The 121,896-nt window shown below is 44.3% G+C and overlaps 4 protein-coding genes across 6 annotated transcripts; all 4 read right to left on the reverse strand.

Moving 5' to 3' along the window:
- Positions 1-8,106: 8,106 nt before the first annotated feature.
- Positions 8,107-15,590, reverse strand: CDX2 (caudal type homeobox 2). 2 transcript variants are annotated; one of them, XM_045069640.1, is made up of 3 exons: positions 14,758-15,590; positions 10,750-10,891; positions 8,107-9,112 (listed from the first exon to the last, which is right to left on the reverse strand). In XM_045069640.1, the coding sequence occupies exons 1-3, from the start codon at positions 15,296-15,298 to the stop codon at positions 8,959-8,961; spliced, it is 837 nt and encodes a 278-aa protein (XP_044925575.1). In that variant the 5' UTR covers positions 15,299-15,590; the 3' UTR covers positions 8,107-8,958. The 2 variants fall into 2 exon arrangements, with proteins under 2 accessions (XP_044925575.1, XP_044925574.1); XM_045069639.1 differs by having other exon boundaries at positions 10,746-10,891; positions 14,758-15,564.
- A 7,433-nt stretch (positions 15,591-23,023) lies between these two features.
- Positions 23,024-33,162, reverse strand: URAD (ureidoimidazoline (2-oxo-4-hydroxy-4-carboxy-5-) decarboxylase). The gene is made up of 2 exons (XM_004774826.3): positions 32,922-33,162; positions 23,024-24,204 (listed from the first exon to the last, which is right to left on the reverse strand). Exons 1-2 carry the CDS (start codon positions 33,103-33,105, stop codon positions 23,864-23,866), a joined length of 525 nt encoding a protein of 174 aa, XP_004774883.1. The 5' UTR covers positions 33,106-33,162; the 3' UTR covers positions 23,024-23,863.
- Positions 33,163-45,008: 11,846 nt separating this feature from the next.
- On the reverse strand, positions 45,009-120,718 carry FLT3 (fms related receptor tyrosine kinase 3). 2 transcript variants are annotated; one of them, XM_045069605.1, is made up of 24 exons: positions 120,474-120,718; positions 98,116-98,237; positions 92,073-92,275; positions 89,251-89,366; positions 84,654-84,783; positions 82,615-82,742; positions 82,146-82,285; positions 81,899-82,052; positions 80,736-80,904; positions 71,918-72,021; positions 70,863-70,971; positions 70,411-70,589; positions 69,530-69,636; positions 69,311-69,443; positions 69,117-69,221; positions 65,854-65,964; positions 64,817-64,970; positions 62,706-62,788; positions 61,758-61,885; positions 57,361-57,414; positions 54,379-54,490; positions 53,754-53,853; positions 53,196-53,301; positions 45,009-45,578 (listed from the first exon to the last, which is right to left on the reverse strand). In XM_045069605.1, exons 1-24 carry the CDS (start codon positions 120,514-120,516, stop codon positions 45,456-45,458), a joined length of 2,913 nt encoding a protein of 970 aa, XP_044925540.1. In that variant the 5' UTR covers positions 120,517-120,718; the 3' UTR covers positions 45,009-45,455. The 2 variants fall into 2 exon arrangements, with proteins under 2 accessions (XP_044925540.1, XP_044925539.1); XM_045069604.1 differs by having other exon boundaries at positions 57,292-57,414; positions 120,474-120,716.
- Positions 60,214-60,650, reverse strand: LOC123389026 (60S ribosomal protein L35a). Its single transcript, XM_045069606.1, has one exon. It carries the CDS (start codon positions 60,578-60,580, stop codon positions 60,248-60,250), a length of 333 nt encoding a protein of 110 aa, XP_044925541.1. The 5' UTR covers positions 60,581-60,650; the 3' UTR covers positions 60,214-60,247.
- Positions 120,719-121,896: the final 1,178 nt, after the last annotated feature.

Consider the following 121,896-nt stretch of genomic DNA (forward strand, 5'->3'; position numbering starts at 1 on the left):
TAGTTTGCTCTGCCCGTTCCCTTCCTGCAGGTATCTCCCCTGTCAAACCTGCTGACTCTCCTGCCCGCTTATCTCTAAACTGTGCTTTAGAGCCCAAGCCGCGACGGGCGGGCGCTGCTCCTGTAGGGCAGCTACTGTGTGCACGCTCGACCTTTGCCATTTGAGCTGCAGGAGGATGTGGTTTGCAAAGAACGTGGCCCAAGCGTCTGGATTTACGAAACACTCCCCCAAAGTGCAAGTCCCATCTCCGATTCTAAAAGAAACTCCAGAGAAAGAGGGCTGGGCTGGGGAGGGGGGGAGGGGACAGGAGGTGTTGGAGAAGCACAAGCATGGTTCCTCCACCAATATTAATATTAACCTTTATTAAGACTCGGCCTTTCTCTCCCCGGGGCTTCACAAAGCAGGAAGTCAAGGGCAGCGGTGCAGGGAAGGGAATTGGCAGGAAGAGAAAACTTCGAGTAAATTATTTAGCTGTGAGACGAGATTAAAAGTGATTCCGCCTCCACCCCTCCCCCACACTTCCCAAAGTGGGCCCAGGCTGGGGATCAGCCCCCAAACCGTCACTAATCACTGAAGCTGGGAAATCTCTAGAGTCTGATGAGGGTCAAACTAGGGAGACTTTTCCCTGCGGTGATGAGCCGCGAGTGCGGCGGGCGCCCCTGGGCTGCAACCGGGCTCAGGTTGGGGGAGAAAAAGAGGGGGGGAGGGTCTCTCCCCAGGTCGCGGGCCGCACTTTCGGTGGCTGTTGAAGAGAAGAAGCTGGGGGCGAAAGTGCAAGAGCGCACCCGGCAAAGGCGGGAAAGCGCAGGTGACTTTGCACCCGCGGCGACGGACCCCCGGCCTCGTGTCCCCTGCCGGAGGCCAGTTGAGCAACCCGGGGACGGGAAGGGCCGCTCCAGAGGTGGTTCCAGCGTACTGCCCGCTGCCAGCCGCCGGCTGCCCTGCTCCGCCCCCCAGCTCCACACCCCCCTCTTCCCGGCTCCCGGGTCTGTTCGGCCCGCTCAGCCGGGGCAGCAGCGCCGCCTGCCGAGCACTTGGCGCCACCTCGGCCGCGACGCAGGCGGAGACGCGCTGGACGCGGGCGAGCGGGCGGGCGGGGACGCTCGGACTCCCGCTGAGAACATAAACACTGCGATCCTCCCTTTCCAAAATAACATCCCCCCCGCCTGGCCGCCGCCGCAGCCCGGGCCGCCCAGCTCCACCGCGGAAAGCGGCTCTCTGAGCCCCGGCGGGGGTCCCGGTAGCGTCCCCTTCAAAGCGCTGCGCGCCTCTGAAAAATCGCCGTACTTGGAACTCCAAGCACAAAGCCACTGCTGAAACCTAGCTGTCCCAAAGAAGGAAAAGAAAGTGCCGGCGGTCTTGAAGCGCGACTTCCGGAGGGGCGCGGACGCCGGCGGGGCGCGGCGGGGAGGTGTCCCCTGGGCTTCCCGCCCGGCTGGCACCTGGCCGGGGCCCACGCCGCGCTCCCATCCCCGGGATGGCGGGGGAAGCCGGACACTGTCCCGGGACGGCCCTGACAGCGGCGGGGACCTAGCGAGGCGAGCGGGCGCTCTGACCCGTGCAGACCCGAGAGCGGCCTTCCCGCCGCCGCGGAGACGGAGGGCGGAAAAGACGCGCCCCCTGCGCCCAGACGCGCGCGAAGAGCTGGAGGAAGGGGGCCTTGGGGACGGTCGGGGAGCCTGAACCCCGGGGCGGCAGGAGCGGATGCTGATGCCCGCAGGGGAGGGGGTGAGGCTGCCACCACGAGTGCCCTCGGGGTCTTTCCTAGTGGTTCCCGGGGCAGTGGTTCCCTTGACTAGTGCTTTCCCCCACCCTATTTTGGACATCCATTTCTCTATTTGGGCATGGGAAAAGTTTTCTTCCCTTTTGCTGTCTAAAACATTCAAAGACTCAAATCCAGACGGTTTCTCTGAGGTAGAGGTGGGAGCTGGGAATAAAAGTAAAGTTTGGTAAAGAAGCTAAAAGTTCTCGCAAAGAAAACAGCTTGCTTCTTGGTTGGGTCTGACTTCAGATTTGCGAAAGGAGGGCCCAGCTTCATTCAGTAATACCAAGTCCATCTAAAATGTACTCTCGGAACAGTTTCAGACCTTTCCGTTGTATAGTTCTGGCTGAGTGTCTGCCCAAGAGTAGCTATTAGAACCCTGCATGTACATGTCGGGACTCCAACCCTAGAAACGAAAATAAATGTTGACTGTGGACTTAGATCATGATCAAGAATGTCCTTTGGAATCAGGGTCTAATATGTGTAACAATACATCGCTAGCAGGTGGCTATGTCGAATTCTTAGGATGAAAATTATAACAGGAACAAATGAAAAGAATCAGAAGAATTTGGATTCTGAAATTTGTATTATTTTCATAAAAGTGGTCTGAGGAGGAAAAAAAAAAGTTTTATTTTACAAATGTGGATTCCAGACACACAGTCTTTCTTTTTGTTCCTCCCACGTGCATCTATATTACTACTTATTGGTCACTGTTCTCTGAGCCTTGCTTAATTATATCATTCTTCTGTTTGTTTCTAGCAACTCACATAATTCTGCCTAGAAAAGGGGGAGGGCTGAAAATAGAATCAAGTTCTGCTCAGTTTTGTTGTGTTTATTTGTTTTTATTCCATTAGATGCACAGAGTGGTAGAACAGTGCATTAAGTATCTTTCACAAGTAGAAGATAGAGGCTGTCCAGGTCATTTTTAACAAGGCCTAATGTGTGGTTTAGGTATTTAATCTTTGTCACTTATTCTACTAATCGCCAATAAATTAAAAATTATTTAAGTGCCACCCAACAAGCCATTGTGTATTTGTACTACAGTGACTAGCTCCTGCATTGTTTTTCATTGTTTGCTTTCCTGAGGCTGGAGAGGAATTTATCAACAACCACTTGTATGAAACTAATTATTGTCATACTAAGGATACAAAGCATTATGATAGTGAACTATCAGTCTTGAAAGTTCTGATAACACATAAACAATTAGAAAAGAATTCCTTTCCTAGAAATCAAAACACAAATATTAAAATGCATTAAATGCCTGGGCTTCTATTTACCAATACAATATTGGGCACAAAAACCCAAAACACGACCTGAATATTATTTTTTATATAAATGTATATGTGCAAAGAGACTGGTTATCATTTAACCTCAGGGAATTCTTTATGGATCAAAACTGGTTGTGTTCTGGTTTACGGATTAGTCTACCACAGAAGCACCAGGATCCTGCAGAAAAAAAAGAACCAACTGGTCATTTAACTTTATCGTTATATTATCACTATCCACTGAGGTTAATGACAAATTCCAATATGGAAAAACTGCTGCTGAAACAAATGTAATGTCTGGGTACTAGAGACGTAGGAGCCAAAAGGTCATCTGTGTGCTTGCCCTCACCCTCTCTAAATTGATTCTTCCAAGACTGACTCTTCCAAGAAGAATGTCAAGGTAAATGTTAGTATAATCTCTAAAGCTGGAAGATTCTACTTTCTTTATTTGGCATTTGAGAGGTTTGTTTGTTTTTTTCTTTTACACATTATTTCATAGTCTTCAAAAAAGTAATAATATTAGAAACATATATTCCCTCTGGTTTGTAGCTAATAAGGCATTTACTGGTTGTTTTGTCCCAGTAGCACTAACCCAATCCCATAGTTATCAATAAAGCCTGCTTGGTTTCCTAAAATTTCCTAAAATTATAGTCAACCACCTATAGGAAAAGAGGAGGAGAGGTGCCTGGGTGGCTCAGTCATTGAGCATCTGCCTTAGGCTCAGGTCCTGATCTCAGGGTCCTGGGATCCAGCCCCTCTTTGAGGTCCTTGCTCAGCGGGAAGCCTGCTTCTCCCTCTCCCGCTTCCCCTGCTTGTGCTCCCTCTCTGTCTCTCTCTCTGTCAAATAAATAAATAAATCTTTTAAAAAGAAAGACTAAATGTAATAATTATTGGGGTTAATCACATTTTTAAAAAATAATTATAGAGGTTAGAAGTTTGGGGTGCCTGGGTGGCTCAGTGGGTTAAAGCCTCTGCCTTCGGCTCAGGTCATGATCCCAGGGTCCTGGGATCCAGGCCCACATTGGGCTCTCTGCTCAGCAGGGAGCCTATTTCCTCCTCTCTCTCTGACTGCCTCTCTGCCTACTTGTGATCGCTCTCTCTGTCAAATAAATAAATTAATTTTTAAAAAAAAGAAGTTTGTATGGTATCAGTGTAATTTAGGAAAATAAATGTTAATTTTAAATAGCTACAAGTTAATCTACATTATTAGATACGAGTGTGTTTCTTATTCTCCAAAGCACAAAACTAATTTAACACAAGAGCTGTTCATGTAGTTTCAATGTCAGGGAAAATCGTGGGGACTAGAGTAAAACGCTTGAAATGATCTCAAGGGGTGAATCGGTCTTAAAGAATTAAATCCACAGCAGCTTTTTGGGGTGGTTCCCTGAAGAGTAGAAAATTGACACTCAAGTGCTAGAATGGAAATTGCTTCAAAATAAAGGAACTTTCAATGCCATCTAGTTAGAGCACCTACCTCTCTGCCTCCTTTGGACTGAAAGTGTCCTGATCATTATAAGAAAGTTCCTAACTACATTCTCAACTAATCGGAATCTCCTACAAGTGTTTGGGGGCTGTCTTTAATGGTGGGTGAAAAGGCAAGTCAACTATGCACATCAGTGATATATCTTCATGTCTGGAATGTTAGTGCTTTGCCACTTGAGATTTTATGCAGATGCCTAGGCAGTGGAAATCAAGGGACAACAGACTGGCAGCTACTTGGGAAAGTAAGCAAAACTCAGTGAATTAGAAAAATGTGCGAGGTGATTTGAGAAATTATCCTGGCTCAAGGTCTCTTTGTAAAGATTCTTGCACACTTTGCAAAACATGGTTCATGATCAAAAGCAGCAGTAGGGGGGCACCTGGGTGGCTTAGTGGGTTAAGCCTCTGCTTTCGGCTCAGGTCATGATTTCAGGGTCCTGGGATTGAGCCCCACATCGGGTTCTCTGCTCAGCAGGGAGCCTGCTTCCCCCCACCCCTGTCTGCCTCTCTGCCTACTTGTGATCTCTGTCTCTCAAATAAATAAAATCTTTAAAAAAAAAAAAAAAGCAGCAATAGGTCTTGTCATCATTGGGGATTAATCCTAAGTGTATGTTGTAAATTCCATTCCCTTACTTTACCTTATTCAATCCCCCTGTTAGTGGTAGGGCTCTCCTCAAGGTCATTAAACCAGTAAATTGCAGCCTGTCTCTAAAATAAAGTCTACAGATTTTTATTTTTTTTTTAATAAGCCCAACTTGGGGCTTGTACTCACCACTCCCAGATCAAGAGTTGCTTGCTCTACAGACTAAACCAGCCAGGCGCCCCATGTAACCGAAGTTTCTTTACTTCTGCTTGTTGTCTTCTCTTATTTTTTCCTGAGGGGCTGTGAATAACAACAGCAAGGATACTGCTGTTTACATACTAAGATTTCTATTTAAGATTAGTTTTCTTGACTGATGTAGGCCCCTTACAGATATTATCAGAAAGGAGTGAGGCTCGTTGAAACTTTTATTGCTCTCATTAACAGCCCATCTTGCTAACTTTATTGGATGAATATGATAAAGCCATGAATTGTTCACAGAAGAAAAAAGACTCAGACTGTCTTCTATCCACATATGCCTTAAAACACACACACACACACACACACACCTTTTTAAATATTTTTTTATCTTAACCGCGCCCAACACCGGGTTTGAACTCACGACCCTGAGATCAAGAGTAGAACGCTTTGCGGACTGAGCCAGCCAGGCCTCCATTTATATGCCTTTTTTGACATGAGTTCCACAACACGGGTACATTCTTCCCCATATTTATCCTAAGTTCACAGTCTTCCAATATATTCATACCGTACCCACAGTCCTGTAATTTTTAAAAAAAACATCTCGTGCAAGAAGGCCCTTTTAGAATGGCGAATAGCTCGCCTCACCCTAATCTGTTTTTCTTAAACACTCAACGCGCCTGACTTAGTCTGACCTTCGTCTCAGCAGGCCCACGACCACAGCGGGGAAATCTCGCCGCGCCCCAGCTCGGGAGCGGCCGCGGCGGGAAGGCTGCTAGAGCTTGCAACCTTGCAGCTGGGTCAGAACTGCGTCCCTTTCCGGTCGGCTCCAGGTTGGGAGAGGAGCGCGCGCGCGCCCCCTGGCGGACGGAGAGACAGAAGGGCGCCCGCAGGGCCAAGGAATGGAGAGGAAGGCGTAGGGATCCTGGTCCCGGACCTGGAGGCCCTGGGAACAGCGAAGTCACCCTGTCAAAAATACACCAGGGCGTCCCAGCGCCGACCTTCCTACGCCTCCTCCGGCGCCCCACCCGCGCCCAGTCCCGGAGTTGCCTCGGGTTTGCTCCAGCGGCGAGTCTCGGAGTCCCAAGCGCGGTGGCCTCGCTTGCCCTCGGGGGCCCTCTTTGGTCGCCCCCTCCACGACCCGGGAGACCAGCGGGCAGCCCCGGACCTGCATTTCAGAGAGCAGCCGAGCGCCCCTCCTCGCCCCGGATGCGCGGGGCGCGGGCCGGCGGCGGGCGTCTGTGCGAGGGGGCCCGGACCCGGCGAGGGGAACTTGTAATCGCTTGCAGCGGGACAATGCTGACTTTTGAACCTCTAACCACTAAGCAAACAACCCTTGTGCTCTCGCTTCACTGTCCAAACAGGGTTTATTGACAGGCGTTTCACAGCAACGCATAGCAACCGCGGCGGCGGCTGGGGGCGGACGTGTGGGCGCGGCCGGGTGCGGGTCTTCGCTCTCCTCCCAGCGCCGGGACTCCCCAGGAGGCACAGAGACCCGGGACCGGTCGGCGGGGGTGCGGGGGGACGGATAACCCGCTTGGAACGCCACCCCCAGCTCGGCGGACTCCCCAGCCCGAGGGGCGGGCCAGGCGCTCTCCATCCAGCTCCGAGCCGGGCGCCCGCGGGCCCGGCCACCAGGGCCCCTTTCTCAATCCCGGAGCGGAATGCCACCTGGAAGGGCCGCAGAGCCGGGGACATGCTGCAGGCGCTATTTAGGTCTTGCTGCTTTGCTCTTCCTCCCGAGCCCTCGGGCCACCTCCTACGTCTGCTGGGGCCGTGATTAGGGCTCGAAGGTGCTTGTGGGAAGACCGACACGGAGAGCAAAGCCCTTTCCCCATGCCCCACCTGCCAGAGCGCCCAGCTCGGCGGCTTCCAGGACCCCAAATCTCAAGGGCAGCAGCGCGGTACCAGTGGATCGGCTAGATAACAAGCAACTACTACTAAAACGGTCTCCTTATACTGGGTCTTGAATTCTTTACGGAGTGCGGGAAGGGGGCGTGGGTGTGGGGCAAGGGAGGCAGTTTCGCAACACACCGCAAGGAGTGGAGACCGACAAGGGCTCGTAGAAATGCCCAGTTGATTCACAGAAGACTATATTCCTGGAAATGTTCCCTTGAGAGAGCAGAAAACACAGCATTTTTACTAAATGCTTCTGTTTAACAAGCTGGATTATGGGACATCCCTCGGGTGAAGGGAATCACTGAGGAAGGGGATGTCTGCAACCGCATCAACGTGCATTAGATGAGATGTCAGGAGGGGACTCTCTCACCCGCCCCCCATAATTCTCCACAGCTTGGAAGCAGCTGAGCATTCAGATGTACATTTAGCCCAAAGCCACCCCAGGAGAACCACACATTCCACAATCCAAGGTTGGGCTCAGGCTTGGGGGCAGGGAAGGTCTTAGAACCTGCTCCCTCAGGCTTCTGACGCTCTGGGGTAAAATGAGTTTATCCAGATAACCTTCTCCACCCGCTCCCTCGTTTTTCTAATACTAGCTCTCAAGTAGACATTTCATTTCTTAAAAAAAATAATAATAATTCCAGATAAAATCTGAGGATGATAAATACAGACTCTGAAATCTGGAAAGCTCATTTATCTCTCTCTCTCTCTTTTTTTTTCTTTTTAGAAAAAATTCAACTGTGTTCAAATACCCCCCCCCCCACTTCCCTTCACCGTATTACTTCTCTCCCCCATGGAAACAGAAAGCTTTTTAAATGCTGGCTTGGATGTTACACAGACCAACAACCCAAACAGCAGCAACAATAACAAAAACTCCCCTTTTTCATCAGCCCCAAGATTGTGAAAATGACAGGAAGTCCAGGTTGGCTCTGGCATTTATAGCACTGACATACATTCAGCCCAGAGAAGCTCTGGTGACAGGCTTTCTAAACAAGGCCCTGTCCGGGGCCTTCTTGTCAGGCCTGGAGCCCCATAACCACGCCCCTCACACCATACAGCAGCACATACACCACTCAAGCCTTTCCTGGTCTGGGAAGGGAAGAGAAGAAAGACAAAGACCTGGGGGTTCTGCAGTCTTTGGTAGGTCCAGGTTTCTATCTTAGCTGCCTCTGACTTTTGCAGTTAAAGCTTGCCTGCCCTTGAGGCAGGAGGGACCAGCTGGCCCTTGAATGGTTGGGAGTAGGCAGTAGCCATCTTGGCTGCAAGCGCTGGCGTTCACCCTGAGTTCCTCTCTCCCCTCGGCTTCAATCAGAGGTGTGTCCCGCAGGTTTTGGAGGCCAAGATCTGCGGAGGTGAGGGCTGACAGCCTGTCTGTTTAGTCAGTCCAGGCCAGGCTTCTGCCAGTACTAAATGAAGCCTCGGTAGTCATATCCCATCTTCTCGCTGGCAGAAAGTCAGACCAGCAGAAGTCCAAATCTGGGAGAATGTCTTCAACCCCACTTGTCCTTACTCCCGGCCCCCATTTTTCCTCTGAGAGCTAGGTAAGTTGGTGTACATTTGTGGTTGGGAGGGAAGGGGGTCTCTCCTGAGGATTCTAGCAGAGTCTATGCTCCTCGTGGCTCAGCCCGGAATCGCTCTGCTGCTGCAGGCCACTGGAGGTCACTGGGTGACAGTGGGGTTTAACACCCCTGCCGCTGGCCCCAGAACCCCAGGGACGGAGCCAGGCACCGAGCCTTGCAGGGCAGACACAGGACTCAGGGGCTCTGGGACGCTTCTCAGAGGGCCTGGCTGTGGCTGGGGTTGCTGCGGGGCAGGCGGTGGACCTTGCGGGGGCGGTGGCTGCTGCTGCTGCTGCTGCTGCTGCTGCTGCAACTTCTTCTTGTTGATTTTCCTTTCCTTGGCTCTGCGGTTCTGAAACCAAATTTTAACCTAGAAATGGAAGATGGAGAAAAACAGAGGGTGATGAACGAGCCGATGGAGGGGGTAAGGAACTGGTCCTCAGCCCCAGCTGCCGTATCTTTCTCCCCAGCTAAAGAAGGGCCCTCTCGAACTCCCGGACCCCCAGACCTTCTCCCAGCCTTTCACCCGAGAGTTTGGGACAGCCCAGCGCTGGAGCCCTTCCCGAGCCCAGTACAGCCTCAGGAGAGAAGAGCCTTCCTCCCTCCTTGCTCGCCACGTTTCGTTCCAAAGCAGCCTTTATCTACAGCTTCACTGGAAAAGTTCAGAGTCTCAGAACCAAGGAAAACAGAAACTTTTCCACAAACAGAAACAAGGAAAACAGAGCCTTTTCCACAACAAGCAAGAGAAGACCAACATGGATATAGTTCAAAATGCCAGCCTTTGGCCTCTCAAAATTAAACTGAAATGTAGTATTATTCCTCACCTTAAAGCTGAGAATGAGATTTGAGAGAGAGAGAGAGAGAGAGAGAGATTTGTCCATTTATTTGAGAGAGAGAGAGAGAGAACATGTGAGTGTGTGGGGGGAGGGGCAAAAGGAGAGGGGGAGAGAGTCCCAAGTAGACTCCATTCGGGTTGCAGAGCCCCACATGGGGATGGATCACACAATCACAGCCTGAGATGCTTAACTGACTGTGCGACCCAGGCGCCCCCTGAGAACGAGATTCAGTGTGCAGCTTCACAGTAGTGGACTCCGCCTTTTTCTAGACCATATAGAGTGTTCATGAGTCAAGCCTCACTCTAATTTTCATGGGCCTTTCTTTAAAAAAAGATTTTATTTATTTATTTGACAGAGAGAGATCACAAGTAGGCAGGGAGGCAGGCGCGGGGGCGGGGAGCAGGCTCCCTGCTGAGCAGAGAGCCTGATTCGGGGCTCCATCCCAGGACCCTAAGATCATGATCTGAGCCAAAGGCAGAGGCTGAACCTACTGAGCCACCCAGGAGCCCTGGGATTGGGGTCTTACATTAATTTTTCCCTAGGTATGGTACTGGGCACAAATTAAAAAGGTCTTTAAGTCTTCTTTCACCAAAAAAGAATTCTGGATTAAACTACTACTCATATTTTTTTTCTTGCACCTTCCGGGTCCCGGAAAAGAGGAGAAAAAGAATCAACATCCAAAGAAGACATCTAGAGGTGGAAGGAACCTTTTCTAAAAGCATTTGGAAGGAAATACTCTCTATCCTCCTGCTTTATTTATTTATTTATTTACTTACTTACTTAAAAAAAAAAAAGACTTTATTTATTATTTGACAGAGAGAGATACAGTGAGAGAGGGAACACAAGTAGGGGAAGCAGGAGAGGGAGAAGCGTACTCCCTGGGATCAGGGCCTGAGGCAAAGGATCAATGACTGAGTCACCCAGGAGCCCCTACTTACTGATTTTAAGTAAGCTCTACACCCACTGTGGGGCTTGAACTCAACAACCAGGAGATCAAGAGCTGCATGCTCTGAGCCAGCCGGCGCCCCTCTATCCTCCCGCTTTAATCTGCTCACAGAACTAGGTAGATTCTGGGGCCTGGCTTCTAACTCTGCCTGAGGAACCCCCTGCCCCCACCCCCACTCGCCGCCAGTGACCAGGCCCTAGAGGGAGCAAGACGGTTCCCACCTGCCTCTCGGAGAGCCCCAGTGTGGCAGCCAGCTCGGCTTTCCTCCGGATGGTGATGTAACGACTGTAGTGAAACTCCTTCTCCAGCTCCAGCCGCTGGTGATCCGTGTACACCACTCGGTATTTGTCTTTCGTCCTGGTTTTCACTGAAGAGGAAGGAGAAGTTAGGGCTGAGAACTGCAAAGCGGACCATCAGTCATGGGTAATGACAAACCTCCCTAACCCAAGGGCCATTTCTCTTCCTCCACCGCCCCAGGGGGCCAGGGTTTGGCTGGTTCCTGCCGGGCCTGACAAGACCCCCAGGGGGTCATGAGGGGCCGGTACAAGCCTATCCAGACAACTAAACTAACCTTGAGGTTAAGTGGTTTTTAAAAATGAAGAAAAACTAAAACCTCATTCACACACGATAACAGAACCCAACCACCCTTCTGGTAAACCAAATACAGTACTGGATCACGCTAGGCCCAAAGGCAAAGGGGGCAGGATGGAATCTCCAGAGTCCTGGGAGTATTCAGATTTTCAGGCGTGTGGGAATTGGAAGCCCACCCTGAAAACAGCTGGGGGGGTGGGTATGTGCTGGTGGCAATGTTACTTTCTGTTTGCTTTATTAAAAGTGGAAAGAGGAGTGCCTGGGTGGCTCAGTCCTTAAGTGGCTAACTTCAGCTCAGGTGGTGATCCCAGGGTCCTGGGATGGAGCCCCACATCAGGCTCTTTGCTCAGCAGAGAGCCTGCTTCTCCCTCTCCCCCTCCCTCTGCTTGTGTTCCCTCTTTCACTGTGTCTCTCTCTGTCAAATAAAGAAATAAAATCTTGGGGCACCTGGGTGGCTCAGGTCATGATCCCAGAGTCCTGGGATTGAGCCCCACATCGGGCTCTCTGCCCGGCAGGGAGCCTGCTTCCTCCTCTCTCTCTGCCTGCCTCTCTGCCTACTTGTGATCGCTCTGTCAAATAAATAAATAAATTCTTAAAAAAAAAAAAGAAATAAAATCTAAAAAAAAAAAAAAAAAAGTGGAAAGAGGGGGAGGTGTGCAGGAGCTGACAGTTTCTCTCAAGTCACCAGAAACTTCTCCCGGGCACACTAGTCCCATCTGGTAGAATTCTGAGCTGGTGCCTGGCTGGCAGAAAACCCTCCCCCCAGCTGCGGGGAACACTGTATACCTGGCTGAACCTGGTTTGGCATTTGGCGCTTTTTCTTTTTCAATCCCCCATTTATTTCTGCTACAAACTCTGCCAGAGCTATCCAGACCAGTGATCTATGCTCATTGGATTGAGTCAACATATTAAACCTCAGATTGATTGTTTTACTGAAGGGCCTTGACAAATAGTGCCGTCGCGGTTGGAGCGGGCCCGAGCCTGGCGTCTGCACCAGGTCTGTCCTGGGTCAGTCGTTGGTAGAGCCCCCACCCCCGGCCGGGAGCTCTTCTCTCCTCGTTGGCCCCAGGTTCAGGTCTTTCTGCAGCCCGACAGGTTCAGTCGCTCGGTGCCCAGTCCTCTAGGAAGATCTAAAGGGTCTGGGAGTTTCTTGGAGGTGTTTAATGCCCCGCAGGCCTACTTTGTTCAGGTAAAAACCCTTTGCAAACCACAACAAAAGCGCCCTGGGAAGATACAGGCCGGATCAGAGGGAGCTCCCCCGAGCCGCTGAAAAGGGAACACAGTCGCAAACAATGCAGGACAAGGCGATCTTATCAAAGAAAAGCCCTTTCAATGCCTTAATAACAACCGCATTCTGTTTGAATTACCACTACTGAGCAAATGGCGGTCCCGGCTTTCATCCCCCTCCCCGCCAGGCGCATTAACATAAACACGGCCCGGCAGGCGCATTTGAATGGCGCAGCGGCCCCGACCCCGCGGCTGCTAAGAAAGTAAAGGGAACTAACACGTTCTGAGTGGAGGGCGCGTTTACACGCGTTGCTGCCTCAAACCCACTCGAGGCTGCCAGCGGTAGTCGCCCCATTTTACAGATGAGGAAACTGAGAGTCGGACGAGGTCACGCAGGATGTATCAGGCGGGGTTGGAGAAACTGCAGCCGCGGTTGGAGCTTAAAGGGCACCCCCGGGACTTGGGAGCAGGGCGCAGAAAACGTTCTCCGCGCTGAACATCTCAGCAGCGGTGTTCGCCTTGGGGTGCTTGGGATCGGCTCTTGTTCCAGTACTCCCCTTTCAGTATCCGGGATGCGCCGGGAGCGCGGTGACCCAGACCCCTGTGCGCTCTGCGGCTCGAGCCCCAAGGGCCTAGGAGGCGCCCCGCACCCCCTGGGAACCAAGGAGGGGGATGGAGGAGGGGAGAGATGAGAGGGACTTGTGAGAATTCATTATTGACTGCGAAAGTCACCACCCTCTTTCCGGGCCCTAAAAGAGACAATGGCAGGGCTGGGAAGGTGTATATCAAAGCGGGCCGGGCCGAGGACCAGCCCCCTAGCCCCTTGACAGATGATGCTCCGCAGAGGAGTAGGGCACTGGCCTGCGGGCCTCGGCCTCCCGACATTAACATCACAAGGGCGCCCGGCGCCGACTGCGGCCTTGCCACCTCTGCGCGGGACATCACAGCGGCCTCTCATCTGCTGACCCCGCGGCCTGGGCTCCTGCGGCTCCCCTCCCTCTCCCCCGCCCGGGCCCGGCCCGGCGGCCGCTCTCCCCGGACGAACCAAAGGGCTCCCTTAGGGCCCCCGGTGGCTGCCAGTTGCGCCCCAGGCCGGCTCCGTAAGAGAGAGCCTTCTCTGAGACGGCGCACCTTTCAGACGAGGGCGCCTCCTCTTGGGGAAGGGACCTAGCCGAGGCTTCGAGTCTGGCCCTGTGGCCTTCTCCGTGGGCGGCCGCATTTCCCACCGGGCATGTGCCCAGTGACGCAAATACCGATGCCCAGAGACAGCCCCCAACGACTTCTCTGATTTATACGGCAGTAATTGGCTATAAACCTCTGCAAAGTGTCCATAACCTGCAAGAGGACAAGGCTGGGCCACAAAGAAGGAAAGAGAAAAAAGCGGAAGTGCAGAGGGCTAGGAAGACTTCAAGGAGTGCACAGCGGACGCCAACAGGACTCTCTCCCACCACACCTATTCGCACTTCCTTTCCACTTTGACACACATCCCAATACCAGAAGGGACAGACCCGGAACTAATGAGCCCCCACAATGGGGCAAACCTAGGACGTCTGCAGGGACATCTCCTGTGTAAGCTTCTTGAACACAGGCGCATGTGAACATACATACACATACACCTCCCTCCACCCCAAAACCCTGGAAAGGAAGGGTTGGAACGAATGATCCCTGTCTGGAGCAGAAGCTGAATCCTCACCAAGGATTCCTCCCCCGCCTCCGCAGACACAAGAGGACTCCCATGACTTCTTGCCCCTAGCCCCCCAGCTTCTAAATCTTTGCAAATCAAAGGTTCAATGAAAGGACGCCCTCCTTTCCCCCTTAGTTCCTGGGGCCTTTCCTGCAACAGCAGCTTTGCCCCACGTCTTCTTACTCGCCCTAGCTCTTGAGATCCCTTGAATTGGCCCGAATGGTCGAACCTGGTCCCGAGCACAGCCTCGCAGCCCTCCTGGTCCCCCCGGGCCACCATTCTTCTTGAGTGGCTCCGTGGCGTGGAAAGAAATGCTCTAAAGTCCGGCCGATGGAGTGCAGGGCTCCCTTTCCCCGGCGGCTCCCAGCCGCGCACCCGGTGCTCGGGGTGGCAAGTGGAGGAGGACGCGCTCCTGCACCGCCGGCTCCGCCGACATTCCTGGGAGCGTCCCCGGAGCGTTGGGATGGTACGAATGAAGGACCGCTGGAGGGAGGAAGTTTCTCTTCTGCGCTAAACCGAACGCGGTCTGGGAGACCAAAATATCCACTCTCGCCCCGACCCCCTGCCAGCCCAGGCACAGCAGAGAAGCCCCGCAGTCGAGGCCCCCTGAAGTAGTCTCCCGCCCTGGCCCTCGGGGCGCGGAGCCCCTAGACAGCTCCGGACGCCTCGGTCCGCCCTGGACACGCGGCCCGCCCAGCAGCCACCTCCTGCGGGGCGCCGCCACCGCCTACCTTGGCTTCCGAGGGACGGCTGCGCAGGCTTCCGCATCCACTCGCACAGGTTCCGCCGCTGACCGCCGGGGGACAGCTGCTCGGCGGCGGCGGTAGCGGCGGGCCCCGGAGGGCCGGGGTTGAGTGTCTGCAGCAACCCCGAGGCGCAAGAAGGCGCGGCGGCCGGGTGGTGCGGGTGGTGGTGCGGGTGGTGGTGCGGGTGGTAGTCGGCGGGGCTGCTGTAGCCCATGGCGGCGGCCGGGGAGCCCCCGTTGAGGCCGTGGGCGACGGCGTTGGCTGCGGCCGCGGCGCCCCCCGGCGCGTAGCCGTTCCAGTCCTCTCGGAGCGGGGCCCCGTAGGCGGCGGGCCAGGACGGCCCCGGGGACTGCGCGCTGTCCAAGTTCGCGGCCGCGGCGGCCGCAGCCGCCACATGGTAGCCGCCGTAGTCCGGGTACTGCGGGGGACTGACGAAGTTCTGCGGGGCCAGGTTGAGGCCGCCAGAGTGGCGCACGGAGCTGGGGTACATGCTCACGTCCTTGTCCAGGAGGTAGCTCACGTACATGGTGGCGAGGGCCCGACAGCAGACCTCACCATGCTGCCTGGGGACCGACGCTGGACGCTGCCGGAGGGCGCGAAGGGGAAGGGGCGAGGCGGGGTGCGGAGAAGGGCGTCCGGCTGCGCCCCAGCCCGCGGAGCTCCGCTGGCTCTTCGCGGCGCTTCTGCCTCTGAGGCGGTCCCTCCCTCTGGCCTGCCTCCTCCCTCCTCCCTTTCTTCCTTCTTTCCTCCCACCTCCTTCCCACTGGGCTGCAGAGGCGGGGAAGACCCGCCACAGGCTGGAGTGCGGAGCCCCAGGCCGGCGGCCTTTCGTGATTAACGAGTGTTTACAAGACTCTATTAGTAATGACACAGACACCAATGGCTGGAGACGTCGAGGCGCAGCGCGCACCCTGCGCACAACCCCCCGAAACACGATTTGCATTTTAAAAGATAAGGGGAGGGGGGAGCTCCAGAGACCCGATCACAGCTAAATATTCAAACCTTTATTGTTAAGAGCTTCCTCCTTCCAACCTGGTGCACTTTAACCTCCAATCACAGGTTCAAAGAAAGAAATCAAGAGACTTGCAAAAGAGAGGGGGGAGAGCTATCTTGGTGGGAATCTGGGCTTGGAGACTGAGTAGTAGCGTGTATGCATTTGCGGGGTGGAAGCGGGGGTGGGGGCGCATCACAAGCTCCTTTTATACCGAAGAGAAAAGAAAAGGGAAGCCATTACTTTGATGACAACGTTTTTGACCAACCCGGGAGAAGACGAGCTAAGACGATCTCCTAAGAGATGGGCCAGTTCCTGTCTTCCCTGAGCTCCTGGCCAGAAGGACTCCGCGCCCCAAACAACTGTCACTGCTAATCGGTTATTCTCTTCCCCCATGGAAACTCCTGCCTCTCGCAGGACATAAATTATGATCCTAGCTTCAGGCTGCATCTCCGAGTCCATCTCACATTTGGGATTTAAGTTAAATTAAGGCAATTAGTTTTTTTTAAAAAAGAATTTATATTCAAAACAGTCCAACCAAGGAGCCTGTGGTAGAAGTCAGACTAGTGGAGGGCAGTAATGGGGGTGGGGGGCAAAATGGGGTCGTTAGAGTGCTGGGAAAGTTCTGGGTTCCTGAGCAGGGTGTTGGTGACACGGCATGTTGTCTGTGAAGATTCAGCGAACCTACACAGGTACATGTTTATTTTACTGAAATCAGCGGCTAAAATCCAGGAAAAAAAGAGCCAGAATGTGTACCCTAGGTATATGTCATATAATCACACCTATGTCTTAAAAACACTTTCTGCTTTACAAAGTAAAAGGTTATACAGAGGAAAATTGTCTTTCATCTCCAGGAGATGGGAAGGGAACCTGGGCTGTTCCTAATGATTGCTTCTGAACAACTCTGAGTAGGGAGGAGTTGAGAAAGTTTCCTGCTTGGTTTTGAAGCACTGTGTCAAGGGGCCCGGAGCTCGGTGGCCCCTGTGTGTTGCGCGGCCTGGATCCGGAACTGCCCCGACCGGAGCGCAGGAGCGATGAGATCCGTCTTGCGCTCGCGTCCATCTGGGTTCAGCCACCACAGGGAGTGAACCCGCGGTAGTCTTCCAGCCCTTCTCTCCAGGCCCAGCCAGCGCTGCCAGACTAGGATCTGAGGATCACAGCGGCGAGTCCGCGGCCTGGGCAAGACCTCTGGGTGGCCTTGAACGGCTCTCGGAACCAGCTCATCTCCAGAGCTGCACTTGTCGGTTCTCATTGTGAAGCGCTCTCTGGTATTTGTCACTTCACCTTCTCATCTCTGGAGCCCTTCTTCCAGCGCTCTTTATCTCCCTTGATCCTCACGTCTCCCGAGATGGGGAACAAAGCTGGTGTTGGCCTCTCCATTTTACAGATGACACCCACCAAAGCTGCAGACCGGAAAGAGGCCAGGCCCAAGGAGGATCTGAACTAGCCCAGGCCTGTAGGATCTCCTGCTTGCTGGTCCCTCCAGGTCTTTGCCTTTCCTAAGGAAGATGGTTAAAAATCCGGGCTCAGTGGAGGGTCAGAGAGCTGAGCGCTCAAGAGGTGGGAACCAGGAGCAGGTTCTGCATGTGGACCTTCCCACCTGGACCAGACAGCTGAGTGTCACTGGACCTCTCAAGAAATAAAATAGGAAATACATCGCACATTATACATATGTATATATGTAATGAGATCCGTATATCTGTAATGTATAAATGCATTACAGAACCCAAATCATTGAGCTGGGGGACAGGGGGAGAAAGGGGGTGTCTGTAATCCTGATGAGAATGGGCTGAGAATATGGGAGGTTACATGGTGGGCATTGCAGACTTTTGATCTACCAAACATCTCCCTCCCCTTCCTGGAGACACAATTCCTCTTTCTGTCCCCCACAACCCCCTCCCCAGCCTCGAGCTCTGGAAGCCGAGGCCCAGGCTCAGCCTGTGTCTTCGGAATGTGGGCATTCTTTGGAACAATCACTTTATTGGGGACAGCCATTCCCTCCGCCCTGCAGTGGCCACTTCCTGCGTTTTTATGGCTCGGCCGCCGGCCGCTGGCTAATTGTCCCGGTTTTCCAGCTGTGTCTCTGTGCTCTGCCCCCGAGAAAGGGTTCTGGCCTGCCCAGCCAAATGCTTTGGGAGCACCCGGGGTTGCTCTGGCCCCAGGGGTCATGCCGGGCCCCAGTGCTGGTAAAGCCCACAGGTTCATTTGGGTGGCAAGTGCTGGAGAAAGGAAATCGTGATGAAAAAACAATTGGTTTTCTTCATGGAAAATGGGCCTGCAAGCAATAGGTTGTACCCCCACCCCTCCCCACCCCTGCCCCCAAGGTCCTGGACCTAGGCTGTTTGGTGAGGGAAAGGAGCCTCTACTGATGTCCTTGGACAAGCTCCTCAGATTGGAAATGTCCCTTCACATCCAGTTGCCCTCTCAAACAAGAGGCCCACGTGGGCCCCCAAGAGGTAGGGCGGCAGGAGCAGTCAGAGAGCATTGGAAGGTGGCTGGCTGCTGAGAAGAAAGCTTGCATGTGTCTTTTTGTCATTATGGCTTAGCCTCTGGTGGGTCTTCGTCAGGTGCCTACCCTCTGGAGGCCTGCTCTAGTTGGGACTCTACCAGCCTTTGGGTGCAGATGTGGGCCCTGGGAGGATGTTGGCGTCACCTGCACAAAGCCCCAGGGGGAGCTTTCTCAGTCCTGGACCCAAGGTGCTTGGCAGCTTTGTTAGAACCATGTGAGCTGAAAACTGCCTGGGATAGTCGTCCCCAACTTCTCTGCTCAAGGTTCCTTTCCAGCCAGTACCTCTGGTCTCCAACTGGCTGCCCCACCAGAGAAGCCTTCAGCAGATCGTTCTGGAGGAGGCACTGGTGGTAAGCTAGAGGCTGGGGTTGGGCGGAGGCAGAATGTGACCCCATGGAACCAGCGCTAAAGCAAGCTTTAAAGGGTAGGAGAGGGTGGGAACAAAGAGACCCAGGTAAATAAAGCATCAGGAATACTACAGGGCAGCCACAACTCGGTTATCAAAGGGATGTCTCTTTGTTGCTAACATTGTAAAGGCCATTCAACATTCCTTGGGGAGAGTCAGGGCTTCCAGAATTCTGGCTGGTGGCAAGGGCAGGGGCGCCGGGCTAGGGCGGGGCAGGGGAGCGTGAGGCACAGGAAGGGGCGGGCTGCTCCTCTAGGCAGATGGGACACTCCTTGAATCCACAGATCATTGACAGGACTCTCTCCCTGCTCAAAGGTCCCCAATGTTTGCTTCAGTTTGGGGGACCCTCCTTTCCCCTATATTTGTAGCTCCTGAAAACTGGGGCACCTGTGATCCTTGTAACCCAGACAGGGCAGTCCATCTCTGCCCACCTTAGCGTGCTGGTCTACTTTTGGAATCCCGTTCAGATCAAGGGAATTATCCAAATAGTGCAACATTTCTGTTCTCCCTCTCCCCCTCCGCACAGGAAACCCTCACCTTGCACTGACCTGGATTCCCAGCATAATTAAGGAAGAGTGGGAAGGAAGAGAATGTGGTTTGATACAATTGGTCAGTTTGGCAATCTACATTGCTGAGGAGATCTCTACTTAATTTGGTGTTTAAGGAGTTCTTCAGCCATTGCACCCAATCGGCAACCCCCCTGCACAAAGAAAGGCTCAATAATGGGTGGTTTGACCGCAACGCCCCCGCCCCCCCGCCGCGGCTCACTCAGCTAACATCTCTGGGAAGGAAATCGAAGGAAATCGATGGCAGTGTCCTTTCTGTGGGGCGTCCCCAGAGTCCATTGCCCGCTCAGCCCCATCAGGCCACAATGGATCCCCAACGCGTTCATTCTGAACAACAGTGAGGGCCGCAGCTGTCCACAGCTGCCCAGGCTTCCCTCACAAGAGCAGATGTCCCTTGCCCCCCTCAGAGTCTCAGAGTGGAGACTGTTCCCCCACCCACCCTCTGCGGCAAACTGAGTATCTGGGCTTTTCTACCTGAGGAAAAGTTCCTGAATTTGTGGGAGGTCTTTAGTGGACTAGAGTTTTACCACTCAGGGGAGAGGGGGCAGGAGCATGGGGGAAATCCACTGCCTTATTTGTCTCACAGAGGAATCCAAGGCTTTCTTGTCCAAGGCAAGGAATTTACAGTTTTCATTATTCTCTTCTATCTACATTCTTGAAGTCAAGAGATTTAGGAAAAGAAAGAGCCTCAAGGGAGAGTGTGACATTTGGGTATAGAAATCCAGTTTTGCTCATTGGGTGAATATGATGAAAATAAGTGATGGTGGCCTGTTTTCATTCTTTCTTCTGAAATTAGAGTCTGTGGTCACTGTGGAGTTATCGTATAACCCATTCCCGTTCCGTGTGATGGATGAGCACTGGGAATGATTTAAAGTCCCCCAAGGGAGGGCCTTGGGGTCTTACCCCAGGAGAAAAACCCTTGATGCTGAGGAGAATCGGGCTCCCGGGCCAGCAGCAGCTAAACGTTATCACTTGGTCTTGACGTGGAAGGCCTTCAGTTACCATTTGTTCACTCACAACGTCTGTGCCTAGAGTGACCTTTGCTTATCATATGAAAATATGTTCCGAGGAAGCCCTACACAGTAGTCTTTATGAGGCTGAGGGAAGGGGCTCAGATAAGGTTCAGCTCTCCTTGAGTCACTGGGAAGCTACTCACCCGGGAGGGGGGACAGGGGACTTACTGTTCGTGCAGCACTTCCACTTTATAGGGGAGAAATCCAAGGCTCAGAGAGGTTGGGCGACTTTCCCAAGGTCACACAGCTAGCTGTTCCAGTCACTAAAACTAAATGAGCTACTATAGGTACATTGGAACCCATAAGATACTGTATGGATGTTAATTATTACTAAGGTTGCTGGTGCCACCCTGGAAACACAAAACCAACTAGACGATTCCCGGAATCCAAACTCCCCACTGCCACCCCCCACCCCCCACACCAAATAGTACCAGAACAATCAGGTTCTGCTGTTGCAACATTTCGGACTACTTCCCGCATCCCACTTATTTCTCTTTTATTCTCTCTTTCACGGGCACCTGCTAACTGCTGTTTATTAGTTTATTGAATGGCGAATTTTCCATAAATTCCATCCCAAGTTTTCCATCCCAAGAAGGTCTCCATCTACTCCTGTCCTACAGTACATACTTACTAAAAAGAGCTCTTTATTTTTGAACTGGAATTGACATCCTAAGGCTGATCTCTGGAAGTGCGTCAAATTTAAAATGAATAAAGAAATTTATGCAAAGAAATTGTCTTGTCATTTCTCCCCTTTCTCTTCTTCCCATGCCCGTGTCCGTGGACATCTTTTGGACACACAGACCAAAAAGACGGCATCTCTGGGCAAATGAAAGCAGACCCCTCCCCAACTTGGTTTCTCAGTTACACATGTGAATGCCAAGCTGGGACTGGGCTCGTGGATTCCTAGCGGGAGCAGGGAGCACTCTTTTTGCTCAGAGCACACGCTGGGTTGGGGTTGGACATTTTAAGAGGGGGGTGAAAATTGGCAAAGCAGTACCGGCACCTGGGAAGGGAGTGTGCTTGGAAGGGCTGCAGGGTTAGGGACTGAAAGCAGCTCCTCGCCTTCCAACTATTTTTTGCATTGCTATTGTGTTCGTGTGTTAACGAATTAGTAAGTAAAAGATTAAATTACCCACCCTGGGAGCTGCACCAACAACTCTGGAACCCCAGATGCCCAATGCTCTCAGGCCACCCCGCCGCCTGTGCTGGTGCACACACAGGAAGGCCTCAGACAGTGGCCCTTGGTCTCCACCATCTGGGTTTGTCTCCCGCCTCTTGCGCAGGACAGCACGGAAACGAAAAAATGTCTCCGCCAGGCCAAGGCCAGCACAAGCCCAGGGCGTGTTGCTGTGTGAGTCCACAGAAAACTGCTCTCCCGGACTTTGGCAGCCACAGGTGACCTGCTCCCACAAGACCCAGCCTCGGGCTCTTCGCTCCTACTGGAGGAAAAAAAAGCCAGAACTGCCAGTTGTATTTGCCAGAGCCCTTGCCAGCTTGGCGCCCCTGTCCCGCATCCTGCGTCTGCCTGTAAGACTACAAGAGCTCCGGAGTCTTGGCCGAGGAACCTCCCAGCTCCTTTCAGGGGTGGATCCAGGGTCTCCCCCCACGGAACATCCCCCTGCAGAAAGAAACAATTTCGGGCAAGCTTTGAAATGTAACTGTGTGACTGAGGACACCCAGGTGGAGCCAGCCCCAGAGGTCCAGATCTCCTGGACACTCAGTCTACAATTGTAGCTGGAAGTGTCGTCCCCCAACCCTCCAAGCCTGGCTGCCTTAGGTCGAGCCTATTTACAGGGACAGTCCAGACTCTGCAGTGGGGGGCCATCTATCTAACAGGACTTATCCTAGGGTTGGACAGGGTGGCTTGAATATAGTGGATTAGTGTGTCTCAGACCCAGTCTGATGGCACTTGTATCCTAGGCCCCCAAGTTACCCATCTAAAGTGAAGCAGGATTCTAGCCCCAGCCCTAAGGGGCCCATCGTGGCCTTGGGGTCCTACAGCACAGGAACTGAGTCATCAAGTTGCCTTTGTAGTGTACACCTGGTGCTCTTGCTTCCGGAGAAGCCTCTGGCACAGGCCCAGGCCAGCCAGGCCCTGGCATTAATCTACAGGGATGTGGGTAGCCACAGCTCACTGCCCTGGCACCCCCACCCAGCCCCCTCACCAGCTCCAATCTTCCCCCCTTACCTCGAGCAGAGAACACCTGTATGGTGGGAAAGGAGGGATGGAGGTTCCCTGTTTGAAATACCTGGTGTGGTCAGAGCAGCTTCTTTCTGTGAGATTCAGCCCCCCCAACCGATGTGTGGCCACACTGCTTTTTGTGAAAAGGTTTTCTTGCTGCTGTTGCTGCTGCTACCCTGGGCCTGGGATGGTCCCTAATGGAGGTTCCAGTCTTCAAAAGGGCCTTCACTTCTTACCAGGTCTGCATCTAGGAGGATGGGTATGACTTGTTTCTCCTGTGCCAACACAAACTTCAGTCGTGTTGTTGGGGTCAGACAAACCCTCCAGTGTGTGGGGAGAACCCATGCTCCCCAGAGAGAGAGAATGAGCGAGATCAACCCCTTTTGCATGAATGAATGGACATTCTGGCTTTCAGGACCGACAGCGCTGGAGCCCCAGGGTTGGTAACCTCCCCAGAAACCGCCTATGAGGGCCAGAAAGATTGCAATGGGCACCATTTTCCTCCATTACCTGCTTTATCAGCGCTGTAGGGGGTGGTTTCATCCTCATCTTGGGGGCCAGAATATCCAGCACTACTCAGTGAGTATTATTAAATTATTATTATTTATTTTATTATTAACTTTTTAATGACCGATGGCTCTCCCGAGGCAGCCTGAAGTTCTGACGACCCAAGTCTCAAGGGACGACCTTTGTGAGAGTCGGGGGTGGTGGGACGATCTCTGGAAGAGGCGGGGAGGCCGCCTGCCCCTGACTTTCAGGCCCGTCCAGCTTGGAGACACCCCCACTCCCACCCCTCTTTCAAGAGTGCCTGTGGCAGCTGCTCCGCCTGCCCCCACGGGGCGCCTTCCCAACGTTGGCCCGTCGCGAGGCTCCCATTCGCCCACGGACCCCCCACCCGCGGCTTGCCCGGCGCGGAGGACCCAAATCAGTACCTCGCTCTCCTCGCCCGGGCTCCCGGCTCCCGTAGGCGCCCCAGAGGGAGAAAACTACTTCTGCTCATATGTTAATGTCCGTACGGCAAAAGAGGTGGGGAAGAAAAAACAAAGTGCTGTGGAATAAAAAGATGCCTTTTCCTCCGGTTTTGCTTTGCAGCTCGGGCTTAGCGGGAGAGGATGCGGACCCAACAAGAGCTGGATAAGCGCTTTGGAATCCACAAAGGCTGGTGGTGTCAACGGGCTGCAAAGGGAGTGAAGAATTGAAGCAGTGAGCTGGATAAATCGGGGCCAAAGCACGAACCTCTACAGAGATTTTGGCAAAGCGTGCGCGTGTGAGTGGGTGGACAAAAGGGCTCATTATTCGTGCGGTGGCTTCAGTTCTCCCCTTCCTCTGCGCGCGTGTTGGACGCCGTTCCCGGCCCGCGCCAGCTACCGTCCCCGCACGTCCGGACGTGCGCCCCGGGTCCCGGGCTCGCGCGGCCACTACAGTCAGGTTTGCTCCGCGCCCAGGAGGTCGGCGAGACGCAGGTGGCCGATCTTCTTCACCTCGCCCAGGGCGGTGCGCAGCTCCTGCTCAGGCGGGCAGTGCAGCCTGCGCGCCAGCTCCCGCGGCACGGCCGCCCTGTCGCTCAGGCGCGCGGCGAGCACGAACGGGAAGCCGAAGCGCGCGCGGTACTGCGCGTTGAGCTCCGCCAGCCGGAGCCGCTCTTCGGCGTTCAGGCTCGTCAGGCCCGCGCTTCTCTGCTCCCGCTGCGACTCGGCGGTGAGCGTTCCCCGCTGCAGCTCGCGGCCCGCCAGGTCCGGGTGGCAGCGCAGGATGCCCTCTTGGCCTGCAGGAAAGCACAGACACGCGACGGGAACACGTTACCCCGCGGGCGCGGCGGAGAGGGCGCACGGGGCTGCGGGCCGCCCGAGCCCGGGCGCCTGCACCGCCCGAAGAGGGCTTCGCCAGGGAAGCCGGGTCTTCAGGAGGTGACGAAGGGCAACAAGGGGTGTCCTGGAAGTGCAGGGGTGCCCACGGCCACCGCCCCTCAAACACGTCCCGAACCTTGCGCCCCTCCGTCCCAGCTTCAGGGGCCTCGGCCTGCACCCAGGGGCGGGGCGGGAAGTGACAAGTTTGTCCTTTGAGACCTTGGGGCAAGAAGAGCGGAGGGGAGAGGCCACTGGGGCTCGGAATTTACGACTTGCTCGGGAGGGAGCAGGGACGCGCGATAAGGAGACCGAGCATTTCGTATCTTTTCAAAGTCCTTTGCTCTCAAGGGGGCTTTGATGTCTCAGAGGGCCGGACACGGGGGCCTGAAGACTTCCTGCAAAAGCCACAGAATGGGTTTCGTTCTGTTCCAAAGGAGACGGGCGGGGAGGGTCCAGAGGGATAACATCCATGGGGCTTGGCAAATAAATGTCCAAGATTTTGTGATCCTAAGTGTGAGTTTTGGGCTTCTGGAATCAAGCATCCAAAGAGGCTTACAGATGATTAAGTGTAAAGAAACCCATTTCCAGCCGGAATTCCACAGCCCTTTGAATGAAAGTGACTTTTTTCCTTTTAGGAAAATAACACCCACTCATCACCTACCCTGCCTGAGGCTCCTTCCCCTTCTCCAACTGTAGGTTCCAAAGACACTGCAGACTGCCTTGGAGTTTTCTTGGGAGATAGTTTCTCATAATCTCCTAGACCTAAAATTGGAAATCCCTGGTGATTGACACCTGAGATTTTAAATCCAAATCCAGAGAGTTTCCCTGAGCCCCAGCCAGCCATTTTGCTCTCTCTCTAGAGAGAGTATTCGAATAGTCAAGGCTGGGCAGAATTTCAGATATGGTCAGCAGACGGCCGTAATCTGTACAATGAGGATAATGACATCTAACTTGCAGAGGAGCTGTGAGCATTAGAGACAATTCATTTCCCTAAAACACAGTGCCTGAGTCCTTGGGTGGCTTAGTGGGTTAAGCCTCTGCCTTCAGCTCAGGTCATGATCTCAGGGTCCTGGGATCCAGGCTGCATTGGGTTCTCTGCTCAGTGGGGACCCTGCTTTTCCCCCTCCCCCTGCCTGTCTCTATCCTTACCTGGTGATCTCTCTTTATTTAAATGTGATCTCTCTTTATTTAAATTTAAATGTGATGTCTTTTATTTAAATAAATAAAATCTTTAAAAAAAGAAAAAACCACACACAGTGCCTAATGCTAGCAAACATCCAATAAACAGCCATTATTAGAAGTCGTAGTAAACACTGTTAATGGGACTGTGGTGCAGTTGGGAGTATCCGACTGTGGCCCTGGGATTAGCCATGAGTTCTGTTGGAAAAGAAGATCATTTAAAACTTGCTTTAGTTACGGCATAAACCTCCCAGTACTCAAACCTGGTAGTTTCTGCCCAATTAAACGATGATTGGGATGGCACCACCTAACTCTTAGACAGGGGCCAGGTAGGGATAACTGGGGTGGGGACATCTTTATTTAAGAAAACATTCAGTGAAAGTTCCGATGGGATTAGGTGACCTACCCAAGGTCACTTAGTAGCTCAAATGCCAGGCGGTTTGGGGGCACTGGCTGCCCCTATGAGGCTAAGGGGCGCTTATTTAAACGAAACTCGTGTCGCCAATTCTCCCATCTTTATAACACCACTGTTTTAGACCCCCTCTCAGGAGCCCTATCCCTGGGGCGCTGCAAATGCCAGGTGGTTCTTTTCCATTTCCTGCGTCCAGCCCGGTCCGGGTGGGGCGAAAATGAAGGCGTTAAATTCCCTACCTGCACTCCCGGCCCCAAACGCTGGCCCTGGAGCTTGGCTGTGCCCAGCGGACACCTGCCACGCAGAATCTACTCTGCACCCACCCAGCCCTGGGCCCCCGCAAACAGCCGGCTGGGAATGGGGAAACAGAGTCGTGCGTGGCTCTGCAAGTCGACCCTGAGGGCTCCCCCGGGCTCTCCCTCCTTGCATATTCAGGTTTTCAAAGCAGCATGTAGACAGTGGTGACTTGTGTGTGTGTGTGTGGGGGGGGGTCTGGCTGAGAGTCAGTATTCTCACCGACTCCCCTTCTCTCAGCTTCCCTTCCCCCCTTATTTCTTATTCTCTAGAGACCTAACTGGAGCTGGGGAGAAGTAGTTAGCTATTGGGTGGCGCCCGCATGGGGGTCCTTCCCCAGCGGACTCCCCTAGCTGACCACAGAGCAGAGAGAGGTAGAGGTGCAGTGGGGCTGGTCCCTCTTTCCTTTTTGCTTTCACACCTCACTTCTCACTCCCCTGGGTTTGATTCCCCTCTTGAAAATGCCGCCTGGGGTTAATGTTTGCCCAGGATCCAGCCTGTGTTTTACACTGTTTGCAGGGAGGAGTGGGAGAAGAGGAGAGAAGGGAGGCCCAGAAAAGGGCAGAGCAAAGAGAAGAAGAACACACACACACACACACACACACACACAGAGCTGCAGATAAAGAGAAAAGTACAGGGAGTCCCTCAGAGGATGGCAGCTCAGAAAAAAAGGGAACCTGATCCCATCTAACCAAAGACTCTTCCTTTATTGCCCCACACCGCTGACCCCATGAGCATTCTCCCCACCCTCGTTGTGGGGGGGGCAGCTCAGCAGTGGAGTATCTTGTGCTTCTCAGGACTATGTCAATGCTGCCTAATCTTCAGTCTTTCTTTCTTCTTTCTTTTTTTTTTTTAAAGATTTTATTTATTTATTTGACAGAGAGAGATCACAGTAGGAGAGAGGAAGGGAAGAGATCACAGAGAGAGAGGAAGGGAAGCAGGCCCCCCCCTGAGCAGAGAGCCTGAAGAGGGGCGCCTGGGTGGCTCAGTGGGGTAAAACCTCTGCCTTCGGCTCGGGTCATGGTCCTGGGGTCCTGGGATCGAGCCACCCCGCATCAGGCTCTCTGCTCAGCGGGGAGCCTACTTCCTCCTCTCTCTCTGCCTGCCTCTCTGCCTACTTGTGATCTCTCTCTGTCAAACAAATAAACAAAAAAATCTTAAAAAAAAAAAAAAGAAAATTAAAACCTACCTTTGATTCCCTACTGTCCTCTAGTTTCTTTCTATATCGCTGCTCCTCCTTACAGTGAACTCCTCAAAGGAGTTGTCTACGCAGTGTTCCCCGTTTTCTCACCTCCTATTTCACGCCTCCTATTTCACGTTCATTCTGTTAAGCTTTCAGCCCCGCCCACTAGCGAGTGCACACTCATCAGGGCCACAGACGATGGACATCTTGCCCAAGCCCCATGACCAGTGCCCGGTCTTCTTCCTCAGCCTCTGGAGAGAATGTCACAGGCTCGCTCCTCTCTCCTTAAAAGATTACCAGCGCTGGCCTCCTTTCTTCGCTGGTTCTTACTTTGCCAGATCACTGACACGGGAGTACCCCAGGACTCAGTACTTACCTGTCTTCCCTTCTGTATTTACACTGATGCCCAGATGTTCTCACTGAGTTCTGTATCTTTAAATGTCATCAGTTTGTTGTTGTTGTTGTTGTTGTTTAAGAATTTCATTTCTTTATTTGAGAGAGAGAGAAGGAAAGAGAGGGAGAGAATGAGGTAGGGGGAGGGGCAGACAGAGAGAGAAGCAGGCTCCCCGCTAAGCAGGGACCCCACCAGCAGGAATGCCCTCCGTTTTGTTTTGTTTTGTGTGTGTGTGTGTGTGTTTTAACGACACCCAGATCCAGTCCAGCCTACAGCTTGCCAATGAGTTCCTGTGTTGTAATCCATAAGGACACTCAATATTTTCATTTGGATGATTATTACGCCCCTCAGACACAACAAGCTCCCATTTTCTACCTTGTCTTCTCAATTGTAAAGTTTTCCCCATTGTAGAAAACGACACCACTGCCCATCCAGTTACTCAGATTAAAAATTTAAGTTACCCTTCATTTCTCTTTGTTTTTGATCTGTCTTCCCCCCCAAATCCATTAAAAAAAAAACAAACAAACTATTGAGGGGCGATTGGGTAGTGAAGTCGGTTAAACCTCTGCAGACTCTTGGCTTCAGCTCAGGTCCTGGTCTCAGGGTCCTGAAATACAGCAGCCCCCCTCCCCGGTCAGGCCCCACACTCAGCAGGGAGTCTGCCTGAGACTCCCTCTCCCTTTGCTCCTCCCCCCATTTGCTCTCTCTAAATAAATAAATACACGTTTTTAAAACCTGCAAATCAAACTCTAAAATGTATTCTGAGAACCCAGTCACATCTCTCCATCTCTCCTGCTCCAACCTGAGTCCAAATGAGCATCTCCCCTCACTTTTACCACCTCCTCAGTCCCTGTACCTGACCTCTCTTTCCTTCTATCTCTCCCCTTGTCACTATTCTCCCCACACTGTGGGCTTTCTGTGCTCCCGAAATGCCAAAAATTTTAAGTGCCTTTTCTCAGATGGCCTTCTCCTGGATCTTAGACTGCTTCCTTCTCATTTCTCAGTCTTAAACTCAAATGTCACTTCCTAAGAATGACCTCTTTCATTACACATTTTCTTCTAAGAGTTCCTAGAATGTGAAAGTATCTTCTTATTCATGTTCATCCTGTCCCTCTTTACTAGAATGTAAACTCATTGAAGGCAGGCACTTGTCTTGTTCACTGCTCTGTCCCCCATGCCTGGTACGATTCCTGGGACCCAGTGGGCACCTGACCAACACATCACTCTCAGGAAGGAGTACTATATGTTTTTTTTGATGGAACACCCTTTAATAGTCTCTTCTAAGTACCTTATAATCTGCATTTCAGGGAATTATGAGTATCTTTCTTATTCATTCAACAACTATGAAATATGTATTAAGTAATAAATTATAGAACGACTGTGCAATTTTGGAATGTCACAAGGAGATACACGATTAACCCTATGTTATGAGAGGGCTTTTTCCCTCTTTGATTTTTAACACAAATCAATACTGAATTGGTTTGTTATTGGCTGTGTGTGTTTGTGTGTGTGTGAGGGTACGTGTGTATGGGTAAGTGTTTCAACCATCTTCCCTTTACTTTTGCCCTGCCCCTTGCCTGGAAATGAGGAACTGTTTGGCTCAGAGTACTTTGCCAGTTGAGCTAGAGCTGAATATTAATCCTGGACTGCCACCTACTGACCAATAATCATCATGGTGCAATGGAAATAGATTGTCAACCTTGGTTTACTCTAGAAACAAGATTTTCGTTTCCACTAATGGTAGACGGTTTTCTTTTCTTTTCTTTTCTTTTCTTTTCTTTTCCTTCCTTCCTTCCTTCCTTCCTTCCTTCATTCTTTCTTTCAGATTTTATTTACTTATTTGACAGAGATCACAAGTAGGCAAGAGGTAGGCGGGGGGAAAGGGAGGAGGCAGGCTCCCTGCTGAGCAGAGAGCCTGATGCGGGGCTCGATCCCAGGACCCTGAGATCATGACCTAGCTGAAGGCAGAGGCTTAACGCACTGAGTCACCCAGGTGCCCCATAGACAGTTTTCTTAGATCATGTATAAAACAAAGTCTTGACCAAGTAGATTACCATATCCCGAACTTTACTTTAAGGTGTCTTTTAGCTTTCGGATTCGAAGACTATTACACCCATTTGTTCCCAACCATGCAAAGATTAAAGCTAGACTAGTCAGTAAATCCTATTTTATTTGCTTATTTAAACAGCTGAACATAGCATCTGGGACATCGGGCATTAATGTTAATTGAATAAATTACTGAACAAATAGATGTAACCCCTAGAAAATGTTTCTAGCTGTTCCTCCCTGATTCTCTAAAAATGCCGCAAAAGCTGTTGGGTTGACTATCAGAGTTCTGAATTCCAGTTCTGCCACTTTCTAGTTGTGTGTTCTTTTGACCAAGTTATTTAATCTCTCTGTGCCTCAGTTTTCATCTGTAAAATGGGTATAATAATAATACTTGCTTTATAAGATTGTTACAAGGATACAATGAGTTGACAAATGCAAAGTGCTGAGAAAAGTGCCTGAAACACACCAATAGTAAGGGTGAAATGCATTGTAGCTATTGTTATTATTAGTTGCTTATTTAACAACATCAGCAGCAGCAACCTCATCAGTGTGACCACCCATACAGCATTGAAGCTCTGCTCCCACCTGTCTGAGAGAGTGTGGATGCTGGCTTAGGGCTGAGAAGTAGCCCACAGGGAAGTCCCTCCACAGAACAAGGTCTAGTCCAGAAACGAACAACCCTCCAGTTTCCTCTGGGCATTTTGTCCCACTGACTTGCCACTAAAGTCACTCCAGGGAAAATGTGTGGGAACAGCGTAATATCAGGAACCGTCATCTTTAAAAATCATTTCATGATTTCACCTTCTAAATCATTTCATGCATTTAAATCTTTATTAAGTCCCAGTATCCTATTCACTGAATGATGTAAGATTCTGACACTGGCTGGAATACAGAGTTCCTGTTGAGTTAGGAGAAGGATCAAAAACAAGCCTTGGGAGAGAGGGAGTGAATGCCAATCCCCAAATCCCACTTTGCTCGGGATTGTGATTGGATTTAACCTTAACCAGACCTTTTTTTTTTAAGATTTTATTATTTTTTGACACAGAGAGAGAGACGGAAGCAGGCTTCCTGCAGAGCAGAGAACCTAATGCGGGGTTCGATTCCAGGATCCTGGGATCATGACCTGAGCCGAAGGCAGGTGCTTAACAACTGAGCCACCCAAGCACCCCTTAACCCAGAACCTCTGCTCAAACCTATCAGGGTGCCTGCTGGTGGGAAAGAAGACAGAAATAGGGAAGTTTTAATTTTATTATCTAAGTTTCTGGCACAGCAAACTCTAAATAAATGTCAAGTAACTGGATAAACCAGTGAATACTGGATTTAAATTATCCATGTAATACCTTCCCTCCCCAGCCCCATCACCCAGTCCCATCATCCCTTGTGTTTTAAGACAGATAATGGGATTTTTCTCTTATTTTTACCGTGATAGAAAAAAATGCTATTCATAAGGCATTCACACCCTTTAAAAATTATTTCCCTCTGGTCTTGAAGGCTTTTCGTTTGATCCACATTTTCCTGTCAGACATTTTGAACACGGGTTCTGGTGAACATGGTGAACATGAACATGGGTTCTTGCTCTTTCCAGCTCACTCTGTAGGCTGTGGGCTGACAAGGGGAACCCCTTCCCTCCCCAAGCCAGGGCTGAACATTCCTGTGAGTCATCAGTCACAAGGCTCTGGTGTCCATCAGCCTCATTAATTCCTGAGCCCATGGCAGAGCTGAAAAAGGCCCTGAGAACTGGGTGACTGCCAACAAAGTCCTGATATTTCTGTCAGTTTGATTTTCTAACACCTTCCTCCCCTCTTGCTAAATGTGCTTAAAACAAATTAAAATGAGTTCCTTCCTTGGGAGACATTCATCTGACAATTGGAAACCATCCTGAATGTCAAACTCCGGATGGATAGGCAAGAGTTCTGTTTCTTGGCCTTGTAATGGTGAAGAGAGTGGCCATTTTCCCCCAACCCCTCCACACACAGACCAGATCTCTGTAGAAGGCCCCTCTGTGAAGGCAGCCCTTGCCCCTCATCTCCCTTCGAGCTTTTCTGAAGATACAGGACAGCCCAGTGAGTGGGCTCTAATCCTGGGCCTCTGAATCTTTGTGAGGCCATGTGTCATTCTGAGTCACTTGGGGTTAGACTAAACCTCCACCCCCGCCTCTCCTCACCCTACACCCAGAAGTGTCTTCTTTTCTCTCTCTACCCAGAGGAAGTCAACAATTTCTTTCCCTTTCTCCAGAGGAATTCTTTCAGATTTTTGTCTTTTCCCCTTCACTCCCTCAGGGAGTTGCTGATCTGAATGAGTTTACTTTCCTTGGCGGTCCAGTCCAAACTGGCCCTTTCTGGTAAAAATGTCACCCATCTGCTCTTTCCCCTGGGCTCCTGAGATATTCTGATACTGTGCTGTCTCCTGTCCTGCATACAGGACATTCCCAAAGTGAACACACTTGGCTAAGAGAGGGTGGGCCCTCTGCCTGACCTTTGGCCTCTGAGCGACTATGAGGCCTGAGGAAACAAGTGCCTGTTCCTCTTCCTCTTGACCTCATAGCTTTAATATTTAACAGCTCTTTTACCTGAGCCAACGTATGTCTCTTTTTCTAAAAATTTAATACAATTTTTTTAAAAAACAGACTCTGTGCCCAGTGTGGAGCCCAATAAGGGGCTAGAACTCATGACCCTGAGATCACTACCTGAGCTGAGACCAACATACATCTTTAATTCCACTTTGGCCTAACACCTTGCAAGTGTCTGACTCGCATTGAATAAGCCTGAGGAAAGTAAACCTTACAATAAAAAGTGCTGATCAACATATCAGCGATAAGCAACTAGGCTGAAACATATAAAAATATTTTGAGGGGCGCCTGGGTGGCTCAGTGGGTTAAGCCTCTGCCTTCGGCTCAGGTCATGATCTTGGGGTCCTGAGATCAGCCCTGCATGGGGCTCTCTGCTTAGCAGGGAGCCGGCTCCCCCGCTCCCGCCCTCTGTCTGCCTCGCTGCCTACTTGTGATCCTTCTGTCAAGTAAATAAATAAAATCTTTTTAAAAATTAAAAAAAAGATAAAAATATTTTGATAAGCATATTCGAAATCCTTTTGTGGAGATTCTCAGCGTCTAATGCCGAAGCCTTACCTGACTGCGGAAGGGCGTCAATGAAGGCAAAGAAGTGCTTCTCTAAATCTTCCAAGTTGGAGAACGGGCGCTGGGACCAAACAGCAGCGGCAATCAGAGGACACCTCTCAATGACATTCCCAAACACATCCACAAATTCCCCAAAGTCCATGGAGTTGACCTTCTCAATGTCCATTGCTTGCATTCAGCCCGAGGCCGGAGAACGGCAGCTCCCCTCTCAAAAGCAGGTGACCCTGGCTCTGCTCGCCAGCTTATATTTGCTGAATACGCAAGATTTTTTTTTTTTTTTTTTTTTTTTTTTTTTTTAATGCAACACCAGCGTGGCATGTTTTGAATGCCTCTGGCAGGAGTACATCCACAATCCTTGTGTAATGAGCAAACTGAGGTTAAGGTTCTAATCCGGGGAGTGGAGATCTCTATATGGGAAATGTTTCTCACCAAATTGTTCCCACCAAGCTGGGAGGGACCCTATTTCACTGTGGGCCTTCAAGCCAGAGACCCTTTTGGTGTCATTAACATTTTTTTTAAAAGATTTTATTTATTTATTTGACAGACAGAGATCACAAGTAGACAGAGAGGCAGGCAGAGAGAGAGAGAGAGCGGAGGAAGCAGGCTCTCCGCGGAGCAGACAGCCTGATGTGGGGCTCGATCCCAGGACCCTGGGATCATGACCTGAGCCGAAGGCAGAGGCTTTAACCCACTGAGCCACCCAGGTGCCCCTGTCATTAACATTTTAATGTCAAGGGTATCCCAGGAAGTTTTGTCTGATAACTCAAACACAGGTCACAAGTCCACCTGCCTAATGTGTGATTTCCCATTGGTTGCTGCTAGAGAGGTCAGATGGTGTGTTTTATCTTTTCTCTGTATCTCAGATGCTTAACATGACAGGTACTTCATAAATGCTCATTACACAGGATGTGGCATCTAAGAGATAATGGTGTCCCCTTTACAGTTGTCTCTCAGACACCATGACGTGTTAGTTTCTTCCTGAATATATATACAAACCTATCTGAAATCACCTTGCTTATTGTATTTACTTATTTGCATATCATCTCTCAGCCCCAACTAATTACATGAGCCTGGAGACGGTGTGTCTTGTTTGCCTCTGTGTCCTGGGTGCCTAGAGCTGTGCCCACGGTAGGGGTGACTTAGTTGACCAAAGGACCACAAAGATTTAATTTCTCACCTATAGCTTTCATGTGTACTCAAAACAAAAGAAACCATGGAAGATAAAGTTAAAAAAAAAAAAAAAGAAGGGTCAAAATTTTAAAATAAATTGCTGCTGTTTCCCTTTAGAACAAAAAAATGCAAACATATTTGTAAAAGTCATACTAGCTACATGTTTGCCTCCATCGGAGTCAAAACTCAAGGGTAGAGTGGCCATATTAGCTTTATTTTTTTTTTAAAGATTTTATTTATTTATTTGACAGACAGAGATCACACGTAGGCAGAGAGGCAGGCAGAGAGAGAGGAAGGGAAGCAGGCTCCCTGCTGAGCAGAGAGCCCGGATGCAGGGCTCCATCCCAGGCCCCTGGGATCATGACCTGAGCGGAAGGCAGAGGCTTTAACCCACTGAGCCACCCAGGCGCCCCCCCCCATATTAGCTTTACTAAGTTAACTACATCGTCCACTGTGGTTTATGACAGGTGGGTGACAATAGTGCCCTTGACCATCTTTCAGATGTCATGGAATTTGTCCTCCTGTTTGTGGACATTGTCTAGCCCAGGTTCCCTCTGACGACCTGACAGAGGGACCAAGAATTCATCTCTTGAAAAGAAGCTGGTAAGGTTTGCTTTTGTAGGAAGTAAATCCAGTGACACGAGACTGCCATTACTGGCTTGTCTTCATAGAAGTTAACAGGGATATATAATGTACCATGTATTTGTGAAAACACAGAGAATCCCCTAGTGTGTACACGGTTTGGGGTATAGAACTCAGTGTGGAGAGCACAGACCCAGGAGAGTTCTGATCCTGCCTCTGTCACTGATCAGACATTTGGCAAGTGATCAAACTTTCTGTTCTTCAGTTTCTTTGTAAAATGGGGATAATGATGTATTTACCTTGTGGGATTTGGGGAAAGATTAGTGACTACACAGAAGTACAGAGAACAGCTCCTTTACAGAGCTCTACATGGGCTAACGTTTTCTGCATACAATCTCTCCATTGGACCAACCACAGAATTTTCTCCTTTATCCTTTCTGTCATTAGAGCTTTTTCCTTGTCCATGCGGACTTTGCTGCAGACCCCGCTAATAGCTCAATATCCATTTCTTCCCTTTCTTGAGGACATCCCTGCCCTGAGCCTCGGTTCACTCTAGCATGACCTGTGCAGCATCTGCAATGTCCAAATAAGACTGTGGAGAGATAAGACTGAGGGGGAATCTGGCTGGATCCCCACGACTGGTCTGTCCAGGCTCTCCAGCCTTATTACACCCTCATTCCTGGAATCTGGGAAAAGAAGGTAGGCCAGAAGCCAAGAAAGAAGACCATCCTGGGTCCACGGCTCTTTGTCCCCCACCCCTCAGGCCTGACCCCTTACAATTTCCTGCTCTTATCTCTGCACACTGAGGGTCTCCACCAGCAAAGGAGCTCCTGCCTGGGGCTGGGAGCCTGGGGGTTCTCAGTTCCTCTGAGAACAGCAGGAGATAGACATCTGAATTTGCAAGTAGAAACTCCTTCCTGTCATGGCAATGCTGATACACAAGGATGGGAAGGACCTCCCTGCTGATATTGCTACCTTTCTGGCACAGACTAGACACTGAAACTTCTATTTTGCTCTATCTATTGTATAATAATGAAACTCCAAATTACCTACTAACATTCGAACTGCGAGACACAAAAAAGTTAAGGAATTAAATAATTGCAGACATAAAAACCTATGGACAAAAAAAAAAAAAACAAATTACTAATGTGGAACTCAGCAGCTCATGCTGCTGGGCTTAACTCAGCACTCTGGGCTTCACCTCTGTTGACCCTCACCGATCAAATCAATCGAAGAAATGGCAAGTGGTCAGAAGGTAAGGCAATTTGTAGCTGAGCAAAAAGCCAATATATTGAACAGTACACCATACAGAGGGGGATTGTGTGGTATACAAATTATATATCAATAAAGCTTTTTAAAAAAGTGCAATGAGGGGGACCTAGGTGGCTCAGTGGTTAAGCATCTACCTTAGGTTCAGGTCATGATCCCAGGGTCCTGGGATTGTGCCCACATCTGGCTCCCTGCTCAGCGGGGAGCCTGCTTCTCCCTCTGCCACTCCCCCTGCTTGTGTTCCCTCTCTTGGTGTCTCTCTCTGTCAAATAAATGAAATCTTTTTTTTTTTTTTACTTTGACAGAGATCACAAGTAGGCAGAGAGGCAGGCAGAGAGAGGAGGAAGCAGGCTCCCTGCTGAGCAGAGAGCCCGATGTAGGGCTCTATCCAAGACTCCGAGATCATGACCTGAGCAGAGGCTTAACCCACTGAGCCACCCAGGCGCCCTGAAATCTTTTTTTTTTTTTTTTAAGTGAAATGATATAAACATGTAGCCTCATAATTTGTTTGATCCTACCAGATAGGATTCTTACATTCTGGTTGCTGAATATATTATATTTGATTCTATTATAATTTTTCTCTTAAGACGCTTTTAGCTGAACATGGAGAATTATTTTTTTCTTTAAGTAAGCTTCATGCCCAGTGTGGAGCCCAACGAGGAGCCTGAACTAATGACCCTGAGATCAAGACCTGGACACTTACCCGACTGAGCCACGCAGGCACCCCAACACAGAGAAAATAGTTAACCACAAATTTTTGTTTCATGTTTTTTTGGTTGTAACACTCACACATCCATTCCCTTTAACTGGCAGCCCTTAACTTTTCATTTATGGAGCTTAAACGGGAGCGTTTTCCCAATGAAATGCCAGAAAGACAGATTGCTTTTCTTCATATTATGTATTTTTAATTTGAGGCAAATTGGGAGTCAGAACTCATAATCTTGCTGTTACCAGACCACGTTCATTAGCTGAGGACTGAGGCAAAGCAAGAAGCACTGGCAGGAGCCCAGACCTTGGGTGTGGCTGTGAAGAGGCGGAGGGTGTGGTGCTAGGCCAGGCCAGAGCTTAGTACCTGCTTTGTGTGGCTAAGTTGGTGACAATCTTCCTAAACCTTGATTTCACCGGTTGCTAAACTGCCACAGTTTAGTTTAGTTTCTACCTCCCGTCTTGTTCAATGAAATACACATGTGAAGCCTTCAGCAAGTCCCTGGAATACAGTCTATTATCAACAAATGTTCATATAAAGCCAGGTGCAAAATGACCAATACTGGATGGTTCTACTCCTATGAGGTACCTAGAGGAGTCAAATTCAGAGACGCAGAAAGTAGAGGGGCGCCTGGGTGGCTCAGTCGGTTAAGCATCTGCCTTCAGCTCAGCTCATGATCCCGGGGTCCTGCTTGTCCCTTGTCCTCTGCCCCTCCCCCAGCTTACACATGTGCACTCTCTCAGTCTCTCTTTCTAAAATAAATAAATACTTTTTTTTTAAGAAGCTTTTTAAAATAACTTTTTAAAAGTGATTGTCAGGGGCTGGAGGTAGATGGAAAAGAGAGTTATTGTTTAATGGGGACAGAGTTTCAGTTTGTAAAGAAAAAAAATTTCCACCAGAGCTGGATAGCGGTGATGGTCATATAACACTGTGAATGTACTTAATGACATCGAGCCCTACACTTAAAAATGATTAAGATGGTAAATTGTAGATGTACATGTATGTAGGTTATATATATTTTACCACAAAAAACTCATCAAGCCTTTTCTGATTAAGTAAGATAATTTGGAATTTAAGTACATGGTAGGCTCCGAGGAACTAAAAAGATGTGCTGTTTTTATTTTTACTTTATTTATTATTAGTATTTTTTAAGGAAGCACACAGAGTTCTGTCTTTTCTTTTTCTTATTTTAAAAAGATTTTTATTTATTTGACAGAGAGAGAGAGACAGTGAGAGAGGGAACACAAGCAGGGGGAGTGGAAGAGGGAGAAGCAGGCTTCCTGCAGAGCAAGGAGCCAGATGCAGGGCTCGATTCCAGGATCCTGGAATCATGACCTGAGCCGAACGCAGATGCTTAATGGACTGAGCCACCCAGGTCGTCCAGTGTGGTGTTTTTAGGTGATAATTCCCCCTCACCCTTTTTTTCTGCTGCTTAGAGTCATGATGGCATAGACAGAAGCAAATTTGAACGCTGATAGGTAATTTAACAGAAATGACAGTGGGAGTGGCAAAGGGGTTCGGATAATCATGTCACTGGGAAAGTCCCTCCTGAAGAGCTGAGGAAAGAGAAGGAAGATCAGGAAGAAACACAAGTGGCAAAGGTGGGTGAAGGAGGGACAGAAGGTGGATAATCGAAGGGCTGGAACTTTGATAAGAGGTCACCCAGGACATCTTCCTGCTGCAGGCCAAACACCCCTGGCTGTTTTCCTTACTCCAAAAGATCTCTGAGAAAAAGACTCGGTTTTCACCTGGAAGCCAGTCCAGGCTCAGGCAACACTATGCATAGAAAGTGTTCCAAAAAGAATAAGCTCCAAAGTCAGTCCCCTGTGCTGGTAAACGTGCTGTGCAGAATCTAGTGGTAAAAACTGAGTTCCATAAAGAAACTGACAGACTGCTCTGTTAATGTGGGAAATGTGAAAATAATGTGCGAAATGTGAAAATGTGTGTAAAATGCGCAATAGTTATCATAGTCAAGAATAAATGAATTTTAAGTGATCTGTGTAGAGGATTGTTCTTCCTTCTAATTAATAGACTGGCCTTTTCTTTATTCTGCTTGTTAAAATTTGTCTTTCCAGAGGCAGGGTGAGGGAATGAAGTCCAGCCCCCTGCTTGGGATTAATTAAAAACACAGTAGTCCTAGGGCGCCACCTACTGGTCAGATGGAAGGGACTGCACGCAGTAGCAAGAACACATCTCTAAAATCAGTGCTTGTAAGTTGTGTTTTTCCACGTGGTAACAATGTGTGGTTTGGGGCGCCGGAATGGCTTAGTCAGATTACTTAAATAAATAAAACTTAAAAGAAATTTAAAAAATTAATATTTAGTTTTTATGTAATCTCTACACTCAACGTGGGCCTTGAACTCACAACCCCATGGTCAAGAGTCGCTAGTGCTTCTGACTGAGCCAACCAGGAGACCCCAAAATAAAATCTTTTAAAAAAAATGTGTAGTTAAGTCAGAGATACAACTTGACCTACATTAATACCGGATCTGTGATAAGAGCTGGGTTTAGTAGAGTCTAATTCTGTTTTCCCCAATACAGTTTTTTAAATGCCTCCCTTCCTCAGAGAATGTTGCCTTTTAAATATCATATTATCATTTTTGATATTTAAATATCATATTATCATTCGGCTCCGGTGGTGGTCCCAGAGTCATCAGGCTCTCTGCTCCGCAGGGAGCCTGCTTCCCCTTCTCTTTCTCTGCCTGCCTCTCTGCCTACTTGTGATCTCTGTCAAATAAATAAATAAAAGCTTTAAAAACAAACAAACAAACAAATAAATAAATGTCATATTTGGGTGAGTTGGGGGAAGTTGGGGGGAAACTGGAGGGGGAGACCAGCCATGAGAGACTGTGGACTCTGAGAAACAAACTGAGGGTTTGGAAGGGAAGGGGGCGAGGAGTTGGGTGAGCCTGGTGGTGGCTATTATGGAGGGCATGTATTTTTTTTATTAAAGATTTTATCTATTTATTTGACATACAGAGATCACAAGTAGGCAGAGAGGCAGACAGAGAGAGAAAAGGAAGCACGCTCTCCGCTAAGCAGAGAGCCTGATGAGGGGCTAGATCCCAGGACCCTGGGATCATGACCTGAGCTGAAGGCAGAGGCTTTAACCCACTGAGCCACCCAGGTACCCATGGAGGGCACGTATTGCTTGGAGTACTGGGTGTGGTGCATAAACAAAGGATGCTGGAACACTGAAAAGAAATAAAGTAAAATAAAATGGAAAAAAATAAATATAATATTTGGTATTTACAAAAGTTATATTACAAAGTAAGATAATATCACTGAACACCATGAACCCATTATCTCACCTAACCCAAAAAAGCCTCAAATATCATCAATGTGAAAATGAATGAATAGTGTAATTTTATAGTCACATCACACATCAATGAAATGAAAGAGTTTGAGATCCATAGAACACCACGAGTGAATCTTAGAAAGCATGATGTTGATATCTTTTTTTTTTATTTTTAAAGAAAGCAGGAACTGGAAGTCTATATAGAGTATGGTGCCATTTTTGTGAAGCTCATCAACAAGAGAATATTCATTTTCAAGGAAATCAAAATTTTGGTGCTGTAGATACTACAACAGCAAGGGGTGCGTTGCGTTGGTGATTCCATGTATAAATGTATTTGGTTCCATCTGCAGTGAATTCATGTTCAGAATATATGTGCGTCTGACATAAAATGTGCTTCTCTTTTCCTCCCTATGATCACCCACAGTTTTGGCCAAGCTGTTGAAGAGGGCTTACTCAATGCTTGTGACTCTACTTCCTCAGATCCTGTCAACATAATGGAATCAAGTACAAATGAAGATAAATTATTTGAAAGTTGAAAGGAGATCACTGGACAACCAAAACAGAGAGGACTTTCTAGAAAAGGCCAAGCAGATGAAATCCTCAGTTTGGCAGAGGAGACTGTATATCGGTTCAGGTGTGTGTGCCAAGGGTCTTGGCTGTGAGCTCTGGAGACAGATTTGGGCTCCTGGGGCAAGGGGATTTACAGAAAGGACACTGGGTAGCTCACAGGCCTAACAGGAAGGCCAGAGACCAAGGCTTGTGCAAGAAGAGGGACCAAAGCAGCTCCAGTGATCTAGGAAGTGGGAACTGCTTGTCACTTTTGTCGGAGACCGGTAGTGTGAGAATAATGAGTTCTAACTCCCTTTTTGATCCTTGCCTGAATCTAGTCCAGATGCAAAGTTCCAGAATAAGAGAGGAGGTTTATGAGCTGAGCTTCAGTCAAAGACCCTCCTTGGCTAGAAGACCACTTATGCAAGTCCCTCTCTACTGCATGCCATCGGGAGAAGCCATGCCCCCAACCACAGAGCTGTTATCAAAAGAAATGGGAATTGATACTGGATGGCCAAAGAAACACATGATCACTACACCAGGGTCTTTTAAGATAATACAACAAAAACTTAAAAATAGAATTACCAGTTGATCCAGCAATCCCACTTCTCTATAAAAGCATATGAAAATATACCAAAAAAGTTGAAAGCAGGGTCCCAAGAGGTACTGGCACCTCTGTGTTCATAACAACAGTATTCACAATAGGCAAGAGGTGGGAGCAAACCAATGCCCATCAGTGGATAAATGAATAAATAAGATATACACACGTACTGTGAAATAGTTATCAGCATTAAAAAGAAAGAGAATATGCACATACTTCAACATGGATGAAACTTGAGGCCAGGACACTCAGTGAAATAAGTCACTCACAAGAAGACACATATGGTATAATTCCACTTACATGAGGTAGTCAAATGCAGAAAAACAGAAAGTAGAATGATGGTTACTAGGGCTTGGGGGGGGTCGGAAAAAGGGGAATTATTGCACAACGGGGGCCAAAGTTCCAGATGTAAGAGACAAGAAAATTCTGGAGATGGGCTGCAGAACAATGTGAAGATACTTACCATTGCTGAACTATACACTTAAAAATGGTTAAGACGATACGTGTTGGGGTTTTTTTTTTTTTTAACCACAATTATAAATAAATGGATAAACAAATACAATAGATAAAATAATGGTAGGACCCAGGAGTAACTACATGGTAAGTGTTAAGAGGGGCTTGGAGACCACAGGTTACTAAATTAAGCTCCAAGTTCTCCAGAAATACATGGTATCATATTAGTACCTACTTCATAAGGCAGCTAGGAAAATTACAGAAGGTAAAACATATATCAGTCTTAGCACCATGCTTGGCTCGCCACAAGTGGTACACAGACATGTATAGTTGGGAAAATATCAATACATGGTCAAGAACAAAAATACGTTTGGCCATAGTGCTAATATAATTCCATTTATATAAAAAACAGAGTTTGGCGGGGGTGCGTGTTTGTGTAAATACCTGTAACATCAAGTATATTTAAGCAAGAAGATGGAAGAATTATACCTGATACTTGAACAGCATTTCCTCTGACGAAGCAATCTGGGATTTGGGCTGGGTGCATAAAGGGTAAATTTCACTTATTACTATAAGAAAAAATACAAAATTCTTTGAATTTTTAACATCAAGCATATTTTATGCTTTAACCTGAATAGGCAAAAAATAATTGAATACACATATGGTGCGCATCCTGACTGTACACACAAATAGGAATTAGGCATACAACTTGGAATAAATCGTATCTACTTTCAACCTTCTAAAAATCCAAGTGAAAAGACATAATCCTTAAGATCAGAGAACCAGGGTCAGCTGAGTTCAAAGTCAGAGGGAGACACGGCTACAGAATGGAGAGATGAAACACCGTAGGCTATAAGGAAGGAGGAAGGGGGCCAACTGCCAAGGAATTCCAGCAGCCTCTAGAAGTTGGTGAGGAACAGAGTCTCCGCTAGAGCCTCCAGAAAGGAAGGCAACGTGGATGACTCCTTGATTTTAGCCCAGAAGGACATTGCTGAACTGACTATAGAACTCTAAGATATGCTTTTGTTGCTTAAAAAAAAATCCAGGTGAAAATAAGGAATGTTTGGGGCGCCTGGGTGGCTTAATTGGTTAAGCGCCTAACTTCTGCTTAGGTCGCGATCTCCGTCCTGGGATCAGCGGGGAGCCTGTTTCTCGCTCGCCCTCTGCCCCTCCCCCTGCTCGGGCGTGAGTGCGCGCGCACAGACACGCTCTCTTCTTCTCTCGGTCTCTGAAAGAAAAGAAAACAAAAGAAAAAAGAATAGAATAGGTGAGGAGAGGAGAGGGAAGGGAAGGGAAAGAAAGGGAAGGGGGGAAGGGGGTAGGGAAGGGAAGGGACGGGGAAAAGAGGAGAGGAGGGGCGGGAAGAGAAGGAAGGGAAGGAAACGGAAGGAAAGTTTATGTTAAGAGCCAGTTGGGGGGCGCCTGGGGGGCTCAGTGGGTTAAAGTCTTTGCCTTCGGCTCAGGTAATGATCCCAGGGTCCTGGGATCGAGTCCCGCATCGGGCTCTCAGCTCAGCAGGCTCTCTGCCTGCCTCCCTGCCTATTTGTGATCTCTATCAAATAAATAAACAAAATCTTAAAAAAAAAAAAAAAAGAGCCAGTTGGATGATATGGACAAGGAGCCTATAGATTTCAATGGAGGAAGCCAGCACCCACGACTGGTGGAGGTGAGAAAGATCTGAATTATAAGACAGAGCTCAAGTCTGGCCACGAAGCAGGGGTTTACTTGAATAGGAAGAAGCATCCCAGGATGGTGGCAGGTGAAGAAAAGAAACACAGGAGATGGGAATGCCCAAGACATTCCCACTGAACACGAGCAGATGGTTTGGGCGACAGAGAGTTATGTAACCTGACACAGAAATGCAGGGGAGCCCAGCTGTGGTGGGCGTGTAGGCTGGCAAGAAAATCCGGCTTTAGCTGATAGACACTGGGAGCCACGGGACGTGCTCCTGCCGGAAGTGGCAGGTGCACAGGAATACTTTAGGAAGACAGATCTTTCTGTGGCCAGAGAAAACACTGGATGGCCCAGAGCTTGGGAGAAGGGGTGATGTGAAGAACGGATTTGTGTAATCTAGTTTTTGTGGTCTCGTCTAAAGTAAAAGATTAAAACCAGAGAGGGAAGTGCAAATGACAGATTAGGGTACATTTATGGACGAGGTACTATCTTTCTGTAATATAGCTCGTCCTCAGCTTGCGATGGGGTTATGTCCCAGTAAACCCCCAGTAAGCTGAAAATATAAGCTGAAATACATTTAATACTCCAACCCATCAAACCTCACAGTTTAGCCTAGCCCACCTCAAACGTGCTCAGAATACTGATGTCAGCCTCGCGTTGGGCAAGATCATCTAACACAAAGCCTATTGTATAATAAAGTATTGAATATCTCATGTAATGTATTGAATACTGTGTTGAAAGTGAGAAACAGAACGGTTGAATGGGTATACAATGGCTGTCAGTGTTTTGATTTTTCACCCTGGGATCCCATAGTGGACTGGGGGCTGTCACTACCCAGCACTGTGATAGACATTGAACTGCATATCGCTAGCTCCGGAAATTCAAAATTCAAAGAATGGTTTCTACAGAATGTGTATCCCTTTTGCACCACCGTAAAGTCAAAAAATTTTAAGTTGAGCCACCCTTAGTTGGGGACCATCTGTGTGTCTATTATAACATACATATATTATATATGTAGTCCATCTAATCCTTATCAGAACCATGTAAGATAGATGTCATCCATTATTATTTCGTCTTCCAGAAGAGGAAGCCGAGACCCAATCAGTTACTTGCCCAAGGTTGCCCAGTGTTGCTCAACTAAGCAGCATTGGAAGGAGAATGTCAGCCCAGGCAGACTGGCTTCAAGGTTCTTATCTTAACCACGCCCCAGAAGGGAAGACAAGAAGAGGCAGACCTTGGGGAGGTGGGTTGGTTAAGACCTGGGTGGTTCAGTTGGCTAAGCAACTGCTTTCTGCTCAGGTCATGGTCCTGGAGTCCCAGGACCGCATCCCACATCAGGCAGTACTTTCTCCCTCTGACACTCCCCCTTCTCGTGCTCATTTTCTCTCTCAAACAAATAAATAAAATCTTAAAAAAGAAAAAAAGGAGAACATCACCACACATACCCTTCACCGAGAACCACACCTGGAAAATAAGGATGAGGGCAAGTTCAGCTTTATAAGCCTGTGGGAGGGAAGGAGCTAAGCTGGATTCAAAGGGCGAGAGAGGCTGAATCCACGGAGCGCCGCAGAGAAGCCAGCAGACCCCAGTGTTTCTGCCCTAGTCTGGGGGCAGGAGTCACGCGTCCTCTTAAGAATCTGATGGAGGGCTAGAGCATCTCAGTAGGGAAAAAAATACACATGCACAAACAAATCGTTGCACATAATTTCATTAGGTTCCTGCCCTCCTGTTAAGTCTTGCCCTAAATGGGACATGTAAACAATTCAATGACAAACATTTCTAGAGAAGAGATTTTATTTCCATTCATAAAATATATCACTAAATAGCTGAAAAAAGTTACATATTATTTTAAAACATAGATTTAAAAAATCATATCAGCTTCTCCTTAGCAAAATGCTTTTGTGTTATCTATTTACAAGAACGTACTGTACCTCAGGTACACGATTTTCACTCAAGCCAGCCCAAGAAGGCCTTTGGATCTGGATAGATACTCCAGGAAAAGTACTTATCAGCTCTTCCCGCCTTGTGCAAAGGATGATTTGTTTTTACAAAAGTCCCTTTGAAAACAAGAGTAAATACAGAGAGCTTCTAGAGAAAAGCCCAGCAAAGCAGCAGTTGAGATCATGCTTTCTTTTGGTGATGAAATTAATCCTGTTTTGGTAATCTATAGCCTGTTTAAGGAGGGGGTCAGAGGGAGGAAGGCCTTAAGACTCAACTGTTTCTCTAGGAATCTTCATCATGAGCCTGTGGAGGCAGGAGCCCCGAGTCCACCTCTCTGCTGTAAGGTCGCCTGTTTTGGTAGACAGAAGAACGGTCTGAAACGTGGCCCTCCATGTTCTGATACATCTGAAGGTGAGGGAGAAGACAGAACACTGATTACCATCCAAGGAAGACGGACATGTCAAGGGCCTATGTTGCAGATTACTTGCTATTATGATACAGAAGTCTTAGAGGACAATCTTAGAGGATGTTAATTGACAAACCAAAATCAGTTTACTAATGGAGAAATCAAGTCACCATCAAATAGCTAATTCCAGTATCATTTCTGCTCTTGCATTTAAAGTCCCAATCTAGAGGGCGCCTGGGTGGCTCAGTGGGTTAAGCCGCTGCCTTCAGCTCAGGTCATGATCTCAGGGTCCTGGGATCGAGTCCCGCATCGGGCTCTCTGCTCAGCAGGGAGCCTGCTTCCCTCTCTCTCTCTCTGCCTGCCTCTCCATCTACTTGTGATTTCTCTCGTCAAATAAATAAATAAAATCTTTAAAAAAAAAAAATAAAGTCCCAATCTAGAAATCCAAAAGCTGAGCAGTAAAACCATAAAAAAGGGACTCCTGGGTGGCTCAATTGGTAAGCGTCTGCCTTCGGCTCAGTCATGATCCCAGGGTCCTGGGAGCGAGCGTTGAGCTTCCTGCTTAGTGGGAAGCCTGCTTTTCCCTCTCTCACTCTCCCTGCTTGTATTCCTCTTTTGCTGTCTCTGTCAAATAAATAAATAAAATCTTTAAAAAGCCAAATAAACCCATATAAGAGAAAGGCCACTAAAAATGATCTGTTCATTATGCAACTAATACAGGTGATTCTTGACTTTCACTTGGGAGGTCAGTGACTTTAAAATGTTTTTCCAAAATGAAAACAGCTCTACTTTCTGTCTGACTTTAAAGTTAACACACATTCATATAGACACCTTAAGCAATATAGGAAGATATATAGAAAAAAGCCTAAAATTGTCAGAGATAGCCCCCATGACAGATGGTTTGCTGTGTATACGCAATTTTGTGTTGGTAGGCTCAGAGTGTAGACCTTGTTTCAGAACCTTATTTTGAATTTCTAAGACGTTGTTTGCAGGTTTACACATTACACATTTTCATATTTACTAAATATGAGCACATTCATGTTTTTAATAGTAGCCTAGCATTCCATAGTATGGATGAACCATAATTGGCCTTTTGATGGACTGTTTGTATAACATCGACTGAGAAGTGCACACTGGCCCTGTCTGTCTCCAGGGTGAATGAGGGCAGTGGAATTGCCAGGTCAAGGGGGATGCACATTGAATGGGGACGTACCTCAACAGGCTGCCCGGCAGAAACCGTTACTTATTTCCACTCCTCTCCGCTGTGTCGGGGAACAATGCTGCTTTCTCCCAAGCCCTACAGCAGGGGTGTTAACTATCGCCCACGGCTCTAGCCCTTTGTCCAGGGAAGGTCTGATCCCCTGGCCTGCGTGTTTCATGATAAGCAAATCTGAACATCTTTTTCTAGATTCAATGAACATTTGCACTTCATTGGGAATTGTCTGCTTCTCTCCTTTGCCCTTTTACGTTGGGTCATCCAGGTTTTTCTTATTACTTATGAGAACTCTGTGATGTAGGGATCCTGGATTCTTATGTGAGTTGGACAGACTCCCTCCCTCTCCCTGGCCATCACTACTGTGTATTTGTTTGTGTTAGTTCACTTGGCAGTTATCGTGTTCACTGAACGGACCATCTCCTCCTCTTATTTTTTCTTTCTGGAAAACAAATGGACAAAAATCTCCTTTTAAACCTGGTCTTCACCATAACAGTCTGCCTCTATCCTTAAGGATGAACAGTAATGATACGTTGTTTTTGTAGAGCGGGCCTAGCAGTTGGTTATGACCTGTTGAACCAAATGTTCACGTCCAGCACTGAATTTTGACCATCTAAGGAAAGCTGGGACAGAAATACCAGTAACACTTCAAACCCAACAGCTCCACACCTGAATCCATTATCTCTGATCCCTGATCCTTCTCTCCTTCCTGGATCGAGAGTTTCACTTAGTGAACTGCCCCAACTCCAGGCCCAAGATCCAGGACTTTCAGAATCATCTTCTCAACCTCGCTGTACTCCCACAGCCAGAGACTGGGTGCTATTCTGGTGTGTCCCCACTTTTAATGTCTTCCTGTCCATTGCTTTAAGAGATTTTTGTTTATGTTAAGTAATTAATTGGTTTTATTGATGTATAGATGAAACACAGTGTTACACCAGTTTCAGGAGTACAACATAGTGATGCCGAAACAAGTCTGTACATTACGCCATGCGTCCCAAGAGCGGCGCTCCCTTCTGCCAACATATAGCACTATGACAACCCCATTGACTGAATATTCTCTGTGCTTATGGCCTTTCATCCTGGTGACTTTCATTCCCTAACTGGACGCCTGTGTCTCCCACCCCCTCACACCTTTAAGTGATTTTAAAATAAATTTTTTAATTGCACAAGTAATACATGTGTATATGCTCCTTACAAAGATTTTGAAACCCTAGCTTTTCAAGTATATCAATAGAAAGAGGTGCATAAGATTTTCTTACATTTTTTTAAATGGTGTCTCTATCCAAAGTATGTTCTTTTTATCTGAATGTCATCTGTGCTTTCTCTTTTTTTCCTAATTGTTCTCTTCATAGTGTGCGTTAGTGGTATATTTGTACACCATATTAACATACAATATTAATATATAGTATAAACTAGATCCAGACTCCTGTGTTCAAATCCTCAGTCTGACACTTACTGGGTTACCTTTGGCAAATGACCGAACTTCTCTGTATCTCAATTTACTGATCTGCAAAAGAGGTAATACTCAAACTTACTTTGTGAGATTGATGTGAGAATTAACTGTTCGTATGGATAGTATATTAGTAGAGTGTATGGCAGACACTTAAAAAATGTTTGCCATTCAATCTTATTATTATTAGTTCAAAAAACAACTTCTGTGTTTCCTGATTATCACTCTTGTTTTGGGGGCTACTCTCAGTTTAATTAATTCTGCCTGTAACTTTATTAGTTCTTTTATTTTATTTTTAACATTAGTTACTTATTTTAGAGAGAGCACACACAAGCATGGGGAGGAGGGAGAGGGGGAGGTAGAGAGAGGGAAGAAGAATCTCAGGCAGACTCCACGCTCAGCATGGAGCCCAATGATGGGCTCCCTTCCAGGACCCCGAGACCACATGCTGAACTGAAACCAGGAGTCCGACACTTCACGGGCTGAGCCACTCGGGCACCCCTCTATTAGTTCTTTTCTTCTGCTTTGTTCATTTTCTTCCTCTACTCCTTCCTCCTTGTTCATTGTGTTTTTTTTTTTTTTCTCAGTTTCTAGAGATGAAAGTTTAAGTCATTCATTCTCATTCTTTATTTTCTAATGAATTTAGTTATAAATTTGGCTGGCTCCTACAGGTTCTAATAAGCAGGGACTATTTTTATGTCTTTTTCCTTCCTCCTTCACCTTCTTGTGAACCAAAGGCTTCTGTAAGAAACATGAGTTTTAATTTCTCATGTAGGACACGGGGAGCTTTTTGGGTATGACCAGTGATTTCTCCTTTCACTGCACTGATGTTAGTAAATGTGATCTGTGTGATAAGAGTCTCATTTATTTTGACATTCTCTCTCTCTCTCTTTTTTTTTTAAGATTTTATTTATTTATTTGACAGACAGAGATCACAAGCAGGCAGAGAGACAGGCAGAGGGGGAGGGGGAAGCAGGCTCCCTGCTGAGCAGAGAGCCTGCTATGGGGCTCCATCCCAGGACCTGAGATCATGACCTGAGCCGAAGGCAGAGGCTTAACCCACTGAGCCACCCAGGCACCCCTGATATTCTCTTTCTTAAGTGGACTTACTAATCTTGACATTTTGAGCTTTTTCTATTTCGATGAATGCTCTTTGTTTCTCTCTTCCCCACTTTGTGGCGTTGATCAGGTTTTCTATGGTCCTTTTTCTTCTACCCTGAACCTGAGATTATAGATTATATTTCTGTTTTCACAGTGGCATACTTACATTCTTAACACCCATGTTATTCTTATGTGTATTTAACACTGTGACTCGTCCCACTGAGGAACTTCTGCGTGAGCCCACCAGAACTCTCCCTACTCTCTGGGAAAACACTAGTCCTCATTCTTTCAACTTTCAAAGAGTTCTCTGTTGTGGGTCTTCCCAATTCAGTCCTAACTACTTTCATTGTCTCAGGGGTTTTCCACAGTTTCTGGTCTACAAAGATCTCCTTCTGGCTTTCAAAGGCTATTATGGCCTCACTTCTTTAAAAAAATATAATAAAAAAAATGTGTATGTATGTATGTATATATATATATATGTCTTATTTTTTAAAGATTTTATATATTTATATGAGAGAGAGATAGAGAGATTAAGAGAGAGAAAACACAGTGGAGGAGGGGCAGAGGGAGAAGCAGATTCCCCACTGAGCAGGGAGTCTGACATGGGGCTCCATTCCAGGACCCTGGGATCATGACCTAAGCTGATGGCAGATGCTTAACCGACTGAGCCACCCAGGTGTCCCATTTTTTAAGTATTTATATTATATTATTTTATATTTGTATATTTGTTTATGATATAGTATATATAAATACATTATATATTGATAATATATTTATATTCTATGTATATATTTCCTATGACTTGTGGGCATGGACATGAGAAGAGCGTGATGTGAGTTCAGGCCCTTTCTGAAACAGGAGCTGTGCGTGTCCCTTCCTTCTGCACCCCCTCTCCCCACCGTCTAGTTCACCCCCTCATCTTTGCTCACCTCTGTTGCCACAGTCACCTCTTAACTGATCTTACTTCCTCTCTTAGGGTTTTACTTTCTCAAATTTACTATTATGCCTGCCTGCCTTCCTTCTTTCCAGAAATATTTGCTTAGCACTTTCCATCCACTAAGCATTATGCCAGCCACTTAGGTATGTAATGGCTGAACTAGGTATGCCATGGTGAACAAAGCGGATGTGACCTCTGACGTAAATGTTGTGCTGATAGGCACTCATTTATTTGATAACTGGTGAGTGTCGCCTGCCTACGGGACCACGTCAGGTGATGTGAAGACGAGCAGTGCATCTGCTTGCCCTCATGAACCAAGTCTAGTGGTGGGAAAGACAGACCCATAAAGCAAAGTCTCACACACCATCACTGGAGTCTCACACACAGTTAAAGACAAAGTGTTATGGAGACTCAGAAGGACCCTGAAATCTGACTAGGGAAACTACAGGGGTCTTTGGAGAGGAGAGAATACTCGATCTGGCTCTTTTTTTTTTTTTTTTTTTTTTTAAACTGAGGTATAATGGATATGTAACTCTATATTAGTTTCAGGTGTATGATATAATTCATGTATATATTGCAAAAACGATTACCACAATAAGCCTAACTAGTATCTGTCACAGTCGTAGTGATCTGGGCCATCAAGACCAATACTGGAGCATCTGCCCATTCTAAAAATCCCTGTTGGTTCACCACTGTCTGAATAATGCCTTAGCACATTATTCGGTGATCTCCCTGCTCTAACTCCATACCACTGGGGTTGGGTTATACCTAAAAGCGTTAACCTGTGTTTTCTCAGTGAGCTTCTCTTCCCTTCTCACTTGTACCCTGAGGGCCATTTTCCTTCCCTAGTCCATGAAGAAGCAAAAGCAGAGACTGTACAAAAAGCGTTCACATGCATACCAGGAAATATCACCTCAGGCCTGCTGGCAAGGCCTGTCTTCCCACCCAAGAGACTAGACATCGCTGTGCTTAGGGCATGTGAAGGGAAAAGCATTCCCTGGAGGAACCAGGGTTCACTCATAGTGGGCAGAGCTGCCTGGCATGGTTGTGTAGACTAGGCCTTGCTCAGAGGTGCCCAGCCGGTGGGGACTGAAATCCAATCTCGTCTCTGCTCCCCAGGCTTCTAGACTGGATCCCACTGCACCAACCAGTACCAAGATGTTCCTCTTGGTGTATTCATCCCACCCAGAGGGGACACTATTAATCGAATCTCCCTGAAGAAGACAGAGCTTGCTATCTGTGGCTGATACTGGTAGGAAAAAGAACCTTCCATGACAGAGGGTCAGAGAAAGAGAGGAAGAGAATGGTGGTGGGGGGAGGGTAGTTAGAGGGGTATCTCTGAGCTCAGACCCCCGTGGCTGAATCATCACCTGTGGAAAAGCTTGCCATTCAACAACCCTGATTCCCTGAACAGAGGGAAGGGCATCTGGACATCCTGTGGGAGTGGGGACATGAAAGGAGACTTGTACTCCAAGATAAGGGGTTCTGAACAAAGCCAAGGGGCTTCTGAGCGGTAGCAGAGCCCATACCCTGGTCCACTACCTTTCCAGTCCTGTTTTTCTCCATATTCCCCCACCGACCCTATACTTTCAGCCACAACCATTTATCTTCCACTACACTTTCTCAACTTTGAACCTTTCTTATATTACTCATCTAGCCTGGAACACCCCCACTCACCCCCCCCCCACCTCCCAACAGCCAAAATACTACTCTTTCTTCACAGCTTGGTACAAATAACACCTCTGTGGAGCCACACCCAGCTGCCGGGCAAGGAGAAATTATTCGGTCCTCTCTGGAGCCCACTTCTGGTTTCTCTCTCTTACTCTTCTTTTGGTTTGTATTATAGGGTCATTAACTGTGTCCGGGCGGTCTGCTCGATAGCCTTGAGGTTTTCCATCTCCCCCGACCTTGTTGGCCTAATTCCCTCACAATAATTTAGTTTCCGAATGTGATTTTTAAAAACAGCCTACCAGGAGGAAGGGACATGACCGACCCACCCAGGTCTCTGGAGAGACTACAGAATTGAAAATGGGCTCTTAATAATTTAGAAAAAGAGAACAGACAATCCATTTAAGCAGTCAGGTTCCTATGTGACTAACATTTACTGATTAACTACTAAGGGCCTGCTATGTGCTAATAGATCTTTTCACATACATCCTACTCCTTACAGCTTCCTAAAGCAAGATTTATTAATTCTATGTTTCAGATAAGGAAATAGAGATTATGTCACTTAATCGAGGCCTATAAGATGTAAATGATGGAGCCACAATTTGAACCTGGTTATTGGAGGTTCAAGGTCTGTCCTTTGTCCACTTCCTCTAGGGAATGGCTCTGTTCACTACGGTGGATTGTAATACTGAGGGGAAGAGTGAGCAAAGTGATTCCAAGTTCCCAAAGCCTGAGGATCACCTACCTCGGCAACCCATTTTACAGGTGCGAAAACTGAGGCCAAGAGAAGTAAAATGATTTGCCGTAAGTCATACAGCGATGAGGAGCTAGAGTGCTAGAGCTGGGATTAGACTCTCATGATTCCAGGTCAATGTTTTTTCCACTCTGCTGTATTATATGTCTGGGTTGTACGGATTATTCCATACTAAAGCTTCATGTTGAATCAGGAAAGGTCAGTGGTGATCAGGGATTAAGTTTTGTTTAGTTGTCTAGTCCTATGCATTAATTAAATACTTAAAAGCATTTAATTTCTTAATCAATTGGCTGACAATGTTAGGGAAAGCTTTTCCCCCCCAAAAAGCTTACCAATAAATATATCTCACCCCACGCAACTTTCAGAGGGCAACCAAGACAAACTATGCTGAGACAGACAACGTGATACTTTGATTCTTAGGAAATGAGTGCGTGTTCTGAGTTACTGCTCTCCTTTCTAACAGCGCTTTGTAAAATACTAGGAAGCTACATACGGCTTCTTCTGCATCCGCCAGCTGACATCCTAAAAATGAAGTCAGGTTGGGGAAGGATGGCCGTTTCCTTGAGTCGAAAGCCCAGCAGGATTGCATTATAAAGTATCTGTAAAACCAAGAGAAGGTGGAGTAAACTGAGAAAATCTGAAAGAAGAAAAGCTGATCATTTCCCGCCATTTCTAGCTGGAGCTACTCATCATCTGTGGCCTGTTTGTTTTGTGGCAAGTACTCTGCTTGACTTTGAACCCCCACCAGGAAGGGCAAATTAGGTGATGGGTAGAAATGCATTCTGTGGACCAGAAATCAGGAGATGGAGTCTTAGCACCCTGAGGGACCCCTTCCAACAAAAGAACTGAAGCCTCTAATTCACAGTATCTTCAGTTTTGTTCAGAAATCCCCAAAACAAAAAGGAAGAATTTCCTTTTCTTTCTTTTTCTTTTTTAAAAAGAGGAATCATGGATTTTGCATTAAGGAGTTTTACTGTCTTCAACATGCTTTGGAACTAGAGAGACTGTAAATTCCTGATTTCAGCCACGGTGCAGTCTGATCTGAACTCACATTTCTTCCGTAGCATAAAAGGGCTGATCCATCTTAAATCCACTTTGAATGAGTTTGTAGAAGTTAGCGTCAACCGGAATACCAGGGTAAGGATTGACACCTGGGGGAAAAATGAGGGAGGATACACCATTTCATTTGGTTAGTCATTCAGTGAACAAGCAGGTACCAAGAGTGCCCATGGGCCGGAAGCTGCTTGGTGCGAGGCTGTAAGTGGGGAAAGTCAAGGCTCCTGCTCTCATGCAGGTACAGGCTGGGGGGTGGGGCAAAGACACCACAATAAGACATGAAGTGGCACATATATCACAGATGACAAGGTGGCACGTCATGAATGCTTTATTTTTTTTAAATTTTTATTTATTTATGTTTTAAAGATTTTTAAAAATTTATTTAACACAGAGGGATCACAAGTAGGCAGAGAGGCAGGCAGAGAGAGAGGGGGAAGCAGGCTCCCTGCTGAGCAGAGAGCCCAATGTGGGGCTTGATCCCAGGACCCTGAGATCATGACCTGAGCCGAAGGCAGAGGCTTCACTGACTGAGCCACCCAGGCACCCTTCATGCATGCTTTAATATAAGAACAGGATAAGGCGCGGAGGGGGCAGGGATGGTGGCCACGGGCAAAACTTACCAAGTGAGAATATCTCCCAGAGTAATATTCCATACGACCAGACGTCACTCTTTATGGTGTAGATCCCTTGGAATAAGCTCTCAGGAGCCATCCACTTTACAGGCAGACGAGCCTGTGCGGAGTCCAGGAGGAGATCAGTGGTGAACAGATCGAATGGTGAAGGGGATTTCTTTTCTCTTACTAGCTAGATGATAAAATTTCTTTGCTTCCTAAAGTTACTCTCAATGCTTAATGGAGAAAATCATATTCCTCAAATGGAAGTTTCTCACTTTCAAATCAACATCCTAACAAAACAGCCTGACAAAAAAGAAAAGAAAAAAAAAACCCAAACAAACAAAAAACTCCAACACAGTATCTTTCATTTTTTTTGAGAGAGAGAGAGCGCACCTGCATGCAAGTGTTGGGGGGGAGGGGGGCAGCGAGAGAGGGAGAATTTTTTTTTTTTTTTTACTATTTAGAATCATTCTGTTTCAACTTGGTCCTGACAATGAAGATTTATAGGGCAATTAGTTTTGTTTTATTTTAAAGATTTTATTTATTTATTTGACACACAGAGAGAGATCACAAGGAGGCAGAGAAGCAGGCAGACAGAGAGGGGGAAGCAGGCTCTCTGCTCAGCAGAGAGCCCGATGCGGAGCTCCATCCCAGGACCCTGAGATCATGACCTGAGCCAAAGGCAGAGGCTTAACCCTCTGAGCCACCCAGGCACCCTGGGAGAGGGAGACTCTTAAACAGGCTCTACACTCAGCTCGGAGCCTGACATTCTCAGCACAGGCTCCATCTCATGACCCCAAGATCATGACCTGAGCCGAAATCAAGAGTCATGTGACTCTGAGTCAACCCACTGAGTCACCCAGGTGCCCCATAGCTGGCCATTGCTTTAAAGCTCATCCTGAACAAAGCCTGGTGATTGGAATGGGTAAGTTTAAAAGCAGATAATTCCCATTAGGGAATAACCAGTCCTTTGCCCAGAGGTAAGGAAATATTGGTGAATTGGCGGAATATTTTGTTAAAGCATTTCTTGGAAGAACTTTAGTGGAAATGCCAGCTACAAGAATGTGGTGAGGGGAGCATATGTCATCACTTCCAGAAATGACACCAGGCTGGCTTCTGTGGCTTTCGTAATTTCCAGTAGCACGAAAGGCAGGTTTAGAGTCAGTACAGTTGGGTTAGCATCAAGACACAGAAGCAGGTAGGTTACTGGGACACAGCTTTTTGTAGTATTTCTTTTTTTTTTTTTTTTTCATGAAATGAGGAGCCCTTCACTGTGCTCGTTTAATCTTCCAAGTAAAATCAGAGTTCCAAGGGCACCTGGCTGCCTCAGTCAGTACAGCATGTGACCTTGGATCTCAGGGTCGTGAGTTCCAGCACCACAGTGGGTGTAGAGATTACTTAGGGAAATTAAAAAAAAAAAAAAAAATCAAAGCTCAAGAAAGAAACCCTATTTAAATTCTATACAAACCGATGAGCTGATAGAATCCTACAGGCTCATCTGGTTAATTTAATTAATTAAAAGACTTAACTGAGGTGCCAAATGGAAGTCACCTTCCCACATAAGAGACCACCAGCTAGTAAGGTAAAAAGACTGCACAGTCGCCCACAAGCTTTGATCATCTTTATGACTTCAGCTACAACAAGGGAGATATAGATCTAAAATCAGCTGAGATGGCTATTTGATTCTAATGGAAATAGTGTTTGATTTGATTTTTAACATTTATTGGCTGTTTACTGAGACAGGTGCTTTCATGTTAGTTTTATTGGTTTATTCCCACAACGCCAATGTGGTAAGCAGATAATTGTCATGGGAAATGCTGCACCTGTCACAGTGGTTATGCACAGGCTTGGGGCTCAGACCATTCACGCTCTCTCTAGTCCACATGCTGTGTAACCAGGGGCAAATTATGTTCTGTGCCTTGGTTTCCCAGCCCACAAGTGGGCACTGTGAGGACTAAATGTATGAATGTACGTAAAGCGCTAAGAACAGTACCTAGCTCCTGGTAAGCACCAAGTCACTATTATTTCACAAGTGGGGACTATAAAGCACAGGGAAATTCCAAAAAAAAGGGGCTTAACTCTAGGTGTTGGGATTCTTACAAGCCACTCTTTCCAGTACACAATTTTATCATCTAGTATTTCTAATAGTCCTTAAATAACACGTCTGTCCCTAGTTGGGTTTTGTTTTTTGTTTTTTGTTTTTTTTTTAATAAGTGGATTTGGTCATATTTTAGATCTTCCTGTGTGACAGTAATAAGATGCTAAATATTCATTAGCTCATATCTAATTTAAATATTGTGTCCTTTAAAAATGCACATTTAATATTTAATTGATATGTTGTACTTTAAAAAATGCTTTATTGTAGTGACTGCCAAATTCCTGTAATTGGAAACATGACTCTAGTTGCTTTATAGCTAATGGAACTGAAATAAGTTCAAGTAATGAATTTTTTTTTAAGTGTGGCTTGTACTCCAAGATCCCTAATTGGTCTGTTCTGACTAGCCCAAGGACAGATGTGATGCTATTTTGCTCAGTTTAATTGTAACTGGAATATTCCTTGAAGCTACAGAAAAAGCTTTTAGTGGCACATGGGTGGCTCAGTGGGTTAAAGCCTCTGCCTTTGGCTCAGGTCATGATCTCAGGGTCCTGGGATCGAGCCCTGCATCTGGCTCTCTGCTCAGCTCTCTCCCTGCCTCTCTGCCTACTTGTGATCTCTGTCTGTCAAATAAATTTTAAAAATCTTTAAAAAAAAAAAAAAGAAAGAAAAAGCTTTTAAATGTAAGAAAGCTGACTGCAGTAAGGAAGCTTTTTGATGTTGCCATCAAGCAAACCCTCACTACGGTGAGTGCCAGTGTCTACCGTCCCAATGACAAAACACAAAATAACAGTATAAAAACATGTGAGAAATAGTGGCCTCACGTTGCCCCTGATAACATAGTTGGAGTCACTCATAATGTCCCGGGCCAGTCCAAAATCACAGATCTTCACCACCTTCCCGTGGGTCACGAGCACGTTCCTGGCTGCCAGGTCTCTGTGAACACACTGCAAAGAATGAAATTGGCGTGTTATTTACTCTGACAGAGATCATCACAGAGGGCAATTTTGCTTCCAGTTTCAAGTTCAGCAGGAGTTACAGATGACAGGAAAGTGTGGTTCCTCGAGGTGTCTAATCTTTACTGGGCCACCGGCTATCCTCACACGGGACCTGCAGCACACAGAGTGAACGCGGATGGCCCACTTCTTCAGTTGTTGTGAATACAGTCACTCGTGCTACTTATGGAACATTCCTGGAGGCCAAGGGGGTAGGTTCTTAGAAAGGAGATCAAACCCGGCTGGGTGTGTCTTCCTATAAATAAAAGACACAATACCGAGGTCCAGTCTTGAGCTCCCTTCCGAAGAGATTTTCCAAGGCCGTTGTCCAGCACTCTTACTGAGGGGTGGAGAAAAACGATCTCCTTTCTGACTGGAAAACAGCTTTGGCAATGAGAGTATGACCAAAGAATATATTTGGAGAAAAAAAATGAAAAATCAGTTTGGGAAGGTTGACTCAAGTGGAATTAGGAGCCTCGGAGTGGACAGAGGACATGATATGAAGCCAAGTGGTCTGACAAGAGAATTAACCCTAAGAAGGAAGATATTCAAAGGAACAGAGCACTAGGAGCAAAGGCCCAAAGGGCTCTCCTCAATCTTGAAAAAATAAAAGCAAAAACCGGGCAGACTAAAATCCCCCTAGCTCTCCTTCCTCCCTCTCCAGTTTTCTGAGAGTGTTGCCCACTGCCTGCAGACTCCATTCACGCTTCACCCACGTTCCTACCAGCCCCCCACACCTGGCCTTCATCCTCCCAGATGTCTGCCCCAGCTGCCTGGGCTAAGCCCCGCAGGGACACCGACTGAGATTGGATTCGGCGTCCTGGTGGCACCTGGTCCTATGGGCCAGGCCCTCCTCCTTCACATCCCTCCTTCTGTGCATTCAGCATGTCGCTGGCCCCCTGTTTTCTTCCTACTGACTAGTGGAACCTGTTTCTTTCTGCGGCTCCAGACAAGCCTGCTCTCATTCCCTGGGGCAGCACCCTCTCATCTACACCTTCCTGAGTCCCTTCGTCCAAACCAAGAGACGCAACTACCATCATCCAACCTCTGTTCCCGACCCAAACATTTCTCCTGAGCTTTAGATAGGAATATCTGCTGGACTCTGTTGCCCAAGGAACCACAGGTCACACATTTAATGTGACCTTTCTCAACAGACTTCCTCCTGATTTTGTGCTCCCTGCCCTATCCCATGTTCCCTGCTGGTTTTCCTTTTCCTCAGAAATCTCCTCTAGCCGAAGCATGAGCTGCTTCCCCAAGCCTTTTCTGCACCACTCCCCATCCTGGTTCTGATGGGTCTGTGCCTTCCCTGGGTTCTCAGAGCTTACTTGAACATGAATGTTTACCACACTACAGGGTCATCTTTGATTTGCCTGTCTGCTCATCTCTTTCTCCCCTGTCAGTGATAAGCTCTGACTCTATCTCAGCACCTAGCACCAGACTTGGCACTAGTCAGTATGGTGGATGGAGTCATGGCAGCTACAGGGAAAGCAAGGAGCAACCAGAGAAGTAGGGAGAAAAGACAACCAGGAGACAGTGACGTCATGGTGCAGGGGGTAGGACCTAAAGGGAAAATAAGCGGGGAGCGTCTCAGAAACTGGATATTCCTCAAAAAAATTCTTATTATAATAAGCCCAGAGGGGAAAAAAGCAGGGCCCTTGACCTTTGGTTGTGAGTAATTTGCCTATTTACTTCACGACAGGCAGGAAATCAGGCCAGACTATCGAGGTCGAGGCCCTCCAAGGTCTATAAAGACACGCAACCACTACTGTAGTCAAGGAGGTGAACGATAAACGAACTATAGATACACTTGAGAAAAGAGGAAGCCAACAGCAGGCAGGGAAGACGAGGAGAAGAATGTGCCTCAGACAGGTGAATGGATAATGAAGATGTGGTATATATCTACACCAGAGTAGCACTCAGCCATCAAAAACATGAAATCTTGCCGTTTGCAAAGACGTGGATGGAACTAGAAGGTATGATGCTAAGTGAAGTGAGTCAATCAGAGAAAGACATAGATCATATGATCTCACTCTCATGTGAATTTTAGAAACAAAACAGAGGATCATAGGAGAAGGGAGGAAAAAACAAAACAAGACAAAACCAGAGAGGGAGACAAACCATAAGAGACTCTTAACCGTAGGCAACAAACTGAGGGTTGCTGGAGGGCAGGAGGTGGGAGGATGAAATAACCGGGTGATGGGCATGAGGAGGGCACGTGATGTAGCGAGCACTGGGTATTAGATGCAACTGATGAATCACTGACCTCTACCTCTGAAACCAGTGATACATTATATGTTAATTAATTGAATTTAAAAAAAAGAATGTGCCTCAGAGATGAGGGGTGGGAAAATATTATGAGGCAGGAATTTTTTTTTAACCTGTGAGCAAGGATGCTCATATTTGGAAAAAAAAAAAGCAAAGAAGGTAACATACACTTTCAACATCCGTGAGAGTGAAAAAAACATCCTTGAGATTCTAACTGGAGTTGTGTTAAACATACAGATTAACTTGGACAGAATTGGCTTTTCTAATAAACCCCGTATCTCTCCTACATGATCATGGTAGAGCTCATTTATTCAGGCCTCCTTTTTGGCATTTAATAATGTTTCATTTGGGTCTGGTATATTTCTTCTGTTTACCTCAAGATGGTTCACAGGTCTGATTGCTATTGTGAACATCACTTCTTTCTTCAAAGCTGTTGATTTATTTTATGATAATCTTTTTTTTTTTTTTTTTTTTTTTTACAAGAGAACAAATCTACACCTTTATTTACTTTTCATTAAATTTAAATCCTTGAGGGGTACAGCATCACACGGATTCTGTGGCCAATGGCTTTAGCAGGAAGGTTGCTTCGGAATTTGGCACGAACCATGCCGCTGTTTCCATGAGCACGAGTTACTTTTCCCCAGATTACTCTGGTTTTGTTTGGTTTGCCACCAGGAGTCACTGTGTTGTTCTTTGCTTTGTACACGTAAGCACATCTCTTGCCCAGATAGAATTCCGTTTCATCTCGAGCATATACACCTTCGATTTTAAGAAGAGCTGTGTGCTCCCTCTGGTTGCGGAGACCCCGCTTATAGCCAGCAAAAATGGCCTTGGACCACAGCCTTCCAGACATTATTCGGCGTTTTAGAGGAGTCCTGTTCCCAGCAGGCCTCCACAAGCCCCAAGATGGCGGAAAAAGCTATGATAATCTTTTTTTTAAAGTTGAGATATACCTAACCTATGACAATATATTAGAGAAATTTTTTTCTCTCTATATTAGAGAGATTATTTCTCTATATTTTCTCTCTATATTAGAGAAATTATTTTTATTTTTATTTTCTAATTTTTAAAAAAAGATTTTATTTACTTATTTGACAAAGCGAGAGATCACAAATAGGCAGAGAAGCAGGCAGAGAGAGAGAGGAGGAAGCAGGCTCCCCACTGAGCAGAGAGCCCGATGCAAGGGTCGATCCCAGGATCCTGGGATCATGACCTGAGATGAAGGCAGAGGCTTTAACTCACTGAGCCACCCAGGCGCCCCAAAAGTAATTTTTTTAAAGAAAATAAAATATAGCTGAAATGATTCTCTCCAAATTCAGGAAGGAGGAGGAGGGAAGAGGCAAAAAGAGGGACATGGAGAAAAGAGGGAGAAAGAGAAGCAAAGATTTAAAGGGAAAAGAAGAGGAAGAGTTTGGGGGAATACTCAGAAGGTAACAGAACACAAGACGGTGTGGACAGAAAGCAGCCAGAGGAATGCTCAGAGGTACGAGACCCTTGAAATGTCCCAGAACAGGGCTGAGAGACGATGATAGAAAGAAGGCAAAATTGAGGTAGAAACCATGGTTTGAGGCAGGCTTCACGGCCCTCCCATCATAGCCCTGTGGGTCTGGGATTAGCATGGGAAGCGGTGGGGGGGGGGAGGCAGAAGGTGTACCAGGATCCCAGCACACTGTGTTTGAAGTCCTGCGTACCCAGGGTCAAATGCCCACACACAGGACACAGCTTGGACAAACTGGACTGCCCAAGGAAAGACTGACGCTGTAGACCTCGCTTTGACTTCCTATCTGGAAGTCTCAGGGGACTCTGGACCTCCTGGAAGGGCTGCAGTAAGGGATCTCAGGCATTCCCCTATAATTCACCCAGAGTTGCTGAAATGAAAATTCTAGGTGGTTCCGACAGAGAAGAGGGTGGTTGTGGATAGTGGGCGATACAGACTGTAAGGGATACAAGTTGAAATAAGAAAAAGAAAAGCACATCCCATTTCCAAAATTATCTTGTTGCTGTTAGTTTCTCCTTCAAAGGGGGCTTACCGACTTAAATTCCAGAAATTCCATTCCTTTGGCAACTTGATATGCAAAGCAAAGAAGGTCCTCAAATGTCAGCACGTTCAAGTCTTCTTCTTCCTCCAGCCTTTTTTGGTTTTCATATTCAATTTCATCTGTAAAACAAAACTGGTCCTCATGCTTGCCCCAAGTTTAAGAAGTTGCCCCATTACATCTCTATGGGGACATTATCAAAGCCACAGTGAGGAGGAGCGCCCAGACTACAAAGGAAGCTCCCACTGCATTTTCCCAGTAGCACTGGGGCTAACCTGTTTACGCTAAACCTGTGGGGCCTCCGAGGGGCCAGCCAAAGGTTTCTTTTGGTTAGAAGGGTAACCTGTCCAGCTGCTTTTATACAGATGGCCCCTGATCAGTCAGGAGCTTCTGATCCTCCTCTTTTGTGCAAGGTAGTTTTGTCATGTGGGAAAGAATTAACATTGCGCCACCACATTTCACGAACAGCACTGGGCACTTAACTATACTTCCATTTAATCCTTCCAATGGTACTATGACGAAAGTACTATTAGGCCCATTTTACAGATGACAAAACTGTGGCTCAGATGATTACATAAATTGTCCAAAGTCTTCCAGCCAGAAAGTGAGGGAACCCAAGGTTAACCCAACTTCTGTCTGATTCTAGAACTCATCTTTTTTCCACATGTCAGTAATCAGTGGCTCTGATTAATGTATTATTTTAAAAAGAACAACCTGACCAAATAACATAGCTCTCTGTGTTTATTAGTTGCTCGCTGACATCAAACCCACAATATATAAACTGTTGGCTTTTCACTACCTTTAAAGCAAATATACATTAATAAACCCTACGGGTGACATTAGCAAATAAAAGCATTTCTTGCATTGACACTTTTTAAAAACTAACCGAATTTCCATACCTGTTTCTATTTAAAGGTGCTACTAATTAGGATAAAATATTACCTTCAGATTGGAATGAATTCCCATTGAATCCTGAGATATGATCCGAGTCCTGGTGTAACTGAACTTCTCTTGAACCAGGCATACTATAAAAAAAATTATTTTGTTATTTATGTTCTTCTTCTAAATAGAAATTTTATTTAAAAAAAACACAGTTCATCAAAAAAGTTGAATTCTAGTTATAAATGGGCTTTGAGATTAAAAGCACAGTATCCACTTGTCCATTTTTTTGTGTATATGGACATTAAAAACGTGTGGAATCGAGCTTGCCAAGTCTAATGAGAGGAGTGATCCCATTATCTGTACAGGGTCCCAGAGTTCAAACAGGACCTCACTCTGTCCTTGCCACAACTCAACAAGCTGGGTGTCAGAATCACATTTTATAAAAGACTTGGTGAGATAAAGGTTTGCTGAACCTTTATGTTCAGCAAGATGTACAGTTAGGACTCAAGTACCTCTTCTGTTTCTAAAAGCCCACTTTCCCTATGAAAGTTCCTGTAATACAGTTCTTCTTATAAAGACCTGTGTGTTTTTTTTTTTTTTAAGATTTTATTTATTTATTTGACAGAGAGAGACACAGCGAGAGAGGGAATACAAGCAGGGGCAGAGGGAAAAGGAGAAGCAGGCTTCTCACTGAGCAGGGAGCCCAGTGTGGGGCTCTATCCCAGGACTCTGGGATCATGACCTGAGCCGAAGGCAGACACTTAATGACTAAGCCACCCAGGCACTCCAAGACCTGTGTTTTATCATCCCTCTTTTCTCAGGTTTTGTAAATAAAGCACATTTCCTTTTCCCATGAAATTAATAAAGTGATAACAAAACTCTCCTTTGTGGTGAATAACATAAAATCCTTCACTGAGGAATTCTGCATTATATACAATGATTCCATTTATTCCAGCATACAAATTCACCCCGACTTATAATTTTCCCTATCTCTGGCAAATGGCTTTATGCTTGCAGACCACAAATATTCCTAAGTCACTTCAGTGTAGTTAATACCCCAATGACTAGAATGAATCAAAGACCCTGTTGACCAGCGTTAGCTATTGCTAACCATGGAATGCTGATCTCACCATCTGACTCATTAAGAGACTCTATTCTAGAATACAGATGACATTGCAGAATTTTCTCAGTTTTAAAACATGAACTGAGAAACAAGTGTGAAAGATAAGACCGGTGTGACATGAATTCGTTTCGGGCAACCACACAAAGACATCCAACGGGGATCTCCAAGGGGTCTCCCAGCTTCAAGATGTAACATCCTGTCTGGGGCACCTGGGTGGCTCAGTGGGTTAAAGCCTCTGCCTTTGGCTCGGGTCATGATCCCAGGGTCCTGGGATCGAGCCCCATATCGGGCTCTCTACCCAGCGGGAGCCTGCTTCCTTTCCTCTCTCTCTGACTGCCTCTCAGCCTACTTGTGATCTCTGTCTGTCAAATAAATAAATAAAATATTAAAAAAAAAAAAGATGTAACATCTTGTCTTAAAAGACTCAGTGTCTTAAGAGGCCAAAGTCCTACGCTGAAACCTACACACCAGGAAAAGGGAGAGCTTTCACGTGTGTGGAGGAAATAGGATGACACTGTGGATTAAGGAACATAGAGACAAATTGACACTGACAGAACATAGAGACGAATGTTACCACTACTCAATTTCGTCCCCATCACATTATGTCAATTAATCCATTCTAATTTTCAAAGATCCAATGTGTGAGTTCAGAGCTCTTTTGTACCAACCTCCCAAGACCTGCACTACTCTCTGTGAATATGTCATGGGAAAGTGTTCATTCTACCAATTCCTGTGCGTCATCCAGGAGAGCTGAAGGACTGAAGAATGTACTCTCCCCAAAACTGAATATGTGGCCAGAGTGTGATTCAGGCACAGGTGGATGGAGACAGCTACAGCCTTTGTACCACAGGAAAGCGAAAGTCTCGTTGTTCCAGATCAGCAGAGAAGCTAAAACAAAGACAAGTGACCTTTCTAGATCTTAGAACCCATAGACCACAGGAGGTTGGACTCTGGCCTTCGGAGACTGCCCAGTGCGGGGTGTTTAACCATCACACTGGGCCTGTGTTCTGTGACATAACATTGTGAAATCCTGACCCACTTCTCTTACCTGGAACTTGGGTGTGATTGGAAAGTGGGGTAAAAACTGAAATTGTGTTCCTTGAAAATCTCCGTCCATGTCCTGTGGAATTTTTCTCTTTTATTTCTTAGATAGTTGAGAAGATCACCATAGCAACAATATTCAAAAATCAAGTAAATTGGTCCTGAAATAGAATTTTCATCATAGGCATACAAATTCCAAATATTTCCTTCAGATGTCTGTGTGGCAGCCAGCATCACCTAGGAGAGCCCTGTGCTCCCTGACTTGGGGAGAGTACAACATTTTCTGACTATCTCTTGTACTTGAAACTCAATTTTGGCTTTTGGCTCTAACTCCTTTGGAAAGCGGGATCTTCCTGCCTTCCATGTGGGCCCTTGCTGTCCATCGCCTCACCAATAACCAGTGGCCACGTGGATTCTCCAGTTTGCAACGGGGCATGATATGCCAGCAGCGTTGTGAGCACTTGGCAAATCTACGCGGCTCTGTTGTTCGCCTGAGGAGGGAGATACAGGCCACGGGTTCGCTCCTAGATGTGTTCGCTCTCGTTCTCTTTCGTTTAGTCCCCGTCCCAGGAGGAACGAGCTGGGAGCGCATCTTTCCGGGATTTCTAGGCGGAAGTGAATCAGAGCGCATGCGCCACTGCATGCTGGGAAAACGAGGGCTGGCGATCCGCCCTCGTTGTCCCTTATTTGAAGCCGACCCAGCTGGGCAGCGGCCAAGCTCTGCGGCCATTCTCCCCACTGCAAGGAGGCCAGCTTCACAGCCTGGGGAGAAGCTCCACCAGAGCAGGTAGAATGAGAGTCCACAAAATGCGCCAGCAGGGCTGCTGTTGTTTTTAAGGAGGTTAGAATTACGCGGCCGGGCCTGGTGCGCGGAGGCATTCTCTACACGGACGCATCCGCTCTCAGAGCGCTCACTGTCTAACTCCGCTCCGGTTCGAGGGCCCGTACGAAGACGGGGGAAAGAGGAAAAGTTGAGAACAAATGTCCTCTTTGTCTTCAGGCTAAAATATTTTTGATGAGAGGCTTTTAGTAGGAATTGATTACCTGACAGTGTGCATGCCCCCAGCAGATTGACGATATTCTCGTGGTTTCCCAGGTGAGTCATCATTTTGAGTTCAGACATGAGAGCCTCTCTTTCGGAACTGTCTGCTTTTTCTGTCGATGGAAGAGCATGAAAAAATATAAAACTAAAGTAAGAGAGGCATTTTAGATCATTTAATAAATGAAAACTTTCTTCAGTTATTTGCATGAAAATTTTAAAATGTGTAAAATAATACATGAATTTTGAATAAAACTATCTTGTGTTTAAGACAGAATTTCAAAGATTGCAATATAAAAGTTTGGTCTGATAATGTGCCTTTCTGCTGGACGTTCCTCTACTTACCCAAATAAAAATCAGTAGAGTTGACCCTCAAAAAACAAAATAAAACAAAATGCATGATTTTCCTCTATGGTAGAAGTTAGTAAATATACTGAAGGGAGAAACATAACTTTCTTTTTGACTCTTGATTTGTTGGACACAGAGAGACAAGATAGGAATGTTAAGCAAGGTTGGCTCCAGCTTGTGGTCTTCAGGTCTAAAACCTTAAATTTGTCAGTGGGTCCAGTGGTGAGAAGGTCAAAGAGACCAATTCCCTCCAACCAAGTTCTCAAGAGACTCATTGATTGATCATGAGAAATATAACTGGCAAATAGGCTAGAATGTATCCGTTGGCCAATGCATTCTCTCCCTGAAGATAAGTCTAGATAGTTTGGTAAATTGTACTCATAATCTTGCTTAGAAGCATATCATGAGGGTAGTTATTGATAAACTCAAAGGTCTCATGTCACTGAGAGTGAGGTGACCAGGTGCTTGGGGAACTCCTGCCCAAGAAGAGGGTACTAGAGCCCTAGAGGTAAGGGCAGGGTCGTTGGACTTTCCTCTCCACACACCAGGCACCTACTCCTCTGTTAATGTCTTCTTTCTCATAGACATAGTAACTGAAATTTTGATTTGATATTCCGAGGTGTCATTATTTTATCTTGGAAGACACCTAGCCTTTATGCTAACTTTTTCAGATCACTGAGGCCATTGATTTTCATTTAGTGAGTTCTTGGGGATATCCTTACTACCAACATCTTGGCATGGGAGTGAGATTCTTCACTGTGAGCACTATGACCTACCAGTATGGGTCATGTCTTCTGCTGTTTCATGTTTTATAGGGGTCCATGGCTTGTTCCTCTCAACTAAAGTGGTATATTTTACGGTGTGCTTAACTTTTTCAAAGCACTGTCATTACCCGACTTTCGTTTAGTCTTATCCATTTGTTTACTGAACTAGTGTTTATTGAATGCCTACAGTGTATGAGGCAACGTGCGAAGCAATGGAGGAATGAAAGACAAGACACAGCCCCTGTCTTCCTGGAGTTTAGGTCTCCTGGAAAAGGAAGATGAGTAAATAAACAATTATAACAGTGTGATAAATACAAAGTGGCAAATGAATGGGGGGGTGCTGTGGGGTCACACAAGAGGGATACCTAACCTAGCCGTGGAGAGGTTTGGAAGGGGACGCCAAGTGCCTGTTGCTGAGATGTGAGGAAAAATAAGAGTTAACCAGGTGAATTTACAGTGGGGAGGGAGGGGGAATATTTCATACTGAAGTAATAGATTGGGCAAAGATCAAAATACAGAAAACACAATAAACAGATCCAACCCTTGCCCTCATGAGACTTACAGACTAATATGGCAGATGAGACATTAATGGGATAATTAAGCAAATAATAAATTGCATGGAAAAGAAGTCTGCAGAAAGCTAACAGAGCATAGGGCATGGAACTTGATCTCTTCTGCGGTGTGAGAGAAGGCTTCCCTGAGGAAGTGATATTTCTGCTGAGATCTAGAAGAGGAGTGGGAGAGGACTACGTGAAAGGGGAAGGGTGAGCAGAGGGATCCGCCTGTACAAAAGCCCTGGGAAGGGAGGGAGCATGGAGCTCTGGAGGAACTGAAAGAAGGCCAGTGTGCTCCTGTGCTGAGGGCGAGGTGGGGAGGTGGGCAGCCAGATCTGCAGGGCTGTGTAGACTAGTTCAGGAGTAATTAAAAGCACCTGGCAACATGAAGTAGGAAAGTGATTGGAGAAGATGGGTTCAAGGAACACCAAGCAGGGAACCTGAAGGGATGGCTTTATAGGGTGCTAGAATGAAAATGGTTTCTGGTTTGCCTGACTGTGGGAGATGTGGCTAGTCACTAGTACTTATAACCAGTCACAGACCAGGAGCGTTGGTGGAGGGCCAGGGCTGGAGGAGTTCAGTCTGAATTATAGACACCTTTGAGACACCCAAGCACTTGGACAAAACCTCGGGCTCAGAAGGGAGGCATGATTGTGAGAATGTGGGATGAAGTCAGGTTGTCTTTGACCTAGCCTGTGGAGAGCATCCTTCCCTAAGGAGGCCCAGGAGAAAGCCTTCTGGAGCCCCACCCAGAAAACTGGGTAGAAGAGGAGGAGCCAGCAAAGGATGGTGAAGTAGGGGGAGAGGGAGGAGGAAACCAGAAGAATATGGTGACATGGAAACCAATCGAAGAAAGCATTTAAAGGAGAGAGCAGTCAGTTGTGCCAATTTATGCTGAAAATTCAAGCAGCATGAAGACTGAAAGATGTTCATTAGACTTAGTTTGTTGGAAATTGCTGATCACCTCAGCAGAAGCTGACTGGGGCTCTGGCTGGGGGAACAATGCTAAGGGGAGGGATGGTGGTGGAGGCCAGGTGGGAGGGCATGAAGCCACGAGTGGGAAGTGAGAATACAGAGGGCTTCAACTTGTTCTTCTACCCAGAGTGTGTGTCAAAATGTGAGAAACAACATCTGCCTGTAGTAAAAGTACCCCCTAATACTGAAGCCGAAAACACTAAAAAAAAAAACAGAAGAGGAAGAAGAGGCGGAGTTTTGCGTTTGCGACTTGTGTTTTATATTCACAACTTGGTTGACTCGAATCCCAACTCAGTCCCCTTTAAGCCTTGAAGAATGGCAGCCATAGCCATAAAAATGATGGAAAAGAGTAGATGAGGCGGTGGGAAACCATGCCTCCCATTTTTGTGCATGGTGTGGACATCATTCCACTTGTACTTTTTTTTTTTAAGATTTTATTTATTTATTTGAGAGAGAGAGAGACAGGGATGGTGACAGAGAGCACAAGCAGGGAGGAGAGGGAGAATCAGGCTCCCCGCTGAGCAGGGAGCCCCACACAGGTCTCAATCCCAGGACCCTGGAATCACAACCCGAGCCAAAGCAGACCCTTAACCGACTGAGTCACCCAGGCATCCCACTTTACTGTACCTTTCAGCATTTTGACTGCCACCTGGATTGAGACTCCTGTTTTACTAATTCCATAAGCTGTTGCATTCATCACTTTTCCGAAAGCACCTGATCCCAATACCTTCCCTGTAAGACAAATGGTCAGTGAGGGCATGTTAGAGATTTTCCAACAGAAAGGAAATGCTACAGAAACACTCGGACCGATCGGTTCTTACCGAATTCTAAATTTTCTCTTGGAAACTCCCATTTGATATCATATTCATATTCTCTGAAATCAACGTAGAAGTACTCATTATCCAAAGAGCCGGTCACCTGCACCATTTGCAGCTGGCTTTCATACCTGAATTGCTTCAGAGATGAAATAATGGGTCCATGAGCAATGGGCAGTCCCTCAGAAATGGGAAACAGGGAGGAATTTTTACGTTTGCTTTTACCTTTTTGTACTTGTGACAAATCAGCATGGTCAGAATAGCGATAAAGGGAAGACACAGCCCGACTGTTGCATAGAAGGAGATGTTGTCTTGGATGAAAGGGAAGGGCCCTGCAAGGCAAGAGTGTCACCGAGCAATGAACCTGTGTACCTGGTGGTTGGACTAGAATCTCATTATCATCTCTCACCTCCTGTTTGAGGAACCATCATTTGCAGTCCTCGTAAGCACTTGACAAATACTCCTCTCCCCCCCAGAAAATCAGGCAATGTTCATCTAAAGGCCAAGTTCCCTTCCTAGAAAATTGTGACTGACTTTGACCCCGTTTTTACAAATCACTTACTAGGGTTATACAGATGACATCGAATTAAACCCATGGGATATATAAGTCAGATTAAAAAAATGAAAGAAGTCTGTGCTCTCCCAATAAAGGTATCCTATGAATATGGGAAGTTGGTCGTGTAGGTGGGCATGTTTCAGACTTGTTTAAGTTTGGAGGGTTCTAAAAAAAACAAAAGTATAAAAAAGCAGGCTAAAGGAACAGAGGGAGATGAACCAAGAGGGAAAATGGAAGGGACCCCAAATTACTAAATCAGTTTCTCTCAAGTTGGATCTTTCAGTAGATACTTCCTGTTCTCGGGGTTTATGGTTCTGCCTCCATCACTGTAATGTGTGAGTCACACTCACGTAAGCAGAAACCATTCTGTCCCTGAATTACAAAATGGCAGAGGTTCAGTGGGGATTCTTGCCTGACTCAAAAACCCTTCTTGTCACACACCGAACCTAGGTGTTCTGGTGAAATTCCCCAAATAAAAGCCAATGACAGGGACAGCCTTCTAGTGGGGAATTCCTGGAGGTGGTGTATTATGGTGGTGACTACTGTATACCTGGCGAGTTTAGGAGGATTGTTTCACAGGATGTGCCAAGAGAATTGTAGGCACAGCACTTCACCAGGAATCCCTTCACGGCCTCACTCATGTTAAGGGTGCTGCTTGATAGCCACTGTCCAAACACTTTTCTGTTAGCCTTTTTATTCCAGATTCCTTCTGTGATCTCCTCTGTGCAGCTGAAAAGAAATGGCCGACAGAGAAATCAGGCAGGTGAGGCTGTGGTCAGATTAGAAGTTAGGGTTGGTCTCGGGAGCTTGGAAAGGGATTTCGCTGTTCTAAGTTATCAGAAATGCTCTGTGCCCTTTGAAAATTATGGTTGACTCAGAAGGTAAACATTTTAAATACTTCACCATTTCTTCTTAAAGGTATTCATGAGAGAGAGTCGATATGTCAGAGAGAGTAAGAGTTCTATGTTCTTCCAACACAAGAGACACCAATGTCCTGCTTACTTGGGAGACTTATCTGAACACTTCTTCCAAGTCCAAGATGGTAATGGGTAGCCATCAGAAGAACACGAAGCCTGACTTGCTGATGTCTTGGCTAGCACCTGAGGTTTCCCTGTAGAGAATAACACCTAAATTAAGCTCCTGTGGTATGGGACTTTCCAGAAATGGCTTCAGCGTTCACTTTATCGAGGCTGCCCATCTATTCCAAGCTGTTTGTGCCTCAGCAAGGGTGTCTCATATGCAGGATGACTCAAGTCCTCTGGTTATTCCCTTTTTGCCCCTTGTATGGAATTTTCTATCCAGGCAGCCCTACCACCCATCTGCAAAATACCCCTTTTCCACAGCCAGGCCCCTCCTGTAGAGAGTCAAGGCACGCTACTCTATAACCTTGAAGAATCAAAATGATTCTGAGCTTCAGAGAAACCCTTACCAAAGTCCAAGGAAATGTACTCTCAGCTTTTTATATTGCCTTCTTCCAAAGAAACAGAAATTACTAAGACAAACCAATGGAAGATATCATGACTTTTAGCTGTTCCTTAACATGACCTTTCAAGATACCAAAGCCAATGAGGCACTTCACCAAAGCATGTTCAGACAGGACATGGAAGCATTATCTTAGCTTCAAGGGATGAACACAGAAAGAGATAAACGGTATTTATCTATCTATATATGGATATATAGATCTATATATAAACAACAAAGCCATAGGGACGTCTGGGTGGCTTAAGGGGTTAAGCCTCTGCCTTCAACTCAGGTCATGATCTCAGGGTCCTGGGATTGAGCCCCACCTCGGGCTCTCTGCTCAGTGGGAAGCCTGCTTCTCCCTTTCCCACTCCCCCTGCTTGTGTTCCCTTTCTCTCTCTCTGTCAAATAAATAAATAAAATCTTTTAAAAAATAAATAAAGCCAGTAGATTTGAAGTAAAATTTCAACATATTTCAGCATATAAAAATAACATAGTATCCCTTCTAAGCCATTACTTAGCTCTTTCTGGTCATAGTTGATATATAATGAAGGAGTTATGAAAAGAAAATGAGATTTCTTGATAATTTAACTTACTTCTTATGTTCAGCGTGAACATTTTTGTGAATTCAGCATCATCATTTTCTGCATGGAATATATATTCTCCCGGCTGGTGTTTATGGTTGCAAAACTTAGATATGCTGTTTGAAAAAGAATTAAAGATCCACTTAGCCAGATCTTTATAGGAGATGCTGAAATGAACGTCATTATGCTTAGGAGTTTTCCTTGAGACTCTGACCCCTTAAAGTCCAGTGGACAAGGAGGAGTCTGTGTGCTAGGCCCTTGCTAATCTAAGTGTGGTGTGGTCCACAGCAGGTAACATCAGCATTGGTATTATCTAGGAGCTTGTCTGAAATACAGAATTTCAGGTCCCACCCCAAACCTACCGACTCAGAGTCTGCCTTTTAAGATGATCTCCACATGATTCATATGCACGTTTAAGGCTGAGAAGCCCTCCTCTAGACTGGGGTTCCTAAGAGAGATAAAAATGTTCCTGCCCCTACTGTTCTATACCTTCTGGACTAGTCTGACTTCCCAGACATTTGGAAAAACCTCTATAGGGAGAGGAGCCCATAACCCCCTGCTTCCTAAAAGGATGGCTCTCTGACATTGGTCCGAGGTAGGACCTATAATCAATCCTTGACTTCAAGAGCAATTAACAATGACAAGGTCTCAAATCCACTGAGTTTGTACAGAAACCTGTAGGTGTTTTCAGGCTCCAGTATTTACTTGGAGTGTTCATTAACCACTCAGTACATTTGGACACGGACAACTTAGTATTGGAGATTAGCCACCATGCCTGCTAGGAATCTAGGATGCTGAATGTTGTAGCCGGATATTATATACTATAGGGGAGATAGGGGATCAAAGAGCTTTTGAATATGCCTTTATGCATTGAAGAAATTGAAAAAAATTTCCCTTAAAACAGAATGAGAGAATGTAAGGCTTGTTCAGAAGATATATAATTAGGCTACCTCTATATAACCTACCAACAGTAAACAAAACAAAACAAAACAAAACAACAACAAAAAATATATATATATATATGAGAAACATATTGCCATATTGCCAGGGTAGATGTGTAAACAGGAGAACACAGGGTGTGGAAACCAGACTTAAACTAGGAGCTATGGAGAATGCAGACTATAAAATATGGCTTCTGTCCTCAAAAATATCATCATCCAGGTGGGTGGATAAAACCTCCAGAGGTAAGAATTAAACTAAAAGCCAATAGAGGATTAAAGAAGGTGGAGGATGCCAATATAGATGAGAAACGTTCAGAGGTATGCACAGAAGCGGGACCCGAGCTAGCTCTTTGTGGATGGGTTGAGTTTAAGGAGAGGGCAAAAGCAAAGCATCCAAGGGGGGAGGCAGTGGCATTCCCAATGCCATGAGACAGGCACTGGTGTGGCCACTGGGAGAGGAGCAGGGAAGCACAAGTCGAGATGTGGGAGAAAAGACTGAATGGGTATTGTGGGACCAAGTGATCAGGGGTCCATGAAAAACAAGCCTCATTATTTAAACCTCATGGGGAAATCAGGAAGATGCTGTGGATTCTTGAGCAGGAACGGAACACCATGAACAGTACTGTAGTTTAGATTGATGGCAGGAGAGAGATCTGGAGGCAGTTGCAGTAACATAGGAATTAATGAATTATTCATTCATTCATTGTATTACCAATGGTAGAATCTACTTATTGGAGGAATCGGGGATACAACAGTGAGGTACAAGAGGTAAGTTTCTGTTCTCACAGCATTTTCACATTGGTAGTGAAGGTAGACCAGTGATTCCAGTAGAGTGGGAAGTCCAATGAGAGCAGAAGTAAAAGTTCAGATTTGAGAATTCAGAGCACGCAAAAACGAGTGCTATCGAAGGCAGGGAAAATGGGAAAGGATTGGAAAGAGCAAACCCAAGAGGCACCAGGAAAAACAAATACAACTAAGCAGGTGCTGTGCTAGGTACAGAAGAGGGAGAGAGCGGAATCCCAGCTGATTCTCAAGACTCAGCAGCCACACCTGGCACCTGACTGATAGAGCAGCTTTGAAGCCCATGTGTATTTGACACCAGTGTTCTGTGCCCTCAACTCCAAAGCTAAAGGATAATTCTGACTCTGTATAGCGATAAGGGAATTCATTTCTCTGGCCTATCAGAGTGAGCATTTAATGAGTTTTTTGTTTGCCCTGTTTGGTTTTTGTTTGTTTGCCCTGTTAACAACAAGAAGGCTGAAGTAGAGGAATTTCTTACCCGACCTACTTGTGGACAACAAGGAAATGGCTGGTGACGTGGAAGTGATGGAAAGATGGGGGAACACACCAGTATAACATTAGGGAGAAAAGTAAATATAGCCACTTGTGACTCCCAGACTTTAGGAAGGCAGAGTATAAGTGGCCCAAGAAGGGAAAGATGCATGCTTCTAAAAGAGAAAATGTTAATTCTCACTGGACACCAAGAGCACCAATCAGCTGGACTGAAGAAACTACCGGTGCAATAAGTGATTATCATGTGGACCAAAGCAAAATGTTTTGTGAACTTTTTTTTAAAATATTTTATTTATTTGACACAGAAAGGGAAATCACAAGTAGGCAGAGAGGCAGGCAGAGAGAGGGGAGAAAGCAGGTTCCCTGTGGAGCAGAGAGCCCAACGTGGGGCTCAATCCCAGGACCCTGGGATCATGACCTGAGCTGAAGGCAGAGGCTTTAACCCATTGAGCCACCCAGATGCCCCTGTTTTGTGAACTTTTTCCTTCCTAAGTCTTTTGTGCTGTCTTAATGGAGAATGATTTGCCATGGGATAGACGAGAGAGCATCTGAAATGTTCTCACTCTTCTGGGTAGGAAATGGGTCACCTACGTAGCCTGATCACAAAACCACATATCCAGATCATTTTCAACTGCTTGGGCCCCAGTTCCACACTTCACTGACAGTTAACCCTAGCAAAAGCAACAACTGGGTCACTGAACCTCCTCTGGGAATTCCAAGGGGAATAACCAACCAGGTGATCTGGAGATACAAAGCTTCCTCTTTCCCCTTAGGGTTTTTCTAGAAATGGCCAGCTGACATGAGATGGGAGATCAGGACATTGGAGTTTACAGTGAAAGAGTATCTTGGTGACATACAACCATGAAAACCACGAGTTTTCTTCTCTGCACAAGCAAAATGAAGGTCCTCTTTACTTTCTGTGTGGTGCCTAGAGGAGACGGGATGAGGAAGGGCTGGGTCTTCCCAGCGGCTCAGGGAGTACTTGTTCTATAAGTGAAGAACGCTTTCTGCAAAGAGCAAGGGATTATTAAAGTCAAATCAGCATGCGGAGAATAATACAGTATCCACTGGGGAAGCTGAGAGCTTCTGAAAGAGGAGAACAAAAAGCTGATGGGAGTGGGGGAGGCTTCCCCCGGCACCGAGTGCTATCTGATCAAGAAACCCACGATTCTACCTCTGCAGAAGGGGGACACGGCCAGGCTGAAGCTGGATCTGATCTGTTCTAACTTCTGTCCCGAGGGAGATAGAGTCAGGAGGTGGGAGGAAGGTGATGATGATTTCATATAATACCATCCTCGTTTTTACCTTGGGGGAGTCAGCAAGCCTGGGGCAACAGAACCATTATGGACTGAATAGCAAAGCATGGCCCATCTCATTAGGAGGCACACTTTATTTTTAAATAACGGAAGAAAATGATTGCATCGCTTGCATTTTTGTTTTCTTACATCCTGGGTTTGGGACTTCTACACTTTTGAAATGAGTTGGCGTCCAGAGCCAGTATAGTGATGTGGTTAAAAACATAGGCTCTGGGGGCACCTGGGTGGCTCAGTGGGCTAAGCCTCTGCTCTTCGGCCCAGGTCATGATCTCAGGGTCCTGGGATGGAGTCCCGCATCGGGCTCTCTGCTCGGCAGGGAGCCTGCTTCCTCCTCTCTCTCTCTGCCTGCTGCTCTGCCTACTTGTGATCTCTCTCCCTCTGTCAAATAAATAAAATCTTAAAAAAAAAAACAAACAAAAACCCAAAACATAGGCTCTGAAGTCAACCGTTTTTGCCAGAATCCCAACTCTGCCATTGCCCAGTGGTGTGACCTTGGGCAAGTCACTTAACCTCTCTGTACCTCCTCATCCTTGAAATGAAGACAGTGGTAGTACTGACCTTGTATGGTTGTGGGAGGAGAACACTGTTACATTTTTAAGTAGTTTTGTGTGACGTATCTATAATGGGGCCCAGCTCACATATTGAACACAACGTATGTGTTTATCATTACTATGAGGCTTATTAACTCCAGTAATCATTTTGAGTAAAAAAGAAATTTAGAAACTTTACTGTAGTGTATACTGTGAGAAAATAACATTAAAACAAAAGAAAGCTGCAAAGAAAAAAAAAACCTAAAGTAAATGTCCATCAACAAGATTCAGTTAAAATAAAATGGTCCAAAAAGCAGAATACAGCCATTAAGATGCTAATGTAGGGGCGCCTGGGGTGGCTCAGTGGGTTAAAGCCTCTGCCTTCGGCTCAGGTCATGATCTCGGGGTCCTGGGATGGAGCCCCGCATTGGGCTCTCTGCTCTGCAGGGAGCCTGCTTTCTCTCCCTGCCTCTCTTGTGATTTCTACTTGTGATTTCTGTCAAATAAATAAATAAAATCTTTTTAAAAAAAAGATGCTAATGTAAATAAGATAAGATGTAATATATTTAGTATCATAGAGAGATGCTCACAATATATTTTAAATAAAAAATCAGGTTACAAATGGCAAAATTAGTGCCATAGTTGTATAAAACCTGTATTTATATGTTTCTATCATGGTGGTTACATAGAAAAAATCTGAAATATAATCTCTGGAGGTAGAGTTATTGATGTTATTTCTATTTTTTTAAAAGGCAGTTTCAGAAAACAGGAGTAAAGGAAGGGTACTAACTTTGTTCCACGTGGGCAAGTAACAGCCTGTTTCCATCTTTCAAAAAATGATATTATGGGCATTAAGCGAGATAATTCACATAAAAGATGTGCACATTGTCTGGTATGTGGTCAGAGTTTAAAGAAGTTTCTTTCGCTCTCAGTGAGCGGGGTCTTGGGGAGGAAAGGACAGGTGCCCCAAACAGCAGCGGCAAAGAGGGACAGGGTTTGCTGGGGGCTCTCGGTGCTTTACTGAACCCACACGACTTCTCCCTCCTTTCAAGATACCTTCAAGGCCCATCTCTTTCCAGAAAAAAAAAAAAAAAAGTCTTCCCAAAGACGCTCAATACACTTCTGCAATTACATATCTTTTATTGACTTGAGAGCCTGCTTTTCTATTAGTCTCTGTGCTTGAGAAGGACAACATCTTATGGCTCAGAAGTCACATGCCCACGCCCCCTGATGTCTCCCCTAAGCGCTCACCTAATGCTCGGTGTGTGCAGAACTCCAGGCTACTGGAGGTGGAAAATGAAATACTCCAGGGAAAAGGAAAACACAGGGATCAGGCAAGCTAAGGAGAGTCTTTCAGAAGGAATCACTAAATAATTCTAACATCTTAAGGTTTGCTTATTTGTTTGAACCACAAAACTGGGAAAGGCTGAGGTAGATTCAGCATTTATAAGGAAGTCTAGAGGGACAGGAAATTATGCAAAGCAACCGATAACTATCCTAGGACCTTTTCTCAAGATGAAGATATCAGGACTGCTAGAGAATTCCAGTGGAATAAAATGTAAACACAGAAAGACAAGCCCTCACACTTGGGGTATGATGTTTGAGGAAGTAAGTAGGAGAAATGAAGCTGTGAAGGTGGGGAAGCTGACAGACTTCCGGCACACGCACGACGACTACACCATAGTCTTTTTTCATGAGGCGGGTTCCTACAGAGGGCCTTCCAGTTATCGCTACAAAAGCTCATGTCACTCTGCTTATAAAGTCACCTGTTGCAACATGATTAAGATACGGTCCTTCACCAACAAATTTCAGTTTGGTTGAACTTTGAATAACAAATTTCAGTTTTGGTTGAACTTTGAATGTAAGTGGTAAGGGAAAGAAAGCTCACTGTATGATTCTTTTAGCTTATTAGTAAATTGGAAACTTTTTAAATAAAAAAAATGATATCCAATATTCAGCTAGCCACCTGTTCTCTCAACTCAGAGCCTGGTGTGGAGAGCAAAAGACATTCAGGGTCCTCACTTGAAGCTATGTTTAGATTTCTCGTTATTCACTTTTTGTTCAGTATTTTGAGCATCTTCTTCAAGAAGAAGGATGATCTGTCTTCCCCTTGTGTTGTGTGTTACATGGCGTATAGGGTGATACAGGATATCAGGCACACCATTATCACTGACAAACCCTGTGTGTCACCCAGTGTCAGTATCACCAACAAACACTGCAGCTCTTCTAGAACTTTTCAGATAAAACAAACTCTTGGGTGTTGGGTATTATGTGAGTGTCTGGTGTGTGGTCCTCGCAGGGCACAGAGGATGCCACTGACTCCTTCTAGCCCAGGCACTGCATCACCACTTCCAGGGATGATGATGAATTAATTAATTCATTCATTAAATACAAGTTGCCTCAATGAGGTATTGTATGAGAGAGAGACATGGTCCTCTAATCAGTGATTCTGTAAAAACTCAAAAGCTTGTGTCAGAAGTCAGCAGCAAAGGAGCAATGAATCGTATCCAAGATGCCCCTTGACCATGAATGTGCCAGTCTAATTCTGGGGGTTGGAGAGAGAGAAAGAGACATTACCTTATTCATTCTTGTAGACCCTCATAGCATCAAGCCCATCGAGAAGATATTTAAAGAATATTTATTGAACTAAAGAGAATTGATTCTCTAGCTCTTTGAATCAGGTTCAGGAGAGAATCCCATAGCACTAAGAGCTTCTCTGACACGGGTCACAATACAAAGAAGGGAGGGAATGTTGATATCACTGATAGTCATCCGAACAGAGGCCTGTGGTGGTCAATTCAACAGAAAGACAGGGGCTGACTCCCCGGCTGCCTACATTCAAAGGTTTGATAATTCAGAATAAGCAGCTTATGATAATGGGGTGATCCCTCTGTGGCAGTGGTTCTCAACCCCAGGCAATTTCTCCAAAGCAAGGACATCTGGCAATGTCCAGAGATGTTTTTGGTTGTCACAGCTGGGGGTAGGGTTTCTACTGACATCCACTGGGTGGAGGCCGGAGATCCTGGTAAAGATCAAACAATGCAAAGGACAGTTACCAGAACAAAGAATTATCCAGCCCAGGATGTCAATAGTTTGCTTTTGAGAAACTCTGATTCAGAAAATGGGTATCAGTCAGCTCACAGGTCAAAGACTGTGTTCTTGATTAACTGCAAAATGAATGCTTTGGACATTAAGAGGTTAGGGCAAGAGAGGACAGAGAGTTCCATGCAAACTCTGCATTACAGTCTTTCTAAAAATGCAAACAAAGATCACTTATAAACTATTTTGGGTTATGAAGAATAGCACAGTAATTGTGAAACAGAGGTGAACCCAGGTTAAAAAAAAACAACTTTTTCTCTTCACCTGGACCAATGTTATCCGATAGAAACAGAATGCAAGCCATACAGGTAATTTAAAATTTTCCAGTTAGCTATGAAAAAGAAAATAATGGGGCACCTGGGTGGCTTAGTCATTATGCGTCTCCCTCAGGTCATGATCCTATGCTCCTGGGATTGAGCCCTGCATCGGGCTCCCTGCTCTGAGGGAAGTCTGCATCTCCCTCTCCCTCTCCCCCCTGCTTGTGCTCCCTCTCTCGCTGTCTCTCTGTCAAATAAAAAAATTAAAAAGTCTTTTAAAAGTAAAAAAATATATATATATATAAAATGATAAATAAAAATAAAATAAAATGTCAAATAAAGAAAAAGAAAAAATAAGTAAAAACTAAACATTGTTTTTATTTAACTGGATATATCTAAAACACTATAATTTAACTTATAATCAGCTTAAAAATTGAGATATTTTACAGTCTTTTTATTTTCCAAACTAAGTCTTCAAAATCTAGTGTGTATTTTACAGTTATGGCACATCTCAGTCGGGACTAGCCCATTTCAAGTACTCAACAGCCATTGTGGCTGGTTAGCTACTGTAGGCAGAACACAGATCTAGACCCTTGACAGGACTCACCAGAGGGAAGGACAACATGTAGAATCTGGGCATTTTTCCCCAGTTGTTGAGCATGGCTAGAATGGGAGCTAGGAATCCATATTTTTAACATTTGCCCAGATGATTCCTACAGAAGTGGTTTACAGACCACACGTCAAGAAATGCTTTATTCTAGACCACTGACATGTTTGAGGGATGACAAGTGTCTTTCAGGCACTCAGAGCCCCGCATGAAATCATGGTACACAGGACTACATTTATGAGATAAGAGGGGTCTAACTCTAGGAAATACCAGAAAAAAAGAGTTGTTTTCTGTTTCCTGTAAGACAATCTTGAATACAGCTGTACAGATCCCCAGGAAAATGGAATTTTCCTTCAGCATTTATTCTTAGGCTATTTCTGCATTGATATTTTTGAAAAGTTAAATCAATACACTTGTAAGTAATGTTTTGCTGTTTTTAATGGGTTTTACTTCCTCAATCATCTGCATACGTGCGGAGGGAGATTCGGCATAATAAAACACAGTACTCTCAAATAGGAAGTAACAATCGAGTGACTCAGAAAATGCCGCAGAACCATATTCAGACTAGTAGGATTCTTTCTGTTGTTTTTTTTTTTTTTTTGTCCAGGGGGTTCTAGATTTGAACTGATTCTAAGACTATCACAATGGCCTCATCTTTGCTTTTTCTCTTCTCATCTTCCATGTCAACTCAGTAATATAAAAACTTGTAATACAGAACCGCTCTTCTGGGGGCGAGAAGTAGGGCTGTGCTATGCCCAGAGAGCCCCTGAACAGTCTGTCGGCTCACCTGGACCCGTCATCAAGCCCACGCTGCTCACAAGGAAATGATTTTCGAGAGAAGGTCCATGTACATCTGATCTGCGGATATGCTTTAAACCTGACAGAAAAACAAAACTCTTCATACTGGTCAATCTCATAGTCTTCACTCGATTTGGAACCATTTATAAATCCCTTTTCTGTTAAAAAAAAAAAGTATGTTTATACATTAGATGGGATTCATATGGACATACATTGAAAAGATAAAATACATTTTTATTCATCAGTTTCACATAAGAAAACTCCAATGTGGCCATGCCGCAGGTCAGAACTGACAGTTGACAAGAAATTCAAGAGTCCTCTCCCTAGTTATAAACCTGGGTTTGTCACCTTCTACAGTCAAGATTCCTCTAAGAATTGGATGTCAGTAATTGAATCCCTCCCCAAATCAACCTCCATATTTTATGGACAATTTCAAGAGATCCAAGAGCTCCCCTAGCCTGGCAAGCCTGTCCATTTCGGGGCAACTGACAGAATTTGGAAGCCCTCTGCTGAGTGAAGACTTCTCTCTCGGTGAGTGACGCGTCCCACAGAAAATCATCTCAGGCTCAAATGAAAGAATCTGGCCAGCAGTATTCACTAGATTTCTTTACGGAGGACTTACTTGTTAGTTTCATAAGAGAATCACTTCATTTTCTAGCATGTCTGAGGCTGCCACCTGATCTAAGATTATTGAAGCGTGGTTATTTTCAAATCCTGCACAGCCCACCCAGTTTCCGTGCATCTAAGCGCTTGTCCCTTCTCTCTGTCCCTGCCTGTCACCTGCAGTTTTCAGAACAAGTATTTATCAGGTGCCAATTTTGCGTCAGGCTCTCTGCCAAGTTCTGGGACCACAGGGGTATAGAAGGGATTATTTCCGTCCTTCTGGAATTTAGTCTGTTGGTAGACAAACATCCACAAACAGATGGTCACATTACAATGACAGTACAAAGACAGTGGCATTCAAGTGAGCACGGTTTAAGTGGAAAAGGAAAGGGGCAGGTAGCTTCTAATTACAAACCGATTCTATTTCAGTTTCATGCTCAGCTTTTTGATGCTACTGTGTCCCGACAGAATTTGCAGTCCGTACCTCACATTCCACACTAAAGCAACTGAAAGGATGGAGAAAGACCGAGAAAGAGCAGCCCGCATTACCTAGGATGGTAACCAGAGCGGATTTACTGGGATGTTCTGAAGAGGAACAAGTGTAATAGCCGGTGTCATTTCTTCCCACTGATGATACAAAAGCAAACAGAATCCGTATCATAGTTCTGTTTGTGGAATAGGTACTCATCTCAAAGGAGCTGCCCTGGATTTTAATAAAACAAGAGTTTGAATTTAATGACTTCAACCCGTACTTTGTAGCCATCTGCAGTTTCAGAATGCAAACTTGTCATCTTACCTCCCCCAGCGCTTTATTTTCTAGCTCCCAGCTGAGTCCGAATCCATGGTTTACGTGAACAGCTTTGCACCTTATCCATAAGGGTTCCCCTACTTTAAGAAATAACTGTGGCGGTGTGGTCTGAGGCGTTTGATTTAGATCTGGAAGGACGAAAACATCCCGAGTGAGAAAACAAGGTGATTTTTCCACCCCCACCCCCCCATTATAGAATACATCCCGAGCGTTCCAGTGACCAAAGATATTTACCATCATCTCAAATGGTACCCACTGCTTGGATAGAAGAATCCTTTAGAAACTGTCTACCCTCGTAAAGAAATTGGTAGATGCATAATCCAAAATATTCTAAGTGGCATAGAGAACTATGGCAGCTCTAAAAGTGAATGATGACCTAAGCAATCACTGTTCAGTGTCGGGTTTTTCCTAAGGAACAGTCACTGAAAAGAGAAGAGCCCCGTCTCATGGTTCCTACCTATTGTGAATAGCTTGGTACACTCCCTGCCCAGCTCGTTTCTTGCACAGCACCTTATGTCTGTTCCAAACAGCTCATAAAGCACGCTTTCCTCCTTTGTAACAACAGCTGCACTCTCCCCTTTACAGCTGCAAGTAGAAAAAAAGAGCTGTCTGACCAAACATGTTTTTTTAAAGTTACAAATGAAAGTGAGGGAGAAAAACAAAGTGAAAGGTTCTAGAGCCTGTTTAAGAGAATGAAATGCATCGGGGCACCAGGGTGGCTCAGTGGGTTAAAGATTCTGTCTTCGGCTCGGGTCATGATCCCAGGATCCTGGGATCGAGTCCCACATAGGGCTCTCTGCTCAGTAGGGAGCCTGCTTCTCCACCTCTTTCTGCCTACTTGTGATCTCTGTCTATCAAACAAATAAAATCTTAAAAAAAAAAAAAAGAGAGAGAGATTGAGAGAGAGAAAGAAATGTGTTGAGAGGTAAACCCAAATCTAAGGTTTCTAGGTAGTTACCCATTATCTCAACCAATTAGAATAACACTAAAAAAAAAAAAAAAAAAAAAAAAAAAGGAATAACACTAAACAGAATTACATACTTTTTTCCTTTTTTTAGCGAGCTCTACCCTCAATATGGGGCTCAAATTCACCACAGGAGATCAAGAGTCCCATACTTTCCCAACTGAGTCAGCCAGGAACGCCAGATTACATACATTTTTATGTAAGCTTAAATTTTGGGGGGTTTGGTGCCTTCTTTTTTTGTTGTTGAGAGAGAAAGAGAGAATGAGTGGAGAAAGAAGAAAGAGGGAAAAAAAGACAAGAGAAAAGGAAAAGCACCATTAGGTTTCAATACAGCACAACAAGGCGGGTATCTTTTCTTTGAAGCCCTAAAGAGGACTGAGGGAGAAGAGAAGAATGTTGCAGAAGTCACCCATCCGCAGAGCTCACAGGGAAGAGGAATGGTGAGACGCAGGAGGGAATTCAGTGGGTCTCAGGACCTGACACGGTACCCCTCACCCCCACCCCTTCACCCCCTCTTCATGCCCTCATCACCACCGTCCACATCTCCACCCTTCCTCAGACCCTTATCCCTCCTCAGCCCCCCACCCTCACCTCCTCATCCCCATTACCATGCCCTCCCACACCCTCCACCCCCTCACCACCCCCACCATGCCCCCACCCTGGTGCCCTCACTGTCACCCCTCAGCCCACCCCCAGACCCCACGCCATCCCATCATCCCCACCCCCACTGTCTTCCCACCCTAACCCTTACCTCCTCATCCCTATCCCATGCCCCTCATGCCCTTAGCATAAGACAGACTTGGATTCCTCCCAGGGAGTTACCCTAACCACTGCCTTTCCAAAAGCAGAAATTGCTTTTGGAGCCTGTGGGTGATTACGTTTCTCCCCCTTACCACTTTAGCTAAATGTATTCTTTTCTTTGTTGACATATTATTCCTTAATGATATTTTTTTTCTTCTTATAAGACAACAGTAATTGAGTTCACTGTAGAAATTCTTGAAAATACAAAAAAACCCAAAGAATTTTACTTGCCCATATTTCTACTACCCTGAGATAACAACTATTATTATTTTGGGGTGCAGACTGTCCATCTCCCCCTGCTCCACCGCTATGCTTATGTTATATATGTATCTACAGGTAATCTCTTTGTCCTCTAAAATTTGTGATCACATTCCTACCATTTGGTAATCTTTTTTTTTTTTTTACTTTTTCTCCTGCTTAGTACCATTTTTCACCAAAATTGCTTAGTAAATTTTTATTAGCTCAAACTGCATGAATTCGCACTTTGTGAGAGCATAGCTATGGCACCTATGAAAAACAAAAGAAAACACACATATGGGACTATCTACAGGCGCCACCCTTGCAATGAGCTCACATGTATTGATTCATTTCATCACTGTAGCGTAAGGCAAGTACTATCCCATTCCCATTCTTCTGATAAGCCAATTGGTACACACAGTGTGATGTCAGCTATATCAGAAAAAGACCAAAAAATAAAGCAAAAATAGCAATTACCTCTATAAATGTCATACCTTTCACTCTGTGCATTGCAGAACACCCATTCCACGGTCGGTTCTGGAATGCTCTCAGATATGCAGACCAGGGCATCCTGATTTTCCATTTTTCTAAAGTAAGGTCTCCTTAATGTATAAAGCAGTGTGTCTAGAGTATCATAAATGAGTAACATTTTAATATTTCAAAACTAATTGTCTTAGCAACCCCCTCAGAAAAAGAATTCTGCACTATTAAGGAAGGTTAAATATTTTATACCATAGCAGCCTCATCTGCTCCCCTCCAAATATGTACAATAATATATCTCCTCCATTCCAATACATTAAATTCAACTCTGGCTGAAATGTCTACTTCAGCATCTGTCCTCTTAGCTAATTTCTTGGGATATTTCATAAACCTACAGACAACTGAAGTTAAGTGGAGTGAGGTCATGTAAAAATACAAATAGTGATTTGCATAGGAACAAGAAAACGAAAAATAACAGCTTAAAGCTCATATAATTAAGCCTCAGTTTTCTTCCCATGATTTATTTTATCTAGAACTAGGCAGAACTATGCTGATAAAAAACACAGAAATACAGTAGGAGAGAGTTAGGATTGGAAGAGAACTGAGAGGTTCGGTTTTAGCTTCCCGTTCTTTTTGGACCATCATACCTCCCCTCTTCCCCCACCCCCATCTTTGGCTCCCACAATGCTTAATGTACAAACTTTCCACTTCTGGGTGGACCCCTCTAGCCACAGGAGTTCACTACCTCCCTGGGTGGATCATTCCATTTATCAACAAACCTTTTCCTTTAAAAGAAAGTTTCCCTGTTCTAAATTCTAATTTCTGATCTTATATTCTGTTTACAAATATTATATATATGCACACAAAAGAATATATGAAGTGTACATTTCAAAGCATAATAATAAACACAAATGCCCACAGACCCGTATCTGACTTAATAACTGGAATATTAATAAATATCTTCAAATCTATTTTATGTTCCCCGCCATCTCAATCCTAGGTAATCTTTATCCTGAATCTTGTGTTTATCATTCCTGTGCTTTTAAAAATATTTCCACCACATAGATGTGTGTCCCCCAACAATCTATTGGTTTGCTTTGTTTGTTTCTGATCTTCAAAACGTGGTATCCCTCAATATGTAGGTTTCCATAACTTCATTTTCTCATCCAGCCTTATGTTGGTGGTTTTGCCTTATGGTTTTCATGTAGCTATATCACATTCATTTTTTTTTTACAGCTATACAGTATTCCTTCGGTGAATATATTACCATTTATTATTTCATTTTCTTGCAATGGACATTTAGCTTTTATCAGTCTGTTGTATTTGCCAACAGTGGTACTATGAACATTCTGTACTGTACTGAGGCAGGTGTGTAAGTTTCTTTAATAATATTCCTAGGAGGAAAACTGCTGGTTTATATGATATGAGCATGTTCCGCTCTACATATAACGATAGTCTGCTTTCCAAAATGGTGGTACTAATTTAACTAACATAGCAGGACATGAAATTTCCTTTTTCTCTGTATACTGACCAAGACTTCTTAATTTTCAACAATCTAGTGGCTATAAAATGGTATCTCAGTGTGGTCTTTTTTTTTTTTTTTAAGATTTTACTTATTTATTTCTCAGAGAGAGCGAGCACAGGCACAAGCAGGGGGAGAAGCAGAGGGAAAGGAAGAAGCAGGTTCTCTGCTGAGCAAGGAGCCTGATGCAGAACTTGATCCCTGGATGCTGAGATCGTGACCTGAGCCGAAGGCAGACGCTTGACAGACTGAGCCCCTCAGGCACCCCTCTCAGTGTGGTCTTAATTTGTTTTTCTCAGTTATTATGTTAATATATTTATTGACCATTTAGTTTTCGTGTTCTGAAAGTGAAACATCTACTCGTCTTTTGTTCATTTTTCTACTGTTTTTTTCTTACTGATTGATAGAAGCTATTTACCTATTACAATTTTTAATCCTTTATTGATTACATGAATTGCACATATCTTTTTTCATTATGTGATGGTTTTTATTCTTTCTTGCAATTTCTGACCATTGATCAGGCCCCACATAGGCCTGATCCTGTGACCCTGAGATCATGACCCAAGCTGAAACCAAAAGTCAGTTACCCAACCAACTGAGCCACCCAGGTGCCCCGCCCTCATCCATGGTTTAACTAGTTAGGCCAGGGTTCCCTGACTCATATGCCAGAAGAGTACATTACATTACACTGCCATCAGTCTCTTCCCTTCAAAATATTTTCTTCTCTGTGCTAAACATTGTTAAATCCTTCAGCTGTTTGAATTTAACCAAGTTCTTCACTATCTGGTTGCTCTGTTTTGTCAATATTCGTCTGAGAAGAATAATCATCCATTCATTTCCTGAACCTAGACATTCCAACATTCCATTCTCATGAATGCTGCCAAGGTTCAGTTTTCCTTTTTTTTTTTTAGGTAACCAGGCCTTAACTGCTGGTTACTGCTAAACTTGTGGTTTGCTAGTAAACCCTTTCCTCTTTTTCACATTGGATGTTGCCAAGTCTCTTCCGCCCGATTTTTTTTTAGCCTCACCCAGAATGCTGAAAGCATGTTACAATTTACCTGAATAGTTGTCATATTTTTACACTATAAATCTGAAATGCAAAGAAGATACCCTACATATAATAAAGACAACAGCAGACACCACTTATCTGACACAAATTCAACTCTAAACATTTGGCAAAAAAAGAAAGACAATAAGCAAAGAATCGTTGATTCCCTTCCGAATTGAACTGAACCACAGAGACCCGTTGTTCCACAGAATGGGATCAGGGACTGAGGAGGGGACAGGGAATAAGACCAAAATCAAAGAGAAACAAAAGCTCTCTTTTGATTTTTGGGCTTTCAGGCCTCTGGTCCTATACATATCAGAGTAAACTGAAGGGCTTTTCAGAACTTCTGACAAATTTTGACTCTACCTAATTTCTTGCCTTACAGGCCGATTTTAGAAACCTACCACACCACCCCTGGCCCCAATTAAGGTGACACTTCTAGGGATCTAAATGGCCACAGGTGCTCTTTGTGTTAGCAGCTAGGACCACAAGCCCCAGTACAGTGTGGTGTAGACTGCGTAGACCTGGCTTCCAGTGGTGTCCAGTGTGTCTGTTTTCCCAGCTGCATGAAGGGGGAATGGCTGTGAGGCAATGAGATGGTGCCAGCGGCATCCCCCTCAGCACAGATGGTACATACAGAATACTATCCATGGTTATCAGCACGGCACCTCCGTGGACTGGACCCTGGCTTTGTGCCTTCAAGTCACTTACAAGGAATAGGAAGCCTCATCCTCAGGTGTGGCCAGGTAACCTAATTTAAAATGGCTGGGGGTGGGGGGTGCCTGGGTGGCTCAGTGGGTTAAAGCCTCTGCCTTCCACTCAGGTTGTGATCCCAGGATCCTGGGATTGAGCCTCGCTTGGGGCTCTCTGCTCAGCAGGGAGCCTTCTTCCCCCTCCTCTCTCTCTCTGCCTGCCTCTCTGCCAACATGTGATCTCTGTCTGTCAAATAAATAAATAAAATATTTTTTAAAAAATGGCCTAGGGGTGCCTGGATGGCTCAGTCGGTTAAGTCTCTGCCTTCTGCTCAGGTCACTATCCCAGGTCCTGGGATGGAGCCCCGCATCAGGCTCCCTGCTCAGTGGGAAGTCTGCTGCTCCCTCTCCCTCTGCTTGCTGCTCCCACTGCCTGTGCTCTCTCTCTCTCTGTATCAAATAAATAAAACCTAAAAAATAAGTATATAATATAAAATGGCATAAACCCAGAGATTTGGGAGTGCTGCCTTAGTCCCTAAAGGCAGTAGGATGTATGTGAAGGCACCTACCTCTAGTCCCTGCATGTCATGTGAGGTGAAGTGTTCGGTGTCTAGGAGCTGAGGGGGTGCAATTCCTAGGCCTGCACAGAACTGGGAGGAAACAAGAAGCCGGAAAGCACACACGCGGGGTGATTCTGCCAACTGCACAGTTGCCTCCACAGATAACAACATTTGGATTGCTCCTGGCGGTTTGCGGAATGATCTAGCATTTGTACAAATCAAGGATCCATAAGCTCTATGTGGTTATTTAAGTCCAGTTTGTAACATCTTAACATGAATGAAAGTCACACCTGGTCCTCAGTCACACTGGCCACATGTCAAATGTTCAAGAGCAATGTATGGCCGGTGACTACCTTGTTAGAGCGGACACGGACATCTTCCGAAATCTCAGAGAGCTGTACGGGATGGTGTGGGAATCTTTCAATCCTGTGAGGTATGTATTTTTATCCCTGTTCTACAGATAGGCAATTTGAGGTTCAGGGAAATTAAGTGACCTTCCAAAGGTGGTAGGAACAGATCCAGAGTAAGAACCCAGGACTTCTAACTCCATGGTCAAGATCAAAATTATTTTCCATTTCTTCCCTGTCAGTCATGTCACTGAAAAAAGGGGGCTGAACAGAGAATGTTCTGAGAGTCCACAGGTCATGCCCGATGGTTGAAGTGAATTCAACTATTCAACCACATATTGAGGGAAACCTGAATATTGTGTCTCCAGCAGCTGGCAGGAAGCTCAAGGGCTAAACCACTCCTTTGGAATACTGTGAATACCCAGTAGCGAGGTGCACTTACTTCTTATACTCACTGTAAACAATATTGTGTAATTGGTAGCTTCGGTCTGGATGAAAAGTAGGTATTCTCCAGCTTGGGTTTCTGTCATTTTCAAAATGACCATGGAAACAACTCCTCTGATGAAAAAACAAAACAAAACAAAACAAAAAAAACAAGAAAGAGAACTGGTTATTTTGGAAAATGTGTGAAACTAAAACATAAAATTTCACCCTGAGTCAGCGGGCAGCACAGGGGGCCCCCACGTTCCATCTCTGACTGTGGCACCGGAGGCTGGCAGCTTCTCACTCTGCCGGAGCCTGGTTAGTTTGACTTGGACTTCATTCAGGCCCTCCCCTCAGAATGAGGGACCTCCATTCCAGCACCTTCACCCCATGCTTCTCAGGCCTCTCAGAGGGACAAAATGCACAGGCTTGGGGGTTCACTCCTGCCAGCAAGAGCAGACCATTCCCCTCAGTGACAAGCACCTCACAGTCATGTTCTGTTACCTGACCACCAGCCTCACTTCCCCACTTGCAGACCCAGATGACTGTACGAGCAAGATACCCAGAGCTAAGGAACATTCTCTTCTGCGTGACTCTCTCTGTAGATGAAAGAATTCAAGCAAAATCTAACACAAGCCATTATCCTATGTGAAGGAGAAAAATCACATATATGTAAGGAGAAAGATGGCTCGGTTTTCGCTCTTTGAACTTCTTAGGGGCTCGATACCAATACATTTGTCTAGGAGCAATCTCTTCCAAGAAACTTCAATGTGTTCAGTGATATCTATTTTCATTAAAGCTTACGATATTCTCTAATAGTTTGTTGAGTGATGTTGGGTGTAAATTTATGCTTTCTGACCTTTAGATGCTTACTACTCAAGAGTGTAGGATTTCTCTAGCAGTGTTAGTCTCAGCCCACCATCCACTGAGAGTCAGACTCTCAGACCCTGCCCAGACCCATTGGACCCATTGAATCAGGATCTGCATTTGAACAAGGTCTCCAGGCAATCCAAATGCACATTTCTGCAGAGATGCCCTGCCCTGCTCTAGAGCTCCAAGCTGCTTGGTTCCAGAATACTATTCGTAGGTTAGCAGGAGACATATTTGATTGGTGCCTGCAATACTCCGGTCCTGTGCTTGCTTTCTCTGAACCACTCATTGTCCTGGTACCATTTGTGAACATTTAATGCATATCATAGGCAACTGGAAGACAGTGATCACAGCCTAGGTATTCAAGCTTTCTAGCCATGAGCCCAGAGCTAGATTTCCACAGTAAGTCTCTATCGTGGACAAATTGCTAAATAGTTTTGGTATTAACTAATCCACAAGATTAGGTAATACCGATCAGTCAAGTTAATACCTATTAGTCAAGACCGGTGATGGGGACTGACAAATGGGACCATTGGTCCTAAATCAAAAAAGGCAAAATCTAATGGAATGACAAGAACCCTGCCTGCATTTGCTTTTTGGTCTCAATCCAGTGGGAAATGTTGTGGTATAAAATTTTAATAGGATTACCAGAACATTTCTTTAAGCCAAAATTTTTAATAGAAGAGTGCTTTGGTTTAACCCCAAGGTACAAATAACCAAAAAACAGAAGTGAGTAATACAGTCTCAAAAGAGGAAAGGAAAATGGATGTGTTCCAAGATTTAGAAGCAAACTTTAGAATTATAGCCACTTTCCTAAAAATTACTTACGAGTTTATTTGACGTTAAGGGAACAAATGCAAATAATCTGGTACAAGTCAGTCACAGAAATGTTCCCCCATACCTCAGTCGGACAGGATACCCACTGTAGGCCATTTGGGTCCCACTTACTGCATGGTTTCTGGAAAGACAGAGACTCCTCTACACCATGGGGCACCAGAACACCCTAACAACTGGAGAGAAAAGTAGCCTTAGAATTACCAAGGGGCATTTGAATGACTTTTGTCTCTTTGTTACTGCCCCCATCTGGTCTCAGCAAGGGGGACCCAGACAGCGGGTGTGTGGGGGGGGGCGTTAAGGAGTGAGAGGGGCACAATCAGAACAGAGTCAAACACAGACTTGGCCATTCCATCACAATTCTTGGCTAAGATATTTTTCTGGATCATGAGACCCATGTTCCATCATACCCAGATCAGTTTCCTATTAAAATACTTTGTGGATATCACTGGCAATTCTGCTCATCATACTGTGAAACAAAATAGATTAAAACCAAATGTTCTTTCCCCTAGTATTTCCCAGAAAGAAGCTTCTGGCTACTTGAAGTAGAATGTAATGAACATTTTCTAACTTTTTATCTTTAAGACAAGATCCAATTAAAAAAAAACAAGAGACCATAAAAATCCCAAATATTCTTTCCCTGTTTGTTTTACATTTTTCCAGCTGCTCACTGCCTTCTTAGGCCCTAACTATATCTATATGCAATTTTTTAGGTACATAGGCTTTATTTTTTAGAGTAATTTTAGATTTACAGAAAAACCAGGTGGAAAGTACAGAGAGATCCCCACATATGTTCCCCCACACACACACACACAGAGTTTTCCCTATTGTTAACATCTTACATAGGTGTGGTATATTTGTTACCACTGGTGAACCAATATTGGTACTAACTCAAGTTTGTAATTTACACTAGAGTTCATTTTCTGTGTTAGAAATCCTATAGGTTGGATAAACACATAAAGCCATGTATTCATGCCCTAACTATATTTTTAGTTCATTATTTCACTGGAGATAACAGTTATGATGGATATAGATAAATATTTGAAAAGAAACTCCAGGCGAACTACATTCTACGGTAAGGAAGTTTTCCTCCCAAAATCCTTGTGGGTGCTCCCAACCCCCACACCCCCCACTCACCTGTTTTGTAAATCAAAGTGTGGCTGGCAATTCAGGGAGCTGTGTTTAAAGACCCAGAGACAGGAAATGTTCCCCGGGGTGTTGACCAGTACTTGCAGCGTGATGGACGCCAACATGTCCACTTCCACAGTGGCTGCTCCATACACGGCCTCTGTGCTCTCAGACTTCAAGGCGCACCCGAGGTCTTCTGGGGTTTCTGATGCCTGTGTGGAAACAAGGTGAATTCACTATTCATGCATGTTTTTACATCCTCTTCTTAGCTGGGACCTTTATCAAATAGATTCACGTTGATGTACTGCCCACTGCGCTGGAGAATGTATTACTAACTGAAAATTCTATTATTTACAATTCTCAAAAGAAGAGATAGGAGCACCAGGGTGGCTCAGTTGGTTAAGCACCCACCTGCCTTTGGCTCAGCTCATGATCTTAGGGTCCTGGGATTGAGCCCCATGTCGGGGTCCCTACTCAGCAGAATCTGCTTCTCTCTCTGCCTCTGCCCCTGCTTGTACTCTCTCTCTGTGTCAAATAAATAAATAAAATATTCAAAAAAATATATAGAGGGAGGGGTGGCTGGATGGCTCAGTTGGGTAAGTGTCTGCCTTCAGCTCAAGGTCATAATCCCAGGGTCCTGGGATCAAGCCCCACATCAGGCTCCCTGCTGGGCTTGAGCCTGCTTCTCCTTCTCCTTCTGCCTGCTGTTCCCCTTGCTTGTGCTTGCTCACTCTGTCAAATCTTAAAAAAAAAAAAGATAATTGAGTTTAGGCTGCATTTCTAATATGTTTTACATGTGGTTATGTGTTGAACTGTGTCCCCTTGAAATTCATGTGTTGAATCCTAACCCCCACTACCTCAGAATGTGACCTTATTTAGATATAAGGCCTTTCCACAGGTAATCAAGTCAAAATGAGGCTGTTGCGTTGGGTTCTCATAAGAAGAGGAAATCTGAAGAAGACACATGCTAGGAAAAGTGCCATGTGAATATGAAGACGAACCTCTAGGAGTCAAGGACGGAGGACTGGAACAGATGCCTCCCTCACAGCCTTCAGAAAGAACCAACCCTGATGACATGTAGATTTTAGACTTTTAGCTTCCAGAACTGTGAGATAATAAATTTGTTGTTTAAGTCACCCAGTCTGTGATACTCTGGTACAGCAGCTCTAACGAACTAATATACAAACAATAGTCATAAAATGCATAAGACTGCTTTTGTGATTACTGGTATGTAGATAAGAATCTACACAGTAATAGTAAATTGGTAATTGTGTTAGAGGAAATTTAAAAAACAAAATATTTTCTGGGCAGATACCCCCACAGGCTCTTCACCACCACCACACTTCTTCCCTACTTTAAGTAATTGAGACACATTGAAAGAGGGTGTAGTAGCAACTTCTGTCTCTGGACCCTTCATCTCCTACCCTCAAACACAATGTAGCATGCCTACACATGCGCGTGCGCACATGTGTGCACGTGTGCATACCCACAAATACGCACACACAAGCTTCTTCAGGTGAAGAGCAGGGTAGGTCTTCTGCTACTGATCATAAGCCATACTTCTGGTTTTACTTATCCATTTATTCAGCAAGTAAATGATAAGTTCATTTACTCTGTATCTGTTAAGTGCTAGACCATGTACTGGGCACTATGGGAGTTGGAAGAAAAGACATTGATTTTGTCCTTAAAGTGTTTCAAGTCTAGTAAGAAGGAATAATTAAAACACCAGGTGAAATATGATGTACCCTCTAAAAAGATACCAGTTATTTTGAAAGGCAAATTTAAGTGTCCTGGAACTTCAGAGGAGGAAGAAGTAACTACTAAGCTGGGAGGGTTGTAGTGGGGAGGCTTCATGAAGTCCAGAAATTGAGCCGGATCTTAAAGGAGAGGCACAGAATAAAGTAAAGACAAATCAAAACCAGGTAAAAAAAAATCTGCCATACTAGAAGAAAATATTTGCAACATATATTATAAATATAATATCCCTAATATACCCCTAATATATGAAGAGCTTGTTACCAATGAGGGACACATGACCAAAACACAGTAGAAAAAAGGGAAAAAGAACTGAATAGGAAGATATCAAGAATAACCTTTGAACATAAGAATAAAATGTTCAAACTCAGTTATCAGTAGAAGACACAAATTAAAACAACACTGAGGTATTACTTCTCATCTATCAATCTGTCAAGAATTTTTCAGTATTACAACACACGGTGTTGGTAAGGTTGTGAAGAAACAGCTATTCTCATACATTTCTGGAGGAATATAAGCCAGTGTGACCCCTCTGGAGGAATGTTTGGCAATAGCTAATGAAATTACATGTGCACCCATCTTTTCAGCCAACAACCCCCACTTGAGGATATATGTATAAACCTATACCTACAAACAAGTAATTGCAAAATACTAGAAACCAACTAAATGCTCATACACAGAAGAGTGGTTGAATAAACAATGGTACCTCCACATAATGGAGTACTGTGCAGCTATAAAGAAGTATGAGGACAATTTCAATGAACTGATTTGGAGTGATCTGGATATACTGTTAAGTGAAAAAAAGTGAAAAAATAGCTACTTTCACATATACTACACCTCATGTAAGAAAGAAGGGGATTAAGAAAATACACATGCATCTGCTTATTTTGGGCATAAGAAATCTAGGACTAAGACAAAAAAATCTGAAGTGGGAGCACTTGAGTAGCTCAGTCAGTTAAGTGACCAACTCTTGATTTTGGTTCAGGTTGGGAACTCAGGGTTATGGAATTAAGCCCTTTGTCATGTTCCACAGTGGGCATGGAGCCTGCTTGGGATTCTCTCTCTTCCTCTACCCCTCCCTCTCTGCCCCGCACACACTCTCTCTAAAAAAGAAAAAAAAAAAAAAAAAGCTAAAGGGATTGACTATAAACAAGAAGTAGGTGGGAAAAGAATGGAAACTTGGTTATAGGTATGAAGAGGGAGTAATACTTCTTTGAGTATATCTTTTTATACACCTTTGGCTTTAGGACCATAAACAAATTTCACATACTCAAAAAAATAAACAATTAAAACAACCAGGATTTGGGGGGGACTCAAAATGGAATAGTAAAAAAAATTTTAATTATATTACAGATTCATAATGTAACCATGGTAAAGGGGGTGGGAAAGAAAAGAACTAACATAAATAATAGAAAAATACTACACTGGATACTGTATGGTTAAAGACAAAAAGAATTATGCACAAAGACTCTATTCTAGTTTGTGAATCTGTTTCTCACTGTAATGTGGGTTAGCAATTCTGAAATTTGTTTATATATATATACCAGGTTTATATATATACCAGGTTTATGTAAGTCATTTATTATAGATAATGAGAACCTTGTTTCTATCACAGAGAGAAAAACAAATAGGGAAAGAGGAAAAAGTACAATAAAACCGTTGATGCTGAATTGACATCATAGCTATCAGCATGAATTTATGGTGATCTAGAGATAGGTAAGTAGGTAGATGTAGAGATGATAGAGAGACAAAGTGTCATGTGTGGTGGTGGGGGAGATTGTATACATACATACATACATATATACATTTCCTAGAGGGCCCAGAGGCATCCCAATAGAAATGAGCACACCCAGCTCTCAGACCATGGTTTCTAAATACTATTCTCCAAAAAACCCAGTGTTGTTTTTGTTTTGTTTTGTTTTGTTTTGTTTTGAGAAGTGGCTAATTTTAGGGCTAAGGCAGGAAAAATGTGCAATGGGCCTGAACTATATTGTTACTATAAGGCAGTGTTTGAGAAAACACGGGCACAGGTTGAAGGGACATAGAAGACAGCCTGAAGTAGCTCCCAATGGCCAAAGCTGTACAAATCTGAGTAACAAAATAAAACTGATAGTCTTGGGTTATAAATCATAGAATAAAATAAATATCTCTGAGTCCATATGATATAAATAAATAAAATGGAGAGAAGAGAGAACCCTTCCTTATGCAATTCCAATTTAAAAATGTAGAGGGAATAAGGGAAAAAGAAAATTATCATTAGGCAAACATCACAGTTATAACTGTTGTAGGCAAGATCCACCAACGGGTGCTAAAACCAGCAGGTGAAAACTGGAGGAGAAATAGGATATTGGCAAATGCCCCCAAATACCTGCTATTTACAAAGAAAACAGTAACTTTACAGTGGAGAAACTCAGCATATATTACATTCATCTTCAAACAAAAATTATAAATGGTGAAAACATTCAGGTTTTAAACAACAATTAAGTGGATTGTGGGAACAGTAAAATCATCTTATTTTGGTTCCAGGTTTTATCGGTAATACAGCTAAGGATGTAATTGCTTATTTAATAGAGTTATATTGTCAAGTTTCGTCTACTAGAATGCTTGGTTATTCAAAACACTCCTGAACTGTAAGAGTCTCAGAAAGATGTCTTATCTGAGCAACGTGAACTGTGGAAGAAATCAAAACCAATTTTTAAAAGACCACTGCCCCCCTAACAATACACTTCCCCACTAAAGTGGGAAAATGCCCAAAAGGAGCAGCTTCAACTTCAGGAAGGTGAAAGCACATTATGTAGACTGCTCATCTTTGCATCATCTAGGATTTGTAGGATTATCTGTTTAATGTTGTTTGAGAGACTAGGTCTTAAAACAATCCTAAATATTGCATAAGAACATAACTTCTACAACATGAAAAAGAAATGCAGGACTTAATCCTAAGAGCCAAGACCAATTATTAGCTTCTTTTACAGATTGTGTTTTCTAAGAAAACACTTCAACATGTGCAGCTATTTTCTTAAGTTGAAAAGACACCAAAAGTTTAAAACAGCATAGCCAATAATATCAACATTTTTCTGAGCATACTGAAATACTATATGCAAAAATATTAATTATTAATAAGCAATATGCTATGATGCCAATACCTGTTTTTAAAAAAGTAAAACCAGCCATGCTTCTGGCATAAAAAAATCACGAGTTAAATCAGGAGTTTTCCATGCATGTAGAATGTTATGGAAACCTATTTAACACTATATTTTAAATTTGAGAATATTTTTACTATCTCTGATCTTAGGGGGTAGGGAGTGAAGTCCAGGGCATCATGTAGTGTATGTTATGTGTTTATGTATTCTATTTATGTAGAAGAAAACAGAATGACTTTATATTGGTATGAATCCTTAGCTTGAAATGTTCATGGAATTGGCTGCACTTCATGTTCACTTTTTGTTACGTGTTTCTAATATTTTCAGTTCTCTATTATCTAAGCTTCCTTCCTTTGAGTAAATATCTAAGCTGTTAGAGGAATTTCATGAAGGAGAAGGGTGATGGAAAACAAATTTGTAACCTGAAGGAGCCAGAGTCAGATGACGGAGCAATTTGCATGTCAGTTTAATGGGAAGCCACTGACGGTTCTAAGGCCGGCTGTAAAGGATGTGGCCATGCTTCAGAATCGTCTGGGAGCCCTATCAGAATGAACTGGAGAAGGAAGAAGCCACTTACGATATTATTGTGATTACAGAGGAGTTAACGAGGGAAGTGGCTATGAGACCAGAGAATATGAGGTGATTATATGAGAATTATCAAAGAAAGGGAATTGACAAGACTTGGTAACTGACTGAATGTGAAGGTGCAGGGGAGGAAGTAGTCTAAAATAATGCTGACCTCTCCAGCCCAGAAACTAGACAGGCCCATAAACAGAAATCATTTAATATAAGAATAGGTGTAGGTTCGGGGAAATAGAAATGAAATATAGGTAGGTTTTAATGAGCAAATGAAAAATCTGTTATATCTAGATCCAGGAGGCACTCGGAAATTAGGGACTTGGGTTTAAGGTAGAAGCCTAAATTCTCTTTACGGAGAAAGGGTAATTCCTTTTACTTATTCATGCTGAGTATCTGTGTCTTTCCTGAATCCAGACCAGGAAAGAACATGACTCTAGATAGAATGGAGTGCATATAAGTACATAATATATTTAAACACACAAAAGGAAAAACCCATATAGCTGTGCTAAACCTCAATAGCTTACGAAGTATGGCCTCTGGAGAAAATAACTAATGTTAGAATTTTAATATTACTTTACCATGGGATACGATGATGATATCCCCAGTGATGAATCATTGTTCTTATGATTGATTAAAACACACTTGATCACAGGCAGATCTTGATTTGTAATAGTCTCAAATATCATTGCTGAAAAAACAACTGTAAAACAAAATAAAGACAACAATGTTGATACATGCACACCTTTAAAAGAAAATACACATTCATTTCACAACAGAAGAACAAAACAAAATGTAATCAGGCAAAGGAGGCCAACAGGAAAGTATGTAGGACATATGATTTCATAAAAGGCAAGTCTTATTATAAATCAGGAACAGAGGTACTTAGAGCAGTCCTTTCCAGTGTGCTACTGAGCATTTTGAAATATTGAGGAATGAGGAATGATTATTGGCACACAAACAATTTTTCCTTCTTCATGGATGTTTGTGAAATCTTTTCTTTGTGCACTTAAATTTTTAGAATTATGTACCTTATGGAGAGTCTGTTTTCATCCATTGTGCTAGACACTCAGTTGGCTTTTTCAATCCAGAAACTCACCTCTCAGCAAAAGTTTTCTTTTTTTTTTTTTTAAAGATTTTATTTATTTATTTGACAGAGAGAAATCACAAGTAGATGGAGAGGCAGGCAGAGAGAGAGAGGAAGGGAAGCAGGACCCCTGCTGAGCAGAGAGCCTGATGCGGACTCGATCCCAGGACCCTGAGATCATGACCTGAGCCGAAGGCAGCGGCTTAACCCACTGAGCCACCCAGGCGCCCTCAGCAAAAGTTTTCTTGAATTATTTCTTTGATTCTTTCTCTCTCCTTCACTTTCTGTTCTCCTATCATTTGGATGTTTTTCCAAAATGACTGATGATCTTTGACAGTATGCTCATATATAAGAATGAAGTCCAAAGTGGTCATTGTAAGCTCTGTGGGCATGGTTTGACCTGCTGCCCCATTCTCTCTGTGCGGTTATCTTTAGTTTTTTTCCATGGGCTAATCAGATCTCCCAAAGAAGAGTTCTCACTCATGTTGGCTACCTAGGTTGTGGGAGTTGCTGCTGGCAATTTATACTTTTTTGGGCAGGGGGGGTCCTATAATGGAAATCAGGTTGCTTTTCAGCTTTTTCATCCTGCATCTCTTGATTCCACTTTCTTCATGTGTTTTAAATCTCTCTAAATTTTATTTTCTGCCTCTCCAGTGTCCTTGTAAGTTTATGTCTTTAATAAATTTTTGTCATTTGAGTGGATTCTTGGTGGAAGGTAAATGAATGTGTTCAACCATCTTTGTACCATGTCATCTGATTAAAATCTCAGTATTGTAGCTATGAGAACTGCATATTAAGATACATTCACTGGTTTGTTTTCATCTATCTTTATTATTTTATTCTTTATTAAAGAAGTCATATTATACCAATACAAGTAGAACTGTAAAAGGAAATTCACCCTAAATCATGACATCCTGACAAATAAACCATTTTCATTTCCCTAGAACCTTTCCCATCCATAGACATCGTTTTTAACTAATTGCATTAATAGAGTAGAAATCATTTTGTATTCTGATTTTGAAAATAATATATCATAAGCATTTCTTATGATACTAGATGCAATTGATTTGCTTTTCTTTGGTGGCACTAACAAAAATGACCTAATCATTCTCTTGCTGTTATACATTCTGCGGTTTTGTTTTTTTTGCCCTCTGCCATTTAAAATACTTCACCAAGGGACACCTAGGTAGCTAAGTCGGTTAAGCATCGAACTGCTGATTTCAGCTCAGATCCTGATCTCAGGATTGTGAGATTGAGCCCTGCATCAAGCTCTGAGCTTAGTAGTAGTCTGCTTCAGATTCTCTCCCTCCCTCTCTCCACCTACTCCTTCCCCTGCTCATATGCACATGCACTCTCTCTCTCTTAAATAAATCTTTGGGAAAAATGAAATAAAATACTTCACTAAGATTTTTACTGTTTCTTTTTTATTCTAAGCATTTCACTTTTAAAATATTATTTCTTTAGTATACATTTCTGGAAGTGGAACTAGTGGATTAAAAGATATAAAAATACATAAAGGATATACTTAAATAGTTCTTGATATGCATTGCCATTTGGTTTTCCAAAGGTGCTATACCAATTTATATAGACACAAGTAAGGTGAGAATGTAATTGTTTGACTACAATCTTATCAGCATTTAGTCATTATGTGTTTTTTAGTTCTCCTAATATAGCCCCTAGTCTTTTGTTTTCCTTTCTTTTTTATTTTAAGCAATCTCTACACTCAACATGGGGCTCAAACTCATGACCCTGAGATCAAAGAGCTGTATGTTCCTGGGAGTCTTCTTGAGAGTCTCTCTTTCTCTCTCTCTGCCTTCCCCTGACTCGCATGCTCGTGCTCTCTCTCTCTCTCTCAAATAAATAAATACACTTTTAAAGGTTTTATTTATTTATTTGAACAGAAAGAGAGACAGTGAGAGAGGGAACACAAACAGGGGGAGTAGGAGAGGGAGAAGCAGGCTTCCTGCAGAGCAGGGAGCCTGATATGGGGCTTGATCCCAGGACCCTGGGAAGGCAACCTGAGCCAAAGGCAGACACTTAACGAGTGAGCCACCCAGATGCCTCTAAATAAATAAAACTTTAAAAAGGTGGGGGGGTTGCATGGTCTTTCATCTGAGCCAGTCAGGTGCCCCAGCCCCTAGTCTTTTAAAAGAAAAAAAAAAAAATCAAATAAGCACAATTGCAAGGATGGGGGATGGGGGGGGCGCAGATCAGAGAGTTTAGGAAACTTCCCTGTCTTATTTCCTAGTGTTCTTTTTTCTCCCTACTCGTTTTTTTCAAATAGTTTTATTCAGCATAATTAATATACAGTAAGCTAAACATAAAGTATATAACTTGATACGTTTTGACATAAATACAAATCAGTCTATAAAACCATCATCATAATCAAGATAGTAATCTTATTCAGCCCGAAAAGTTTCCACATGCCCCTTGATAATCCCTCCATCTTACTCACCCCACAAGCGCATGCCATGCAACTTATGATTTCCTTTCTGTCACCATAGATGAGCTTGAATTTTCCAGAAATTTCATATAAATGGAATCACATAGTATGAAATTTCTTTTTTTGTCGGGCTTCTTTTGTTCTGTTTTATTTTTAGATTCATCCCTACTGTAGTATGTATCAATAGTTCACTCCTTTTAACTCACAAATAGTAGTCTTTTATACAGATATAACACAATATTTTAATTCATTTACCTGTGGATAGAATTTGGATTGTTTCCACTCTTGGCCTCTTACAAATAAAGCTGCTATGAATATTTGTATAGAAGTCTTAGTTTGGACATATGCTTTTATGTTTCTTGACTAAATACCAAGGATTGGAATACTCATGTCATGGGGAGGTGTCGATGTCTCTTTCTAAAGTGCCAAGCTGCTCTCCAAAGAGGTTGTTATCATTTTATATTCTTATTGTCATTGTATGGCATTGTCATGTATGTCATTCCAGTTGTGGAAATCACATCCTCAACCAACACCTGGTATGATGAGAATTTTTAATTTTAGCCATTATGCTAAGTATATAATAAATCATTGTGCTTTTAAGATCTATTTTCCTAATGATGTTGAGCATCCTTTTGGATGTTTCTATGACTTGCTATATATTCTTTGGCAGTGTGTCTGTTTACATAATTGCCCTCATCAAATCTTTTAAAATTGGGGTGCTTATTTTCTTATTATCGAGTTTTGACAGTATTTTCTCCCAGTTTTATTATGTTATTGTCAGCATGTACCATTGTATAAGATTAAGGTATACAACACAATGATTTGAAATATGTATACATTACAACATGAATACCATAGTAAGTTTAGTTAACATCCATCATCTCACATAGGAATAATTTTTTTCTTGTGCTGAGAAATTTTAAGATCTACTCTCCTAGCAACTTTTTGTTTTTAATAAAAAATCCTTTTTTTTTAAAAGATTTTATTTATTAATTTGAGAGAGAGAGAGAGACAGAGTGAGAAAGCGTGAGAGGGGAGGTCAGAGGGAGAAGCAGACTCCCCATGGAGCTGGGAGCCCAATGCAGGACTCGATCCCAGGACTCCTAGCACCCCTCCTAGCAACTTTTAAATACATAACAGAGTATTGGTAACTACAGTCACCATGCTTTACATTACATCCCTAGAATTTATTTATGTTATAATTGGAGGTTTGTACCTTTTAATGACCTTCAATCATTTCTCCTACTCCCTACCCATGCCTAAGGCAACTACCAATCCCTTCTCTCTGTGAGTTTGTTTTAGATTCTACATAAAGGTGAGATCATGCAGTATTTGTCTTACTCTCTCTGACTAACTTCACTGAGCATAGTGCCCTCAAGGTCCATTCATGTTATAAGAAATAGCAGGATTTCTTCCTTTCTTTTTTTATGGTGGAATAGTATTCATAGATAGATAGATTAGATGATTGATAGATAGAGAGATAGATGTATACTTATCTCAATATCTAAAAAAGAAAAGAAAAAGAAATCTGGTTGGAAAATGTGCAACAGACACTTCTCCAAGGAGGGCAGTATCACTAATCATTAGAGAAATGAAAATTGAAGCCACAATGAAATATTATCTAACACCTGTTAGAATGGTTGTCATTAAAAGGACAGAAGATGACAAGTGTTGGTGAGGATGTGGACAAAAGAGAAGCCTTGTGCACTACTGGAGGGAATGTAAAATGGTACAGTTACCATGGAAAACAGCACATATAGTAGATCTATCTATCCACGTACCTCACATTTTCTTTACCCTCTATCCATCAATGGACTCTGAAGTTGTTTCCAAATCTTGGCTACTATGAAAAGCACTACAATGAACACAGGGGTGCAGATATTTCTTTCAGATAGTGATTTTGCTTCCTTCAGATACGTACCCTGAAGTAGAATTATTGGATCACATAGTAGTTCTATTTTTATTATTTTGGGTAACTTACGTACTGTTTTCCATAGTAGCTATACCACTTTACATTCCTTCCAATAGTGCACAAAGCTTCTCTTTTGTCCACATCCTCACCAACACTTGCCATCTTCTGTCTTTTTAATGACAGCCATTCTAACAGGTGTTAGAAAATATTTCATTGTGGTTTCAATTTTCATTTCCTTAATGATTAGTGATGTTGCCCTCTCTGGAAAAGTGTCTATTCATTTCTTCTGTGCATTTTCTAACCAAATTTCTTTTTCTTCTCCTCTTTTTCTTTTCTTCTTCTTCTTTTTTTTTTTTTTTTTTTTTTTTTTTTTGGTTGCTATTGAGTTGCATGAGTTCTTTTCATATTTTGGATATTACTCTCTTATCAGAAACATAATTTATAAATGTTTTCTTCCATTCCATAGGTTACCTTCTCATATTGTTGATGGTTTCTTTTGCTAAGCAGAAGTTTTAGTTTGATGTAGTCCCATTCATTTATTCTTGCTCTTGTTGCCTTTGCTTTTAGTGTGAAATCTGAAAAATCTAAATTTGCTAAGACTGATGTCAAGATTACCACCCTATGTTTTCTTCTATGAGATTTATGATTTTAGGTTATATGTTCAAGTCTTTAATCCATTTTGAGATTTTTTGTATATGGTATAAAGTAGTAGTCCAGTTTCATTATTTAGCATGTGGCTGTCTAGTTTTCCCAACATCTTTTACTGAAAAGATTATCCTTCCTGGTTGTATACATTTGGCTCCTTTGTCATAAATTAACCATATGTGTATGAGTTTATTTCTGGGTTCTCTGTTCTGTTCCATTGATCTATGTGTCTACTTTTATGCCAATACTGTACTATTTTGAATACTATTGCTCAGTAATAGTGTTTGAAATCAGAAAGTGTGACGACTTTCACCTTGTTCTTTCTCAAGAGTGTTTTAGTTATTTAGGGTCTTTTGTAGTTCTACATAAATTTTAGGATTTTCTATTTCTGTGAAAAATGCCATTGGAATTTTCATAGAGATTGCACTGAATCTGTAGATGGCTTCAAATAGTATGGACTTTTTAACAATATTAATTTTTCTAATCCATGAGCATGGAAAGTCTTTGCATTTATTTGTTTTAGTTAATTTCTTTGATTAATATCTATACTTTTCAGGGTACAGATCTTTTACTTCTTTGGTTATATTTATTTCTAGATATTTTATTCTTTATGATGCAATTGTAAATGGAATTTCTTTCTTAACTTTTTTCCTGATAGTTTGTTGTGAGTGTATAGAACCAAGAACTGAATTTTATATATTGATTTTATATCCTATATCTATTAAGAAATAGAGTTTCTTAATTAGTTCTAACACTTTTTCGTTGGAGTCTTCAGGGTTTTATGTATATAATAACATGCCACTTGCTACAGAATTAGTTTTACGTTTTCCTTTCTGATTTGGATGCCTTTTATCTCCTTGTCTTGCCTAATGGCTCTGCCAAGAACTTTCAGTACTATGTTGAACAAAAGTGGGAAGAGTAGGCATCCAAGTCTTCATCCCAATGATAGGAGAAAGGATTTTAGCTTTTAATCACTGAGCATATTAGCTATAGGCCTGTCACATATGACCTTTATTACATTGAGGTATATTCTGTCTAAACCCACTTTGTGAAAGTTTTTTTATCATGAATGGATGTTAAATTTTTTAAAAAAAGCTTCTTCTGCATCTATTGAGATGATCATATAGTTTTCCCCTTCATTTTGTTAATGTGGTATATCACATTGTTTGATACTCAGATGTTGAACCATCCAAGCATCACTGGAATAAATCCCACTAGATATGGCATATGATCTTTTTGATGTATTGTTGAATTTGGATTGCCAATATTTTGTTAAGAATTTTTGTATCTATTTTCATCAGGGATACCGATCTGTAATTTTCATATATGTGTCTTTGCCTGGTTTGGGTATTAGGGTTATGCTGGCCTCATAAAATGAGTTTGTAAGTGTTTTCTTGTGTTCTTTTTTGGGGGGAAGGGAAGAATTTGAGAAAGATTGATACTCAATTTTCCTTAAATATTTGGTAGAATTCACCACTGAAGCTATCTGGTCCTGGATTTTCTTTGTTGGTAGGTTTTTCAGTCCTGATTCAATCTCCTTCCTAGTAATTCTATTCAAATTTTCTGTTTCTTCATGATTCAGTCTTTGGTAGGTTGTATTTTTTTTTTTATAAGTTTATCCATTTTGCTAGACTGTCCAATTTGTTGGCATATAAGTCTTCATAGTAAGTAGTCTTATGATCTTTTGTATTTCTGTGAAGTCACTATGACCATTAATTTAAATTCTTAATAGGTAAAAAATTTATTATCTTGTGAATCACCAAGGTTTGTTTCTGCAGTTTTATCTCATTCTTTTGTTTGGAACATATTCCTCTTAACTTTTCTTTACTCTCTGTGTTGGTTTCTATGTACTGGAGAAAACAGCTGCCTCTTCCAATATTCACAGAATGATCTCATGTAGGAGATAAACCTTGTCATTCAGTCCAGGCTAAGACCTTGGTTGCCTCTCAAACCTTTGTAATTGTCCAAGCCACCTTTTTTGTTCTTACTGGATTTTTTTTTTTTTAAGATTTTATTTATTTATTTGACAGACAGAGATAGAGATAGACAGAGAGTAGGCAGAGAAGCTGGCAGAGAGAGAGGGGGAAGCAGGCTCCCCGCTGAGCAGAGAGCCTGATGCAATGCAGTGTTTGATCCCAGGACCCTGGGATCATGATCTGAACTGAAGGCAGAGGCTTTAACCCACTGAGCCACCCAGGGGCCCCTTTCCTGGCTCTTAATAGTAAAGGTATGCCATGACCTGTGAGTGCCTCAAAGGGGAGGATCTCAATCAGCACCTAGATGAAGAGTGATTGGAAGCCAGACTCTCAGGCAGCAGTTTTTCAAGTATGCAAATCGACCTCTTTCAGGAAAAGACAGGAGCTGGAAGTTTCTGTCTGCTCCCTTTGCACAGAGCCCTGGGGGATAGCCACTTAGGAACTGTTTCTTTGTTTGCTACAGTCTTGGGGGATCCTTCAATACAAGCTCTGCTGAACCAGCGCCAGGCAGTTAAGGGGTGAGTCCTCTGGGCCGCACCCACAAAATCCAGGGCTCCAAACATGTGCACATGTTCCTTTCAGGAAGATACTAACAGAGGAAAAAGTGGAGATGGTGCTTGCCTCCCCAGTTTTGGGCAGGATCACAGTCAGTTCCTAAATGTATGTTAAACTGGAAGCCTAGCCCTCAGGCTGCAAACACATCTCTTTAAGAGATATGCATTTGGGTTGTTGCTTCTGCACTGAGCCCTAGGGGTATGACCACAGAGAGTCCTCCCAGGCCCAAAGAACTGTTTCTTTGTTTGCTCCAATCTGGCTGGTCTCATAGATGCAAGCCCCCCATAGGTTTTCAGAGCCATGTGTTTTGGGAGTCTGTCCCTCATAAGTCTTAATGATAGGAATGCTAGATGTTGGGTCCAAACCCTTCATTCATTAGGGAGAAGCTGAGAGTTATGAGTTCCTTCTGGTTTATATATTGCTGTGTTGGGTATTGGGTTCTCGTGAGATTGACATGTGTCTCTGCCTTTTCCACCCATTTTAGTGTGGGTTCTTTCCTCATTTTGTGTGATGTGTGAGAGTCACTCAGCTAGTTTCTGGATTCCTTTCAGAGAAATTGTTCCATGTGTAGCTGTAGATTTGGTGAATCCATGGGAGAAAGTGAGTTCAGAAATCTTTTATATGGCCATCTTCAAGTTTTGAAACTTCTTTTTAAAAAATATATTCTGGATACAAGTCCTTATAGAATATGTAATTGACAAATATTTTCTGCCGATCTGTGGCTTGTCTTTTGTAGACTTGAAATTCTTCATCTTAAAGATGTTCAATTTATCATTTCTTCTGTTATGGACCATGCTTTTGGTTTTGTATCCAAAAAATCTTTGCTCTATGTAAGGTTGTAAAGGTTTTCTCCTAGTTTCATAGTTTCAGGTTTTAAATGTACATTTTAGTCTCATATTTAGGTCTATGATCCATTTTGTGTAGACTTTTTAAATGGTATGACTATGGATCAAAACTTTTCATATAATTATATTTACATGGGAATATTCAATTGTTATAGTACCATTCATTGAAAGATTTTGATTTCTCCACTGAATTACCTGTATACCTTCATCAAAAATGATTTTGATGACTGCATATTCTAATTTCTGAAGTCCTTATACTTTTCCATTGATCTATTTGTCTATCTGGATCTGATTCCACATTGTATAGATTATTGCTTTATAATAAGCCTTGAAATCAAGATGATAAGTTTTCCAATTTTGTTCTTTTCCAAGTTGTTTTGGGTATTGTAGGTCTCTTTCATTTTCTTTCTTTTTTTTTTTTTTTTGAAGGTTTTATTTATTTATTTGACAGACAGAGATCACAAGTAGGCAGAGAGGCAGACAGAGAGAGAGAGAGAAGAGGAAGCAGGCTCCCTGCAGAGCAGACAGCCCGATGTGGGGCTTGATCCCAGAACCCTGGGATCATGACCTGAGCTGAAGGCAGAGGCTTTAACCCACTAAGCCACCCAGGCTCTCCTAGGTCTCTTTCATTTTCATATTAAGTTTAGAATCAGCCTGTCAAAATCTGCAAAAACATCTGCGGGGATTTTGATAGAAATTATATTGAATCACTGGGACAACTGAGTAAAACTGACATTTTAACAATACCGAGTCTTACATATATATGGTACATCTCTATTTAGATCTCCTTTAATTTCTCTTAGAAATTTTTTATAGTTTATAGTTTTCAATGTACTGATCTTACCTTTATCCATATTTCATCTTTCTGGACATTTTTTCTTCAAATTCTGATTCTTAGTTATAGAAACAAAATTGAAATTCTACACTAATCTTCTGTCCTACAAACTTATAGAACTTACTTATTAGTTGTAGTTACTTCTTTGTAAGTTCCATAGGATTTTATACATAGATGATCACTTTGTTTGCAAATAAAGATAATTTTACTTCTTCTTTTCCAATCTGGTTGTTTTTATTTTTCTTGCCTTAGTATACTGGTTAGAATCTCCAATACAATGTTGAAGAGAAGTAGTGAGAATAGTCACCCTTGCCTTATTTCTGATCTTAGTAGAAAACATTCAGCCACTTAATATTAAAAGTATGATGTCTGCTAAAGGTTTTTTACAGATGCTATTACTTAATTGGAGGAGGACCACTTCTATTCCTAAGTTGTTGGGAAATTTTATTAGGAATGTATGTTATATTTGGTCAAATGTATTTTTTGTATCTATTGAGATAATTATGTAGTTTGTTTTTGTTTTTCTAGTGGCTTTTCTTTTTTATTCTGTGAATACGGTGAACTACATTGATTCATTTGCAAATGTTAACCAACCTTGCCTTCCTGCAATAAACCAGCTGAAAATGATGTGTTATCTTTTTTATATATGATAGAATTCAACTTGTTAAAGGATTGCTAGGAATTTTTGCATTTATATTCGTGGTAATTATTGGTCTGTAGGTTTATTTTTTTTAAAGATTTTATTTATTTATTTGACAGAGAGAAATCACAAGTAGACTGAGAGGCAGGCAGAGAGAGAGAGAGGGAAACAGGCTCCCTGCTGAGCAGAGAGCCCCATGCGGGACTCGATCCCAGGACCCTGAGATCATGACCTGAGCCGAAGGCAGCGGCTTAACCCACTGAGCCACCCAGGCGCCCCTGTAGGTTTATTTTTGTTTTTCCTTCTAATATCTTTGGTTTTGGTATCAGAGTAAAGCTGGGCTCATAGAATGAGGTGAGAAACATTATCTTCTCTAAAATTTTCTGAAAAAGTTTGTACAGATTTGGTATTATTTCCTCTTTAAATATTTGGTGAATTCTTCCCCAGTAGTTTTCATTATGGGAATATTTTTAACTACAAATCCAGCATCTTTAACAGGTATAGCATTGTTTAGGTTATCGATTTTCCTTGAATGAACTTAGCAGTATGTATCTTTCGAGGATTATTTTTCCTTTAAATGGAGGTTGTCAAACTATAGGCATTAAGTTGTTAATATTTCCATATTATCCTTTTAGTATCTATAGATTCTGTAGTGATGTTGTCTGTTATTCCTGATTTTGGAAATTTGTGTCTTCTCTCTTTTTCCTGATAATTTGGTTAGAAGTCTAGCAATATTACTGATCTTTTATTGATCTTGGTTGCACTGATCTCCTTTTCTTCCTATTTTAATGATTTTTTCACTTTCATCATGTTTGTTTCTTTTCTTTTGTTTATGTGGGTTTTAAATTGTTAATTTCCCTCCTTTTGCTTATGCTTGAAATCCAGTTCATTAGTTTGAATTTGTAGTGTTATAATTTAAGGCTATTAACCATTTAATAATTAATAATTTAGTGCTATAAATTTCCTCTTAAGTACCGCTTTAGGAACATCCCACAGATTCCAGTATATTGCATTTCACTTTTACTCAGTTCAATATATATTCTCAACTATCTCTTGGTTACTTCTTTGATCCACAGATTATTTAGAAATGTGTTCTTTGGTTTCCAAATATTTGAGGACTTCCCATATATTTTTCTGCTATCAATTTCTAATTTAATTACAGTGAAGTCACAGTATATATTTTGTATGTCTTTAATCCTTTAAAATTTACTGAAGCTCATCTGATGGTCCAGAATATAGCCTAGCTTGGTAAGTATATTGTGTGTGCTTGAAAAGTGGAATATTTTGAGTGGGATATTCTATAAATGTAAATTAGATTAAGTTGGTTGACATTGTTTTAAGTCTTCTGTAAATTATTCATATCTTTTTTTCTATCAGTTATTTCCATAACCGGAAAGAGTACTGAATTCTGAATATAATTGTGGATTTGTCCATTTCTCTTGGCAGTTCAATCAGATTTTGATCCATGCATTTTCAAACTCTGGTATTAGATGCATAAATATTTATGATTTTTATGTCCTTTTGATGATCCAAGTCCTATAGCGTTATGACATGACTTTCTGCTCCTACCAATATTCTTTGCTCTAAAATATACTTTGTTATTTATCCTCTCCAGCTTTTGACTAGTGTTGGCATGGGATTTTTTCTTCTACATCCTTTCAGTTTTAATATTTTTGTGTCTTCCTATCGAAGGTCAGCTTTATTTATGTATCATATAGTTGGGACTTGCTTTTTTTTTTTTTAAACCAAGTCTCACAAACTCTGCTTTTCATTTCTGATGTGTAGATTATTTAAATTTAATGAAATTATTGATATGCCTAGGTTTAAATCAATCATGTTGTTTTTTATTTGATCCATCTGTTCTTTTTCCCCCCTTTCCTCTTTTTCTGCCTCCTTTGGGAGTAAGTGAGAATATTTTATGATTCTACTCAATCTCATTTCTTGGATTATTAACCATAATTTTGTTTATTTTAGCACTTGCTTTAAGGTTTATAGTAATCATCTTTATCTTAATGCAGTCCTTTAAGTACTGCTATATCACCTCATATAAAATATAAGGATCTTACAACAGTATATTTCAATTTCACCCCTCCCAGGTTTTGTGTTATTGCTCTCATACATTGCATTTCGACATAAATTATACACCCAACAAGTCATTGTTATTATTATGCCTTAAAGAGTCAATTATCTTTCAAAGGAGTTTAGACAATAAAAAAAGTCTTCTATTTTACTCACTTTCAGAGGTCAAATATACATGTTATTGGAAAGAATAGGGGAAAGGAGGTCAGGAAAAATAGTTGATGAAGTAATGGAGAAAATGCCCAAATCTGATGTAAATTATAAACCCACAGATCTAAGAAGCCCAACAAAACCCAAACACATGACTCAGGAAAAAAAAAAAACCTACAAAAGTGCATTATAATCAAATTGTTTAAAGCCAATGATAGAGAGAAACTCTTGAAAGCATCCAGGAAAAAAAGGTACATTCTGACAGTAGACTTACACATCTATTTGACCAAATGCAGTTCTCAATGATTCTTTGTTCATTTTATTTTGTCTTTTCTGTTCATTTTGGATTGTTTCTATTGCTGTCTTCAAGTTCACTAATCTTTTCTTCCGCAGTCAATCTGCTGTCAACTCCTTCTAGTTAATTGCAATTTTCGTCTTGGGAAGTTCAATTTATGTGATTTTTTTTTAATATTTACTGTGTCCCTGCTTAACACGTATAATCTTTCCTCTAGTTTCAGAACTATGTAGAACTAGTTTAATGCTCTTGTCTACTAATTTTATATTCTATGTCATTTCTGGGTCCCTTTTGAGTGGCTGATTTTTCTCTGTGGGTTGAATTTTTAATCCTTTGTTTGTCTATTAGTTTGTAAGTGGAAACCAGGAATTGTAACTTTCACCTCATATCAGATGTTTCTGTATTTGTTTACATATTTTTGAACATTTCTATGGGATCAAGTTAAGTTCATGAAACACTTTTCCTTTCAGGTCTTCCTTTAAACTCAGTTAGGTAGGACCAGAGCAGTGTTTGTTCTAGGGCTAATTTTTTCCATGAGTGGATGTCATCAAAATTAATAACTTCTGCTCCCCAAAGGAAGTGCTCTTAAAAAAATGAAAACTGAAGCCATAGACTGGAAAAAAAAAATCTTCAAAACAAACAACCTGATTAAAAATAGGCAAAATACCTTAGGAAACACTTCACCAAACATAATATAGGGTGACAAACACACAGAAATATGACCAACATCATTAGTCACTAGGGAAATGCAAATTAAAACCACCATGACATATTGCTACACACCTAGGAGAAAGGTTAAAAAACAAAGACAAAAAACTGACCATACCAAGTGAAGACAATGATGTTGAACAACTGCAACTCTTGTACACTGTCAGTAAGAATGGAAATTGGTAGAAGTACTTTGAGAAACTGGCAGTTTCTCATAAAGTTGTATATTCATCGAGCATACATTCCAGCAATACACTGCCACTTTTCAGTGTTTACCCAAGAGAAATTAAAACCTAAGCTCACACCAAAACTTATATTCAACTATTTATAGCAGCTTTAATGATAGCTGCCAGAAACTAGAAGCAAACAAATGAACTTCATCTTGTCAATGAATAAACCAACCGTGGCACATCCAACAATGAAATATTATTCAGCAATAGAATGGGAAAAAAGTACTGTTAAAAAAAAAAAGAAAAGAAAAAGCACCAGAGGTCCAAAACAGAGTTATTCATGCTATGGCCAAGTCACCAAACCAGGGCTTACTACCTAACCTAATGGCAATTTCAACCTTCCCTAGAATACAGTCTTAACTAACCAGTCAGAAATTTTCTGGTGAGCTTCCACGAGTTCATCTGTCACAAGGGCCCTCTCCATCCCCCAAAGAAGGACAAAGTAATCCACCTAACAAGACACCCTGTCTATCTCCCTAAAGGAAGGTTACCTTGTCAGAAGCAATCTTTTCTTTTGCTAAAGGTCCCAGCCCATGTCTGTCTATAAAACCCTTCTGTTTTGTACAGAGCTCCCCTCTACTTACTAGATGGGAACTGTCCAGTTCATGAAGCACTTAATAAAGGTAAATAGATCTTCAAAGGTACTTGATGGACTTTTGGCTTTTGAGTACTGATATGGGTAACATTGATAAATCTCAAAGAATTAGGCTGTGGGAAAGAAACAGACTCAAAAGTCTAGATATTACAAAACTTCATTTACATGACATTCTGGAAAAGGAAAAATTATAGGGACAGAAAAGAAATTATTGGTCACCAGAGGTTGGAGGTGGGTATTGGGGTTGATTAACTATAAAGAAGTATAAAAGAAGCTTTGGGGGGAATGGAAATGTTCTATATCTTAATAGTAGTGCTAGTTATATGATGATAGGTGTTGGTTAAGCTCAGGGAACCATACACTAAAAAGGGTAAAATTTGCACTAGGAAAATCACATTTTAATAGACTCAACTTTTTAAAAAGCCAAAGGAAGAATTTGCCACCACTGAGATTAAGGTTCTTTGTTAGAGAATCCATTCGCAAACCCTGGTAGCACTTCCCAGAGTCCAGTTCCAAAGACAGTCTAAGCAATGAGGACAACTTTGGAATTGGAAAAGTGGTGTGCTTTAAAGAGACAGGGCTGGGGTGGGGGTAAGTGGAAAAGAAATGCAGCACCAATCAAAAATAAAATTTCAGGTACAACTAAAATCTCCTCCACTGAAAGGGTGATGGATTTAGACATTATAAAACAAATCAGAGCATATCAGGTAACCTCGTTTTCAGGTTCTCCAAGATGAGTCTCCCGGGAAACACAGAGCTGGCGAAGACTTAAAAAGTTTGAGTTCCCAGCCCCTCTTCTGAGAGTTACCCACTTGGATGACTGAATTTCAGCAAGTTCTTTAACCTTTCTGGACCCCATTTCCCTCACCAGGTAAAAGAGGGCAGTAGATCGGACTGGTGTGGTATATAATAAATATATATGACCAGTCCTGGTTCCTGGCACAAAGCTCCTAAAACCCTTGAAATTCCCCGAGTGACACGAGTGTCTTGTAATCCATAGTGGGCCCCTTTTGAGAACACTGGAGTTGAAGCTAATGAGGTCACTTTGGGTGGGGTCCCTAGATGGCCTCAGAATGGGGCTAATAGCCAGAAAGACCAAGTAATCAGAGGGTGGGAGCTTTCAGCCCTTTCTACTAACCTCTGGGAAGAAGAGGAGCTACTGATTAAACTCCACAAATATTCCTGGACTGGAAGTTTGATGAGCTTCCTGGCTGGAGAGCATATGGATCTGCCGGAGAGGGGCTTCGTGGAGAGGATGTGGAAGGCCAGGCCCCTTCCCACACACCTTGCTCTATGCCTGGCTTCTTTCTGGCTGCTCCTGAGTTAGTTTTTTTTTTTTAAAGATTTTATTTATTTATTTATTTATTTATTTGTTTGTTTGTTTGACAGAGAGAGAGATTACAAGTAGGCAGAGAGACAGAGAGAGAGGAAGGGAAGCAGGCTCCTATGCTGAGCAGAGAGCCTGATGTGGGACTCGATCCCAGGACCCTGAGATCATGACCTGAGCCTAAGGCAGCAGCTTAACCCTCTGAGCCACCCAGGTGCCCCTAGATCCCTTTTTTTTAATAAATTAGTAATCTATAAATAAAATGCTTTTCTAAGTTCTGTGAGCTACTGTTGCAAATTAATCAAACCCCGGGTGGGGCGTGGGGTGTCATGAAAACCGTGGCAAGAGGGACGATGTGAACCCCTAACCTGTGGGATCTGAGGCTGTCTCCTGGTAGATAGTGTCAGAATTGAGTGACATTATAGGACATCAGCTGGCGTCTGAGAGTTGCTTGGTTTGGGAAACACCCACTGCAAGACACACACACACACACACACACACACACACACACACACACACATATTTTGGTGGCCAGAAATGTTCAGTGCTGTTACTGGAGAGGAAGAGACATACAGGAGTGCTTTCCCTTACAACTGGGTAGCTCAAAGGTCTCGTCCCCTCTACTCATTTTATGCTCTTTTTTCCTGAAAATTCTCATGATTTTAACTGTCATCTGTTTGCTCATGAGTTTTGAAATCGTACCCCCAGTGTGTATCACTACATATCCGGGAGTTCCAGGAACCCTCAATTCGGACTGAACTTTTTTTTCCCCTCCTAAAGTTACTCTCTCCTTTTTCTTCTCTCTCAGTGGCAACAGAGCTACTGTTTTCGAAGCCAGAAACCCAGAAGCCATCTTTGACTCCTCCACATCCCTCATTTCCCATCAGCCAGGCCATTGCCAAGCCTTGATATTTTAATCTCTTGGTAATTCCCAAATCAGTGTGCAGTTACCATTGCCCCCATTCAAGCTCTAGTCATTTCTGGCCTGGGTGACTGCCCACAACTTCCTAGCTGGCCTCCCTGCCACGGACCTGTCAGCCTGACATCCATCCTCTCTACAGAAATGTCTTTCTAGGGGCACTTGGGTGGCTCAGTCTCATGATCCCAGGGTCCTTGAATCGAGCCCCACATCGGGCTCCCTGCTCAGCGAAGCCTGTTTCTCCCTCTCCTACTCCCCCTGCTTGTGTTCCCTCTCTCACTGGTCTCTATCAAATAAATCAATACAATCTCTAAAAAGAAATGTCTTTCTAAAATATCCATCAAAGCATGCCACTCCTCTGCTTAAAACCCACAGCAATGGTGCTTACTATTTCTTAAGCTGGACCCCTTGAAAAATCTGATGAATGCAATTAACCCTCTCTCCAACACACACACACACACACACATGCACGCACACCCTGGAGGAATTCATGGATAACTGAATTCCATTCAGAAACTCCTGTTGTACAGGATAAAGTCCGAGCCCCTCATCACATCACCAAAACACTCCTTAAATATTAGACACGGAGCCTCTGACAACCCAGAATGTTTTTTGAAAGATGTCCACTGAACAGTCTTCAAGTAATTTTCTGAATCACAACTTTTCAAATGAGAATCACTCTGTTCTAGAAGCCTTGTACACTGTGTCTCAGCCACCTAGAAAGGAACTCTACTTTTCCATCCACTGCGTGTTTCTTACCTCTGGACTTTTACTTTGCTGTCCAATCGGCCTGAAATGTCTTCCTTCCCTTCCTCTGTCAACTCTTCCTTACCTTTCTAGTCCCGGCTCTGGCATGACTTCTGCTTGGAAGCCTTGCCTTACTTTCTCCATCTGGGTTACAGGATCAGTCTGTGCGTATTTCCAAACTTGCACTGCAATTTCCCTTTTGTATGCTGGATTTTTTCCTGCCAACACCCCCAACATTAGACTGTGGGCTCTTTGAGGGCAGAAACCAGTATTATGGGGGACTTATACAAGTCCTAGATAAAGGCAGTACTCAAAAATGTCTAAGAAGGGAAGGAGGAAACTCCTGTGACTCTAAATCCTGATGATTTCTTAAGACATTATATACTTCCCTTTCTGCAAAGCACCTGCCTAACAAAGAATGCAGCTGTACTTTACAGGAATTATCTGATGAAGGAGTAAGATACTGCTTATCTCCTTTTTACAAATGAGGAACTTAAGTGCTGAGAATTTCTCTGCCAGAGGAAAGAGCACATGTTTCCTAACTGTCTTGTTAGTCCTAATATATCTATCTGCATTGCCTCCAAGAACAGAATCCCTACCATTAGGAAAATCCTAACTCAAGTAGCAAAGCATTTGAAAACAGAGTTCAGTGAATATCTTCTAATCCAAACATAACAGTTTGTATAAATAATGACAATATCCTGTTTTAGTGTAAACTGAAAATAATTACCATTTGACTTATAATGACAGCAGTGGAAAAAAAAATATTTTACTGTTTAAACCTAAAAAATAACAATAGTTCCTCTTTTAGGATCTTATGCAATTCCTCTAGCCACAAAAGAACACTGTGTGTGTACTTTATATTATTTTTAAATTTCCTCCACATGTGTTGGTACCCATAGGCCAGAACTGCATGATTCAAATTAACGACCATCCGTGAGTTCTACAAAAGCTTTTATCCCTTGAGGACCATTGATGGTATGGCCATAGAAGGTAGCAACCAAATGTAAGTAAGTCACCTACGTATAAAGCTCATAGCTCATATAAAGCTACATATAAAGCCCAACCCCTCCAAAAGATCAAAAATCTTTCGGCCACATGACTATGGCTACCTAACTAATCAGTGGCAAAGGATCTTCTGGAAGTCATGGAAAAATCTGAAGATCACAATGTCACCTGACGAAAACCAAGAAGCTCTACTCAGACAAACCACCTATAGTGAGATTCACAAGAGTGTGTTATTTCAGAGTGAATGAAGGATAGAGCAGGGGGGCTAGACCAAGATATGCAAACTATAAAGCAAGTTAAGCTAATTTTCAATCCCTCATATTCCCCCCTCCAAATTCTTACTCCTGTCTCCGCAAGGTCTTTTCAACATAAAGAAAAGTGATATAATACTTTTGAGGTTATTTGCTTATTGTTAAATCAGAACCTTTACCCAAAAATAAAGGCAGTATCTGGTGGGTGTCTGGGGAGCTGGCACACTTGTGAGCTTGAACATTGAACGTTAAGGGCTCTTGTTACACTGCTTACTGAGTTTTACTGAAGAGCGACAAGATGACAGGAACAAAAAAAAACTGTAGAAAGTGTTAGCACTGAGCCTTCCTGTGGGCTTCGCAAGGGAGAGAGATGCTCTCTGGGGGTAAAGTGAGGTTGATAAGCTTTGTTCAAAGAACCACTTAGAAAACGCCTTCTTCGGGGCGCCTGGGTGGCTCAGTGGTTTGGGCTGCTGCCTTCGGCTCGGGTCATGATCTCAGGGTCCTGGGATCGAGCCCCGCATTGGGCTCTCTGCTCCGCAGGAAGCCTGCTTCCCTCTCTCTCTCTCTCTGCCTGCCTCTCTGCCTACTTGTGATCTCTGTCTGTCAAATAAATAAATAAAATCTTTAAAAAAAAAAAAAAAGAAAACGCCTTCTTCCTGACACCATGCATTTCTTAAATAGAATAGAATTAGATATTAAATGTGAGTTCCTTTACCCTCAGTCTCTTCCATCCCTGTATCCCGCACAGAAATATGTGTTCAATAAGATTTTATGAGATAAAAAAATGTCTTTCTTTCTCATGCACACTTCCTTTTCAACTTTCTTATCCTAAATCCTCTCTGGAATATAAGTAAAGTCTTCCTCCTTCACATTTAATATCTCCTCTCTTGATTGTTTTGCAGTTCAACGATAGGAGACTTCAACAACAACAAAGACAAAATCTTGATTCATAATGAAGAGTTCCTGAAAGTTCCTTTATAGTTATAAAAAGTGGAGCCACCCTTTCATGGAAAACAGAGTCCAGAACTCAACCTCAGAGATAATTTACTATGGGTCTATGCGACGGACCTAAGAAGACATGAACAGCCGATCTAAACTTATATGACAGCAACAGTTAGAACTAGACTTTTAGAATCAGGGGACCTGATTATCAGGCCATCAGGTCTGGTGTCCCATCTAATGCAAACCTATCTTTGCCTAGCAGTCCTTTCCCTCTACCTCCTCCTGAATCACTCCTTCCTCAGGCTAGCGGTCCACAAGAAGGCAAAAAAAAAAAAAAAAAAAAAAAAGCAAGAAAAGCAACAAGGGCAGAGGATGACAATAAAATGTATAATTCAAGGTTCTATGAATTTTCCGACATGAATGAAGAAGAGCATCACATTTACTGAAATATCAAAATCCCCCTCCTCTTCTCCAGTCGCAGCACATAATGCAGTGGAGACCGTGGAGAGCACATTTCCATTCTTTAAATCCTACTTAGAAAGCGTCATCATTTTTCAGGAGAGGTAGAGCTGATAATATAAGGGAAATGGGGATAGCATCTTAGAAGCCAAGGAATTTCAAGTTTTTAAATATTATGAAGTCCTCACTTGAAGTTTCTCACGTTCTGCTCCTTTGTTCAAGAAAAATGTGTAATACCAAATATTGGTAAAGATGTGAGGGTCTGGAACTCCCAAAAGCTGCCAGAGGGAATGTAAATTGGTAGGGCCACTTTGGAAAACTGACAGTTTCTACCAAAACTGAATCTATGCCTTCCCCTGTGATCTGGGGATTCTACGGGTGGGTAGCACCGTAGGAAAAATGAGTGTTTGTGTCCACCAGAAACCTGTAAAACAATGTTCACAGCAGTGTCATCCCTAATTAAACAAAATTGGAAATAACTTAAATGTTCTTCAACAACAGACTGCATAAATTGTATAGTATATTGATATTTTAGGAATAGTACTCAGCAGTTTAAAAAACAAAAACAAAACAACCTTACTGAGACCAAGGCTGAATCTCCTAATCACAAAGTTGAGTGAAAGTAGCTAGACATCAAAAAGCACATAGGATGATTGGATTTACATGAAGCCTAAAAACAGGCAAAGGGAGGGTATTGAAAGTCTGAATGGTGGTTACCTTTGGGGGGATATTGACTGAGAGGGGGTGGGGCTAGGATTGTTTACTATCTATATTTAAGGTTCTGTGGGTACCTACACCTATAAAAACCAATGGAATTGTACTGTTAAGACGGGTGCATATTTGCTGTATGCAAATTATACCTCATTTAGAAAAATCTGGAAAGAGATGTGAAATTTCTGAGATTGTTCCTAAATATAAAGGAATTCAGTGCAGCTTAAAAATAGTTGCAAGTACGAATCTTTGTTAAGCCTCTGTGTGCTATTGAAAAATTCGCTTACTACTTAATGTCGTACGTAACAGAGAGCCAACTTTTTGTATTAATAGACTGGAAAGCATATTGTAGGATACATCTGAAATGTACATATTTACCAATTAGCAAAGATAAATGTTTAAGAAATGCAAAAGGTCTGTTTTCCCACTCTTCTACCCCTTATGTTACATTTCTTAATCTCTAATTCTGAATTATTTTTAACAAAAGCTATTGGAAATAATTCCTGCACGTCTATGTGCCACAAGGATTTCAAGTTAGAATGCTCGAAATTTTGGAGCTGGCGAAAACAGTCGGATACCCTCACTGGATGGAGACCGAGGGGGACAGCGGGGCGGGGGCGGTGAGTGCCAGTCCCAAGGTTGCAGGACTAGACAGAGACCCAACGCTCCCGGGCTACTCAGGCTCCCACAAATGTCTCCTTCACCCTAAATTCAAACCAACCCTCTTATCTTTCCGAATCGATGAGCTGGATCTAAAGGGGATTCTCTCTCTCTCTCTCTCTCTCTCTCACTGCCGACCATGCCATCCAGGAGATTATTTGGGAACAGTCAGCTGAGTCCTTGAAAACCCCCTTGGGGTTTAATGCCAGGATAAAAATCGAGTAGAGTTAGAAAGGGCAGCTAGTATTCTCATATGTAAATCCTGTTTGCATAACATTTCCAAAGTAGCTATTCGTTGATCCCACCGAAATGCGGCGGGGGTGGGGGGTCATTACTCGGGATGAGTAGCTCTGGGGAAGAACGCAGGCGCCTTTCCCCCCTCAGAGTTCACTCCGTAAATCAAAACCTCAAAAGACGAGTCCAAGACGCCACCCGGTCTCCGGGGTCGGTCCAGGTGCGGTCCGGAGCCACCTGGGGCCACCCTTGGGGCCGCGGCCTCGGGCGGACGGCCCAGCACCCGGCGCGGGAGACCGAGCGGGCGGCGGCGCGGCGCGGGGAGGTGGGGGTGGGCAGGCGGCTGGCGCGGCCCCGACTCCGGCCCCGGCCCTGGCCCCCGGCAGCGCGTCGGGAGGCCGCCCGCGGAGTCTGGGCCGCCGTTCGGGACGCGGGCCGAGCCGGAGCGGCGGCTTTAGAAAAGAGGCAGGACGACATGGGGTGGGCAGGCAGAGGCCGCGGGCAAGTTCGGGGCGAGCCGGGAGGGCGCGAAAGAGGGGAGGGGCGCGGGAGCGAGGGAAGAGCGAGCGCGGGGAGGAGCGAGGCGGCGGGGACCGAGAGGCGCGCGCCCGGGTCCACAGTGCGGGGTGGGGGCGAGGGCCGCGCCGGGGGCTGCGGGGGCGGCGAGCGGGCGTGCGGGGCCTTACCGAGCAGCGGCAGCCGGCCGCCACGGCGTGCCCACGCCGGCATGGCCTCCGGAGCCCGGGGTCCCCAGGCCGCGCCGGCCCAGCCCTGCGATGCCGCCCAGAGCGGCGCGCCCCGCGCTGCAGGTGGCTCGCTTAAGGATGCGCGTCACCGACCGCAAATTCCCTCGGACTGGTGCAAAGTGGAAGGGGGGAGGATCCCTCTCCCCACCGGCAGAGGCCGAGGCGGGAGCCGAGAGGTTGGGCCGAGCCGGGAAGCGGGTGCCTGGCGCAGCGCTGCGGCCGAGCCCACGTGCCCGCCGTGGTCCGCAGCCCGCGCGCTCCGCGGCGCCCGGGGCTCCCCGATTGTGGCGGGGGAGATCGGGCGCCGTTCCGCTGGGGAAGTGGTCGGAGCTCCGTGGCTGTGGCTGATGGGAGGGGACGCGGCAAGGGATCTGCCTTGACCCCGGGAGTCCCTGATCCCTCCCGTTTGGAGCTCGGAGTTGGGAACAGCAGAGAGCCAAAAACCGTCCCCCTCGCGCGCGGGGGTCTTTGAGGTCCCGGGATGGCAGCGAAATCCGCGCCACACACCCGCAGCCCTGGGTGGCGCGCGGAAGAGCGGAGGGTCGCATTTCGAGGTCGGTGGATCCTAATTAACGGACTGATTTTCTTTGTCTCCCCCTCCATCTCCAGGGATGCTCAGGACCCGTTCAGTAGTGGCAATGAGGAAGGCAGGCTAGGTTTCAATGTCAACCGAGGCACGTAGGGAGGCTAAAAACCAGCCATGGAAACAAAAGCAAAATACACAGAGTACATCCTAGAGGATGGCTTGAATTATCCATTCCATAATTCTTGTTCTTCATCGAATATATACCTCCAGTTGAAAATTATTTTCTTTGCAGTAAGTTGAAGATTGGAAAGCCCTGGATGCTAGTTCTGGGGCTTTCCTTAACTAGCCCCTTGACCTCACAAGCTGCTTGCCCTCTCAGAGTCCCAGCTTACTCATCTGTAGATTAGTGAAGTGGGCCAAATGGTTTACAGGTGAATCCCAATTCTAGGAATGCCGTGCCTTCAATTACGTAAATAATTTTCTAAAGAAGCATGATAATTGGCAGTGTTCATCCTTGGCCATAAATCCTTTCCCTCAGCTGTACTCTATAGCACCATAATTTTTACCCCATAGGGTATGACGGAAACAAGTGTCTACCGTGGTGCCGCCACTGTGGAAAACAGTATGGCAGTTTCTCAAAAAAGTAAAAATAGAATTACTGTGTGATCCAGCAGTTCCACTTCTGGGTATATACTCAAAAGAACTGAAAGAAGGTCATGAAGACATATTTGTACACCCACTTTCATAGCAGCATTAGTCATAATAGCCAAAAGGTAGAGGCGACCCACATATCCATCTACAGATGAATGGACCAACAGATGTGGTATATATGTACAA

Source organism: Mustela putorius, unplaced genomic scaffold, assembly GCF_011764305.1.
Source record: "Mustela putorius furo isolate JIRA1106 unplaced genomic scaffold, ASM1176430v1.1 tig00003942_pilon_pilon_pilon, whole genome shotgun sequence".
In the NCBI taxonomy this organism is placed as follows: domain Eukaryota; kingdom Metazoa; phylum Chordata; class Mammalia; order Carnivora; family Mustelidae; genus Mustela; species Mustela putorius.

Coding starts and splice junctions, on each gene's coding strand:
- CDX2 (XM_045069639.1), bottom strand. CDS start 15,298: ATGTACGTGAGCTACCTCCTGGACAAGGACGTGAGCATGTACCCCAGC. Junction 10,892..14,757: donor GCCGTCCCTCGGAAGCCAAG/GTAGGCGGTGGC, acceptor CTTCCTCTTCAG/TGAAAACCAGGACGAAAGAC. Junction 9,113..10,745: donor TGGGGCTCTCCGAGAGGCAG/GTGGGAACCGTC, acceptor TTCCATTTCTAG/GTTAAAATTTGGTTTCAGAA.
- FLT3 (XM_045069604.1), bottom strand. CDS start 120,516: ATGCCGGCGTGGGCACGCCGTGGCGGCCGGCTGCCGCTGCTCG. Junction 92,276..98,115: donor TATCATCATCGTATCCCATG/GTAAAGTAATAT, acceptor GTTTCCACACAG/GCATCAGAAACCCCAGAAGA. Junction 70,590..70,862: donor TGTTCAGATAAGTCTCCCAA/GTAAGCAGGACA, acceptor ATTTCTTTTCAG/CTGCACAGAGGAGATCACAG.
- URAD (XM_004774826.3), bottom strand. CDS start 33,105: ATGCAAGCAATGGACATTGAGAAGGTCAACTCCATGGACTTTGGGGAA. Junction 24,205..32,921: donor TGACGCCCTTCCGCAGTCAG/GTAAGGCTTCGG, acceptor GCTTTCCTGCAG/GCCAAGAGGGCATCCTGCGC.
- LOC123389026 (XM_045069606.1), bottom strand. CDS start 60,580: ATGTCTGGAAGGCTGTGGTCCAAGGCCATTTTTGCTGGCTATAAGCGG.